General features: G+C 41.1%; 1 protein-coding gene and 1 long non-coding RNA gene across 6 annotated transcripts; both read right to left on the bottom strand.

The window, feature by feature from the left end:
* Positions 1 to 27477: 27477 nt before the first annotated feature.
* Positions 27478 to 99442, bottom strand: LOC131813155 (ras and EF-hand domain-containing protein). 5 transcript variants are annotated; one of them, XR_009346639.1, is made up of 18 exons: positions 98819 to 99412; positions 70353 to 70499; positions 68950 to 69040; positions 63831 to 63926; positions 60298 to 60375; positions 57922 to 58037; positions 55598 to 55666; positions 53904 to 53988; positions 52890 to 52978; positions 46499 to 46733; positions 46049 to 46186; positions 45785 to 45932; positions 44438 to 44519; positions 43245 to 43359; positions 39690 to 39809; positions 36977 to 37053; positions 36529 to 36672; positions 27478 to 30699 (listed from the first exon to the last, which is right to left on the bottom strand). XR_009346639.1 is itself a non-coding variant. In XM_059143379.1 (17 exons), the coding sequence occupies exons 1-17, from the start codon at positions 99238 to 99240 to the stop codon at positions 30594 to 30596; spliced, it is 2214 nt and encodes a 737-aa protein (XP_058999362.1). In that variant the 5' UTR covers positions 99241 to 99442; the 3' UTR covers positions 27478 to 30593. The 5 variants fall into 5 exon arrangements, 4 of the variants coding, with proteins under 4 accessions (XP_058999362.1, XP_058999359.1, XP_058999361.1 ...); XM_059143379.1 differs by lacking the exon at positions 36529 to 36672 and having other exon boundaries at positions 98819 to 99442; XM_059143376.1 differs by lacking the exon at positions 36529 to 36672 and having other exon boundaries at positions 60298 to 60368; positions 63827 to 63926; positions 98819 to 99413.
* A 7729-nt stretch (positions 99443 to 107171) lies between these two features.
* On the bottom strand, positions 107172 to 121129 carry LOC131813157 (uncharacterized). The gene is made up of 4 exons (XR_009346641.1): positions 120104 to 121129; positions 112282 to 112427; positions 110584 to 110694; positions 107172 to 107483 (listed from the first exon to the last, which is right to left on the bottom strand). It is a non-coding gene; the product is annotated as an uncharacterized LOC131813157 (long non-coding RNA).
* Positions 121130 to 144179: the final 23050 nt, after the last annotated feature.

Here is a 144179-nt window from a genome sequence, read left to right as displayed (position 1 = left end):
AAAAGAAAGATTCAACAACGGTTTATATTACCTGGCATTGCCTTTAATTTCATCAAGCTCCAATATGAAGAACTGCCACATTTACGCTAAACTGCTTTTTTCTCCTGAAGTTCATTTGTGAAGGCAGCCACTGGGGCTTTAATCATCTTTTCTGCAATCGTTCATTTCTAATGCATGGTGATTGACCATGGCTCTCCCAGGACCCCCCACAAAGTAGGCAAATTCTCCTTCACCTCAGTTCCAGGTAGTCAAAGGTAGAGAAAGCATCTACTAATTAATGAACTGAAAGGCCATTTCAAATTCTCTGGCTGTAAAGATTAAGCATTTTACATTCATTCACTGTGGGCCAAATCCGAAAGGTAAGGTCCTCCGACCTGCTGGACCGGCCTATATTTCACTGAGGCTGGGAACAGCAGGCAAACTCTTGGCATTTCAGAAGTTCTGCTGAAATCTGGGGTAATGAAATGCTGCTCATGTTTGAAAGCACAAAGCCCTTAGAATAACCTTGTCAGTATTAAAGCAGATCACAAGAGTTCAAATCTCGATCACTGAGGTGCCATTGTCTCAAGAAGCACTTAGGAAAACCCTGAAAAATGTCTCATGCCTCTAGGATAACATCTTAGCATTGATGGTACTTTAAAAGTTCATTTCCTAGGACGTTCTCTAAAAACCTGTAGGCAGCAGGCCCATTGCTTTTGCATGATTTTAAGAGTGTATAAAACTCTAAGTTCTGGTTCAAGATGGTGAGGTAGGAAGATCCTGAGCTCACCTCCTCCCACGGACACACTCAGTAGGCGGCTGGGTATGGACAAATTTCCTCTTAAAATTACCTGAAGAGGACGCCTAGGTATCACAATCGGTTAAGCGACTGATCCTTGTTTTCTCAGAGTCTTGAGATCGAGCGCCACCACAGGCTCCAGGCTCAGCACAGAGTCTGCTTAAGACTGCCTCCTCTCTGCGGGGCCTGGGTGGCTCAGTGGTTTGGGCTGCTGCCTTCGGCCCAGGTCATGATCTCAGGGTCCTCGGATCGAGCCCCGCATCGGGCTCCCTGCTCCGCAGGAAGCCTGCTTCTCTCTCTCTCTCTCTTTCTCTTCTCTCTTTCTCTCTCTCTCTGCCTACTTGTGATCTCTGTCTGTCAAATAAATAAATAAAATCTTAAAAAAAAAAAAAAGACTGCCTCCTCTCCCTTTGCCCCTCCCCCCTAAAGAAAATAAGTCTTTAAAAAGAACAACAACAACCTAAAGGCTGGCTGAGTAAACCACACACCAGACAAAGCAGAAGAAAACCACATGGAAGTGGGTGGGACCCATCTGGTCCTAAACCTCACCCCGGTGTACAGACCCATAATCAGGAAAAACAAACAAACCAACCTAGAGCTTCTAGAGAGCAAAGGGTTTGAGCCCCACGTTGCCTACCTCAACTTTTAGGAGCTGCCCTCGTGAAAGGCGCCCCCAAGACATCTAACTTTAAAAATCAATGGGGGCTCACGTGTCAAGACGCTGAAGACGAAGCGATCTGAGGAACTTCTCCAGGAGCTCTGGCGCCCTGGGACCCACGCGACCCAGCACCCAGCTCGGTCTCGCGCCCAGACTTAGGCTCACCTGCTTACCTCATGCCTCGGCCGGAGGGGCAGGCGTCTCGCTGACCACACATGTCCCAGACCCGAGGAACCGGAAGCGCCACGGGGGTGAGGGGCAGATCTGAGGGCGCTTCCTTTGCCCGGGAGCGCGAGTGCGCCTGAGGGGAGCTGTACACACAGTCGTGCCTCCGACGTTTGCGGCTGCCACCTAGGGGATGCCTCTTGATGGCCTGGCGCTGGAGGTCCCAGTTCCCGGGGCGATTGTGAGGATGGGTGCCCCCCAGAAAGGAGTTCATACCTCTGTCTGGCCCCCTGATTTTTGCAGGGGCTGCCAGGGGACACCTGTACTTCCCTCTGGGTCCGGTGGCCAGTGGGGCTTATGCTTATGGGTAGAAAGTTTGTGAACAGCTACCAGCCCCATGGCACACAGCATAGCCAGAAGTAGCCGGTCCAGGAGCTCCTTTTTTAAGGCCTACGAGCTAATCAACATGACTGCAACCTGGGGGGCTGGCTTCTAATTAAGCACCCAGCTGGGAGCTGATTGTCAGCCTTTTCAGGGGCCTCAGAGCGTGGACGCTATCCTGGCGCTTTCTCTCCGTCTTGCTCCAGAGGGGCAGTGTCTCCTGAAGTGGAGATTTACACACAGCTGGTGCCCTTGTTTTTACACAAGGCACCCCAGTTTTTGCAGTGGCCACTCAAGGAACACCTCTTAAAAGCCTAGATCAGGTCACTGGAGGGCCTTGCATTCCTGGGTCCTATAGGACTGTAGCAACTGGAGAGATACTTCTTGGCAAACTGCCACCCCAAGACACTGCACAGACAACAGACTGTCTTTCCATAAAGACAGCCTCTTGGTCTGTCCTGGAGCTTCAGCCTGAGGGGCAGGCCTCAGACTTGCCACACATTTAGTGGACAATCAAGTTGCTTCCAAGGAGCCAAGGAGCTTCCTTTGAGCACACACTCATCAGAGAACTGTTTGGACGAGGCCAAGAAGCAACAGCTGCTATTCATATATACTTGGCCAAATGTATCTGTCAGTTTACAAGTGACCTGAATTCTTTGGCCACACCTATTTATGGATATAATGTTCTAAATAGGTTAGGAAGCCAAAAATCGCCGGTTTACAGATCTTGCAACATGGAAGTCTCCTTCCGTACACACAAACTCAGTCTTCCCAGTACTTTTTGGGCATCCTCAGAGATGTCTTGCATGGGTTCCCAAAACACGTTCCATTTTTTCTTCCACTTTGGCAGCCACCAGAATGTCAGGTGTCAGCCAAAATATCCAAGGATGATTCTGCGGCAGTGATACCACCATGTGCCCCATTAGAGAGCCGCCTTTTCTAGTGCCCAGTCCAGATCCTGAAGACGGCGTGATAGCCCTGTGTGCCCCTTGCTCTCCTTTGGGCCTTGTTCCAGGCAGAAATGCAGAGATGATCTCTCTTTCCTTATAACACAAACCTAGTGTGGTGGGCTGAACTGCGGGGTCAAAGCTTCTCGCCTCCATTTCTCCATCTGTGATCCATGTATTTGAATCAAAATCATTGCAAAAATCCAAAAACATTTGTGAAATTATGATAAATAATTTGGGGCCTGGTAGTAATAAAGTGGATTAAAGGTCTCGCTTAAGAGCTTAAATTTTGAGAGAGATTCCCAGAATGGTGACCGAGATATAGACTCAGTGACTATGTTTTCAAGGTGTACTGGGCACTTCCTATATCAAGCAGTCTGACTGATAACCATGCTCACCCTTGAGCAATGAACGCAATACTGTGAAGCAAGGAGAACAGGAAGGCGCAGCAGGGTCATATCATAACAAGGCAGAAAGGACATAGAGTTTTTTTGTTTGTTTGTTTGTTTGTTTGTTTGTTTTTAACATTTCTTTTCCTTTCCTTTATGGAAAAATTTGCTGAAGAATATGAACTTATAAGGACTCCTTCAAACCAAAGTACTGTATATGCTCATATTTGAATTTGATATTAAATGCATTGCGTACTTAAATTCTTTCCTAGAGAATTGAACTTCTAGGAAATTCATACCCATGCCCATACAAAATTATGGGTTAATTTTGGGGCTAGACATTTGTAGCCTCTTTTCCCCAAATACTGACTGGTCAGACATCCAGATGGAGAAGGCGGGGGTGGGGGTGGGGGTGGGGAGGATTCAGGGGATGACAGCTCTCTCTCTCCTCTCCAAGACAGGAAGGGCGTATGGATATTATGGACTCTTCCACAACAGACGCCTACGTATTTTCGAAAAGGTATTTAGTGACTAAATGAGGCAAAATCTAAACATTTCTTCTGCCCTAATTACACATATTCACAAACAAATCTCCAAGAAATAAGCGAGACTCTCCAGAGAGCAAATACCTACCTCATAGCACATTTTGTAATCTTCATTTGAAGTGAATTCAGTATTAATAGTTTTGACATTTATTGCTGACTTGTGAATCTGTGGGGAAGGAGGCTACAAGAAATAAAATACATCTGACACTTCTCGAGGGGGGGGAGTCATATGAATCACCTGAGGAGTTTGTAGGAATAGAGATTATTGGTCTTCTTGTAGTTTTAATCTCTATTTGCAATTATTATGCATGGTATAATTCTATGCATCTATGTCTTTGCAATGCAACTCAGAATTCCTGTTCTGTTGCATCCGGCAGAGCTTCACCCTGTAACCTGAAAATGAATTGTGGGTGTGGGAGACAGTGTGAGAGTTCAGGATAAAGAACTCTAGTGTTGTCACTTGTTTCCATTTGCTGTCTTGCATTCCTGTCATTTGACATTTGAAGAGCAGACTCTGGATAGCTGCTGGTCCAAGGAGGATGAGAAACTCATGGAAAAGACCCAAACCCAACCTGAACCACAGCCTGTAGTCTGCAACCGAAGCCTAGCCTCCCCCAGTCAAAGTTCACCAAACCCACAAACCTGTAAACAAGTCTGGGGGATGATCAAAATGCAACCCTGTTGCAGAAATAGCTGAGCATACATGCCACACCCCTACTCCCACATAAGACATCCATAGTCCTTCACCCTCACAGGCTGAATCCATGGACCTTGATTGAAGTTAATTTATGATCTACCTAAAAGAGTCTAGAAGCATCTTCTCAAATTTATGCAGCAGTGGGCAACCCCTACTACTTCAATTCTACAGCACAAACTTGTAGAATGGTAGGGAAATTTGCTGTATGATTGTCTATTTATAATTTCCACTTTGTGCCAGTATATAAATTCTATTCATCTCTCCATTACTAGCTCATCATGAGATTACATGATCACTTAACACATCAATTCTTCAAAGGGGACAATTTCAATTATATGGAAGCTTCCCAACATTGTCATTAAGAAGGAAGCATGGTAGGCGGCAAAATCCCAGGCTAGATGTTCACACAGAAGAACTAATGATTACCTCCAAAGTCCACATTTCCTTAATTATAGCATCAGGTTCAGTAAAGTTAAAGCTTTGTCAGCCGTCTGCTAGAATCTCTGAGCTTGAAAGGTTTATGCAGTGATGGGGGAAGGGAATTTGTACCATTCAAATTTGATACGTTGTACAAGGGAAGGTTACCATCAAAAGGGAATGAAATAGATTTGCAGTACAGTCTTCTTTTTAAAATAACAAATTCTCCCAAAAGAGAGAGAATAAATAGAAGAGCAAATCATCTCTGTCATTACATTTTTCTAAATTCTGTTCTCTTGTGATACCCAAAAAGAATTCACTCTACAGAGTGTACACTCAAACATGAAACAGCTTGATTGCTAGTCCTGAAAAATGCATAAATTAATGACAAGTCTCTACCAAGAAAAGACCAGTTCAATGATGTTTCAAAACAATGTCTTTTTTTTTTTTTTTTGCAGGGCCCAGATAAGATAATAATTTCATCTAGTGTTTCTTGGGCTGGATGTGATAAGCTATGACCTATAGAAAAGAAATACTATGGTTTTTCTATGAAGGATAAATAAATCTAATCTAGACTTTTTACAAGATACACTATTAAGCTGGGCTCAGTATTGCTCTATAAACTGGAGAGTGTGGGGCTGTGGGGCTGGGAGAGGGAGGATGATAGGGACCAAGAAATTACCCAAAGTCTTTTTGCATCAGTACCAGATGACCCTGTCACTCAACTGACTGTATTTTCTTTCCGTATTTGGGAAGGAGAGATATCTTTTCCAGGGAAGGCATTCTGGGTAAAATATTATTAGACAGTATAGCTCAGTGGAGAGGAATGTCAGCCCAGGGCTGAGGAGTCTAGCTTCCTGTCTTAGCTTCACCACTAATTTTCCCTGTAGCTTTGGAAATGCCTGAGCCCCTCTGGGTTGCCATTTTATCACCTGTAAAATGAATACCCCTAAACTACCTCCTTCTAATGAGTGTAGATAATTAGCATAAAAAGATGTATAGATAATGCTATGCAACAATATTATACTAGCCAAGTGATGCTCACCAGAACAAAAATGTGTCCTCCTTCCTATTTGTATTTATTATGTGATCATATATAATTATTAATAAGGTGGTAGGTAATACTGGCCAAAAGACAAATGAGTCACTCTAATGGTTCTAACTAACTTTTATCAGAATTGCTTTTTCAGGAACAACATCTGTCTGAGTTTACCTTTCTGGAGTCACTATCCCACACTGTTCACCATCTTTCTAGTCACAACCAGCTGTCTCATACCACAACTGTGTATCTTCTATTCTGGTTCATGCTCGTTTCTCTACCTAGAACCTTTCTATATTACAGGCCCAGGCAGAAGGTCTTTGGTGAGTACTCTCCCCCGAGCCCTGGTGCACACAGATTCCTTGAATGTACTTCCTATGTCTAAATTCCGGCCCTCCCCCAATTCTTCCCATCTTCTCTGGCAGTATGCTCTCTCAGCCTTCCTTATGGTACTGGCTACCCTCCCTCAAGACACACCAAATAGCCCTCACCTTGTCACTCAATTCAGACCAGCGCATTCCAAAACCTCTACACCTGACTGCCTTTGGCTTCAAGCTGCTCCCAATGGAGGCTTCTACAGAGTCAATCTGGAAGGAAAAGTGGTTCTCCTTGAGGAAAAGGGTGATTAACTCCCTTCATGGGAGGGTATCCTCCTGAGAAACCCAGAGGCAGACGCAGCTGGTCTCCACTATGAGTCATCACCATTTTTTTTTTTTTAATTTATTTATTTGACAGAGAGAGACACAGTGAGAGAGGGAACACAGGCAGGGGGAGAAGCAGGCCTCCCGCCAAGCAGAGACCCCGATGGGGGGCTCGATGAGGGGCTAGATCCCAGGACCCCAGGATCAGGACCTGAGCCGAAGGTACACACCTAACAACTGAGTCACCCAGGTGCCCCGAGTCATCACCTTTTGGAAGTCACCTGGACTGGTGTCTCCGAAGACCATGTTCTCTACCCATACTCAACCTAGGAAGCAACTCAAAGTACTGCTCTTAGGAGCCCAACTCAAACCAGTACCCAAATAACTTCCCCCCGGCTGTATTATTCTGAAAGCACACTTGCTGCCACTGCTCTGGGTCAGTTTTTTTAATATAAAAGAAATTCATATGAATTCCTGAAGACAACTAAGATGCTAACTGTCACAAAGTTCACCCCATCTCTCTGATCACCAGGTTTCTGCCCTGGTAGAGGGGATAGGAGATTCCACCAACAAAGAATAATTCTAAGTGTGAGTGTGTGTGTTTCATAAGAAAGCACATGACTAAAATCACTTGCATTTATAAACAAAATCCCCCCAAAGACCTAAAGAGCGGGAAAAAAAAAAAAAAAAAAAAACCTGTGAATTTTCACAAGTGCACTTACTTGATGCATTGAGAGTCCCAATAGGTTCAGCAGGGGTGTGAGAGTCTCGGGAGAGTCTGGCTAATGTGATTCACCTTATCTGACTCTTTCCCATTGAATTAATGGAGGATTTAATTTAAATTTTGAAAAACATAATTGAAATATTCTTATGCACAGAATGATCCAATAAAAACAAATTCATTGCTACATCACACAAGTGTGAGATAGGCCAATCTAAAACCCTTCTACAGTCTCTGTGCACATTTTTCTAAAAACAAAGCAGACAAAGAGCATTTCTGTATCTTTCTCATAGAATGGAAACAGATGGTTTATACAGGGGCATTTTTTAAGTACTACATTGGTTCCATATACGCAAATTTAGGCTCACTGGTAAGGAGTTGATTATCCTGTTAATATCCTTATTATATTTCTATTTTTCTAAGTTTTTAATTTTGTCTTTTTCCCTATTACAAAAATGGAATCTTTGGAATTCCCAAATTCCTAAATCTGTTAAGTAGACAAGCAGATGTCCTGGATTTTCAGAACTCGTTTTTAATGCAAAAGGATAGAATGAATCTGAGATAAAGCCCTCCAACCCAGGCTTTACTGTTAACAACTTTGCCACTGACCCAGTGTGTGACCCACAGCACATCACTTACCCTTTTGGTGCTGTGTTTCTTCATCTGGAAAATGAAGGTACGATAATAAGGGCTCACTGCCTCACAGGGTTGCAAGGAAAAGTCATGATTAATTCATTTCCCACACTCAAAACCAGAATCGTACAGTACAATAAAATATAAGCAATGAGGACACAGGTGTTTTAGGATTCTTAAGTTAATGAGCTAAAGCATTACTTAGCTAGATTTCCAATGCAATGACAGACATATTTCAAAACTTGGGAATCATCAACCCTTAAAGTGGAAAGAAGATTCTCATTGGAACTTCCCGTGTATGACCGTCTCATCATGCACCAACTGCCTGAGCTCGGAAAAGACACTAACCCTGCCAATATTTCATTTTTCCCCATCTTCAAAATGATGTGTTGGATTTGCTGTTGCTATGTTCCCTGCCATGCCGGAAGTTCAAGGATTTCTATCATTGTGAAGCATCTAGTCCTCTCTTCAGTACACATCTGTAGAAATTGCTTCATTTTACCTTACAGCTTACTTTTTGGTGCTCACATTTCTAATGGTACACTAGAATTTCTTCTATATACAGTAAGTTGGGATCCTTTTTGAAGACTATTTACTACATTTTTTAAATTATAAAATCCACAAGAAAATTATATGGAAATGAATTTAAAGAGATAGTAACATATTATCTTACGTCTCTTGTGAAAGCAATTTGGTGCCGTTTCCTTCACAGTGTTATGTATTATTTTTCCTATTAACATTGTAATAAGAACTGGTTTATGCTATGTATTTATCGCAAATTTTTCTTTGTTTTTATGGTCAGCAAGTATAGCTCTATCTCATTCTTTCTTAGCACCTGTATCAGATTCCTCTATAAGCCTGGACGTCCTTTGGATAATTTTTTTGGTCTGATTTTCCCCAATCAAAAAATCTCCTGTTCAGAACACCCCTATACACATATCTTTGTGTAAGGAAATGAGTACTACAGAATAAATAATCCAACGTGGGAGCTTGCCATCATATTTTAGAGTGTGTTTTGGCTTATTAATAAACCAACATGTGAATACCCACCCTTGAGTCAAATATGGCACAACATACTGTCCTGTGAAGCAAATGAGGGGTATGCCGAATATGTTATTATATCTGATAAAAGTTAATTAGCCATTCACCTCAAAACGATTATATCTTTTAAAAAATATCTACCTCCTTTGTTTGCTATAAATATTCATTTAGATACATAAAATATACTAAGCAGCATTTTGTCTGCATCCCATCAAGCAAATTCACTGAGGCGTGAGGGCTATAGAAGCAATAGAGCGGAAGGCCATGCTATTACATGGATAAATGCTCCAGAGTCACTGAAGCAAGACAAAAACAATCACGGGAACATGGATTTCAAAATATGCTGAAGCAACCATATGTGGGGAACTGGGGGAAAGGAAAGGGATAAGTAGGAAATAGGAAATACCATAAATAGGAAAAACCCAGATCCCATGATATTCCACGAAACTGAGTGTGTTTAGTCTGATTCAGATAAATTGTTACTGTTCCGCTCTCTGACTCTCAGATATTTTAAATTCATCAAGAAGCCATGGTCAGTTAACAGATGTATATAACGGAACATTTTATGGGATGATTTTCTTTTAATCACCCAAAGGTCTAATAGGGTGGTTGGCCTGCTTCCCTAATAAAATTTAAATAGCTTTGCCTCAGGTCAAAGTGAAGTCGGCCATCCTACGAGGAGTTCATCTGTGACATCCGTAATAGCTGCCCAGTCTCAAGAGACTATTTGAGATTACTGCTTCTGTCAGAAAATAAATAAATAATCACACACACACAGGGAGGGAGAGAGAGAAAGCACTGCAAGCAGCAGTTTCCTGACCAAACAAATTCCAGTCTGTAGTCTGTGTCTTTGCCTTATTAAGGCCTGAAAGAGCAAGGCTGCCTCCTACGTTCCCCCACCTTGGCATATCTCACGCCTCCTTCCTCATCGGGCACAGAGGCCAGCGTTCTCCCGTGGAAGACCACAGCCAGACTCCAGCAGCTCCACGACTCTCTACAGGTCCCATTCTTATTCCTTCACTTGTGGCCTTGACTCTCTAGTGTGGTCCTGTCTGTTCCATTTCCTACCTCTCTGCTTCATCCACGCCTCTGTTGTATTTTATGCTTGGCCTTGAGTCCTCGTGAATTAATCCCTCAGGCTCATTCTCCAATGCTGAGCCTTGGTCCCAGGGCCCAAGTCCCCTATCTGGGAGAAGGTTGAAACTGCAGAGTTGAAACTGGCCAGTCACATGAGTGCAAGGGCGCGCACGCGAGTGCCCCCCACCCCCCACGTTAATGAATGTACTTAACCACATATGGGTGAGCCTTCCAGGTTACATTGATAAGTACAACTCAAAGGACTTCCTCAGGCTTTGGTTTCTCTCCCTCTGTCTTAGATCTATTTTCTCTGTGTGGGTACCTTATTATGCTCCTGGTGATAAGGTGAGCTGGCTGTGGCAGTTCAGTCCTTCAAGTTCAAGGCCAGCAGGAAAATGTCTCTGACTCTGTTCCTGTGTTCCCAAGAACACATTTGATTATACTCTACTGGTTTTCAATCTGCCTCAAGATATTCCCTGAACCAATGGTTGTGGCCAGAGAATTGTAAACACTGATGCCTCCCAAAATCACAGACATTGAAGCACAAAGATTGAGAATTGGAGAAAATCTCCAGGGAAACTCTAGATTTATCGCTGGAGGAGAATGAATACTGGGCTGAATGATCAAGGACTTTTACATGAAGACCACCAGATCAATTGCTTCATATTTTTGTGCCAATTATATAAATTAAGAAGCAGTTCCATCAAGACCATCTAACAACTTGCGGAATCAGGTAGTACAAAGCCTTAGCAATTACCTAGTTCCTGGCTGTTCAAAATGTGCTCCCCAGACCAGCAACAGCAGCACCAGGAAGCTTGTTAGAACTGCAGAAGCTCGGGCCCCCTGGGCCTGCTGTACCTGGATCTACATTTTAGCAAGACCTCCAGTGCATAGAGTTGAAGATTAATGGTCCGAACTTACCTCTCAATTTGATATGGAAACTGGGACAAGGCAAAGGAAGAGCCTCGCCAACAGTCATACACCCAGGAACTGTAGAGCCAACGTAGGAAACAGAATCCACATCTCTGGCCAGGGGTGGGAGGATTTACTTCAAGTTCACACCATTTGCAGGGTGAACTTTTCAATCTATCATAATTATGTTTTTTAAATTATTTTTTGATATTAAAACGTACACATCAGGAGATAAGTGAGTATAGCGTAACGCTTCAGAAGTACTGCACTGTGATCAAAGAGGCCTTGATTTGAATCTCAGCTTTAGCATTTTCTACCTCATAAACTTGGGAAAGTAATTTGACTACTCTAAAATGCAGTTTCCTCAGGGTGCCTGGGTGGCTCAGTTGGTTAAGTGTCTGCCTTTGGCTCGGGTCATGATCCCAGGGTTCTGGGATCAAGCCCTCAGTCAAGCACCCTGTTCAGCAGGGTGGCTGTTTCTCCCCCTGCCTGCTGGTCTCCCTGCTCAAGCTTTCCTCCCCTCTCTCTATCAAATAAATAAATAAATTCTTTAAGAAAAAAATAAAAATAAATATTCAAAATGCAGTTTCCTCATCTATCTACATTATATAATTATTATAGGAATTGAAAGAGATGAGGCACCGATGCATATTCCACACATTTAAAACTTATTTTGAGTACACAGAGCTCAAAAATATTATTTTTTCATAGAATAAGTTTTTTATCCTTTTGTTTTATTTGTGTCTTTTCAGACATCAGCAATACAAAGTTGGATAAAAATGAGTGCCTGCGGGGGCATCTGGGTGGCACAGTTGGGTAAGCGTCCGACTCAGTTTCAGCTCGAGTCATGATCTCAGGGTCTTCAAATCAAGCCCCACGTCCAGCTCCATGTTCAGCGTGGAATCTAGTTGAGATTCTCTGTCCTTCTCCCTCTGTCCCTCCCACTTGATCCAAGAGTCCAGGGATCAAACCCCACATCTGGTGGCACCCTGGTCAGCGGGTCGCCTGCTTCTCCCTCTCCCTCTGCTCCTCCTCCCCACCCTGCTCATGCTCTCTCCCTCTCTGTCTCTCTCTCTCTCTATCACTCTTTCTCAAATAAATAAATAAATAACCTTAAAAAGAAAAAGGAGACTGTATTCTATCAGAATAGATAGAATAGCAACAAAATGGACTGTGGCAAATGCAAAACCATCACATGAACAAGGTGCCACGAAAGGACAGAGAAGCAGCAACTAATTTTGCCTAGAAAAGGAGAATAGGGTTCTCAGAAAAGATTCCATAACCTTATTTACCTTGATGGGGGGTTGGGAGGTCATCAAGGTATTCAATTAAATTTAGTTTTTGAGGAATTAACATGCACTTGGTATTGACGGTTGAGGGCACTAAAATATAAATAAGATAACATCCCAACAGAATTACAGAATTGGAAAATACAGAGCTGAAAGGGACATAGGCTGGAGGCTGAGATGCTGTCCTAGTACTTTCCCCATTCCCTTGCTGTTGAGTGTATCCACAAAACTAGTTGTAAGCGATGAATGGGGCAGAAGTGATGTGAACATTCCAGAACAGAGTATAGAAAAGAAAGCCTAAGGGCACATATTCCCCTGGTGCAGGTACAAGATGGTAGACTTTCCGGGATAATGTGTCACCCAAGTTACACCACTGTACAAGCTGGGAATTCATTTTGGTGGTAGTACATCACTCAGACTGGGGAGCTGCTTGTTACCATACCGTAACCCAAACATCCTGACGCACTCAGGATGATAATGTTCACGGAGCGTGATACCACATTTTAAAGTGGAAGAAACCATGGTGTCAAAAGGAGTCGGAGAAAGGATTGGCCTCAGCTAAAGTGGGAGGTGGGGGTTGTTATGAAACCAACCGAAATGTGTAACTAAGCTGCACTTTCTAATATTTTCCCTCCTCACACTTCAGTATTTTTCAGAATTTAATCTTAAGATCCTACTAAGGACATACACCCTCATTTGGCCAACAAAACCACAGTATGTCATGGGGTCATAGCACATATCAAGGTTACAAAAACAGTTGCGAATTGCCTTAAGAAAAGCAAATCCATCTGTGTGTCTTTGCGTGCTACTTCAAAGCCACTCGACCTTCTGAAATCAGACTTCTTAGGATTAAATAGGCCACAAGTTTGAGACCTAGAGAATGTCACTTTTAACCTCTAGTAAATTTCCACAGCCAAGTGGTAAACTCTTCCCAAACGACATTTCTAACGGGAGGCCGACAGACTTCTAACTAAAGCAGTTCCAATGTGCCACTATAATAACCTACTTCTTTTGATTGCATTTATTTTTAATGATTATTTTCCCTGCATGCCAATCCAACCTGTGCTGCCAACCCAGAGCGAGGGGGAGGGGAGGAGGCAGGGGACCAGGCACATTGTCTTGGGCTGCACTGCCACCTAGAGGTTGCGCTGAAGAACTGACGCATTGCTATTCAGAAAGGCCTGTGGCCGCTGTGAAAAGGGGATCTTTCTCCACTGCACTCTGCTGGCTCAAGGAACTGAAACAAAATACGTGGTTGGGGGGACGGGGGGCGGAGCATGACCCTGCATGCTTTCAGTGAAAAATTATTACTTGAAGAGGGAGCCCCTTTAAGTCATATTTGCAACTTGCACTTGGGAAATGCTTTTCTCTCAACAGTTATTTTCAGCACAACGGTTACATTTGATTTGCACCTTGAACTGAATTGACAGAAAATCATTCGGAAGTGGATTATTACAGAGTCTGAATAGGTCCATATGGTCGAAACTACAATTCAATTGCAAAAATAAAATTTATTCAGAACTTATTCAGGCTTGACTCAGAAGCCAAGAGGTGTACTGAAGGGATGGAAAGAATTCAGTTGCTGAATTTAGGCTGAGGGTGACAGCCTAAATTCAGCAAATGAGAGTTTGACGGGAATATTCTTAATTGTTACGATTTTGAAGACAAACTGAAAATTCTTTCTCCTCAGGCAATGTCAACTTATATACAATACAAAACAATGTGGAATAACCACGAAGGATCTATATTACATGAGAAAATTCTTTTCAACTGATTAATACAAGGAACACACAGGTTAATGGAAAAGATCATTTAGGCAGGTTTGGGGAAAGATAATGATTTGGTCAACATTATCAATGACACTGTCTTTTTTTTTTTTTTTAAGATTTTATTTATTAGCTTGAGAGAGCGCAAGAGAGCAAGGGGAGGGGAGAGGGAGGGGGAGAAACAGACTCCTTGCTGAGCAGGGAGCCCAACTTGGGGCTCCATCTCAGGACCCCAGGATCATGAGGTGAGCTGAAGTCAGACATTAAACTGACTGAGCCACCCAGGCACCCCCTCAATGATACTTTCCATATGAGACGGGCAGAAACTAAGACAAATCATTCAAGAGCTCACGAATTTTCAGTTGCAACCCCTTTGTGATATTTTAAGCCAATAATGATGGCACCTCTTAGAATTTAAGAGACACATCTATGTTCTAACTCTGGGGACGACCAATCACATGGCTGTTGTCATTTACATCATCTGCCTGAGATCAAAAAGTGATGTCGAAAGGACAACAGAGAAAAGCCACAAAAGGGGGGAAATGTATTTTGCAGCACAAAAAGCTTATTACCCCTACAAGTACAAAATTCAAAATTAGGCAAATTAATAATTCCACTCATTGGAAGACATGGTCATTTTCAGAAGGGCACAGTTAAAATAACTGTTTCCATTTTTAAGTACTTTACTATTTTAGCACTTGACTCATTTAGTCCTCAAACAAGCCTACATGGTGTGGACTCTCACATCCCCATTTTACAGATGAAGACAGTAAGGTCCTGAGAAGTAAAGCAAACTTACAGGGAGAGCCTGAAAACAAACCCAGGTAATTGGTCTGTCCTCAGAGTCTGTATTATACTATTAAACTAACTCAATAAAGAACACTTTCTATAGGGCAGGCAACTCAAGAAACCTGCTGCTTTTTTCTGTGAGGTTGTTCAACATGGTTCCTCCACTCATGAAAGCCATTGACTTCCTGAGGTCCATTCTGGCTGCCACTCTGGAGCTTTCCTTTACTGCCTGGATGACCATTCAGATCAGAACACCTCTGATAACAGGAGCGATAAGCCTTATCAGTGTCTGCGCACCTAATGGTTTTTACCACTGGATCCTTCCCTGGAGCTAAGCCAGCCCATTCTTCAGTCACCCCACCAGGAATTTCCCTTTCCTGCCCCGTGTACGTGTGTGCCTTCCCCTCTCAGGCCTTGGGCAAAGGTGACTTTTCTGAGGTCAATTAGTATACCCTGTCTGAGGGAGATGTTCAATAAATATTTGAATAGGATCAATGAAGGTATTTCCGAAGCTTAATCAAGCCAGAGGCATTTTCAATATTGATGGAGTTCCTGGCAGCACTTCCAACCTCACCCAAGATCCCTGGTGGCTGAAGATGGAAAGTGGTCAATTGCCTACAGGCATTCACTGTTCTCCCTAAGATGTCCTCTGGGAGAACTGGAACACTAAAAAGCTTCAATAAAAAGGATTTTACTGGTTCAAAAAAAAATTTTTTTTTTCAGCCAAGGGAAATAAGGCTCATCTGCAAATGTCATTAAACTAAATGTCTCTTTGTTGTACCTTTCAGATCCTTTCTGGTGAGGGTGAAAGGGAGGTCATTTAATTGTAATTCCCAAAAGCTGCCAGTCTGCATACAACATGTTCAGTTGCTTTAATTATTAAATCTCATGCTATGAAGACATAATAAAATCTAAATTATCCATGGGGTTGGAGGAAAGGAAAGTAGAGGGCTATGAAATCTTTCCCCTGGCACACCCCTAATATTATCTATCAGGTTCAGAAGTATTGAATAAACAAAAGAATGAACAAAAGAACCCACAAATCAACCCAAGAGGAAATAAGTGAATGAAAGAACCACATATTCTGGGTCAACCGAAGGGTGACATGTCATTAGAGGCAGCTGCTCTACTACACTCAGACAATGGACAACCAACCATGGAGACCATTCCCTTCTCGTACCTAGGCAGTGTCTGCAGCCAGGTACATGCTGTCTAGTGACCTGGCTGGCCTGACCAGGAGTTGGCGGGCTCCAGCAAGCTGAGCTCCAGCAAGCCAGAGAGAATTCACGGCACCATGCCCAAGAGAAGTGCCAGAGATAGAAGCCAGAGGAGTCTGTCTAAAGTGGGTTGTCAGGACAAAGGAGGCTGGTGGTGGGTATTGGGAGTCAAGAGAGCCAGAGTGAGGATCCAAAATGCCAACAAGCCAAAGGAGATATGCCAAGCAGATTGAAATTGTTGGGCAGAAGGGCCATTTTTGCCAACACCAAGACCACCAGTATTTTGTTAGGTTTTCTTTTTGCTTTGTGATTTTTTTTTTTAAATGGGTAATGTAATGCACATGAAGCAAACCTCAAAATGCTCCAATGGGTATACTGAGCGGTAAGCTCATTCTCACCCATGTCTCCTAGCTCCCCAATTTTCTTCTGCTAATTTTCTTCTGGATCTTTCCACAGGTAGCCTGTACCTATAACCTTTATATCACAAACCATATCATATTATATGTATCAGTCTCTTTCTTTTTCACTTAAAGATGTCTTAGAAATGGTTCATAGCTGTATATGCAGAGCTGGGTCATTCTTCTAGAAGGCTACGTAATATTCCATTGTACAGGCACTCCATAATTTATTTACCCATTTTTAAAATGTGTATTTAGTTCCCATTCCAAACTTCACTACAGCAGATATCGTCGCAATGGTAGGCATTCTGCATGAGTGTGGACAGATTTGTAAAAGGGAAACTTTCACATCAAAGAGTATGTATATTCAGGTCCTTGAGAGCCAATGATCTCCGCACCATATTTTCCTCTTGAATCCTGACTAGAAGTATTTCAGAGAGAACTTTCCTACCTTCTTCTGTTTGATTTATTCAGTTTTATTCACCTTGGCCACAGACCCCAAAATAACCCAAAACAGAGCACTCAATATCACCATCATTCTTTTAATAATTTAAAATTTTGGCGTTCAGCTCTCTGACGCCAATTGAAATTACTGCTTGATTCTAAAGACTTACTCACATTTCCTCTCCTCACAGTTTTCCCTGGGATCAATCCCCTGCATTGAAAGTGTAACACAAAGATGTCACCATAGGTATCACCTGTCCTTGATGGCGTCTTCTGAAAAGTGGATATCACTGTGGGTAGGATGGGGCCATGACAAAGCTTCCTAACTTCGCTGCTAGACTGTGAGTTCCTAGAGGCTAAAAAATTGTATCATATTCACCTGTTTCTTTCTCTCCTCCCCATCACATACCCCACTCAATGCTGCTGGCTATAGCAGGAATTCTAGAAATGTTTGGTGACTACATTATTTTCCTAGGGCAACTGTAATAAATTGCCATAACTAGGTGACTTAAAACAATATAAGTTTATTCTCTTACAGTTCTGGAGACCAGAAGTTCAAAATCAAGGTGTTGGTAGGGACATGTTTTCTCTAAAGTTTCTAGGGGAGAATTTGTCCTGTACTTTCTTCTTAGCTTCTGGTGTTGCTGGAAATGTTTGGTGTTCCTTGGCTTGTAGACACATCTCTCTAATCTCAGACTGCACCATCACACTATGTTTTCCCTGTGTTTCTCTTTCTCTTCTTATAAGGACACCAGACACATTGGATTAGGGACCAGCCTCACCAAGCATGATGTCATCTTAATCTGAGTACCCCTGTAGAGACCCTATTTCCAAGTAAGGTCATATTCACTATACCAAAGCTTAGGATTTTAACATATATTTTAGGGGGATACAATTTAACCCACAACAGTGACTTAATGAGAAAAAATAAGTAAGCCCATATTTCATAGAAAAAAGAAGAGTAGGAAGGAAATTAAAAAGGAACGGAAGGAAAAAAGCAGGGACAATCTGGATTTTTCTTAAGACTTGAAGTATTATGTCAGTGGGGAAAAAGCCACATGGAGTAGGTTTTCTGATGAGTCACTACGTGATTTGTACTCCTTCATAGAACAGGTTCACACGCACAGTCCTTTCCCCCAAGATCAGTAGTTCATTTCATAAGTCTTTGCCATTACATGGATTACTATTAAAAAATTACCTGATGGTGAGTACTTTGCCTTAAATACCCAGAGTACAGTAGGTTAGGGTCCTATTTACTTGTTTGTTTTTGAGGGAAAGAATTTTACTTCTGTGCCTAACAGGGGAGTCACTAATAACCAGACCATATGCCTCCAGTTCTTCTCTCCTCTTTGCCTTGAAGCAGAGCCCCACACCCTCACACCCTGATCTCTGCACCCAACAAAAAGAAGAAGAAAAGAAAAGAAGAGAGAAGGGAAGGAAAGGGAAGGGAAGAAGGGATAAAGGAAAGAGAAGAAGACATGAAGAAAGAATTTCTCAGTTCCCGTTCCTAAAAAGCAGGAGGAAGTGTGGAATCTTGAACTGTTGGCCTTGAAGAGAGGAGACCTGGACTCTGTGTCCTGCTCTGAATCCACACAGATAATCACAGGCTATCCCTGAACACCAGTTACCTCACCAATTAAAACAAAGTGTCGCCAGCTAGACCCCACACACAAACTTCACTGCCCACCTGCTAGTACTCATTGACCTTGGTCCCACATTTTTCCTTAAGCTCATTTCTCTAGTGTATCTCTTAGGCAGACATAAAGTGATGTTGCCCCTGGAGAGAAGGCGACGGCCAGGACAGAACCTCCAACGGGTCCAGACCACTCAGATCAGTCTGAGCTTAACCTCTGACTCGTGCCTGTGCAAATGGACCATGGAGTGACCTCTAGAACAACCAACAACTACCTTTACCTCATTGTAATGCTAAAATCCCTGCCCAAGGAGGAGTACAAGCCGCATTTTCATAACATACTATGTGTGTGCAGGAATGTTTCCTTAAGGTGCATGCATGACCTTATGCCTGCCTCTCCATATGATGACAAGGCTGCTCTATCTAAATATTCATCCTAACCCTAAATAAAAGGAATCCATCCACCCTTGCTCAGGGAATCACAGATTTGGAAATCATTCTCATTCTCCGTGATCTCCTTATTTGCTGCAAATAGAATCTTTGTGTAACAACTCAACCTGGCACAGTTTCCTACTCACCAAGGAGTGAAATCACGTTGGTTTGGTTACAGAGGCGCTTAGCACGGATAAGCTCTAAAATCCCTCTCAGAACTGGCATTAATTCTATCCTGGACATCCACTCAATGGATTGGGTCCACAGAGAGGATAGTGTTTCTTCTGGTCACTATCCAGTTGGGAAATCAAGAACCAGTTCTAATGGGAATTTGAAGGCTTCCAATACTCAAGACTGAGGGAGAAAAACCTTATACAAACCATCCTCATTCTAAAACAAGAACTTTAAATGTCCTGGCCTGCCACAGGGAAAAAGGCATTCAGGTGGCTTCTTGAATTTGAATCAGAACAGTAGCCCAGTACAATGTGATCTGTTCTTTCTGGGCTCAGTGAGTCAAGACAATAGAAAGAAAAGATGGTTCCTGTTCCTGTGAGTTTTTTTTTTTTTTTTTTTTTTTTTTTAAAGTGAGATATTTTCTTCTTCAAGACCATTTAGACTCAATAAATTTGGGTGACCTTTGAGACGTACATTGTCTGAGATAGGGCACTATCACGGAAAGACTCATACCAACCTGGGTTGGAAGCCCAGCTCTGCCACTTAGGCCCTAGATCCATTTAGCTAAGTCACTGCGCTTAGTTACACCCCTTTCCTCATCTGCTAAAACAGGAGTTACTGTCCAGGATAACATGAGAAAACATGTAGAAAGCATGTAGGACACAGAAAACACTTGGGAAATATGAGTTTTCCTATCAACAATAAAAAATATACACCCTCTCTGACTTGCCCATATATGAGCAGACCACAGGTCTGGTTTATGCTCTATTGGTATGCTCTGGTAAATATCTCACACCCCTTAGGATAGACCATCTTCACAAGGTCATGCTATGATATATGTTTTTAGTAATTGATCTGTGTACTTGCTCAGTGCTCCCACTGAAATTCCATCAAATCTATAATCTCGGGAGTTTTAAACTCCTCAAAGGGCAGTATATGTTTACAGCCATTTGAATAGCCTCTAAAATGGTAAGAGGACAGAGTACACATTAACCCAGTAGCTGATGGAGAAACCTGTGGGAATGCACATTACCTTTGCTACACGGCTGGAATTTCCAATGGCTCCATTTTCTCTAGTACTAAGGGGATGGCCTCTTTTGTGATCTTGCCAACTAAATGATACATTCTTCAGGAAGAGGGAATATACCTTTTTGTTTTTCTTTCTGCCCAGACTTTCAGAAAGTACTCCCCCCTAATCAGTGCTGTATCAATGTTTAATTGGCCAACTCTATGTCAAGTTGTGGTCATTTACACAAACGTAATGTTTGAAATGATAAATGTTCATTTCTTATTTTCAGAGAGCATTTTGGAATTTTTTTAAATCACCCACATTTTTTTAAAGTGAAAATTTTGGGTTGTGTACTTATTTATTTAGGTTTTCCAAATTATAAGATTAAAAGGCAAATTATTCAGGAGCCAAGCATTCTTTTTTTTTTTTTTTTTTAAGTCACCTTATACTTGCAAACTGTGAAAAGAAAAAGATAATTGTGTAAAATTATTGTGGATGTTGCAGTAGATAGAATTATGGTCCACCAAAGCACTGATCCACAGAACCTGTAAATATGTCACTTTATTGGCAAAGCTGGAAAAGACGATGAATGGATTATCCCCTAGAGCTACTAGAAGGAATGACATCCTACTGACAGCTTGATTTTAGTCCCTGGAACCTATTTTTATACTTAGGGCCTACAGAACTATGAGAATAAATTAGTGTTCTTTTCAGTCATAAAGTTGGTGGTAATTTGTCAGATGGAGTAGGAAAACAGGACATAATATATATATATATTTCAAAGATGCTTGTTGTATATATATACAACAAATTATTTTATATATATATTAACTAATTATTTTATATATATATATTTCAAAGATGCTTGTTGTATATATATACAACAAACTAATTATTTTATATATATATATATATATTATATATATATACAACAAACTATTTTATATATATACAACAAACTATTTCCAAGTTTGAGATCAAAATTTAGAGATGCCACATGTAAGCAAACTAGAAAGACTTATGAATTAATTGCATTTTACATTCTTTTTAATTTTTGAAACTTAGCAGAAATGATCTTATCCAAAGGTCATGGGTAACACAGCATCAATAAGAAGGCTCAAGAACTCAGTGGAGATTATAGATGATAAGCAGAAACCAAGGGTAGCGAGGCCCTGGGGACTGTGGCCAAGGGTATGCCCTAGAGGGTCTGGGATCCATTACTGTGGTGTGAGGAGTTTCTTAACCACTCTCAGTCTAGGTCACTCCTTTAGAGCACAGGGCTGGGGGGAAGACAGTGAGAAGACTAAAACCCTGGGTTTTAGGTGATGGGGAGAGGGAACATTTGTTCCTTTCATCTTCTCTCAGGATCCATGGGGTTTTGTTTCTCACTAACATTCATATGGTATGGGATATCTGGTAAAGAAGGGGTGTTCAGATGCTGGTAGGAAAGGAAAAGACAAATGTCTAACACTGCTTCTGATCGTCTGAATCATCCAACATAGCATTTAATCAAGAAATTTAAAATAGTGTTGTTAAGACCCTTTTGTCTGTAGTTATAAAAACATAAATAAGTAACTGAAAACTTAAATAAGTAACTGAAAACTTAATAAAATAAAACTTAAATAAGTAACTGAAAACATAAATAACTGAAAACTTAATGAAATTCAAATATTTAGAGAATGTTTTAAAATTGTGTTCCATATTACAGTAACATTCCTCTTTCCTCTTTTTCTCTCTCCTTCCACCCTTCTTACCTCCATCCCTCCAACCTTCTAGGTATATCATTTGAAAATTTGATGAGTTGGTTTCTGGAAAGAGGGTTTACCAAATATTGACAATCTGGGAGGATACAGTGTGAGCTGCGTACCGGATGTCTACAGCAAATATACACAGGGAAGGTGTACAGCTCGTGCACTCGCTCTCTCTTTGTCTCTCCCCCTCCTTCCCTTCCCCCATGCCCCCAGCTACCTATGGCCTCCCACTATCTCCCAAGAGAGGAAAAAAAGAGAACACTCCTATGGAATGGGCAGTAGTCCAAGCAACAGGGAATGAAGCAGCAAGCAGGAAATCCACCAGCATAAGGCAAGGACAGGAGTACACAGATCAGAATCAGGGCCGGATTTACCCTGCCATTCTGTCCTCAGATAAAAAGATGATGTAATGGCACTCTGTGGTGACAGCTCTCTTAAGTCACACTGTTCCAATCGGGACCAGTATCCTCTACTACTACTGGTGACGTCTCTCAGACAGGGATCTTCCTTAACTGTCTCCCTGGGTATCGGACTTTACACCATCCTATGCTGAATGTCTTAACTCTTGTATTCTGCATCGCATACTTTTCCTTGGTTGGAGCAAGTTCTCCTCAAGCATCTTTGAAAAGGTATTTAGTGTATAAAAGAGAAGGTTTTTGAGACCTTGAATGTCTTGAAAATGTCATTATTACTGACCTAGTTTAGCTAGGTATAAAATTACAGTTTGGAAATAATTTTCCTTTGGAAACTTACGGGTATTGCTACATTGTCATTTTGCTTCTGGTATTTCTGTTGAAAAATGCATAACCATTCTAATTCCGGTTTCCTATTTTTTTTTTTTTTCCTCTCTGCAAACTTGGAAAGTTTTTGCTCAGGCCAAAGAACCCTAATGACCACATGCTCTATGTCCATCCATTCTTCTGGGTTTTAGATAGGCTTTTCCAATCTAGCAAGTCATGCCTTTCACTTCTGGAAATTTGTCTTGAATTATTTGACCATGTCACCTTGTTTTCTTTGATGGCTCCTTGTGGAACAGCTGTTTTTGGACATTGGACTTCTTTCCACTCCTGGTTTCTGTGTGTTTCTTTCTGAATGACTCCTCAAATTTATCTTTCAATCTCTATAATATACTTTTTTTTATACTTCTGCTCCCATGTTTTTAATTTTGAAGAGATTACTTTTGTTCTTGAAATGTTCTTTATTGATAGTAACTTATTCTTATTTCATGGTTGCAAATAGTTTTGTCTCTCTCTCTAAATATATTCATGTTTTTTTTTTTTTTCTTTTTCTGCATGGACTCCATTTCCCTAAGTTGCTATTTTTCTGTCTTATTTGTTCTCCATTTTCTAAGCTAGAGACTTGCCACAAATATACAGTGATCCTTGGATTGTTCAGGGGAGCTAAAATCCTGATGGAAAGTGTGTGGTGTGACTTGCCAAATTTGAACTTTACTATAGGGTGATGGGGGAGGGTTGTATTTTCTGGAATGATGTCTAATCTGAGACATCATAAGTTCTTCCCCTGTGGCTGGTCATACTCCAGGGAAAAGTCTTTCAGTATTGGAAAGATAAAGGTTGTCACTGTCCTGAAAGCAGAGTGGGAAATATTGGCTTTTGGCACCAAGTACCCAGAATATGTAGTATCACTTAATTCCCTAATTTTTTGAATAGTACCAACACTCAACTCTGTCTGGCATCCATCCCCCAATCTAGCAGCTTTTTTTACTCCAAAGTCTCTGGACTTTGGTATGGATAGTAGTGGCACAGCATGGGAGAAAAATACTTAAGTATAGAACTGCTTCTCAAACTGCTTTTACCCCATCTGCCCTCCTCCCACCAGTTATAGAGGCATATGCTTCCCTAGTTCCTCAGCCTTTTGGGAAATTCACAATGTAAATCTAGATTATTCTCAGCCTTCTCCCATTCCTGGTTTAGGATTCAGCTTCCTTAGTTGTTAATTCAGCTCCCAATTTTCCTTCTACTTTGCAGCTTCACAGTTTTGTTGTAATTGTCCTCTGTTCTTGTTGGTCTAACTATCTAAAAGAAAATCTGTATGACTCTAGTTTTAATGGTATTTTAGAGAGAAGAAAATTTAAATGCTATCTTTCTCCAGAAAACATTCAATATATCTGATTCTTAACCCAATCTTATCCTCAATCTTATGCACCATGTGCCAACCTGGGGAGGTTTTGTCATCAACTTATTTTATTTTTGCTTTTGAGGGTTTAAGGGCTTTATACCTTCCTTACCTCCTCAGCCAGTATTCACAACTATAACAGGAATCATTAAATCAGGCTAGTTCAGAACTGCAGTTTTGAGGCAGGAGGTGGGCTCCAAAACATTTCTTCAAGGGTCATGTATTTTCCTTAAACTTCAGTGCACATGATAGTCAAGAATGGCTGGCCACATGCATCCCTTTTCTTCTGTGATATTTATCTTGCTAATGCATAAAACAGTATCTGAGGTGTAAGCACCATGCTTTCCTTGCCTGGAGCCTTGGAGAATGTATCAGTAGTAAGTAGTACATTAGGGATGCAGGACAGACCAGGGCAACCAAGCCTCTTATCCCATTTCCAGTTTCCAGGATGAAGCAGGCCTGAGCTGGAGCAGTGAGAAGACTAACACTACTAAGTCAAATTTGGACTTCTGATTACTTTATGGGAATTCTCATCTGAGCATACCTTCTTACCCACAGCCAGAGGTTCTTACTGAGGGTCATGGGCCCATTGCCACTATGGGTAGAAATCCATATTTCTAATTTGGGACAAAAATTACATGTTTATTTTCACTAACTAAACTCTAACTGAAATTTAGCATTTCATTTCACATAAAGTGCAACAAAATGCAGTAATATCACTGGTACCTGTGACTGTACCACCAACAAAACCATGGATATTCAAAATTTACTCTAGATTGGTGTAGACATCTCAAAATACAGCTTACATTCATGACTACATCATAAGTACAGTGCTTGTTAGCTCTATCAACAGATCTTATGCCAATAAAACAATGCAAATACCGCATTATTGCAAAATTTTGAAATATCTTGAGAATAGTCTTTCAACAACATTGGTTTCTTTTATTAGAAACATTAATCTGAGTGGATCCTGGGCTTCAGAGGAGTCTGTGGTGTAGGAAAGCTGAGACCCTGACCCAGAGGACTCAGAAGAGTCATGAGCCTGCTGAAGTATGCTCCAGGGTGGAGAAAGTTTACTTGACTCAGTTAAGTTTAAAGGGCTGCAGGAGGCAGAAATCATCTAGTATGGCAAGTACACAAGTCAGCTGATCATTGCAACCACTGATGAAATGTTATGATGGGCACTACAGGAAGACATCATGGAGGAGAGGCTCTAGCTCAAACTTCAGGGTCTGAGGAACCTGCTGGGAGGAACTGAGACACCCAGGGTGGACAGGAATTAGGTCGGCAAATGGACACGAGCAGACACATGGTGCTCCAGGCAGAAAGCAGAGCCTGAGTAAAGGGTGGGGGAGAGAGCGTATGGCATGTCTGAGAACAGAGTTCCCCAAGCCGAAATGTAGACTCTGAGGTAGAGAAAGGGGAGGAGGAAGCAGAATGTGGATCTTCTTTATTTGTTCACAAATTTGTTGTCAACACCCACCAGAATATAATCTGCTTGAGAGTCTACCTTATTCCCTCTCCATTCCTGGTGTCTAGAATCATTGTGAGCAAACAGGTAGGAGCCAGATCACAGAGGGTCTTAGAGATCATGGAAAGTGTGGAGATTTCATCTAAGAGGGAAAACAACTGTTTCTGGAATGACTGATCAAGAAAAGAAAATAGTTGTGGTGAATGAAAGAACCCCTAAAATGACACTGGAACTATTCAGGAGATGCCCCCTGAAGGGATCTTTATCCAGCTCTTAAGTTCTGCCCTACTGCACAGCAATGGGAGTGCCAGAAAACCTGCATGGAGAATTTTTCAGAAAGCCCAAATTCAAAGGTACAGAGAAATCCTACAAATGTATATGTCAAATGCTATGAAATATGGCTCATGAACTGCCAGCCTGAGAGGTCACAATTTAAAGGACATTACAACTAAACCCCTATTCTACTAAAATATAAGAAATATAAATTCACAAATAAATCTGATACAGATGCAGAAAAAAAATAAAGGAAATTGGTTAACTATTCATAGAATTTTGCATTTGAAAATCCACTTGACCCTGTAATTTTGAGTTGAGGCATTTTTGCCTGTTTTCCATTTTCAGCTATGAAAACATATTTTAATATCTAGATCTGGAAAGAAAAGTGGTAATTTTTACTTTAAAGCTTATGCTTTCCTGGGAGAGGGAGAAGCGTACTCCCCGCTGAGCAGGGTCCCTCCCCCCCAGATGTGGCGCTCATTCCAGGACCCAGGGATCATGACCTGAGCTGGAAGCAGATGCTTAAGCACTGGGCCACCGTAGTGCCCCCAAAACATCTTTACATCTTTTTTTTAATTGAGGGTGATCCAAGTGCCAGGGAACTATTCCAAACCCTTTATATACATTCCATGAGAATGGTACTTTTAGGGGGTGCCTGGGTGGCTCAGAGGGTTAAGCCTCTGCCTTCAGCTCAGGTCATGATCTCAGGGTCCTGGAATCGAGTCCCGCATCGGGCTTTCTGCTCAGCAGGGAGTCTGCTTCCCACCCCACCTCTGCCTGCCTCTCTGCCTACTTGTGATCTGTTAAATAAATTAAAAAAAAAAAAAAGAATGGTACTTTTATGTCTATTTTACCAAAGAAGACCCTGGGGTACACAGAGGGTAAGCCCCTTGTTCACTGTTACCCCAGTAGTAGGAATATGAGGCTGGGTTCATACCCAGGCAGGCTGGCTGCTGAGCTCAGACCTGTGGCAATTAAAATATGCTGCCTCTTATTACACCATCTGTGACTACTGCGTATGTGCCTCTGTGTGTTTGCAGAAACTCTCTGCAAAGCCTGCATTATTTAAAGTTATTTTTTTCTCAGCCATTTCAGCACTGAATACAGCAGAAGGGAGGCAGCAGCGGAAGAAGTTCTCAGGGCTCCAGGTATACGTCTAGTTCAGCAAATACAAGGGCAGTAAGGACGCTGTTCAGTTAAAGAGGGTGCCGCACAGGTGAGAGCAGGCAGCCTCATCCTAGTTTATAGGGGCGGAGAGGGAAGACTTCCTGAAGGAAGTGAGGTTTCAGCTAAAACAGGGGGATGAGCAGGAGCTGGGGCCATGTGGGGGATGGAAGGAGCAGGATGGGTGGCAGAGAAAGGGACTAACCCCTGAGGTCCTGAGGATGGCCAAGACACGTCCTGAAATTTTTCTACAAAAGCCTCACTGTTTCTAGCTGTCACACACCAAGCTGGTCAACCTGATGCCGCGCTGGCCAAGGTGACATGGCTGGGCCACAGTACCAAACGCCACATATTCATTCTTTTCTCCAACCAGGAGCTGCCCAGGCCCGAAAAGACACTGTTTTGAAGCCATGGTTTCATGCAGGCACACCCTAGAAATAAAGTTACTTCAGGGATGCCTGCGGTAAAGCTGAAGAGAACAGCCCGATAGACCAAAGGAAGCATGCTTTATTGAATTTACAATGCAGAAAATATTTGTAGCTCCTTAGACATTTGTATTGCTATAAAAATTATACTTTATGGTATAATTATTAATGGTTTGAAGAGAAATAAACAGTATAAACGAAATATGGCTGATACTATGAAAATGTAAACCATGTAAATCAAAATCACGAAACAATTATTCTATACTCAGAGGCCTACTTAATATATACATATGAAATTTCTTACACACATATACAATAAAAGACCACAAAAGCCTTCACTCTGAAGCTGATCACTGTACAAATATGAAAATAAATATTTATCTTTTAACCTCAATTTTATCTTCAGCAAGAGGGTTGTGTGACTTGAGTTTATGCAAATCACATTTGGTATTAAATAATCAAATGTCACATATGTCATATAAAGCAGCAAGTGGAAAATATAAATTATGAAAATACATGAGGCTAAAAGTTAACAGTGAAAAATGTCTCCTTATCCAACATTCTTTTCCATGATGAAATTAAAATATTACCCAGTGTATCAGGATACATTAAAAAAAAAAAAAAGGAGCAGTGTATAATAGTGATTTTAAAAGCCCTCAAAGGAAAAACTGAGTCAAGATAAATTAGTTGCACAAGACTATATGAATGTCCCACATTAATTCTAGGCTAAAAACATTATATTTTAATCAGAAATACACTTTGAAAACACCTTCCTGAAATGAAATGTTGGTGATAATGATGATTTACCACAAATGCAGCTGATAGAGCTTCTAAGTAGCTTTTCTTTAAAGAAGATTGCTCACCAGAGCTCTATGTCTCTGATTTGGATTTTGCTGCCAAAATATTTATCCAGGTTTGACTAAAGATGAGTGCTTTGTCTATCAAAGGCACCTATATAATCTCCATCCCAAGTCAATTTGGGTGTACTAGCCATACAAGCCAGACACAAAAGCCAAGGCAATACTTCTGTATCAAAGATACATTCTAAGTACAAACCGTCAGACAAATACAGAGAGACACCCTGGGGGGAAATAAAGGCAACACAGTAACAACTATACTCACAGAGTTTTGTGCAACTGCACCAAACACCTGAACAACTGTCCCATATGTCAACACACAGAACCTTTCTAACCCAGGTTCCAAAGATGCCGCAGAGGCAACCAGCAGTGGCAAAACGTGCATCTCACGAAGGCACAGAAATAACACCTCCCCCACCGCTCAGTTTGACACTATTCGACCAGCGAGGTGCTCTTTCTGGTCAAAAATGTAAACTTGGTGCGACCTAAGCCATTGAACAGAAATGCATGGTAGAGTTGCCAGGGATAGAACAAACTGCGATCAAAATACCCAGATGTCAATAGAGAGAAGGCAAGCATTTGCACTTGAGGATGTTGTGGCTCTTTATAATCTTGGTGTATAACATATCTGGTCAGTTTTCACTTAAAAGAAAATGAAGCTGGGGAATTAAAGATTTGATCATAAAAATCATAAACGGGAAAAACTGCTCCATGGAATTGTTTTGATTCAACAAAAAGGAATGTTATTAGCTTATGTAATACAATAAATAAGTTTTTAAGGTATTTCCAGAAGACCACTTGGAAGCTGGAACTATATGAACCAAGGTAAGTTCAAGCCTCTAGTTGGGGATAACTTAATTGGTTCAAGGCCACTGAGAAACAAAAGCCAAAAACCAAAAACCAGGCTTTTCTAGGGTCAGGTGTTGATTCCTTCAGCTGTTAGAGACCTTTCAGTGGGGAAATCTGGGAGGCACTGCAGATTCTAGAAGGAGAGCAAGACCCACCAAATTGTTGGTGAGAAGGAGTCACTAGTCACATTAAACAAAGGACTGTGATTTCCTCTTGTGAAGAGATGAGTTTCCAAAACTATACATAACATTTTTTTCACTGTTCATTATTTCAGGTAGTAAATGCTGGCCATGACAGAGTTCAGAGATTTGTATCATATTGGAGATTATGCTTGTAAATCATGGGAAGGTCTGAAACAATCATGCACATTTTCCTTAGGCAAAATGTTAAAAGTGGTAGTGTGTTGTTTTTTTTTTTAATGAGATATAATTCACGTCTCATAAACTTCCCCCTTTTAACAATTCAGTGTTATTTCATGTATTTACCAAGTTAGCAGCCATTATAAAAGTATATATTCCAGAACATTCTCATTCTCCAAATAAACCACATCCCCATTAGCGGTCACTCCAGCTCCTGTCTTTCCCTAGCCATGGCCATGACTGGCTGGGATATATTTTTAAGTGAAGAGTGACAGCTTTCCTGGGCATTGTACTTTTACCAGTATGTGGCCTCCTATGATTTTCATTAGAATTTTTAACATGAAACTTAAACCGCAGACTTTGTGGAGATGTCAGTACCTTGTTTTTTATTTTTTTTCTTTTTGTCACACAAACGTTTTTTCCTCTGTATATAAAAATAGATTTTTCTGTCTCCACTGAAGCCTACAACATTATTTTTTCTCAATTAAATTCTGTTGTTTCAGAAATGAGAAAAATCAATGCCCCAATATTTAAAAAGTCTGACTAACCAGAGTCCTTATTAACTGTGAGTCATCGTGGTCTCCTTCCCACTCCTTACAGTGCACAGAATCCGAGAGGCCAAGGCCTGCAAAGCCAAGCTGCTTATTTTGCAGGTGAGGAAACAGGTTTATTGTGGGCTGCTGACACATCTGAGACCACAGACAGCAAAGCTAGGATGATAATCCCCTTTTACCAGTATTCTAGTAACAGATACTTGAAAAAAAAATGTTGTTTTAGGTTATCTACAAAGTCAGCTACCACGTGGATCTACATCAGGAAGTTTCTTCTACAGCTTTGATCTGAGCATCTGATTTTTTTAACCATTTTTTTACATGTTCTCTTTTGCGACTCTGTGAGGACAAGACAAGTACCTTCAACCATGGGGCCCAAATCATTCACTGAAACATAGCAAAGAGCCAGGCCTCCAGAAGGATCTAACAGCACAGTTCCAAGGCCCACACTGTTAGCTTCCACCTGGCCGTGTCTGGAGGACACATGCCTCTGTGAGAAGCAAACATGTCACAGACACCCAGGACTCTGGGCCTGACCTGACAGGCCAAGGATGTTTGGGATTTAACTACTGCAACAGTTCTTCATCTGCGTTGACTTTCTGGAACTGGTCCCAGTCAGATTGGTAATGGATTTGCTGTCATCTTCATCGGTCCTTTTTTTCACTTCCCTGGGGGAAGGGGGAGGGGAGAGAGGGAGAGAGACAGACAGAGAGAGAGAGAGAATGCATTACTGAGGTACAAAACTAAACCACAAATGGTTCTGTAGAAATAAAAACAAGACGGCTGAGCACTTGCTGTATGTCATCCAGACACCGTTCTCGCGAGGACCATGTGAATTTGTTGGGCCCCATTTTATATGTGCAGAAGCAAAGGCAAAGAAAAAAAGGTGAAGCAAGTTCCCTTAGGTCACGTGGCTGGAGAAGCCACAGAGCCGGGCCTGGAACCACGCCTGAACTCTGAGCACCAGGCCATGATCACGCATGCACGAGGCAGGCACACACGAGACACACATGCACAGTAACACACAGACATGCGCGCGCACACACACACACACACACACACACACACCCTACTACTGCTCTCTCCTGTGGTCTCACATGCTTTACAGTCTGCCCCACGCACAGCTCACTCCTTAGCACTCTGGAACCTGGCTTCCATCGCCGACTAGTACTTGCTGACCTTAACAAGAGCAATGATGACTTCAAGACCACTCTTTAATTATACAGGATCATGGAGATAATGATGAATGCTTAAAATCCAGGAAAAAAATCTTCCTTCCACCTCTTCCTAACTTTCCTTTAGAATTAACAACTAGAGGCTACAATGACAAAAGATCTTCACTTTCACAAGTGAAAACCTCCTAGGGATAGTATCTTTCCAAGTGTGTTCCCAGGGATGCCTGTGAAACATGCAGACCCTGAATGGCACTCCTGACTCTGACAGCTCATCCCCAGGAGGCCTCCAAACAATCCTACCTTCCCCATCAAGCCTGGGGAGCTCCCACTATGGGCTGTCCCTTCACAATACTGGCTCTGTGACTGCTTATATCAATAGAATGCAGGGGAAATGGTGGGCTGGGACTCCAAGCCAAGCATTAATAAGGACTAGCTGCTCTCAGCTGCCAGGGTCCTCAATGGAGAGGGCCAGCAGAGTGGCCAGAAGGACAAGGACCCTGGTGGCAGACACCCAGCCTCAGCTTTACCCCCATGGCCGCCTGACCGCAAATGCATGAGACACCCCAAGCAAGAACCTTCCAAGTAGAGGAACCTTCCATCTGAGATCTAGCCAATTCTGATAATTTCAAGAAACTAAAAAGTGGTAGTTGTTTCAGGCAACCACGTTTTGGTTTATTACAGAGCAGCAGATAACTGAACCTACTAAAAACATGAATATTCCTAGTACAGCAACACTGTTCAATCAAAGTATAATGCAATCCACATGTAACTTTAAATTTTTTAGCAGCCATATTAAAAAAATGTAAAAAGAAACAGGTAAATTTAATTTTATTAATATATTTTAACTCAGTATAGCAAATATATTATCATTCTATCATTTTATCAGTGAAAATAATAATGAAGTATTTTATGATTTTATACTGTCTTTAAAGTCTAGTGCATACTCAGTACCTACAGCACATCTCAATTTGGGTTTGCCACATTCAGATGGCCCATGGAGGCCAAACTGGTCAGCAGGACCTAGAATGTGCTGATATGTGCTAACTTTTGAAAACCTCTATACTATGAGTTGGAAAGAAGGTATCTCAGGAGAAGGGAAAAAAAAAAGGGAGGAATTAATTCTTGCTGAAGGCCAGCTAATAAATGCTATACTATATGTTTTCACATTTTTCTTATTTAATGCACATAAACAATCACACAACACAAACAAACATGCAACGCTGACAGGTGACAGAGGAGTATTATTATCCTCACTTCACAGACGAGGAAACAAAGACCCAGGAGAAGAAGGAAGGTACATGATCCAACCTAGAACACCCCATAAGACTCGTTCCAGACTCCTAACTTCCAGAACTGGAATGTGATACACGTGCGTTGCTGAAGCAGTAACACTTGTGGGAATTTGTTACAGCAACAACAGAGAACTTATACAACTTCCAACTGCATCATCTTGGACATTTGGTCATTCAACAAATGCTCAATTTATGCCAAACACTGGGACCCTCTATTAGTGAGCACTGAAGGAGAGAAGGCTAAACAAATCATTCCCAGGTCTCGAGACAGCTGCTAACACACAAGCACGGTACACCAGTCATACTGGTCTGCGGGGAAAGAAGGCATTGTGGAGAGGGGACTGCGTGGACACTTTGACACAGGAGGGACCTCTTGAAAGAACAGGAATTGACCCTCGCTAAATGAGGAAAGGAGATTTTAGGTGCAAGGGACAGCCTGCATAAAGGCAAGGAGACATAAAGAGCTTGGCCATAAGTGGAATTAAGTTTTCTGTGTCTATAGATTATCATTCCTTTGGGAAGTAAGATTGAGAAATGCAACCAGAAAGGTGGGTGAGGCCAGGCTGTGAGGGTTTGCACATGTTGGATACAGTCATACCTCTGGAATTTCCTCTTGGTAGTGGGTGGGGATGTGGTTATGGAATTTTAAAAAGAGGTGGAGGTAAAAAATACAGAAATTAGAGAAGTCAAGCTAGAGACAGTTCTAGAAGCCCCGGGGATAGACAACATTAGGCAGAGAGAGAGTAAAGAAGAAGAGAATGTGGAATGTAATCCTGAGATTGCCGACAGGGAAGCAATAAGCTGATGCGCCAGAGTGGTGGCCACAAGTCCCAGTGTTGCCACTTAGTAGCTGTGTCACTTTGAGCAGATTGATTAAGCATTCTAGTCCTCCACTTTTTTTTTTTATCTGTGCAATGGGTATACTAATCATAGCGCCTTCACGAGACAACTCACATCTCTCCCTTCTAGGTGGTCCAAAAGCCTCTACCAGCTACAATCATCTGACTGTCTGGTCAAATGTTTTCTCTCTCTCTCTCTCTCTCTCTCTTTTGTGCCCCCTTCTCATTACACTGCATGGCCTGCAAATATTCATTTCCTTGATACCGCTAATGAACCATGTATGAGGGCCTCCACAGGCTGAGAGCTCACAATAATGCAGACATTTTACTGAACCTGAAAGCAAGTATTAGGGAGGAAAAATACGTACCCACATGGTCCATCTGGTCTTTGGTTTCTCTAATCCACCATAAGTACAGACATATCCCTCCCACTTCAAGGAAATCATATATTCCAAACACCTACAATAGGTGTAAGCCTGGGAAAACTACACTTTCTCACCAAAACTACCATATGCTTGGCAAGTGCATGTAAGGTGACTCTGTCTCATTGGCAGATTTCCTCCCAACAGGCTCAGCTTCTGGGCTGAATAGAAATATCAGCCTGCACTTCTTGTTTTTTTTTCTTTCAAATCTCAGACCATTGATCAATTAAACACTTTGGAACTTGAATCTACTGCAAAATGTACAAAGCTTGTGGTTCTGATGCTGGCAAGCTCACTTGCCAATGGACAATGATTGTGATAAATGTCCTGTCAGCACTGCGAGGAAACTGCATTTCTAGGAAACACTTTTCCTGGGATTGAGAGGTTTCCAGAAAAAAGCAACACTAGTAGTTCAGGGTGTTAACCAAACATTCATGGCCTCCCCTCAAAACAGAATTCTGTTTCAGACAGTGCAAATCCATAAACTCGTCTAGCTCACGTTTTATGACATGAGACAGCATGAAAGCGGCCTGATGGTAATTGTCTTGCAAGATCTAAATTGAGAACATAACATATTTACATTATACGTAACTTTCTAAAGGATGTAAAACCTTTTTTTAGATGATTTTATTTATTTATATGAGAGAGAGAGATAGCAAGAGAGAGAGCATGAACAGTGGGGAGAGTGAGAAGCCGACTCCCCGCTAAAAAGGGAACTCCATGTGGGACTCGATCCCAGGACTCTTGGATCATGACCTGAGCTGAAGGCAGACCCTCAATGGACTGAGCCACCCAGGTGCCTCAGGATGTAAAACTTTAAAAACGATCATTTCACCAGTGGCAACTCTACCATTTCCATGTAAGACTTAGGCACTTTAATAAGCAAATCTGAAGGCAGGATATAAAGCAAATTAAAATTTTTAAATATTTGCTTTATTTATAATTTTCATATTTAACACATCGCTAACATAACGAAACCAGGGAACTCACACCAGGTCATAATGCAACAACAACAATAAAATAACTCCCTGGTGAGTGATTCCCAAGGACGGACCTCGTGATCAAAAGGCCTCTGTGCACAGGTGTGCTGGATAAGGAAGCCCAAGGCTGTGTGGCGGCAGCAGAGAAAGCATAGGCAGCTCACAGTCTGGCCCACCTTTACGATACAATAAAGAGCATGGATTCAGCTCTCTGGGTGTGACCGTGGCAATCTGGAGTCACTTTAACTGTAATATGATCCTACAAGATAATTAATTCAGCACAAAGTAGCGACTGGTATTCCGTGGCATACCGGTGGTTCTGTGTAGAACCACAGACTGGCAGAACCAGAGAGGACCTTGGGGGTCGCTTCTCCAGCCCCCTCCCTCATTTTACAGACTAGAGATGCTGAGAGGGGGGAAGGACTCATCCAACTCCACAGCTGTTTGAGGGGAGATTTAAGACCATACTTTGAACCTCCTGCACCGTGGTCCTCCATTAAGCGGGGCCGGAGGCAACAGCCTGGCAGGAGGCCTGTGCACAGCATCCTTCTCTGCTGGGCCGACCAACAGGTCAGCACCCCGCTGCCAAAGCTAGGGGCCCCATCCCTGCCCGCTGCGGTTCAGCTTTGGGCCCAGCGAAGCTCTACAGACCTGCAGGTCCTCCCCAAAACCCCCTAGCCCAGCAAGCAGAGCACTTCCACCCAGGAATCCCCGGGTATGTTGTAGCGAAGCGCCAGCACGCACACCTGAGAAAGGACCAACACCTACCAGTTCAGCAGTGAGTCCACCGTCAGTGCATCTCACCCAGTCTCCCCACCTCCGCCCCCACCACCTCTATTGAATGAGCCTTCCCTGGTCAAAATGGCCAGCAGCCCCTTCACACCCACAGGTACCTGGAATCCATTATTTCACCCAGCTTAGTTTACCTGGGCTCTTGTTTGACAAATGTGGTATGAGCCCATGATTCTCCTACTAATCACAGGCAGAAAACCATGTCATTCCCTTGAATCTACACATGCTTAAGTGTTTGCTTTTCTTCCACCCAATCTAGGTCACACTCAGAGTTAGCACTGTCTTTGCTTCACACAAAGATGATTTCCAGCATGGTGCAGGCAGGTGGGTCTCTCTCGGATTGATATCAAAGGAGATAATGTTCAGACTCAGTTCGAGCCCAAGGTATCTGCCAAGGCCTGCCACAGACTAATGTCAAGCAGACCATTTAAACTCCTGGGGCCCACTTCTTGATTTTCTCAAGTGAGGGCAAGAATCTTGCCCAAGGCCCCGGTCTAAGTAGCTGGTAAGCATTTTAAACACCGAATCATCAATAGAAAAGCAGCATTGGAACACTGTGATGTATTTTACTTGTCACTGAATAGGAGCAGAAGAAGCCATCTACCATACTAAAGCTAAGATTCCTATAAAATTTTACATATGATCAGAAAAAAACCTACACACTCCAAATCATGGCTTCACTTCATCAGTAATTAAAGATCACTGGCCTGATTTTGTTTATGCTGATTTTCTTTTCTTTTTTTTTCCTTTCTTTTTTCTTTTGGATATTTAATCTCTTCAGGCCAGTAAAGAATCATCTTTTCATTTGTGGCAGAAAACCAGGCAGAAGACATAAATTTAAAAGATAATGTTGTTATTTCTTAAAATTCAAATTTACTCCAAGGATTAAAAAACACTCACATTTATATCCAAGTTCCTCAAGGATGTAATTTTCATTCTAATCTACATCCCAAAATGTTATTTATTATTAACACCACTGACTGAGCTTAATAATTACCTGAGTAATTATTTTAATAAAGTGCTTCCAACTGGCATGACACACAATTTGCTTTGTTGAGTTGCTTTTTTTCTCCTTTATCCCAGAAAATGTCATAATAGGTAGTTAATTTCATAATAGTCTCTTGTGTTTAAAATCTGGTTCCTGGAAATGATTCATACAAGTCAACTATTAGCTTTGTGGTGACATTTTGCAGAAATGTCAGCGACACCTCAGATGCACCTGCTTTGTTTGGCAGTAAAGGTACTTTGCCAGCGTTCACAGTGAATAAGCAGCACTACCAGTTTTTCTAAAATCCGTGTTCAATTGTTTCTCTAACCACCAATGAAATACGAGACAGTGTTTTCCAATGTATATTCACATTACGGTCCAGAAATTGGGCATATGCACCAACTACGTGAAAATACAATCCTGCGTTCAGTTTTCCAAATATAAGACAACATTTTACCGAGCAAGATGGAGAACAGCTTCCACTATATTTGAGCCATCTTTGGCACTGGTTTCACAGAATAATGCCCCATAGGTCTGTAGAAAAGAAAGAAACACAATTAAATGAAGCCTTTACTTAAGGCTCCTGGAATTTTAGCTTTTGAAACCAACAAATAAAATAAACATATTCTCCTGTTGAGTATTCTAACAGCTAAGAAATAGGATTCATGGTTTTGATACTTTAAAAATAGTGAATTTGGATCTAGTTATTCCAGACACAACAGCTCCGAGTCAGGGGACTTTTTATTTTGCCTTAAAAGCAAGCACAATACACCATTTCATGTTTTATTCTCCATAGTCCTACCAGTTGCTACAAATGTTCTCTATCGGATAATCTGAGAGAGGTAAAAATGGTAGCTTAAGGTAACCACTCACGAGTTAAATGTCCATCAAAAGTAGGTCTCCTTTGGGCCGGCAGCTAACTCGCATCCCTTCACACTATCATCTTTGCCTTCAAGATTCAGCAACCTCCATGTTGTTAAACCCAATGGACGCTGTCTAGGGCTCTGTTTTTCTATCTCCCAGCGGTTATGGATATGACCACTGATCATATCACTCTCCTGCTTCACACCTTTCAGTGTTTCCCATTCCTCTTCAAGTAACGCTCAGATGCTTCCCCATGGCTGACAAGGCCTTGCGTCCAGGTAGTCCCGGCCCAACACCTAGCTTTACCCACCACCCTCTTCCCTCGCCCTCAATGCTCTGGTTACTCTAATCTTCCCTCTCTTTCTCCAATGTTCCAAATTCCCCCTCACCTCACAATCTTTGCACCTGCTGTTCCCATTACCTGGGTTATGCCCATCAACTCCCTTCTCCAGGCTGACTCCTACCTACTTTTTGAATTTTTCCATAATCCTCCCCAGAAATCAAGATTCAGTGTTGTCTAAGCCTGGCATGTCTCTGTCAGGTCTTGCTATTAGGAAACCTCACAGCCCTCTGTGTTTTCTCTGTACTGCACTTGTCACAATTGTAATTGATAAAGTTATTTTTGTGCATCTTTGCCTGGAGACAATGTCCTTTTAGGAAGGAGAATTGCAGGGGCCTTGGGCCTGGGTGTAGGTGACACAATTCTGTGTGGGATAAGGGGAGGATGTCATGGCTGCTCTGGAGCATGGAGAGAGAGAACAAAAGGAGGGGGTAAGAGTCCACAGTGGGACATTTACCCATGAGCCTGGGGAAAATCTATGAAAATTCCACAGAAAATCTGTAAAAATTCTACAATGAATGTGAATGAATTTCTAGTGGTAATGCATAGTGCTGTTTCCAAGTTTAATGGCTAGGATGCTATGGGGTGACATGCAGGGTCTCTCCGAGGCTACGGGAGGGTAGGGGTCACAAGATGCGTAAGTGAGCAAACCTTGGGAACTCTGAAATCGTGAGGAGGGGATAAACCTGGCATGTGGTGGGGGATCACATGCTCTCTAAGGGGGCTTGTGGGACAATGAGGCATGTGGATTACACACATTGCCCGCGTATCCACCAGAAATGAACTACATGAAGACATGGACTGTCTGTTGTGTGCTCCAGTCTTTCTTCCACACATAATCAAGTACATACGGTTAAACACGTTGAATGAATTTCTTCTGTGCTTCGCTGCCTAGCTCTGATGTTTAGCATGTTTGGTTCATAGTTTTAAAACTTAAAACAAGAAAGATATTCCAACTTAAAACAGTGGCACTGACCCTTGTTTTTACAGTCCACGGGCCATACTATAGCGCAGGCTGTCCATGGGCTGAAGCAGAGCACAGAGGCAGCCGTATCAAATCCGACTGCAACGGCTTGGACTTAGCCACCCGCAGGTGCCTCTGATGTCATGTTTGGGAAAGACAGGTCCTAAGGGGGTCCTGGAGCAGCCTCACACACTGGTAATAATGGGAGAATAAATGCTGCCCCTAGTAATAAACTGGATCGAAATGAGCCTCATGTTCTATACAAGCACACAACCAAAAATAATTTTAGACTATTCAACTAAGCACAAATCTTAGAGAAAAAAAAAAAAAAACTTTCCAAATTCTCTTCCAGCCAGGTAACACACTGCCCTTTGGCACAGTAGCCTTCTGGAACTAAACCATGTTTTCTAAACAGGACACCCATTATTTTTCCTTGACGTGGATTCCAGAACTAGGAGGAGTCCAGGAACTGGCCGAGGGTGAGGAGGAAGGCAGGACACTTCTGGTTCCTTTGTCAACGTTCTTCAATGGGGAAAATTGCCCAAGTGATCATTTTACCTCCATGAGAGGTTTAATCCTTGGTACAATTACTTACATTCATTAAAGTGCGTGTGGCAAGGGTGGGGGTCGGGAGGGCACCTGGGTGGCGTAGTCAGTTAAGTGTCTGCCTTTGCTCAGGTCCTGAGATCAAGCCCTATGTCAGGCTCCCCATTCAGTGGTGAGCCTGTTTCTCCCTCTCCCTCTGGCCCTCCACTCCCCACCCCTGCTCATGCTCATGCTTGCTCTTTCTCTCTCTCTCAAATAAATAAAATTTTTAAAAATAAAATAAAAATAAAAAAATAAAGGGCAGGGGGACACTGGGAGTTCTGCCTGGATCAGAAGGCCAGTAGTCCCATTGGAATGGGTGAAGGGATGTCAAAGAACCTTGTTAAGTGAACGTAAATGGGAATGAAGGGTCGCCAACTGCAAAGCTCTGTTCCAATAGCCCCATTTCACCCTTACCATGGCCAGTTTTTCTCCCAAGTATCCTGGGACACACTTCTGTTCCTCTGCTGCAGCAGCATCATGGAGGTCAGCCTTGTTTCCTACCAACATGATAGGAACACTCTCCTGGGTTGCATCCTGCCAGGGGAAAAAATGCTGTGTGTTCATCAAACACTGAATGAGTTCCACTGACAACAGCAGCTTCCACTCTCCAAATGCCCCGTGGGTTCTGCATGACCTGGTCATACCTTCCAGCCTCAAAATCTCTCTACAGAGAGCCAAACTTTTTCCCATCACCAAGTGAAATCACTGAAATTCTGAGAGGTTAAACAAGAATTTGCAAACCAGGGCCTCGGTGCAAACACTCCCCATCACCCCTGCCACCATACAAACAAATATGAACTACAGCGGCATGACCACAGAGCTATATCTGGCTGTGGCACCCACACAATTTTCTGCAACTTTCACTCCAAACGGTGCTGATAACAAGTCAACTTCATTATCTCAGGCACAAAACACACAGGGAGATCCCTCAGCCATAACGGGATAAAAACAAAACGTGAGCATTCTACACTCACTGCAGTCTGGTTCACAACAACAGCAAAATGTTAAGGTCCTAAAGGTTAACATTTTTCTTACGAGGAGTCAATTACTGATCATTCAAAGGAATCGATTCTAAGGCTAATGCTCCCAAATCCACCTTTGCAGGTCCACGTGAAACGTGGGGAACAGAGCTGCATCGGAGGCCACCCCTCCCATCACCTGGCCTCTCACCAGCTGTGGCCCTGAAATCAGGCGAAATGTTTCATGTTACTGCCTCAGTTTCCCCACTGGTAAAATGAAGGGGTTAGTAAGGGCACATCGCACCTCCGCAGGATCTAATGAGAACACAGAAAGCTAGCCTAACTGCCCCAGAAAAACAGGGTTCTGGTTCCCACTCAAGAGCAGCAGCAGCAGCCCTGACTGTGACCCTCTGCCAGGCCTCCAGGTACCAGTTGTGCTTTCGGTTTGGTGCTACACCTGCCACGGGTTCAAGAAATGAGCCTTGAAACCGATGGCATTACATCTGATTTCCCTTCCCTTCAGACCATTCTCCTCCGACCAAGGGCACCACAGTGTAGTAACAGCAGAGGGGAGATGGGAATGGAGGGCCGTCCCTGAAACTAGGTGTGGTGTCCATCGATGTGTTCATTAACTCTGTTCTTCTGCAAACTGTTCAGGTTCTAAGGGGGCAACTTTGGAAGCCGCTCAACAAATACTCACTTAAGTGAGCCAAGAACCCAAGCATCTAAGTGACTTCCCTAAGGTATGTCAGTAAATACGGGCAACTCCTTCCAGTCTTGTCTCGAACAGCACCTTCCAGGGAGGCTGCCCTGACCACACCATCAGGCCATTTACTCTGCCCTCTTGTGTCCACAATATTTATCATTCTCTATCATTCCATTTATTTTATTTACTTGTTTCTTGCTTATTATGTTTCTCCTATTTGGATACAAGTTCCCCTACTGTGGGCGTATTCCAGGCTCTGGAACCTGCACAAAGGAGGGACTCCAAAAATACTCTGGAATGTGAAAAAGTCAGAGATCTCATGTCTCAGGTGTCTCCTCAATTCAACATTCACACAAGCATTCAACCAATACATTATTCACGACAGGTAAGTAAATGGCCATCATTTAATTTTACCCATGATTTTATTGCGCAATTTTGTAACTCAGTGGTTTTTATCAAAATGTATTAATTATTAATTCACCACTGACATTCCATTACCCCTCAGCCCTTGGGCCTATCCCAACAATTACAATCTCAGTTTCCATCCGTATCTCTAGTGGCCACATAAACTGTCCCCACAGAATGTCCTCCAGCTAGAAAGGGCCATGACAAAGATTTGTCATGCCCTTTTTTCCCAAAGGTAGAAGTCAAAAGCCAAGTAGTATCTAATTTTTCCTTGTGACAAATTCAAGAGTTCATCTTGAATATAGTTTTTGTCCTTTTCAGACCCTGTGAAAGGTGATCCACAGAGCTAAAAAGGTCACTTACCACGTGTAGGTGATTAGCAAATGATGGTAAATGATGGGGTCCTGGCACACCAGCTGTGGTGGTCACTAATGGCTATTTCAACACTGTGACTGACCTTGCCTTTGGGCCGCCAGTCCTTGTACATCATGCAAAGACTTAAAATGCAGACTACATCCAAAATTTTTAACAATAAAAAGTTTTGCTGTGGATTTTAAATTTTCTGTGGGTACGCGTCCATTGGGATGATGTTATTCTCTGGACCCGGGGAGGTCCGTCTGTTCCCGTGAGTAGACGCTTCTCCTCTGCGCATGGAATGTACCTCAGAACTCCACTCTGGACACCAAAAGCTTCTTTTCTCAACCTGCTGCTTACTCTGGCTCTTTATCACAGCAGCAACCAGGGCTGACTCAGGAGATCCAAGGCCCCCTGCAACCCCTCCCCTCTAAATAACCACAAACCAGGGTCATACACTTTCTCCAACTCAGGTTTCTCATAAAAAATGAGAGTAACATTATATTTCTTACTTCTTTCCTCAGATATGTTACAAAGATGTATATAATATGTGGAAATTTTGTGAAGTAAAAATGCTACATAAACGTCAACCCATTTGCCTCATATTTGTAGTAATTTTAGGTCATGATATTCTGCTAGGACAAAATGCACATTTCTTTGTCATTTTTCAAATAATTTCTTCAGTTAGAGAATATAATTCTATTTTCTTACAGGGTATAAATTAGGCCCAATGGAAGACTCTAGAAGCTAAGCTGATATACAGCAATTAGTTCTCTGTTTAGTCATCGCTGCACTGTTTAATGCCTATCAAAAATTAGAGATAATACACTTAACTGAAAAATTCTATTAGCCACTATTTTTTTTTCCCAAGAGAGTATATTCAACCACAGCTGGAACTGAATTTTATGTTAATTAATAACCCATTGGCAGCACACTAAGTGTGGTCAAAATCATTTCCTACTTCCAGAAATTATTTACCATGAAATCAAAGGATATGAAAGCTCCTCAGATGAAAGACACTACTCATTTAGCAAAAAAAAAAAAAAAAAAAAAAGTTTTACTGATTTTTGAGACTCTAAAAAAACAATACTACTTGGTATTTCAGGGGCATCCAAATTACCAGCAGAATAAGGTTGAGGACACAGGTGCTAACGGAGCTGGGCCTTGCACGGACTCATATCTGGCACACATGGGGGCCCCGTGCACACCAGTCACATACACACCACCCCAGGCATTAAGAACTGCTTCTTCTCAGGCTGCCCACATTTGCAGTTACTTCCAGAGGGGTTCTGATTTTATCTGTAAGAAAACCAGAAGTTTTATTCCCAGAAGCTCCCTTCAGTGGTATCCACAGCTCTGGGGAAACTCGCCCGGCCACCGAGAAAGAGGCCAATACTGCCAAGTACCATGAGACACTCCCCCTCTCATACCCAGTCAATACTCTCTAACGGTGTGCAGGTGAACAAAGAAGAGAAACCGCTTCTTCTAAGATGGGCCATGACGCCCGTGTAGTTTTTTGTTTGTTGCTGTGTTTCGATATCTTACCTCAATCATGTCCACCCATTCTCGAACATTGAGAAAGCTTTTCTCACACGTAACATCATACAACAGCAGAACGCCATCTGCTCTTCTGAAGTAAGACTTGGCGATACTTCTGAACCTGGCAAAGAGGAAAGCATGTAAATACCAGTTCTAATCAGTCTGTTGCTCAGGTGCTACCCCTTCTTCATCTCTTTTTTCTCCTTATATAAGATAAGCCTCCATTTAGAAGAATCTCATGGCAACCTGGCATGGGGACAGAGCCACCTCAGAGGGCTGGAACGACTCAGTGGAGGGTAACAGAATAATTTGGGGTATGATCTACGAGAGCCAAACACTTTCTCCAAGAATATCTATGAACCCAAAGTAGAACCAGGGCAAGGCTGAGAGTATAATTTCTAAAAATTTCAGCCCCTGCAACAAGCTCCCAAACCCATGTGTGGGAGCACAAAAGCACACCCCAGTGTGCATGTCCCAACTCTAAACCAACGGCAACACTTGATAGCATCTTTAAAAAGTCCATGTCGAGTACAAATGTTTTTTAAATATTGAAAGTCTCAGAGTCCTAGAGAATGCAAGCTCCCTGCAAGCAGCTTTTGTGGATTTGTGTCTATTTCCTGTTGAATTTTTAGAGCCTAAATGGTGCCTGGTACGGGCACATATGGGTATGCAGCCCATACTCGCTAGCTGAGCAACTGGAGAGATGTTTTTCTGAAGAGCTAGGCAGGAATAAAACCTACACTTGATCCTTCTGGTCATCGGCAATGCATGCAGAAGTAGGCAAGGTCACCAGACACGAGTCTTCCACTTAGTTGGAGCCTCTGCCCTTGAATGGAGGGCAGCTGACATATTCCCTTTTCTGTCTTTTATTGAGCCTGGCTAAGTGCCTCCTCACACCAACACACTGCATTCCAGGAGTGCTGCCTCGCCTACGTTCTCTCGTTGAGAAAGGGCACTCTCCTTTTCCCAACTGAACAGCGGCTCAGAGGAAGCCTGAAGACCTCCACACACAACTGACAGGTAAATGAAGGAGAAAAGAATGTGGGGACATGCAAACATTCCCAAAATCCTAATGCACTATGTAATTACACAGTGTATTATAATTATAGGATTATGAGCAACAAAAACCACCAAGCGTCCCACGAGGCTCGTCCATGCAGACCAAAGGTGAGCCCGCAGCGCTGTGGGGAAGCACTTGCCTCTCCTGACCAGCCGTATCCCAGAGCTGCAGCACTGTGCGCTCTCCGTCCACAAGGAGAGTTTTCATCTGAAAATCGACTCCTGAAAGGGAATTACAAGAGAACACAGGGACCATGATGTAAATAATTTCACTGGTTTTGACTCTCAAGCCCTCTGTGGATAAGACAAAAGCCAATAAGCCAAAGCTCAATGAGGTAGAGAGGGGTGAATGTAGCCTTCAAGGAGAGCGACCTTCAAACACTAATTACAAGTCAGAACACACATGCACGCGCAGAGGAACCTTCTGCAGGTTGGCTGAGCTGGGGAAGGCTTTCGGCTACAGACAAAAGGAAAATCTACGTTCTGTTTGTCCATGTGATTACACAAAGTTGGTATGTCTCTGCGTGTTTATGTGTGTGTGCTTGTGTGCATGTGGACGTGTGTACGTGTGCATGTATCTGTGTGAGGATATGTGGGAGGTGTGCATATAGACCATGCTCTTGAGCAACCAAACAAAACTTGGCGGTCTTTTCAGGAACCAAATAAAAGTGAACTTGCAATTTGTTATCTTCAGGGGTATGATGAAGGACCATGAATTTACAAACACGCCCACTGTGAAAAGGGTATAATCAATCTATTCTAATATCTCTCATCATCAAAATAAGAACTCTTTAGATATAAAGAAAGGTGAACGATAACTTGCAAACCTTCAACTCCTTTAACTGATTAGTATGCAAATTTGGGAAATCAGGACACTTCCGCTCTTGTTCTCAGAACGGCTTACTCATGGATTCCGCTGTAAAGGAGGGGAAGGATCATACACCCGGCTATGATTTTGACCATGACAAAGTGGCCACCAACAATGTCACTTTGCCAAGTGACAGCTTATCAGAAAAGCTTTCCCCGGTCACCCTGTGTAGAACTGCACCTCTCTCCAAACTTCATCTTTTTTTCACCCATTGCTGTCCTTTGGGGTGAAGTTTCCTTGCAGGCTGGGATTTAGTTGCCTCTGTTCATTGTGTGTCTTGAGCACTTACAGCAGTATCATGCTCCTAGGAGAGCTCAGGAAATGTCTGCTGAATAAATGAATCTGTCATCTCTGGCTCTAAGCTTGGTCTGGCTGCTCTGACTGGCTAAGTGGATACCTCTGTCCTTTGTCAGTCTTCTTTTCCTAAAGTTGGGCCTTCACCAAAACGGAAGACTGTTCTGTAGATAAGGATACACACACACATACACATAAACACACGCACACACCCCTATGTATTATATATGTATACAGAGAGATCTGTGTATATAGTTTCTATGGAAAATAAAATCCAGCTAAAAGAAGGTCATTTCCTCATTACCAACTGGAGAAGGAACCATACCCAGGGTGGCACTTGTATTTCCTCGAAATTCATTCTTGCAGAGCCTCATGAGGAAACTAGACTTCCCCACTGCAGCATCCCCAGCAAGTACAATCTTGTAAGCCTTCTGTGAGCTGGAAGATTTATGGTCGCCATCCACCATGTCTGTCTAGGGAGACAAAGCCACCGTGGGTGACAAAGGTCGGGCCAGTTGTCTTCCTAATAAGTTATAAGGCACCGAAAATTCACAGTGTTCGTGAATATAATATCCCAGATACTACCTACCTGTGGTGACAGAGCTGAGATGGGCTTTCTTGAAGAACTGACGACGCTGCCCTCACTAGTGGACCCCTGGGGTTTCCAGTCTAAGATGGCAGCCATACCTTCGGCACCAAACGTCTCTTCATCCCTTATATCAGGAACCTGGTTTTTGTTATTATTTTTTTTTTTTAGTCAGCCATTAAAAAGCAAAGTCTCTCATTACACATATATATTATGGATTAAAGAGAAGAAAAATATGCAGATGAATCTATAGTCAGCTCTGTTATGGAACAGAGGAGCCCCAAATGGCAATCTGTGAAAATTTTTCCCTACCCTGATGAAGAAAAATACATTCTACTGACTAGGTTTCATATTTATAACCTTTAAGTAGTATTGCCATGACAGATACAAGTCAAACAGGGTGATAGATTTCTATTGAAGGTACGGTTCAGGAGACTGATTTCCGGGGCTTACATCTACGTCTGAAGCATCACCCCCAAAGCTCTCCTGCGTGCCGTGTGACCTCTGAAGTGCCCTCTGGTGCCTGTATTCCACCTCCGAGTCATATTCATTGGAGTCTCTCAGGGTAGACAAGCCGCTGTCAAAGCAACTCTCGGGAAGGCTGTCCACCTCACAATTCATCCTCTGCATAGGGTCACAGAGGGCCAATGAGTCACAGTCCTCATCCATGTAGGAGGAGCGGGATGACCTGGTGATAAAGGAGAAGACAGCTCTACCTGAGAGATCACAAAGCTCAGGACTACACAGCAGTGGACTCAAGAAGACCAACAACTCTCCTTTTTGCCAAGAATCATAATGTAGTCCATGAGTATGCATCAGGGGAAACAAACAGCTCATTCTATGCAACAATCAATTAAGATAAAGACACTCAAGTCTAATATTTAATAAAAATGAAGCCATTTTTAAAAGTCACATTCTGTATTTCCTAATAAGAAAGGAATTGCAGTGTCCAGAGCATAAATGCAATCTCAAGTTAAGAAAAATGTATGCAGGACATGTGAACCTTTTTACTCTAATGTGGTCAGACCATACTCCAAATAGCTCGTCCATTTCTGGATAACAGCTCTACTTTTTAAAAGGGATGCTGACAACCTAGATGGGAAATGTAACCATGATGACCGTGAGAATCAAAACCCTCAGATACATGAAACTGTGCCATGAGCTCAACTTCAGTCTCATTGGTGTCCCTCTTCAAATCCTCAGAGAAGCTGACACATGAAGATGAAGAATACATTCTCCTAGGTTGCGCAAGACAAAGTAAGGGCCAACTGATTAACTTTTCTAGGAGTCATATTTTTTTTAAAGATTTTATTTATTTGACAGAGAGAGAGATCATAACTAGCCAGAAAGGCAGGCAGAGAGAGAGAGGAAGGGAAGCAGGCTCCCTGCTGAGCAGAGAGCCTGATACGAGGCTCAGTCCCAGGACTCTGGGATCATGACCTGAGCTGAAGGTAGAGGCTTTAACCCACTGAGCCACCCAGGCATCCCGGGAGTCATATTTCTAATCAACATGTTAAAAGTGACAGGCAATTAGAAAGGTATGATACCAGAATATGACACAGGGAGTTTTCTGCCACTAGGTATTGATACATAATCTAGTAAGATGCTTGTAGAAGAAGTTTCACACGGAGGTCTCCTGGATAAAGTTGGAACCCCCGGCTTCTATGGATGTTTTCATTTGTGAAACTCTCTAACATCTTATAAGTGAGGGAGAAATTAACACCCAACAAAAGAATCAAAAGAAACCGCATTATTTCCCTATTTACTTTTGCTTTTCCATTTGATTTTCCCAAAAACCTGTTTATACTGAAATAATGGGGCACATGAATGGCTCAGTTAAGTGAAGTGTCAGACTCTTGATTTTGGCTCAGGTCATGATCTCATGGTCATTAAGACTAAGCCCCACATCAGGCTCTGTGCCCGGGTGGAGGTTGCTTGAGATTCTCTCTCTGCAACTCCCCCCCATCATGAGTCCTAGAAGAAGAAGAAGAAGAAAGGTGGGGAGGGAGAGGAGGAACAACAAGAACAGGAAGGAAGGAAGGAAGGAAGTAGAGGGAAGGGGAGAGGAGAGGAGAGGAAAGAAAAAAAGAAAATAAAAGAAGAAAAACAAGGGCCACAGCCTGTTTACTCTCCATTACACTGGAGCACCATCTTGGGTCACTTGGCAAACACTGTCTCATCAGAGTGAGGAAATGGGCAGAGTATATAGTCCACAGAGATAAAAACAGAAAGAGACGAATATGTTCAGAAAACAGAGGGTGATCTCAATATAAATAAGTATAAGTGACACAAGTCTGAGAAGTCAAAAATATTTTGGTGCCGGGGTGCCTGGGTAGCGCAGTCGGCTAAGTGTCGGACTCTTGGTTTCGGCTCATGTCATGATCTCAGTGTTGTGAGATGGATTCCCATGTTGGGCTCCGTGCTCAGCTCTGAGTCTGCTTGAAGCTCTCTCTCTCTCTCTCCCTCTCCCTCTTCCCCTCCTGCTCATGTGCTCTCTCCCCAAAATAAATAAATAAATCTTTAAAAAAACCCTATTTTAGTACCATTAGCAAATGCTTAAAATTAACTTAAAAAGTAAGAACCACAAAACCCTCCCTACATATGTTACTTAATTACAAAGTCTTTATCCTGGGGGCACATATTCAGACCATACTGTTAACTAGCTAGCTCTGTGTGTCTGTGTGCATACATACATTTTTTTGTTGTTTCATCATTTATGAAATTATCCTTCTAAAACTTTTAGCCATGCTATAAGGAACCTAAGAAAACCATTCTCATTATAACATAGTACAAACTACTGCAGCTCCATACCATTATTAATCAGAACTATTTTTAAAAACATTCAGATTTTTGATAAGAAGGGAAGAAGGGAAATAAAGAATCGAGAAATCACTTCCCTGAATATCTAGACTCCTAATTTAAAATAAAGGTGCACATCAGATTTTCTCAAAGTCAACATATATATACCCTTTAAAAAAATAAACTATTCCTACCTGCCCAAAAAATATTTTCATAAGTAAGTCTGTGCAAATATAGGACAAACTATATTTTTGTTACAAATCTTAGAAAATGCTAAACTAAAACAAGTATGCAAGTTAAAATCCAGTAAGGTCACAAAAGCAACAAAATTAAATTTAAAACATGCTTTTAAGTTTTTATATTAGCATCAAAAACTTTTGATATTAAACTTCTGATATTAAAATAATGACCTTCCAAAGAGGACATCAGTCCAGACCCTGGTGGCCCGCTGGTTATTATTCACGAGGATGAGAACAAGAGTGCTCTACTTCTGTCCCTCTGAGCCACTGGGGTGTGATGACTTTGTCCCTTAGAACCTACTCTTGAGGAGTTCTTAATCCAGTACCAAGAGCCTTATTCATGGTGTGTAACCTTTCCCAAAATGAACCATGGTAAAATTTCTGAAATAATTTTCAGTAATGTATCTTTTCTCCTATGTGCTTAGAATTGGTCTTAAATATCAGTCCAGAAAAATCACGCTATGCCCACAGTTTTTTAAATGTATTTTTCTCAATAACAGAGCAAATAAGCTGCCTACATGTCTACAAACCATCAACATTTCTTATTTCACAAATCAGTGACAATAAAAACATCTGATACCTGTATAGCATTTTCCTAAAAGTGATCACCAATAAGCCCTGGTAATAAACCTTCCTGACCATTTTGCTATTGCCAGGATAGTTAAGAACATTATTCTTTATTTTTTGGTTGATTTCAAGTTTTTATTTAAATTCTAGTTAGTATCTACCATACGTCTACGGTAAAATTGGTTTCAGGAGTAGAATTTAGTGATTCATGACTTACATGTAATACCCAGTGCTATTTACAGCAAGTGCCTTCCTTAACACCCATCATCCTTTAAGTGCATCCCCCACTGTTTTCCATCAACCCTCAGTTTGCTCTCTGTAGTTGAGTCTTGTATGATTCGCTTTCCTCTCTCTTTTGATTGTTTTTCTTCCTCTATGTTCTTCTGTTTTGTTTCTTAAATTCCACATATGAGTGAAATCATACGGTATTTGTCTTTCTGAGTTATTTTGCTCAGCACAATACACTCTAGTTACATCACCAATGCAGCAAATGACAAGATTCCATTCCTTCTGATGGCCAATATTTCATTGTATATATATATACCACCTCTTCTTTTTCCATTCATCAGTTGACAGACATTTGGGCTTTTTCTATAATTTGGCTATTATTGATAATGCTGCTATAAACATTGGGGAGCATATACCCCTTCAAATCAGTATTTTTGTATCCTTTGGGTAAATACCTAGTAGTGTAATTGCTGGGTCCCAGGGTAATTCTGTTTTGACTTTTTGAGGAGCCTCCATACGGTTTTCCACAGTGGCTGCACCAGTTTGCATTCCCAGCAACAGTATAAGATGTTTCCTCTTTTTTCACATCCTCACCAACATTTGTTTCCTGTGTTGTTAGTTTCAGCCATTCTGACAGGTGTGAGGTGGTATCTCATCATGGTTTTGATTTGTAATTTCCTGATAATAAAAGATCTTGAGCAACTTCTCATGTGTCGGTTAGCCATTTTGTATGTCTTCTTTGGAAAAATGTCTATTCATGACTTCTGCCCATTTCTTAACTGGATTATTTATTTTTGGGTGTTGAGTTTGATTAAGTTCCTTATAGATTTTGGATACTAATCCCTTATCAGATATGTCATTTTCAAATATCTTCTCCCATTATGTCAGCTGCCTTTTAGTTGTGTTGACTGTTTCCTTTACTGTGTAGAAGCTTTTAATCTTGATGAAGTTCCAATAGTTCATTTTTGCTTTTGTTTCTCTTGCCTCCGAAGATGTGTCTAGTTAGAAGCTGCTATGGCCAAGGTTCAAAAGGTTTCTGCCTGTGTTCTCCTCTAGGATTTTGATGGTTTCCTATCTTACATTCAGGTCTTTCATCCATTTTGAGTCTATTTTTGTGTGTGGTGTCAGGAAATGGTCCAGTTTCATTCTTCAGCATGTGGCTGTTCAGTTTTCCCATCACCATTGATTGAAGAGACTTTTTTTCCACTGGACATTCTTCCCTGCTTTGTCAAAGATTAGTTGGCCACATAGTTGTGGGTCTGTTTCTGGATTTTCTATTCTTTTCCATTGATCTATGTGTCTGCTTTTGTGCCAGTACCATACTGTCTTGATGATGACAACTTTGTAATAGAGTTTGAAGTCCAGAATTACGATGCTTTCAGCTTTGGTTTTCTTTTTCTTTTTCTTTTTCTTCTTCTTCTTCTTCTTTTTTTTTTTTTAAGATTTTGTTTATTTATTTGAGAAAGAGTGCACAAAAGTGAGAAAGATCATGTGAGCATGGTGGGGGAGGGACAAAGAGAGAGGGACATGTGGACTCTCCACTGAGCAGGAAGTCCAACCAGGAGCTCAATCCCAGGATCCTGGGATCATGACCTGACCCAAGGCAGACAGTTAACTGACTGAGCCACCCAGGCATCCTTTTGCTTTTCTTTTTCAAAACTTTTGAATATTTGAGGTATTTTCTCTTTTCATACTGTTTATTTGAGTTCTGTGGAAAATGCTAGTGTATTTTGGTAGGAATTGTACTGAATATGTAGATTGCTTTGGGTAGCATAAACATATTAACACTATTTGTTCTTCCAATCCAGGAGCATGGAATGTTTTTCCATTCCTTTGTGCCTTCCTCAGTATATTTTATAAATGTTCTGTAGTGTTCAGAGTACAGATCTTTTACCTCTTTGGTTAGGTTTATTCATATGCATCTTATGGATCTATTCCTTGATTTCTCTTTCTGATGCTTCATTATTGGTGTATAGAAATGCAACAGATTTCTGTACATTGATTTTATATCCTGTGACTTTGTTGAATTTACGTTACTGGTTCTAGTAATTTCTTTAGTTAAAGTATCATGTCATCTGTGAATGTGAAAGTTTACTTCTTACTTGTTGATTTGGGAGCCTTTTCTTTTTGTTGTCTGAGTATTTGAAAGATCTGTTATTTATCTAGCTGTGTTTGAGGGACAAGTCAAGCATTAGGTCCCCCTACTGCTCTGCCATCTTAACTCTCAATACATTTTTATTCTTTAGAACAAAAGTTTTCAAATGCAAAGGGAATGAATAGGAATTGGAAAGTTGCATTGGAAATGGAGAGCTAGAAGCCCATAGCTTATGCCTTAACTTCTACTTTCAAGGTTTTGATATCCCCCAAATTTAACTTTTTAAGTAATAATAATGGACATAGGTATTTATACACACAAGTAGACACATGTAATCTTTCAGTCCTTGTTGCCAGATCTCAGGTTACATAGGACCAATATATCACTTCATTTGATTCAAAATAGAACTAAATTCTCACTTCTGTTAAATCTCTCTGACTCTTTCAATACAACAGCTCACAAACGTCTGCTAGTCATGTTTCTATTTGTTTTGAAAGTTTCCTCGAACACAGCTTACATAATATTATGCTGAGCTATTAAACATTTGCAGATCATGCCAAGAATCTCAATATCTTATCCTATGTATATGGCAACATCCAACACAATAGTTCTGCTTGTTTCCCTCTAAGAGTTTTCAGAGTTCACTTCTCAGGAACAGGATGTAACGAGAGAACGAGGTCAGGGGAAGCATACATAAAATCAAGTCATAACAATGTCTTAAGGAAATCACTTTGCCCTCTCTGAGACATTTCTACTTTGAATCTTCATAGGTTTCAGAAATATTAAATAAGATAGCAGAAAATAGAAATTAGTGCCCAAAGTAAATTCTATTATTTTAATTCCCCTCTAAGGAAATTTACTTTCCTTTTCACTCTGATCCAGAATTCAAATGAAAAGTAAGTAGGTGTTACCATACCTGTCAAAGCCCAGAGGATGAGGAGAATGACCATTAAATTTGGGACTGCTCCTAGAAATTGTATTCCCTGGTGATATATTACTTATGCGCTAAAATACATAAAATATATAAGCAACATTTTGTTATTCCATGAACACATAATACATATACATATATATATGTATATATATATATATATATATATATATATATATATCACACTAATTAACTTCTAATGTAATTAAAAGTTTGGTACAGTACATGAGCAAAACACCAAGATAGCTCCTGTAGTACTCTTTCTGCATTGTGTCTTAGATCCAAATCCCACTGCATGAGCCATAAAGGGCATCCTGGTTGCCTGCATTGTCTAGGACTCTGCAATAGCAACATCTTTGGATTTATCTCTTCTCAAACCATAATTTGGCTCAGTGACTGAGCTAAAGACTAAGGCCTAAAGCTAAGGCAAAGGAACCCTAAACTTGAAGCTGACCCCCAGAAGTGGGAGAAGAGGATTTCTGACAAATGCAGTCAGGAAAATTTCCTCAAAATTCCAAGATGGGCTTAGCTTGTTTCTGTAGCGGGGTTTTAAATCCAAGGCCCCCACTCTGATCATCTCACAACCTAAAGAATACTCAGTGTGTCTAAACACACTCCTCAGCCAGAAGCACCTTCTCCCTCCTCTGAAATGGGAAGTATTTTCTTCCCACTTCGATAAGATTTCCCATTTTTTCTTCTATCATTGCTATCTGTGCACATCTGAACTCACTACTACACTATAAACTCTTCCAGGACCCAGGTCACACCTTACACATTTTTCTCTGGTTTCCTTGAACAGCTAACAGACAGTTGGTGAACATCTAGGCATTTACCTCACAGAAGGGTAGCATATTCTTTAATTTGGGAAAATGTTACCTCCTCTATTTAAATGGAATAGTTTCACATTTTTGTAAGTTCCCCCTTTAAGAAAACACATGATCTTCATCAAAACACTACTATAAGAAAGGATAGAATGTATTATAAAATTCTACTACATACCAAAGATCTGTTGAACTTGCTGTAACTGTTTTCAAGGGCACTCCTAAGGCCGTCATTACTGTCATGTAACTTCCGGTTAGCTGTTCTACACAGCAAATAAACAAACAAACAGATAAGGGAAGTTGGGGTAAAAGCCACCTTCTTCACAGGCTGAGAAGTTCAGAATACTGAGTTACTTACCACCTCTTACAAATTTCTACCACTCCTCTTCAAACCTCATAAACTGAGATCATAATTCTCTACTAGAACTACAACTTAGTTAATGGATTACCTCTCTTTTAAAGGTCTCAAGGCATTTCAGGAATTAGCTATGTTTTTGGAACCCGCTGTTCCCTCAGGTAGCTTCACAGTATAAATAGGTTTCTTGAAGTTCTCTGTTTTCTAAATGCCTGGACCTGGGTGGCCCCATGTGCTGCTCTCTGTCCCTGTGCATGTGTCCCAGCCAGGTGTAGATGTAATGTGTTATGTCACACTTCTTTCTCTCGGCTACTCCCATGTCTTCCCCGTGGCCTGATGCTGCCCACCGGGGACTGTCAGGTACCGATGAAATGTTCTGATGTTGACTCTGGGTTCAAATCCCATGCAGGAATGTACCTTCCACATCATTGATGGGAGTCATCTGACCTGTCAGCCTCTGCTAAAAACTGAGGACAATAACAGAGCCTCCGCCTGAGAGTGGCCAATCTGTCTCTACTGAAGGCTGATCCATCTTCAGATCTCAGCTTGGTTGCTGCATCCACCAGAACACTTCCTGGATCTTCCTGGTTAGGAGGAAGCTCTGCACTATATGCCCCCAGTAGGCACACCCCTTACTCCCATCCCACTTCTTTGGCATTTTAATGTTTATTTCTATAATAAGCCATCAGTATCCATCTTCTTCCCCTAGATGAGCCCCATAAAGAGACAGAGAGACTTTTTTCTTTTCTTTTTACTTGCCATTCTATGCTCAGTTCCTGGCATTCCTGACCTGTAAAAGGTGTTGAATAAAGTCTGCTGGACGAATGAATAAATGAATGAGCAGGATCACTGTAACATGTCAACTCTGTATCTGCCACAGGTGAGACCTCACAATCATTCAAAATGGGGAAAACAAACTTGCCAAGTCTGATCCTCCCTTATCTGGGGAGACAAACCAAAACTCACATGGGTAGAAGAGAGCGCTGGGGTAGAGGGGGGGGTTCTTGTGGGGAAGGCCCTCAGAGGCTGGAATTACGGTAACTTGGGTGTGAAGTTGATAAGCAGGTGTAATATTTCCAGTAGGGTTAAAAAAAAACAAAACCAACTAAGAAAAATAGCCACCTCACCAAGAACAATATGTTGGGCAAGAATGATTGTGGGTGTCCGGTGCTCTGATGTGAGCGAACAGGAGATTCCTGACACCCTCCCAGTGTGCTTAGCTGCAGAGACAGCTGCTGAGGTGTGAGCCCTGAGTCTTTATGGAGGTGTAACAACATCTCACCTGACTGGCGAGGACTTAGAGAGAATTATACTCTAGTCCCTGGATTTGAATAGTTTATTTAGGATTAAAAGCAGGGGAAGGCCATGTGCTGAATGCACCACAGCGAAAAGAAACCCACCTGGACCTGCAAACCCAGTCTTGAGAATATGACCACTCGTGTGACATGGGGCACATGTCTCATTCACAAAACATTAGGAAAATGTAAATGTAATGAGCGTTTTATATGAGAACTTACTGGAGTATTTCAATTTGCCTCTCAAGACTATTTCGATCTTCTGTGTACTCTCGGATTATTTCCAGATCCCTGTAAAACCATATTTTATGTTTGAACCAGAATTAGGTATGCAGTCCTGCCTTACACCTATCCTCCAGAACCCCCTTCACCTTTCTCAAAGATCTGTGTCCTTGGCCATGGTTTTCTATCATTCAGTCCCTCCATGTGGTCAGCAGCCCCACACGCCTGCATATCCCCCTCTGCTTCCTGTGCGAGGTCTTGTTCTCCCTCCCAAAGCCAGCTCCATTCCTCACAGGACCACGACCCTTCACCTTCTGCTAACCCCCCTCTCCCCAGGCACTCATTACCAGCCCCTTCAACCCAGCCTGCTCTCTCTACTTTGACCCTCCCCTGCTCTTTCTCTGCTTTAACACATTCCCAGCCCAGCTGTTTTTCTCCCTCCTTGTGTTTCCTTCTCCTTTCCCTGCCTGGCTCTCCCCTCCTCACCGTAAACCAAAGAGACCAGGCTCTCTCCATCTCTCCATCTGTCATAAAACCATGCTCAGTGATTCCTGTTGCTTTATTACAAAGCTCTGGCCTCCTCTTGCTAAGGCCCCTTGAGAACTTCAGTCACTCACCACCAGCCCCCATTTGGCCCCAGCCTCATGTCTAAGCAGACAAACCCCATCACTAGCTTTCAAAGACTCTCAGGCCCTGAACTGTCATCCACAATAACCTGTCCACTCACTCTCTTGGTGATAAAGCGAGAAGGTTCCTGGGGTGCCTAGGTGGCTCAGTCATTAAGCATCTGCCTTAGGCTCAGGTCATGATCCCAGGATCCTAGAATCGAGCCCCACCTCAGGTTCCCGGTTCTGCTGGGGAAGCCTGCTTCTCCCTCTTCCACTCCCCCTGCTTGTGTTTTCTCTCTCACTGTCTCTCTCTATCAAATAAATAAATAAATAAATAAATAAGATCTTTAAAAAAATAAAATAAAATAAAAGGTTCCCAATTGACGATAGGAATTCAAGCTCCTTAGCCAAAAATGCTGGGCCCTTGCATCATAGCCTTAAACTGGCTTTTAAATTTTTAGATTGTGTTTAACTTTTACTCTTCCATTTGAAATACCTTTTCCTATCCAGATGTGTGAGCACTGTGCCCCAAGCCAGTCTTACCTGTCCCTCTGTTCGTGCTTCTGCCTTGCTTACTGCTCACTTAGAGCAACTCTGAGACTCTTAAGAGTCTCTGAAATGGAGAGACTAAAAGTCTGTATCTCATAGGACATTCTATGGATTGCAAGACAATGCTAGGAAGGTCCTATGCAAAGTGCCTGCCAGATGGCAGGGCCGCCTGCGTAACCTCACTGACATTGCCCCTGACCTCCCCACCCCGATCAGCACAGGCCAGCTCCTCCCAAGCTGACCTCAAGCATCTCCTCTCTAATAAATCTCTTCACCTCTTCTGAATAAAAAGGACACTTTATCTACCATCACATTTCAATGGAACCAATCAGCAACATTGCTGGGATTGTTTCTGACACTGCTCAGCTCCTACGAAGCTCCAAAACCCTTCAGCTTCGAGGCTTTCTCAAAGAACCTGAACTTCTCATACAGCAGAGACCACATCTTTGCTTTTCTTTTTCTCATATATTCCACACTCATTACTCCTTCTATAAGTCAGGAACCTGTATACAATAAGTACTTAAATGTTTCACTGCTGACCATTACAGGACCTTAATTGTGATTAAAGTTTGCAAGCAAATAAAACAAAAAGCATGACATTTTCCCCAAATGTACAAGTTTATATAGACACAAGCACACACATGTATGTATTTTGGATGTATATATTTCCATATAGGCATTTGTATGCAAATCTGTGAATGCAAATACCCACATAAGTATCCATATATATATGGACATATATGGGTATATGGATATATACGGATACATAGGAAATTTCATATATATATATACACACATATATGTATGTATATGCATACATACATACACATATGCGTATGTACCTCTGTGTGTGTGCACTTCAATTAGCACTGATTGCCAACATTTTAGGTATACTCTTCTGTTCCCAATAATTCAAACATCTATTAAGCCCTGCACTCTCCAAAGCAGTCAATAATTACACTAATTAATATTTTTGTTAAAAAAATTTTTAAATGCAAAAATCACCAGGCAATAGGACACTGAAAGTGAAATCTTTGGAAAGCAAAGAACATACCAGCAAGGTCAATAAATAACCTTTTATGATTATGTAGCTGACTTCATTCACATGGATGGCCATCTAGACAAACAACCCACTCAAACTAAAGAATAAAATGCCAAGTTTCATACCTTTCTGAATTCAGAGTCTGATCGGCATAATCACTTTTCAAAGCATCTAATTCACTCTGGAGGAAGGCTATGTTTGTCTGTGCTTCTAAAAGATCTTTCTTAACTTTCTGATTTTCCTGAAGGAAAGGAACAGCACAAGCATTAGATTTTGGGCATCTTCCACCTGGGAGAGTTAAGGGTAATGGAACCTCACACCCCACCCCCACACCTCCACAGTCCTTCAAATCTTGGGTGTTCGAAGAACTAGTTACCAATTCAAGGTGATTTGAAAATATCATAAAAAGTAAAGTCTCAAAAAGCTAAATCTTTGAAATTGTTCTTTTGTTTAATGTTTGACATTTGGTGCCAAAAAACTCCAGTAAAGACATGACCGTGATGCACTTTAACATGTTACTGGCAAATTAACTCAGATCAAACATGTAAACATCTGTTTTACTCAATGAGAGCTATGAATCTACTGACAAATACGCTGAGGAATTAACAGTATTTATCACCGGGTAGACTGGCTAATCTTTACAAAAAATCTTATCACCTAACATTTGTGATTTTTGTACTTAAAAATAGTGTGGTTCAAAAAAAGTCTATGTTTTTCTTAAAAAAGAAAAAAAAAAAAAAACACTGGAGGCTTCCAGTACAAAATGATGGACTGAACATTCTTCTTTCCCTTTGAAGACCCCATTCCCATGAAATACCAAATAGCATGAAATAAACCAATACAGGTTACAAGAATGCAAGAGGGGCCCCCAACAGTCAAGTGAATTAAATACATTCCTGGAAGATGGAAACTGGATGGAAATGTGCTGACAGAAGAGAAGAGAGCAGGAGCACAGTAGGTCTGGAAGAGGCGTGGGGAAGGTTGTGCTACAGAGCAAAGGAAAAGGGAATTAGCTAGGCAGCACCCACCCCCCAACAGGTGGAAATGGAGCTTAAAAACAGAGATTAAATTTGTGTATTAAGGCATGCAGCCTGCAGCCCCCAGGCCATCCTCTCTTATACTAATAAAGAATAGCAGATAGTCAGACTCAATTCCCAAGGCAGTAAGACAGGGCTTGTCTTTTTGAAAAGAACTGAAGTGGGTGCCTGCATGGCACAGTCAGTTAAGCATCCAGCTCTTGGTTTGGGCTCAAGTCCTGATTTCAGGGTCATGAGATAGAGTCCTGCCTCACGTTCGGTGCTCAGCTGGAGTCTGTTTCAGATTCTCTGCCTCTCCTTCTGCTCCCACTTGTTCTCTCTCTCTTTCAAACAAATAAATAAAGTCTTTAAAAAGAAAAAGAACTGAATGACCCCTATACAGTGTCCTAAGTCCTCTTATCCATATCCCACTAATTCCGGTCATAAGCCGTCCCCCATTCCCACAGCCAGCTTCACACACACACTCCTAGGAAGACACCCTCTCAGGGGAGGTCCCGAGGTCAACAGATGTATTTACCTAGCTGCACAGGAATCCTACACCAGCTACCTAAAATGTTCAGAAATTCCAGGACGATGTATGGGTAGTGAGTTTAAAAAACAATCAGTCCAATAAGAACTGAAATTTTGGAGACTCCAAAATTAGCATTTCCCAGGAGAAAAAACAAATTCCATGCATCAGGAAGAATAAATAAGAAGTTGAAAGGCATCAGTGAATGAAATCCTGAAGATGCCAGAGTTTCTTTATATAAGAAACCAAAAACTCAACCAGGAAATGCAAGAAAAATTAGCAACTCTACAAGAAAGTCATGATCCAAATACAGAGCTAACTAAGATGTGGCAAAATTTGGAACCGATGGCACATTCCAACTTGACCATGAAGCTAGGAGCCTTCTCTTCTGAGTGGTATGGGGATAATGAATGGAGAGAAAGAAATGCACTGGCAGCAAGCTGGCTCACTTCTGGGCTTGGCAATGAGAATCTTTACAGTCTTAACAAAGGAAATGTTCTCTAGTGGCTTTTAACTTTTTAACACCTAAAAACAAAATAAAGACAATGATGATGATAAAACAGACACAAAGGCTGTCAATTTGGCAACAGAAAGACCAAAGGCAGGGTCAGGAAGGTGGGAAAGTGACAGAAAGAGGAACTCTGGAGGAAGAAAAGGGCAATTATCCCCTCACCCCACAGAGCAGAGCTGAAGTTGCAGGAATGCAGGGTTAACTATGTGAAGTGCAAGGGCCATGCCACCATTGCTGTGAATAAGAAATAAATAAAAGCATTCACCACAGGTGGGGAATCATTGAGGATAATAGCCTGAGTAACATGTTTGTTCAAAGGTACATCAAAGGCTTTCTTTCACTGCAGTATTAATTTCTCTCGATCCCCGGAACACCGATAAACAGCCCAACCATGTCTAGTCGTCGAAGAGAAAATGTATTTCTGGGAATGAAAGATGAATCTTACCATTGATAAATCATAAATTTGCTTTTTTAAGGCAGCCACATCTTCTTTTTGACTTAGGTGTTTTGATTGTTCTTCTAGCTGAAAGAACAAATGAAAGCTGTTCATGTACAAACTCACTTTGGATAGATTCAGTTAAGTTTATTAGTATCCTTGAATATATAGCTATAGGAATTCTAAAAGTCTTCAATTTTCAACATGATACAACTTTGTAAATCATTAAGCTACATATAATCCATGAGGATTTGAAAGCTTGGTTTCAATAATTTAAGCATTTAAAAAGGGTTTTTGTTGTTGTTGTTGTTGTTTGTTTGTTTTTCTTTTGGCTTAATGAATTTCCTTTGAAACAACTGTGGGAAGCCACTCAACTACTAAGCGACCTAACTTCACCTTTTCAGTTACGTTGCATCTGAGTCTGGACCTTTATATTCTCCTAGAAATTTATCTGTACTTAACACTTTCTACCCTGTATTATAATTATTTACGAATGCCTTACCTCTCCTACCAGAGTCCAAGACTTTTAACAGCAGTGTTAGCGTCAGATTCACTTCTTTTTTTCACAGTGATTCCAGTAAGTGTTTATTAGAATAACTGAAATCAGTAACATTTAAGTGTGATAGGAAGCTAGTGACATATGCACCCAGACTCTATAGATATATATCTGAGCTTGCTTTCTGGGTGACTTGTCAGTATCAACAGATTAAACCAGCTCAGGAGCATCTCTAACATGGACAACTAAAATGCCTCTCCTACAAAGAGCGGACAGTCCCTGGAAACAGTGGGGATCCGTGGGTTTCCATTAACTGAGTAGGTATGCAGTGACCAAAATGAATGCTAAATTTCATCACACTAAGTCAAAGCTTAAGTAATCTGATGCTGGACTTTCTTCATCTTACCAGATGCTTCTATTAAAAGTTTTCACACGAGACCACGACTCTGCCCCCTGGCCAGCTCTGAGAAGAGCCCTTGATTTTTTTCAGATGTATGCCAATTTCAGAGAAGAAAAATGGGGGTGGGAGGGACTAGGTTCCTGGGGCACCTGGGTTGCTCAGTGGGTTAAAGCCTCTGCCTTTAGCTTAGGTCATGATCCCAGGGTTCTGGGATCGAGCCCCACATTGGGCTCTCTGCTCAGCGGGGAGCCTGCTTCCCTTCCTCTCTCTCTGCCTGCCTCTCTCCTACTTGTGATCTCTGTCAAGTAAGTAAATAAAAATCCTAAAAAAACAAAAACAAAAACAAAAACAAAACTAGGCTCCTCAGAATCCATGGCCGAGGGTAATGTCAGTCATAATCAATTTGTAATCTTTTCCGTAGTTTAAGCCTTTAATGTTCTCTCACGTAAATCCCCATCTTATAAAAAAGCCTCCCCAGCAGGCGAGAAGTCTGGTACAAGTGAGAAAGCGCAAACTGCGCAGCAAGACCACTCCACGGCTTACTGGCTCTGTGACTCGAGCACTCTCTGTCCTCAGCGGTGAAAGCAGCATATTCACCTCTCCTCAGAGAAAGCTTGAGAATTAAATTTGAAAACTGTAAAAAAGAGCTTATTAAACTATAAAGTCAGTAATGTCTCAGCTATTATATTGAGGTGGGACAGTCAATTATTAATCCCATTTTACAAATGAGAAACGAAATGATAAGATAACGAAGGCAATTGTCCCAGGTGTAACTGGCAGAAAGTGGCAGAGCCACGATGAGGACTCTGGTCCCATCACTTCTGACTCTTACTGTTCAGGGCCTATGTGGTCCTCATCATATGCCTTATCGTGGCAAGAAATTGTGTGTCTTTTCTGCGTAACTTGCTTTTAGCCTAAAGATGTCAGAAGACAGGAAAATAGCTAAGGACCAGGTGAGGAGATCTGTGACTCTGGCATCAACAAGGGATTGGTCTGTTCAAATTGTGCAATTCAAGCATCTCATGTCTGTCTAATGGCCTCTGTCAACCAGAGAAAAGGTTGACATTGATCATAATTTCCCAAGAAGGCCACTGGGGATAATTTTTAATAATCCCAGAGGTTTGAACTGCAATAGACTATAAAACATAGCTAATCGTCACTTAATCTCATTGACTATAAACACTGGAAAGAGCATTATTTTTTTTTTCTAAAGATTTTATTTATTTATTTGACAGAGAGAGATCACAGTAGGAGAGAGGAAGGGAAGAGATCACAGAGAGAGAGGAAGGGAAGCAGGCCCCCCGCCGAGCAGAGAGCCTGATGTGGGACTCGATCCCAGGACCCTGAGATCATGACCTGAGCCAAAGGAGCGGCTTAACCCACTGAGCCACCCAGGTGCCCCTGGAAAGAGCATTAAATGTGATCACATGAACAATCAGAGAAGCAAAGTGCCACAGTCCCACTTTTAGGAATGATTTTTTTTCAAGTATCCGTTTTCACTTTAGCCAAGGTATTTCCGCTCGCTACCTAGACAACCCACACCCAAGCGGTGGATCCAGTACAAAGCTGCAGACAGCCTGGGCCGGCAGCAGAGAGCCAGTGGGACATACCTCTTCCCAAACTCAGCTCTTAGTGATGTCAACTTGGCAGCTTAAAATTGTAAGCTTGATGGGAGCCTTAACAACATGGAAATCAGCAAATATTACAGATTTGTACCTGACCCCCTACCCTCTCCAGAGCCTGTTGTTAAGTAGCTACCAGCACATCACAGGGTGAAGAATACCTTACTCATTAGAGACCAAACACAGCAAAGGCCAAACCCAATCACACCTTTGCTCACATTTCAGCAAGTTCTCTCCTACCTCCTGCTAATCGGGGGTGCCCTACATGTGGGACTTTCTGCACAGAACAAGAATATTTACTTTATTTAATAAATATTCACCGAATACTGGCCATTGCAGTTAGCTGGGGGCAAGGATATGAGAATATGTGACCAGTTAAGTCAGGATCCCTCCTGTCCTGAGCAGAGTCCACTGAACATGTGGGTCCTGAGGGTACCCGAGGAAGGAAAACTGGGGTTTGATGGACAACTGTCCAAGGGGTCAGAAATATTTATTAGACCTGTGCAGAAGAAAGGCTGCCCTTGAAACAGAAAATCAGGGACCTTGGTGATGCAACATGGGGGCTTAAGTGGGTAGGAGAAGAATCAATGAAACAAGATGGGATTGGGAGGGAGACAAACCATAAGTGACTCTTAATCTCACAAAACAAACTGAGGGTTGCTGGGGGGAGGGGTTTTGGGAGAAGGGGGGTGGGATTATGGACATTGGGGAGGGTATGTGCTTTGGTGAGTGTTGTGAAGTGTGTAAACCTGGTGATTCACAGACCTGTACCCCTGGGGATAAAAATATATGTTTATAAAATAAAAAATTAAAAAAAAAAGCATAATTGGAAAAAAAAAAAAAAAAGAAAATCAGGGACCTTTAAAAAAATCATCTTTCAGGAAGCCCAGTTTGAGTTTGACTCTGAAATCTGATTCCAACTGCTGCTTTAATATGATTCCCAATGTTTTCAGTTGCTAAAAACTTAAACACTTAGTTAGATATACTGAGGCTATTCCTAGAAGCCTCACTGCCACAAACCTACCTTTTTAAGTTTCTTTATTGTCACCTGTAGATCTCCTACTTCTGTTTCATACTGACGTCTGAGGTCACTGAGGGCTTCCTCAGCCTTACGTTTTTCCTTTAAAAAAAGGAAAAAAGATTTTACTGATTTAAATAGGTTTTTCAAATCCCAATTGAGCGAGAAATGTATTGTGTCAAACTAAGGCTGATCCCAAGTCTCCCACACAGGAAGGGCAAGAAGGGATGGCGGAAGTAAACCAAATGACTCTCGTGGTACAGCTCTTCTGGAACTGAAACCTGTGGAAGTGAAAGTCGACATGCACATATCACCTGGAGAGAGGCCCCTAAGACTATCACTCATGTTGTGACAGAGGCCAGGGAGCATCTATTAACTAGTTTAATTAATTACTGCTGTTGTTAATTAAAAGATACAGCAAGAGCCAAGGGCCCAAGTGCTTGCCTGCACCCCATCATGTCATCAGGGCCCAGGAAGGTCCAGTGGGTGTATCCTTCTTCCAAGAGCTCACACCTTACTTGAATTCAAATCACATCACCTGCAAATTTCTACGCTAGGTGCTTCTGCATGGGCTGGCTCTTCTCAGATGTATCCTGCCTGGATCAGAGAATGCCAAGAGGCACACCAGGAGGTCAAGGCTGCAGTTCCCAGGAGCCCAGACATCTTCAAATTTCCCTTTCCTCTTCACAAAGAATGGGACAATGTTCTAAACTATGTTTAGAACTCAAATAAATTTTTATGTTAATAACCAGTGAAATTGAGTGTTCAGATATGCACTGATAGCCTCCTATATGCCAATAGTCCTGAGCACCGAGGGACAGAGCAGGAGCAATGAAGAACAACAGGCATCCTGGTGGGAGAAGACAGGAAGCAAAGATGATCTCAGGAAACAATAGAAGAGGAAGCTAACAATGAGATGTGACAGGAAGTGAGTTGGAAGGTAAGGTAAGGCCTCTCTGCAGGGGAGACATGACCCCACATCTGAACACCTGCTGGGGTTACACAGTCTTACATCCCACTTACTTGGCTGTCTAGCTGAGACAACTTACTTGAAGCCTCCATTTCCTTACTGGATTAATGCGAGGAGTATATTAAATTATCCAAGTAAATTAAATAATCTATATAAATTAAATAATCCATGTAAATTAAATCTTCTATGCTTAGGAGGAAATGTCTGGAGAAGAACAACATCTTCACCCATGGTAACCTTGTTTTAAGTGAGTCTCTTGAGTTTATTCAGCTTTACAGGTGAGGAAGCAAGTGTTGCCACCTCACAGGCAGATGAAGACATGAAGCCTTCCAATGAGCATCTACCTCGGACAGGCTTTCTGGCATCTCGGCAAGTCTTCTCACTAAAACCAGCACCATCACACTAAACATAACAACATTTCTGGTGTAAAAATATTTGGTTCAGAGCTACATCACCACTATGTAGCTCTTTCCATTCCCAACCTGTCTGTCATAGGCAGATGCCAAGAGATTGGATGGGGGGTCGTTATAGTAACTTAGGTAGAAATGGTGGTACTTCAGACCAACTCATCACAAACTTCCAGGAAACTGAAAGGGAGGGAAGCCTTCCCAACTTATTCTGTGAGACCAGCACTGGCCTGAGAAAAAAATCAAACACATTAAGAGAAACCCACAAGCTAATATCTTTAATGAATATGGATGCAAAAATAATAAACAAAATTTAACAAAATGAAATAACAAAGACATAAAAATGAAAATACATCATAACTAAGTGGGGTTTATCCCCAAACTGCAAGTGTGTTTTAATACTTGAAAATCAATGTAATTACCACATTGATGGTCAAAAAAAGAGAAAAGCCATGATCTTTTCAATAGCTATAGAAAAAGCATTTGATTAAATCCAACATTCTATTCCTAATTAGAACAACTCCTCTTAGCCAACCAGGAACATGCTCAAAATTCAATAAAGGGCATCTATGAACAATATGCCACTAAGATCATACTTCTTGTTAAGAGAGAGAACGTAGATAAGGATGTCTGCTCTCACTTTCCTTGTTCTAACCAGTGCAATAAGGAGAGAAAAATGAAGTGATCATTTACGTAAGAAAGAGAGACATAAAGCTGTCTTTTTTCATAGATTACATACCATTTACCTAGAAAATATGATGGAATCGACCCAAAAGGCTACTGAGTGTGAGCAATATAAACAAATATGATAGGGTATAAGATCTGTATGTAAAAATCAAGTGTATTTCTAGATATTCACAATGGGAAACCAGAAATTGAAATTTTTAACAACATTGTTTAGAATAGCATTAAAATATCAAATACTTAGGAATGAATCTGAGGAAAGACTTATAAGATCTGTATGATGTACAGTACAAAACAATGTGAAGAAAATTTAAAGAAGACCTAAATAAATGGAGAATACATCCAGTTTATGGATCAAATTACTCATTATTGTTGAGATGCCAATTTTCCCCATATTGATCTATAAATGCAATGAAATCAAATCAACCCCCAGAAGGTTTGGGTTTTGTTTTTTTTGTTTTTGTTTTTAAGAAACTGATAAGCTGATGCTGTGGAAATTAAGGGATATAAAATAGCCAAGACAACTTTGAAAAAGAACAAAGTTGAAAAACTAATATTACTTGATTTCAAGACTTATTATAAAGCAATAGTCACCAAAACAATGTAATACTGGCATAAAGCAATCAATGGAACACACCAGAGAGCCCAGAAATAAAGCCACACAAAAGCAGTAAACTAACGTTGGACAAAGTGCAAAGGCAATTCAATGGAGAACAAACAGTCTCCAAGAAATGGTGCTGGAACAACTGGATATCCACCTGCAAAAAAATATGAACTTTGACCCATATCTTGAAAATGAATCTTAAATGTAAAATCTAAAACAAACAAAACCTACAGAAGAAAACAGCAGAATAATCTTTGTGACCTTGTGTTAGGCAAAGATTTCTTAGACGCCAAAAGCATGATCCATTAAAGAAAAATTGACAAATCGGACTTCATCAAAATGAAAAATTTCTACTCTTCAAAATACACTGTTAGGAGAATGAAACGACAAGTCACCGTGTGGGAGAAAATTTTTAAATCAGAATATATAAACAGCTCTCAAAACTCGGTAACAGGGATGCTTGGATGGTGCAGTCAGCTACGTGTCTTGACTCTTGGTTTTGGGTCAGATCAGATCTCAAGGTCCTGTGGTTGGGCTCTGTGCAGAGTCGGCTTGAGATTCTTTCTCTCTCTGCCCCTCTTTCTTGTGCTCTCTTTCTCTAATAAATAAATCAGTCTAAAAGAAAACTGTATTAAAAAAAATAATAAACCCTGCATAATAAGAAAACCACCTAATTTTCAAAGTGAATAAAAGATTTTAACAGACATTTCATGGAAGAGGATACACAGTGGTTGCCTGGCAAGGAGGGCAGAGGAGGGAGGAAGGGAAGCATGACAAAGGGGCCTGAGGAAACTTAGATGGTGGACGGATACACCCATCATCTTGACTGTTGGTGGTGGATTCCTGAACTATGGGCACACCCAGTGTTATCGTGTTCTGTACTGTAAATATGCAGCTCCTCGTGTGTCAATTCTACTTCGAGAAAGCCATTACAGTCTAAAATACTCACCTGGAGCAATGGACTAACACTGTAGGGGCAAAAGGAGTCAGGGTCAGGAAGAGGTGGATATGACCAAGGACTGCGAGGGAACATCAAGGAGACGGGTAGACTTTCTCTAAGCTTGGCTGAGTTTGGGAAAATGGAAAGGAGGGGCAAAGAAAGCGGATGGAGAGAAGGAAGAGTGATGATCACGCCGGACCAGAGCTGTGCGGTGCAGAACCACAGGGAGCCAAGCTGAGCCAAACATGAGGTTACAGGATGTGGGAGCCCTGGTAAGCTCCAACACCAACCACAAGTCTGCTGGTTAAGAAGCAGTGAGACTGATGGCAGGAGAACTCGTGCACTTGTAAGTGTTCGATGAGGGAATGAGCACACAGATAAAATGCACGGAGAGGGAAAAAAGGCAGAAAAAAATATATGATTCTCCTGTTTCTAGACTACAACAAATGGAGTGCTAACAGAATAATGGGATCTCCACTGCCCTAAAGCTGGCCCACGGACTCTGAGCCACTGACTCTGTTGAACATGACATCCCAACAGTTACTCAACTTGCCAGTAAGAGATAAGACAACGAAGAGACCCGAAGTCATATATGGGGTACAGCAGACCAAGGCAAAGGATCTGGAAGGACACAAAGTACGAAGAGCCACGGGAAAAAGTAGGCCGGCCACAGCCAGGATGCAGTCAGCACGTCTCAGGCCCGGTGCTAGGCACTCACGTCCACTATCAGGCTGGGCCTCCGTGAAGCAGGCTGGTGCATTACCCCATTCTAAAAATGGCACCACCGAGGTCAGAGGTCCGGTTATTTCCCCAGGGCCACCTGCCTGGTCAAAGGCAGAGCCCGGAAGCACATTAATGCCAATCAGATGCCAATACTCAGGCCCTTCTCACTCCATCCTGCTGCCTCTTGGAGTTAACAGGGCAAATGAAAAGAAAGTGTTCAACCCAACATTAGCCTTACAGGTAAGTCTATTTTCCATTTCCAGTAAACATGCATCACCTAGTTGTAGTTTATAAGGAAAAAAGACAAACATTGCTTCTATGGAAATCATTAAAGGTAAGGAAGTTTCAACCATAGAGTTCAGTCAGTGCTGAATAAAAGTACATTTTATTATAAAACACTGAAGTTCTCAGACAGAATTTTAATTTCCCTGCAATCTAGATTTAAAGTTGGCAGTGGGCATGGTCGGGGAGACTGTGGTATAAAAGCTGAAACACCCTTCTCTACCCCAGGGGGGCGCTGCCTTCTTCCTCGGGCCTCCACTCTCACAGCACCTCCACAGAGAGGCCCCTGACCCGCCGACCGCTTCTCCCCATCGTTGCTGACCACACTTGCTCTTTACTCGTAGCTACTGAAATTATCTACTTTATTTGATTACTTATTATCTCTCTCCCCCCTCGCTCTCCCCCCAAAACCATTACCAAAAATAGCCCTCATGGAAAACCCTGCCCGGTGCCCGGTCTGTAAAAGGCGATCCATCAGGAATTGTGGGAAGAAAGAGCCAATCCCACAGACTCACATCTTTACGCGTCTTGTGTTCTGCTGCCTGAATCCTCTGATCCATTTCCTCTTCCAACTCACTCAGCTGCATGGCTGCCTTGTCCTGGGCTCTGAAATTCAAGAGGGTGCACACCTTTTCACTGCAACATGCAGAGACAACTTCAACCTCGTCTATTTTAACCCCTATGTTACAGATGAGGAGAAACACACTATTTTAAGGAATATTCCCTGTTCTTCCACATCATAAAACAGGATTGGCACTTTGACCATTTGCGTGTAAAATAACATTAAAACTAGATATTTAGTAAATGGTATAAATTAGACAAAATAGTGTTAACCTAGATTGTGGCGAAGAACAGCTAAAGACATCAAATCACTGGGAAGCTCTCGATAAATTCTGAAAGTCCTTTCTGCTCCCACGACTGAGTGACAATCTTGGACCAAAAAAAAAAGAACCGCACAGTAAACAGATCTTTGGATAGAATTCTGCAACGCTTTATAGAAAACACACAATGTTATATGCTACAGTTAGAAGGGGATAAAAGGAATCTCAACAATTATTTCTAATCAGCTTCTTAAAGTTCTAGAATAAAAATAGTCTTTACATTGTAGAAAAATTCTGTTTCCTTTACTAATCCCCAAATCACCTCTCTACAGATGAAGAGCACACTGATTTGCCAAAAAGTTAGAAATGGGAACATGTCATTGAGGAGAGTTGTGGCATAGTTTTCCTGAGCAACTGGCTAGTATGGAGACATCTGTCACACTCTACAATGGTCGAGGCTGCAGATTAAACCCTAAAAAATGTATTTTTTATTCTCTCTCTCTGATGTATGTCCGATTATCTAAGTTTCTCATTCATAAGTCTTGCCTATTCAACTAGATGACAAGAGGCGCCACAGGATTTAGAGGGTCAATGACATGACATTGATAAAAAGTAGACAACAGAACCTAACATGGGGTGCCTGAGTGGTTCAGTGGGTTAAAGCCTCTGCTTTCAGCTCAGGTCATGATCCCAGGGTCCTGAGATTGAGCCCCACATCAGGCTCTCTGCTTGGTAGAGAGCCTGCTTCCCTTCCTCTCTCTCTGCTTGCCTCTATGCCTACTTGTGACCTCTATTTGTCAAATCAATAAATAAAATCTTTAAAAAAAGAAAAAGAAAAAGAAGAGGGGTGCCTGGGTGACTCAGTGAATTAAGCGTCTGTCTTCAGCTCAGGTCAGGATCCCAAGGTCCTGGGGTCGAGCCCCATGTCAGGCTCCCTGCTCAGTGAGAAGTCGGCTTCTCCTTCTCCCACTCCTCCTTGTGTTCCCTCTCTCACTGGCTCTCTCTGTCAAACAAGTGAAGAAATCTTTAACAAAAAAGAAGAAGAAGAAGAAGAAGAGGAGGAGGAGGAGGAAGAAAGACAGGAAGAACTTCAATACCTCTTCACTGCAATGGCCAGGTTTTCCATTTCTGTGCTCTGCAGTTTGATCTCACGGATAAAGTTCCTTATAACATGCTCGTACGACTGAATTAGTCTTGGCTCCACAAGGTTGATGTTTAGATACAAGGTACTAACTTGCTCTTTTCTGCCAAAAAAAAAAAAAAAAAAAAAAAAAGAAAAAAAGAAAGAAGAGCTAAATTAAACAAAATAAAAAATAAAAAGGCAAATTTTCAGAATACTTTCAGGAATGAGACACATAAGAACCAAACAAAGCAACAATAACAGAAGGACCAGAAAGGAAAGAAGAGCAGGCAGACAGTGATGCTATGGCACTAACCTCTGTACTTTTTTTTTTAAAGAATTTATTTATTTATCTGATAAGAGAGAGAGAGAGATCACAAGCACACAGAGAGGCAGGCAGAGAGAGGTGGAAGCAGGCTCCCTGCTGAGCAAAGAGCCCGATACAGGGCTTGATCCCAGGACCTTGAGATCATGACCTGAGCTGAAGGCAGAGGCTTTAACCCACTGAGCCACCCAGGCACCCTCTCTGTACTTTTAAAATGGAACAGCAAGTTCATTATTTCCTAGATGTATTGAGGTATGACTGATAAATTAAAACTGTACATATTTAGGTTTCCCAGTCATGATTTAGTGTTAAAAGATGTAGACTGGTGAGGGAAGAGAAATGCATAGAGAGGGATTGACAGGAAGGGGCAATTTTTGTTATTACTGCAGCTATTTTTTTTTTTTAAGATTTTGTTTATTTATTTGACAGACAGAGACACAGCGAGAGGGGGGAAAGGAGCAGGGGGGTGGGAGGGGGAGAAGCAGGCTTCCTGCTGAGCAGAGAGCCCGAATCAGTGCCTGATCCTAGGACCCTGGAATCATCATCTGAGCCAAAGGCAGACACTTAACAACTGAGGCATCCAGGTGCCCCTTGCAGGTATTTTTTTTTAACAGAAAGGTAAATAGGGGCATCTGATTGGCTCAGCTGGTACAGCGTGTTACTCTTGATCTCAAGATCATAAGTTCAAGCCCCACACTGGGCTTGGACCCCACTTGAATGAATGAATGAATGAATAATCAATAAGTAGAAATAGAAATAAAACTTGAAAAAAGAAAGGTAATAAGAGGTACAGGAAAAAAAAGGTAACCATTAAACAGATGAATAACATGTTCCACTAATTTCTGATAAGACATAATTCAGCCTTTATGATCATAAGAGTGAATGTATCTATTATTTTATAGTCAGTTAAAAATTACTTCATATAAATTCACATGTATTTATATGTGACAATCCTAGCTGTCATTATAAACTTTTATTAAAAGACACATATTCCAGAGTCGTTTCAAAAGAAAAACTGGGCAGCTCAGCTGCTGGAGGACAAAGGAGTGAGTCAGTGGGGCTAGCAGTGCTCCTGATTCAAGTTCAGTGGCTGATACCCTAAGGGTACAGAGAGAAGACTCTGTGAAGACACAGGAAGGTGGCCATCAAAAAGCCAAGGAGAGGGGCGCCTGGGTGGCTCAGTGGGTTAAGCCGCTGCCTTAGGCTCAGGTCATGATCTCAGGGTCCTAGGATCGAGTTCCGCATCTGCTCAGCGGGGAGCCTGCTTCCTTCTCTCTCTCTCTGCCTGCCTCTCAGTGTACTTGTGATTTCTCTCTGTCAAATAAATAAATAAAATCTTTAAAAAAAAAAAAAAAAAGCCAAAGAGACAGGCCTCATCAAGAACAAACCCCACAGGCACCTTGATCTGAGATTTCTAGCCTCCAGAACCGTATGAAAATAAATTTCAGCTGTTTAAACCACCAGTCTGGTATTTGTTACTAGACATTTCTAGGCAACCACAGCAAACAACAAAAGGCCCAAGGTCCCAGAGTGACTTAGTGGCAGAGCTGGGATTCCACCCCCCCATCTGAAGCTAAAGACTACACGATTTGCCAGAACGTTGTTTTGCTTCCCAATTGTGTTAAAGCATCTGAGCCGTGGAAGAAGAAATGGGATCCAAAATTAATTCGCAGAACTACGAAACCCTGAAAAATGTGAGGTATATATTAACCTAGAGGCTTAGTTAAGCATGGCTTCAAGGTGTGTCCGTGAGCTATAAACTTCCCCAGGTTTATGCTTATAAATAAACTTCTCCGTCTGTGCAGAGGCCAATTATGATATAAAAGAACTGATCAAGTGAAATATTATTAATAAAGCTGCAGGATTAAGTCACTTCATTTGATATAAGATGCAGGAAGCGGCCATCATCCTTCTCATCAGAGCTGAATACAAACACTAGTTGCAATAGTGAGCTGTATTTACTGGAGCAGTAAGCAAAACAAAACAAAAATACTCTTGGACTGTCCCATGCAATTTCAATGCATAACAGGATCATTAACTTCTTGCCTTTTGTCAGTTACTGATCACCAGCTAGATAGAAAACATAAAAACTCTCTCCTTAATAGGAACCTGCCTGTCAGAGGTGGCTATTAAGATACTGTCACCTAGAGTCCTTGCTTCTCGACTAACAGCACAACAAAATGTTCACAAGTACAGGTCACCAGATTTCAGGACATTCTGCAAATTTCAAAAATAAGAAAGAAACACAATAATTTATAAAACTTTTTCTGGTCTTGATATTATAGAGTTTCAGAAATGGTATTATGAAAAATATCTGCCAGATATTTTAGCAGAAATATGTGATATGGTTAGCAGAAAATATGTGATATGGTTTATCACGGTGCTATAGACTACATGAATACTTATCTATCCTGCTTCCTATTACAGGGCACACTTCCCAGAACCTCAGGCAGGTAGACGAGGGTCATGTGACTAGTTCTGGCAAATGGAACAGGAAGAGAAATGGTATGTTGCCCACTTCCACACTTGTTCCCTAAAATCCTTCATTAGATTCTAAGCTTGTATTCATTCATATTCTCCCTCTTTCTCTCTCTCTCAGCATCTCTCCCTCCATTCCCCTTCCCGCTCCTTCTCTACCTCCCTGCATCTCTCTTCCTCAGCCCCACAGCTGAAGTGAAGAATTCCAATATGGCAAAACTATGGGAGAGAATGTGCTTGGCTTCCTGAATCACCACCCTGAGCTTAACTGCTCAGCATGGCTGTCTGATCACCTCAATCTGAATGACATGCTAGAAAGAAATGTTTGTATTTTGTAAAGCCACTAGGACTTAGAACTTCTTTGTTACAGTCAGTTTGAACTTAAAAGGTTGGCATAATAGTTTCCTATTTTGTTTTTGGGTTTTTTTTATCATCCTCTTCCAGATTAAATTACTTCCTCATCTTTTTCCTTGATAGCTTCTTAACTACGTAAAAGCTTCTATGACCAGGGTAAATCTTTAGCACCACCACCTGCTCTCTCTCAGGGAACAAAGGACTACTCGGAAGCATCCTATACTGAGGCGGACACTTATTAGGCACCTTACATATGTAGTCCAGGCAGTGATCCAGAATTTACACCACTAGTCACTAAATCTTCATGGCAACCCTACAAAGAAGTTATCACCAGCATCCTGTTTACCAAAGAGGAAACTAAGGCAGAGACAGCTAAGTATTATCCTGGTAGCAGAGTCAGGATTCCAACTCAGCCCTTCTGGCTCCAGAGTCCAGCTTCCCACAGAAGAACTAGCTCTTTGTGCCGAAACTAAATGCTGAACCGGTCTTAAGGGGCCCCAAGGGCAGGTCTCCACTAAAGAAAACTTAACATAACAAGATTTTTTAAAAATTGCTTTGGAGGAGGCTATGCATTATTGCTGCAAGGACTGTCCACATTACAAAGGGTCTCCTTTAAAGGATGATGGCATGATGAGGATTAAAATGAGGTAATCTTGTAAAATTTGGTTTATCTACAGCTATTTGTTTGGAAAGCACTACTGAAAACAATAAGGTTTCCTCCCACCCTCCCCACCCCCCATCTATCTGTGTATTTCATTTGGTCTGTTTCTGTGAAACTAGAGAACCATGTGGATTATGCCAAGAGACAGCCAACAAAACACACTTGGCTATTCTGACATCTGATGGAGAAAACAAAACAAAAATTTTTTAAAAACACCTTACTGCAGCAAAAGAGGATACCTGGTCCCTCTCTGTGAACTTTAAATGCTATGCCTCGCCCAAGCAGCTAAACACACGCAGTCCTTCCACTCAACAGACTTGGTGCCAAGACAATCTTTGTTTTGCTCCTAAGAGTGCCGGAGGCATGGCCTCCCCCGGTGTCCCTGCTTCCCACGTCAAAGGTTAAGCAAGTAGAGAATGCACAATGCCGCAGACACAGCTCTGTTTCCTTCTGGCCTGACCCCAGGTGGCACATGTGAGGACTGAGAATCGTGCCTTGTGGTGACAAGGCCCAAAACACTTTTGATTCATTGAGTCTGGGGCCTCATCTCACGCAGTTACATTTGGTCACAAATACCACCCAGAGAGGCTTACAGGTACATTTGACAAACACTAGGTAAAAATTAAGGGTCAAGCCATAGGTCTTAGTCAATCAAGACAACACACATTCTCTACCCTTCTGTGCCAAGAAAGTCTCTAATACTAAAAATAATCTAATTTATGTCTGAAGGAAGAGAATGAATGAAAGGCAGAGAAAGACATCAGAGAAATACAGATCAGAGAAAAACACACCCTGAGTTACCAATTAGATTTAGATGTTTAAAACCTGGGCCTATAATATTACACAGCCATTTAAAAAAAAAAAAAAAAAGAAAGAAAGAAAAGAAAGAAAGAAATCTATCCATTTGAAACAACGTGGATGGAACTAGAGGGTATTGTGTTAATGAAATAAGTCAATCAGAGAAAGACAATTATAATATGATCTCACTCCTATGCGGAATTTAAGAAACAAAACAGGGTCAGGGCACCTGGGTGGCTCAGTGGGTTAAAGCCTCTGCGTTCGGCCCAGGTCATGATCCCGGGGTCCTGGGATCGAGCCCCGCATTGGGCCTGCTCTTCCTCTCTCTCTGCCTGCCTCTCTGCCTACTTGTGATCTCTGTCTGTGAAATAAATAAATAAAATCTTAAAAAAAAAAAAAGAAACAAAACAGGGTCATGGGGAAGAGAAGAAAAAATAAAAGACAAAACCAGAGAGGGAGAAAAACTATAAGAGACTCTTAATCATAGAAAACAAACTGAGGATTGCTGGAGGGCTGGGGTAACAGGGTGCTGGACATTAAGGAGGACATGTGATGTAATGAGCACTGGGTGTTGTATAAGACTGATGGATCACAGGCCTGTACCTCTGAAACAATAATACATTATATGTTAATTAACTGCATTTAAATAAAAAAAATTTAAATTAAAAAAACCTGAGCCTATGCATCTCAATTGATAAATTACAAGACGATTTGTTAAAAAAAAAAAGACAGTAAGACAGTGGGGTTGGATAATTACTGAGGAAAAATTCACAACTTAGAATTTTACAATGGTCCGGGGGAAATAAGCATTTTAAGTCACAAATCTTCCCACTGAGGCTGAAAAGGCTATTACATGAACTTAGAAGAAAAACAGGTCCACTTAGGATGTATCCAAATTATAAAAGGGTGACATATTTTCACAGAATTGACACTTACCATATACAGATATATTTACATCGACGTGTATACACCGGAGTAGTGTACTGAGAATGCCTGGACACCTCAGCTCTACAGACACCTCTGGGCAATAGTCAAGCACAGAAAATGCTAAGGAGCATGGTGATCCAGTAAGATCGTTAGGAAAACTGTCTCTTAGATCCCGACTTTCGCTGCATTAAACATTAAAACAGGGAGCTAAGATAGTCATTCAAACATAAGTCAATTAGATCTAAAACTCAAGACAGTTTTCTATGAACAAAAGCTAACAGTATAAAGTCCCAATATCCGCACCATCCTACACCAGCATCTGGCATAAGAAAACTGACATTATGACCCCACCATCTGAATGCAGGAAATTAAAACCTCCATGCCACCTAAGGCACGGGTGCTAGATCCTGGAAGTAAAATGCTAAGATACAGACTGGGTTCCTTTCCCCCATTAGACCCACCATGAAGATTAAGTATAAGATATTCTGGCAGTATAGACAGGGGAACATGACCAGCACTTGGGGGATAGACTGAGGGATGAGTAGATGTCAATTAGGCAGCCAGTGGGAAAGGGGTGAGGGCGTGGTGGCCAACCTGAGGCACCAAAAACCACAGGCTGAAGTGCCAGGACACGGGGCGGGTGGCAGGGGTAAGACAGCTGCTCCTGTAACCAGAAGAAGCTGGTGGGGCTGGACAGCCAGGAGCAGGGGAGGCAGAAACAGCATCAGACGTGGACGTGGGGTGAGAAGTCAGCAGGAGCCAGAAGGCACAGCAAAGACATGGGAGGAGACAGTTATTGAGAGGGTGGGAGGCCACTGGGAGTGTTACATGGAAGCAATGACCTGATCAAGTTTGCATCTTAACTACTCCCATCTTTATAAACTTTTGGCTGAAGCAGAAAAATAAGCACAGGATTTTGCAACAAGTCTTGGGAGATAAAACTAAATCTAAGTCCAGTGTCATTGAATCCAGAAATGTACAACTTCAGAAGTTTTCATGAACTTCGACTTTTCTTTGTTACAGAATATGTAAAATTGTAGACAATTAGAATCCGATCATACAAACAGATCACCTAACAGAATAGAGACCCACCTGAATATAGTCAACAGATATTTGACAGAGGAGCAAAGGAAATACAGGAGCAAAGACAGTTTTTTCAACAAATGGTGCTGAATAACTGGGCTTCCTCTTGAAAAAGAACAAATATAGACACAAACATTAAATTATTCATCAAAATGAAGTCAAAATCAATCACAGACCTAAACATAAAATGTAAAACTATAAGACTTTAGAACATAAGGAGAAATCTAGATGGCCATGGGTATGGTGACAACTTCTTAGATACAACACCAAAAGCATAATCCATGAGAAAAATAACTGATAAGCTAGATTTCACTAAAATTAGAAACTGCTCTTTGAACGACAATGGCAAGAAAATGAAAGGATAAGCCACAGACTGGAGGAAACATCTGTAAAAGACACAACGGTCATCTAAAATACACCACTGAAACCCTTAAAACTCAGCAATAACAAAAAACCTGATTTAAAAAATGGGTCCCCTTGGGCGCCTGGGTGGCTCAGTGGGTTAAGCCGCTGCCTTCGGCTCAGGTCATGATCTCAGGGTCCTGGGATCGAGTCCCACATCAGGCTCTCTGCTCAGCAGGGAGCCTGCTTCCCTCTCTCTCTCTGCCTGCCTCTCCCACTACTTGTGATTTCTCTCTGTCAAATAAATAAATAAAATCTTTAAAAAAAAAAAAAAAGACCTTAATGGACACTTCACCAAAGAAGATATACAGATGACAAGCATATGAAAAAATTCTCCACATTATATGGTGTCAGGGAAATGAAAATTATAACAATGAGATAGCACGACATACCTATTAAAATGGCCAAATTCCAGAACATGACAACATCAAATGCTGGTGAGGATGTGGAGCAACAGGAACTCTCATTCATTGCTGCCAGGAATGCAAAATGGTAGTCACTTGGGAGGACAGGGTGACAATTTCTTAAGAGACCAACTCGCTCTTAACCACATAGTCCAGCAATCAGTGCTTCTTGGTATTTATCCAAAGGAGTGGAAAACTTAGGTCAGCACAAAAACTTGCATATGAACAGGTCATATGCAACCCAGTTCCGTCATAACTGCCAAAACTGGGCAGCAACCAAGATGTTCTTCAGTGGGGTGAGTAGGTAAACTATGGTACATGCAGATGAGGAAATACTAAACAACACTTGAAAAATGAGCTACCAAGCCATGAAAAGACATAAAGGAACTTTAAGTGCATATTACTATGCAAAAGAAACCAATCTGAAAAGATTACATACGACGTAATTCCAACTCTATGACATTCTGGAAAATGCAAAACTTGGGGACAGTAAGAGATCATTGGTTGCCAGGGACTGGTGGGGAGGAGATAGGATGAATAGGTGAAACACAGAGGATTTTTAGGACAATGAAAATACTCTGTAAGATAATATGATAATGGGTATGTATCACTGTACCTTTGCCTAAACCCATATAATGTACATGAGTGAACCCTAATGTAAAATAAGGAATTTGGATGGTTATAATGTATAAATGTAGGTTTATCAATTATAACAAATATATGATTCTGATAAGGTTTTGCTGATGATGGGGGAGGCTATGAAGGTGTGGGGGCAGGGGGATATGGGAAATCTCTGTACCTTCCTCTTAATTCTTCTACAAACCTAAAACTACTCTAAAAAATAAATCTTTTTCTTAATCTGACAGTTTATTTCTCTTTTGTGGTAAGAAAAATGGGTATATTCCTACTCAGGCGACATCAGCTGTTCTTTCTAGACGCCCTGAGCCAACCATATGGTCATTTGTCAGTGAGTGGAAAGGCTTATCCTTTTACTCCCACACACGTTAGATAAAAGTTACTGACTTCAAAACATACTTTTATTACATAGTACACATATTTTCAGAACAAGCCCCAACTAACTAGAAAATAATTGCCAACAACTAAATCTAGCTCTGCCCCTACAACAGGGCGGCAGTAGCTCTCTGTGAAGTTCATGTCTTTCCCTCCAGACACGGTGTGCTGTGTGTGCCTCTTTGCCCACCATCGGCCTGACGCCAGCCGCCTCTAACTGGAAGTGATTCTGGTCTGTGTTCTCACAAAAGCTCTTGCTTGTCATTAAAGTGATTACCTGACCCTCCCTTCTAGAGAAAATAATGGTCTCTTCAGCTTGGTTCCACCATCCCACAGAGACAAGCCAATCCAGTGGCCCGGGCCCTCCTTGGCTCTGCTATGCTGCTGCTCAGAAGATGGTCCAGCCCAGGTGTTCAACCACCAGTGCCGCACCCAAGCCCCCTGCCCAAATACATCTCCCACAGGTAACATTCTTTCGGGATTCCCATGGCCTTGAGACGTATTTTACTTCCCGAAGTACTTAGATGGGTAGCATTCCTGCCAAGATTTTAAAATGGAAACTCCCTGGGAGATGATTCAAAGTCTAGAAACGTTTCAAATTGCAAATTGCTTCCTATTTGAAATCACTGACATTTAGTAACTGGGAATTTGCCAATGGAGGAAGGAAGACAGAAACAGCAAGAGGCATGGTGCTAGAGGTTTGGGGAGGGCACACTGCGCACCACTGAGGGCTGCTTCATTCAGGAGTGAATAATGCCTGGGGGAAGTGTAATGGCCTGGCTAGATCAAATGCTTCCTCCTCACATCCTGGTTTTGCGAACCAAGGCCAAACACTTAGCCTCCTGCGCTTCATTCAGTTTCCTCAGACATAAAGTGAGGAAAGTGATAGAAGCTTCCACATAACGTAATTCACCTGGACCGAAGCACACACAATCCAGGCACACTGTAGGGAACTGATAAATGTTGGCCATCATCACAATCTGTTAATGCTCTTGACTCCTCTGCCCTAATCAGTTAGAAAGATGTAGGTGTTTATCTCCTGTGTATCTCTGGGTTGTGTTTTCGGGAAAGAGTCAAAAGGGAGAAAGCAATGTAGTGTGAAAACTTCATGGACAGAAATGTTGTCTTACAGGAGCTAGTGCAGGAAAAACTGAGAAATGAAAATTGGGTCATGGCTGAGGTCAGTCCTCGAAGCTCACAGTTTAAGGGTATGATAGCATGATTTATGAGACATACATATTTGGTCATTCAGATGACCCAAAATGCATTTCTTAGACCTATTTGGTCTTCATCCACAATTCCTAAAACTTCCAAAGCCATAGGGCTAAACTGGTGATTTTTAGACACCCCCCCCACCCCAAAGAGGTGGATAGTTGCTAGGAGGGCCAACCGTGTGATTAAAGATTGAAACTTTCAGTCCCCTACTCCACACCCTGACCTTCAGGGAGGGGAGAGGGGCTGGAGGTTGAATCAGCCAAAGGCCAACAACTTAGCTTATCATGACTACATAATGAACCCTCCATATAAAACCCAAGAGAATATCTTTTTGGTCCTTTTGGGAGAGCTTCCATAGTTGGGAAACCAGAACACTTCATGTGCCGCTGAGCCAGGCCCCAGACTCCACAAGGACAGAAACTCCTCTGGTCAGGACCTCATTCTGTGTATCTCTTCATACGGCTATTGGTCCATACTTGGCCTTACCCTTTAATAAAGTGGTAAATGTAAGTAGATGTCTCCCTGAGTTCTGTGAGCCTCTTAGTGAATTAACTGAACTTAAGGAGGTGAGTGTTGGAACCTCCAGTCAGTCGGAAGCACACATAACAGCCTGGGGCTTGGGACTGGTGTCTGAACTGGGGGATGGGTCAGTGCTGTAGGACCTATGGAATCTCATGCTCTCTCCAAGTAGACAGTGTCAGAATTGAGCTGAATTCTTGAACACCTTGCTGGTGTCCAAGGATTGCTTTTTTTTTTTGGGGGGGGGGGTGTCACACCCACCCATATTGGAATTGGGTCCAAGTAGTCCAAAAGAAGGGGTCAGTAAAAGTTTTCGGTAAAGCACCAGTCAGAAAATATTTACAATTTCTGTCGCAAATACTCAACACTGCCACTGTAGCATGAAAACAAACACAGACAACACACAAAATGAATAAGCTTAACTGTGTTCCAATCAAACATTATTTACACAAACAGGCCGAGGGCCAAATGGGCCCTCCTTGGATCCCTGTTATAGTCTTAACATAAGGAAAGCCCTGAGCACAGTAATGAGGATGGGGCAGTGCAGGTCTAGCCTTCTATATACAAGGAAACAGGGCTTTGGTCACATCCTGCCCCTACATGCACATCAATTTATATTTATATATGGACACCACACTGTCAGTGTGCTCTGTATGTGTACACACACACGTGAGAATAGGTACCCCTTTACTTAAGAGTACTGAGAATGCACATTCAATCTCCCAGTATTTCTCTTCTATCAGTTTACCTGGAGTCAAGTTTAATGTAGGCACAATCTAGTAATGTCAGTGCAAGTTGGTATATTTACACAGAAAATTTCTGTTTTGGTAAGAAATATACTAGTTGGGAAGAAAATAGTGCCACATCAGTTCCTGTACAAAATTTTTCTTTAGATGACATCTGTCTCCTTCCTGGGTTTACCCAGGACAATCTCATTTGGTTGTCCTGTATTTTGTCCACTTTGCCTAAAAAAAAGGAAAATTCTGGATAAATGCTCATGAAAAATCTACATTTAGAGTAGGTAACTGTTAACTGGTATTGAACTCCATACTAATTATGCATTAAATTATTAACAGCTGCATTACAATAAGCCAAAGGAAGCTCGTGGATTTGCACCTTTTACCTCCAGCTTTTACCCGGGAGTGTATGACACACCCTTGCGGTGGCAAAACTTCTCATGAACACGTGGCTAAATGGGAAGAGAACCAGTGATAAACCCATCTCTCCTTTCCTGACCCTTTTCAGACACAGCATAACAAGGCTTTTGCTTTCAGGAGCCAGGAATAGAATACTCACTGATAAAACAAATTAGACTTGGATAAGAGAAGCTGGAGACTGATAAGTCCGCAGGTCTCAGAGGGTGCGGGAGAAAGCCTGGGGACCGCTGCCCTGCTGGCTGCCTGGGTGACCATCCATTGTGCTACTCCCTGCCAGGTGGCTGTTTGGCCAAATCAGTGGGAAATAAGGAAATCAGAGGCATAGGGTACAGAAAACAGAAGTCGAACTGTCCTCCCACACAGCAATTGGAAGTATCTGGAATGCTCCCGCTACTAGAATTTGACCACGTTAGTACAATTTAAATGTATGTAACTAGTTATTTTGTTGAATGGTAAGGCTTTACTATTTTGCAATAAACCCTTCTGGCAACCATGACCTCAAGGAACAACAAAGGTGCACGCTTAATAAAAAAGTTAAGAACCAAATTTCCTTTCTATGAGAATGATGGTATCAAGCCCCACATCGGGCTCCCTGCTCAGCAGAGGGCCTGCTTCTCCCTCTGCCTGCTGCTCCCCCTACTTGTGTGTGTGCTCTCTCTCTCTCTTTCTCACTATCAAACAAATAAATAAAATGTTTAAAAAAAAAAAAAGAATGATGGTGATAAATACTAATGTACCAATATCAGTTCACTGATTGTGACAAGTGTATAGCACCAATACAAGATGCAAATCATGGGGGAAAGTGAGTACACGTAATAGGGGAACTCTGTAATGTCTGCACAATTTTTCTGTAAATCTAAAAATATTCCAAACAAAAGAATTTTTTTAAAGTTTGTCAACATTTAGCCTCCAACATGGTGGACCAGAACGATACCATTAACCACACAAAAACCAGAAGACAACAAATTTCCTGAAAAAGCATCAGCCTCTGTCTTTGAGGAAAACTGTTCAGGGTCTATGAGGTCACTCATGCATTGGCAGAATGAGAGCATGTAAAGTAGGACCTTTCCCTTCAATCAAAAGACATTGCTTCTATATTGGTTCTGTGCATTTTCACTTCAAGTTTTCTTGTACAAATCCACATGGTGAAGTGACAGGTGCTTACGTGCCATTAGCCAAAAAAGAACTGTGCAGAGGTAAGTGAGGCCAGTTTGTTACCATTCTGATCAATGCCTCGAAAAAAAAAAAATCAGTTGAGTTCATTCCAATAATGGTTTCATTTCTTTTTTTTCATCCACTTCATGGCATCACAGTAAAGCTTTAAGAAATTCATTCTGTGGAAGAGAAAACTTCCGAACTTATTACAAATGTTACTGTAAATTTCGTGAAATATAAAAGTAAAGCACTGTGGTTAAAAATTATCATAATTTTTACTAAATTAAGCCATCTATGAAGTGGAAATGGTGCTGGTGCATTTGATGGCATCCAGACAGGCTTTGATATTCTACCAACTGAAAGAGAAGCTGTTGCTATCAGAATTTCAAATATATTCACACATATAATTACAGCATCTAAACATTTTTGTGGTGGTTGCTTTTTCTCTGTGGCTTATCACATTCAGGTTTTGGAAACATTTGAACCTTTGAAGAACTACTTAGCAAATCATCCTATGTTTGTTGTAAATCTGCCCCCTAAGTTGGCATTACATTTTGTTCAAAATCTGTTGGAAAACTTTTATCAAATTTATAAAAACTGTCTTCAGCTTTTGAAGCTGTTAGCAGATTGGAATTAATTGAAAAATAAGCTTGAAAACAGGAAGGCACTGATGAACTAAACAGATGAAGTGAGAGCTCAAATGTTGTACAAATTCAATCCCAAAATTCCGTAATTATGATTTGGAATATCTCAACCTCCTATTTTTATTTGATTACATTTATGCTCTGAACCAAAATGAAATGAAATTGAAAAGGCCTACAATTTTGAAGCATCTCAATATGGGAAAACATTCGTAAGAGTCATAAACAGAAACAAACTTATCCTACAAGTCTTATCTTGCAAAACTTAAGAAAGAAATCTGTCAAAGTGTCAAAGAAAGCTCTTCAAAGGGAGGCAGAAAACACAGAGCTTGTGACCATCAAGGGCAGAAATATTCACATATGTAAGTATCAACACTTCTCAATACCAAAACTAAGTTGAGAATATCCTCCATTTATCAGAATTTGCCCTAAGCTTATTGCAGAGTTTTCCCTATGACTGTATGTCAGCACTTGGACAGGGAATGTTTTCTCCATTAAAAACATGATGACCTTCAGAGAAGAGTCAATTGTTCAATGTCAATAATTTCAAATTAATAATCAAAATCTTCTAAAGAACATTACAAGCAATTTGATGGGGCAGAAAAAGCATGAAGACCACAATGAAAAAAAAAAAATTCTTCAGGAAAGTACAAGTAAAGATAAGAAACCGATTAAAGTACTTAAGTATTTTCCAAAAGTAACTATTCCACTTACACAATTCTTTTAATCTTCACATAATTGGTCGCAACATTTTCTTTGACTTAATGTATATAAAATATGTATGCATTTTAGAAATAACTTTTTAAAACTTTTTTGATAAAACTATGTCAGAGGATCACATGTAAAATAAAAACACAATTTGTCAGACAAAAAAAACAATGTTCTAATAAATTACATAATTTTAAGTATATTAATTCCCCTCATTTTATTTGCAAGAAAATTCTGGGTTGGGGGATAAATTCTACAACCACTCTACTTCCTATATCATTTCCTTCAACCTCCTCATATTCTAAGCACTCTTAGGTGCTCACTGTCCCCCAATAGTTTGCACAGTGTGCAACACATAATACATATATTTTCAACAAAGGAGACATTGTTCAGATCAAATATGTCATGGGAAAACACCTTCACCCCTCCTGGATGAATTACAGTTCAGTACTGGTCTCTGATCAAAATCACAGCTTCTTGTATTTCCTGTCCAGAAACCAAACCCTACACATCAGTCAAGGCTCTCCCCAAAGCTGCCTCCTTCATGAAGCCTGCCCTGACTGTTCCAACCAGAAGAAATCTTCACCCCTCAGATCTCCTGCCACACTGAATCTGAAGCTCTGTGTACTGAGTGTTCTGCAGATGCTTACCTTCCCAGTTACCTATCAGCCTCCATATCCCTTGCAGCACTAGAAATCTGACCCGACAGGATCCTGCATAAATGAAAGAGGACAGAGTCTAGGGAAGGAGGGCTCAGTGGGAGCCGAAGCAGAACGGGTGGAGCTCTATGCTGGATCTGAGGCTGGCCAAGGAAGGCCGTGGTGAGGACGGAGCAGATGAACTTTGTTGGTCAGGGTCGGGGACAAGACTAACTGTGGGAAATCTGACAGCCAAGCTGAGAGGGGCCAATCCCCTTCTGAACACTGAGAAAGCAGGGCATTCCAGAAAGCATGTCTGAACTCTACCGGCCAGAGTGTTCACTGAGGTTGCTGAATGGTTGAACTAATGTTCGGAACTCTAGCTGAATGGTTGAACTAATGTTGTGAATCCTGAAAATATTTCCTCAATAATAAAGAAGGATGCATTTGTAACAGAGGATTATGTACGTTTAAGTTTCTAAACATTATGATACACATGTGAGTCCTTAAAGCACAGATTAAATTGCAGGATTTTATGTAGGTCAACGCAGATTTAAAATATTGTGTTACACAGACAACCCACAACCAGCTTCTATAAAAGATAAGGATTTGCCTGTCTTTTTAAAAAATCCCCGAAAGACTTCTTAATATTGCACAGAATCATGAGTACCACTAAGAAGCACATTTTTCTCTACTAAAATTAGTATATTCTGGGATATAAGTGCAACCTACCTCTGAACTCTGTAGCAAACTATTTTTTTGAATTTGTATATAATAGGTATTGAAAAAACCTACTACTAATTATTGATTGGTTGGCATTTAATGCTAAATTATTACAGATATCATGGAAAGATAACTGTTTGGTGCCTAAGCTATAGTCACATTTTCTTCAACAGCTGAATCTTGACCTTATGCTGGAGTGTGGATGATACTATTGCAGATCATACCAGCCTGCTCTGGCCTTCTTAAAAACCTCTCTTGCGGGTTACAAGAGTTTGCTCTGAAAGATCATGTAATTAAATGAGAGAGTTTTTCCACGGCATCCTCGAACTAACTTAAATTAAAACTATTTGTACATATGGTAGTGTTTGTTGAGTTCCTGCACAAAAAGCATATCAAAGAATTTTTTAATCTACTTTTTTAAAAGAATCATTGATTTTTACCTATCTCCTTTCCTGCCTAACCATCAAATATAAAGATAAATCGATAATGGCTTTCCAGTCTCTGTTTTATGCAGTGCTGGATCAAAAAGACCAAACTAAAGTCAAATTAGCTAAAGAGATTTCCTTACAAATTTTCTAGAATGCTTGAAAGTAAAATGTTGTTGACATCATCAGTTTGACATTTCAACAGTTAAGACCTGAGAGACCCCTGGTCTCATTCACTGGCACCTGGGGCATATTTTCCACAAGGGAGAAGCTTCCGGGGCTACACTTCATTGCTCATCAACTGTCCACTTCATTGCTTCCCCAGTACCCAGCAGGAAAGTTTAATTACTTTTTCATTTGATCTTCTCAACAACCGAAGGGTTTTTTTCTGGAATGTAATTTAAAAAAAGAAGGTAGCCAAAAATCCTATTAAAACCTGACTTTCTCACTTTATACCAGGATCAGTTGCCCTGAAAACTAATCCACTTTTGAGTTCCCAGAGCTGCAGCCTACTAAAAGAGCAAACTACCTTCAGATATGCAAACACTATCTCCTGGAGGAATCTGACCTTAACCCCTCCTGAGAGCTGAGAAAAGAAAAACTGGTCTCTTAATTGAGTCATCAACTTAACTCACCCCTTCATCATATTAAAAAAAAAAAGAAAAAGAAAAAGGAATTTCAATGCGCTGTGTATTTACATTTATCTCAGTTTATATTTTTCATCCCAAATCTTTATTCCCCCCTAGTTGCCGTTCTGGTTCCCTGTGGCATGAACTGACCTCCGTTCTCATCTGTGTGGATAACATCCCCTCTGGGCAGTGCAACTGGTCCAAAACCCAGAGAACAAAATGGAAATAAATGCTGAATGGTTGCTTTCAATCCAAATACTAAAGAAGGAGCTGTAATAGAGTTATTATAATAATTCATTTGAGTGGACAAGGAGAACCCATAAAGCTATAGTATCTGCTAACCTCCATGAATAGTTTTTGTATCATTTCCTTAAGACTCATAAAAAAAGCATTACAAATAATTTCAGTGACCATCTGTTGGGCTGGGGGCCAATGAGACAGGTGCAAGCTCACACCTTGCCAGACTCCCATGGGTTCATCCAAGCATAAGCCCACATCCACTCTTGGCTAGACACCTACTTCTCACATGTATTCATAATAATATAATTGAATGTTCATGCTTATCTAAGTGGCATAATTTCTACAAAGATAATTTAGAACTATCATGTCTACTTTGAGGAACTTTTGAAATGAGCAGAGGGGAAAAGGGGCTAACACAGGAATAAAAATTATTAAGACTAAAAAAAAATAATGACAATGATTTCAAAATGGCAGCAGTACCCCAGTCACCTAAAATTCAGAGATCTGGCACCACGGAGAATCCAAAAGAAGGCTGAAAAGCAAGAAAAAATGAAAAGCAGCCTCTGAGACACCCCTGCTCAGTACAGGAATAACCTGTGGGTACAGGAATAACCCTGTAGGGGTTTGAAAACACTATTCTAAAATATGGGATCATGTGCTTTGTGTATCTTTGGCAGACAAGGAAGGTGCTTTGGTACCCAGGAAGGAAGGAAGAACTGACAATAATGAAATAAAACTTAGCAACCTTACAGCAGGAACAGAAAATACATGTAGGAACCCAAAAAGCCAAGCTGAATGACCATCTTTGCAAACATGGGGTATCACTATACTACAGCCCAAGATGAAAGCTTGACGATCATGACCGTGAGTTAGCGAGGCAATCTTAAATTATTTTGAAATTATTAAAGGCAATGCACTGTATGTGTCCATATGTTTACCAAAAGACATGGGACAGGCTGTTCATTTTAGGAGTAATGGCCACAATGCAGAAATTTCCCAAATGACCATTAGTAGAGAAATGGGTCAACTGTCGTATCTTCACACAGACGGATACACTACAGCAATGGAAATGACAGATGTATAACTCCAAGCTCATGAACATATGGTTGGGGACCGGAGGGTAAATACACTGAGCCCCTCTATATACAGTGCACTGTGCTCTATCTGACTTTGAAGATTACATTCACAAAATACACCCATATCCTTGGTGAACTATCAGTTATTATCTTCAGGGTAATTTCAGTCATGAATGCTTCACAACTCAGATTTCAAACAACCAAAGGCAACCCAAGGCAGAATTCTGGAGTACGTGAAGTTCAGCTTTGCTACCTTCTATGTCTTCAACATGCTCTTTCTGGATCATTTTTATCTTTTCATACTGAATTCCCAGCCTAACGTGGCCATGTCCCACACCGTCACTTCTCATTTCCCTGGCAGACTTAAAAACATGCACAAATCACCGAGGGACCTTGTTAAAATACAGGTCCTTCTGCAGGTTTATGATGGGGCTTAGGAGTCTGCAGTTCTAGAACCACTACCAGGTGCTGCCAATGCTGCAGTCTGAGGCCCTTGAACAGCAATACCTGAGAAAAGATGGGATTTAAAAGCAGTGTCTGCTGATGAACTAAAAAAATGCCTCATTCTAAGAATATGAGCATGGAACCACTGGCATTCTTATGGCTGAATTTTAAGACCTCTATCTGGTGGAACACATCCAGGCTTCCCTATGCCTCTTAAATTGCATCCTTGGTAGCAACTACCAACTCAGGAACCAAAACTAGTGGTAGGAAATGGTAAAGAAAGAACATGTACCTGCTCTAAGGAATTTCCTACTGTTTCTCATTAAAACTTCAGCCTTTGGACTTCTTGGCATAATGTCTTTCTCACAGCATTTGCAAGAGGGAGGGTGGGGATGAGGGAGAAGGAGGAGAAGGAAGAAAGAAGTGAGCAAGCAAGCGATGGTTTGCTCAGGCAAGGGCTGCAGTGTGCAATGCTGGTGGCTTCAATCCAAAATGCCTCTTCTGTCAGCTGCTCAGTTCAGACTTACAGATACTGAGATAAAGAGTGGGACTACAGGGTAAGGAGGGAGGGGGTAGAGACAAGCTTTAAAAATAAGCCCATTTGGGGGTAGCTGGGTGGCTCAGGAGATAAAGCGTCTGACTCTTACTTTCAGCTCAGGTCAGGATCTCAGAATCTTGGGATTGAGCCCCACATCAGGCTCCCCACACAGCGCAGAGTCTACTTCTCACCCTCAGCTCCCTCTGTCCCTCCCCTCGATCATGTATACACTCTCTCCCACTCTTTCAAAATGAATGAATAAATCTTTTTTAAAAAGAAAAGAAAAATAAGGTCATTTCTTCAGGGTCCATATCAGAGCCATAAATACATGGAGGGCAAGCCTTTTCTTGGCCGATAGAAAAATGATAATAACATTAAAGTTGCCACAGAAATGTGGTATGTTGTTTTGGAGTGTTTCGGCATTTGGAAGGGGGTACAAGAGATGTACAGGGATCTTTCTAGATTCTGATAAATAACTGAAAGATTTTTGGTACATATTTTACAGCCTAGAAGCATTTAAAAAATGCTTTTTGCTCTTTTCAAAACTAATTCCCAAGACACAGGTAATCTCAAAAACTGAGAATATCTGAAAAAGTTTCTTAGTGGCCGTGGTTCATCTTATGTGTCGACTTGGTGAGGCTACTGTACTCAAATATTCGTCATACATGTCCAGATATTGCTGTGAAGGTATTTTGTAAATCAGAGTAGCATTTAAATCAGTAGACTCTATGTAAAGTACATTACCCTCCATAATGCAGGCACGGCTCACTCCATTACCTGAAGACAGTAAGATAAATACTGACCTCCGCCAAGGAAGAAGGCATTCTGCCAGCAGACTGCCATCACACTCCGGGGCAACACTGACTCTTCCCTGGTCTCCAGCCTCCTGGTCTACCCCGCTGCAGAGCTGGGACTCGCCTGCCTCCACAATCAATAAGCCAACTCCTTAAAGTAATTTCTCTCTCTCTCTCTCTCTCTCTCTCTCACACACACACACACACACACACACACTTTATTGTTTCTGTTTCTCTAGGGAACCCTAAATAACATGGTAATTTGAATCATCACACTTTGGTGCTAAAAACACTCACAAAAATTTACCAGCTTCACAGAATATGCAAGCTAACACTGCCTAAAAGAGTTAAAGAAGATTATTCAACTTACTCAATTGAATAAATTGAATTTAATAAGAACTGAATTACTTTTCAGTTGCTGAGCAACAACTTTAAGTGTCATTCGGCAGAGTAGGTCACTTTTTAAGGCCCAAATGCTCAGCTAGATCATAATATTTTTAATTGTTGACAGGGCTCATTAGGATTGTAACAATCTGTCTGAAAGATAGGCAGACTTTTGCAGACTGACAGATTTTCACTGGCCTAGAGACAGCTTATTCACTGTAATCTATTAGCAGCAAGGTGATGCATTATCCTTTTAGACCAGTACAAAGCCTCCAAATCTATACACACAGAACCAACCTCACTCAAGATCATGGCTTTGTTCCTTGCTCTAGCCCCTTGTGAATCTGTACTCAAGACCAGGACTGCTCTGCCACAATTGTGTTCCTAGAGCATTAATTAGCTCATAGGTGAGTGATGCTAAAGTAGAACTTGTACTTCCCAACATATTAATGCTGTGCCTCCCCCTCTTGCCCAGTAACAGCCACCAAATGCAAGTTCATTCCCAAAGCTGAAGCAGCAGACAGCAGGTGAATACAGTGTGGGACACAACGTCCACTTTACTTGGGGCCTTCCTGTTGGCACAGCCTGTCCACGTGCTTTGTCTTGGTTCTCTCAGAGCTTTATACATTTTGTCCTTCGCCCCATAACTCAGTAGCCACAACCTACACACCTTCCTCATCAAGCTTCCTTCATCTTCCAAAAAATTAACTACAAAATCCTGTATTTTTATTTTTTAAAACTATCTACAGGGATTCCTAGACTGTTATACTCTATGTCTATTAAGACTCTAACATGAGGGCGCCTGGGTGGCTCAGTGGGTTAAGTCGCTGCCTTCAGCTCAGGTCATGATCTCAGGGATCAAGTCCCGCATCGGGCTCCTTGCTCGGCAGGGAGGCTACTTCCTACTCTCTCTCTCTGCCTGCCTCTCTGCCTACTTGTGATCTCTCTCTGTCAAATAAATAAATAAAATCTTAAAAAAAAAAAAAAAAAGACTCTAACATGACTTTTTTTATTGTCCTAGTACCTTATTAGGATTGTTACTGTTTTTTTGAGTGCTCTGGTTACAAAGGTGTACAATACTGAGTGGTTAGCTTCACCCTTTTTTTTTTTCATATGTCCTATGTGTTTGCAGAATATTGCGTTTTTCGGGAATGCATGCACCATGTCCGAGCAAGAATGCCTGCACCGTAATTCATTTGTTAACATTCCCAAGCGAACACTATCTGCCAGAGAGAGGTATGTGCTGTGCCATGTATCCCTGAGGAGGGAAAGAAAAAGTATTTTGCATCACAAACACTAACACTGGTTTATAACACTTCTGTCAGAAAATATGACATACAAATGTCCTCAAGCATGGATATTCTAAGCAAATGTCCGGTGACTCTTCTGGAATTCGTCCAGCCTAGCCCAGAGCCGACTGTGACTCTGGTCTGTGGAGGCAAGAATTTCGAAGTGGCTGACACTGTTGACAGCAGGCGACACTTTCACGCTGGCACGTGGGTTTTCAAATGAATAACTCACTTGTGTTTTTTGCTTTATATCCAGACATTTAAAAAATATTCTTGATCAAAGATATCACTATAACAAAACAGCCACTTCAACATGCTCCATAATTTTATGATTGCAAATAATCACAATGGGGTTTCATGGTTGAACCTTCTCATAAAATGTCCCAAAACTAAATTCTAAAAAATTGAATTTGAAGGGAATGGTTGCCCTTGATATGTTTGTCTGTGTGTAGGGATGGTGCCCTTAAAATGTGTCAATATCTCAGAGTGCCTGGGTCCTGGGACTGAGCCCAGAATCCATATCAGGCTTTCTGCTCAGTAGGGAGTCGGCCTCTCCAGCTCCCTCTGCCCCTCCCCCCGCCCATGCTCTTTCTCCCAAATAAATAAAGTCTTTTAAATGAATAAATAAAAGAGTATGTCATTATCTCAAGTGTTTCTGCCTGCTCACCCACAAACAACAAGTAAGGGTACATTAAAGGGGCAAAACTTGAAAGAACCTGTACTTAGGACAGCTCAAAAACAAAAGACAAAAGCTAAGACATAGAACTTTGGTACCTTCTCAATTTCTCATCTCTGTAAAAAAATTTCCTATTTCTTTTAAGTTTTTTTCTTGTGGTGAGAAACATACAGGAACTCTACCTTCTTGTATTTATTTATTTATTTTTAAAGATTTTATTTATTTATTTGACAGACAGAGATCACAAGCAGGCAGAGAGAGAGAGGAGGAAGTAGGCTCTCCACTAATCAGAGAGCCCGATTCAGGGCTCAATCCCAGAACCCTGGGATCATGACCTGAGCTGAAGGCAGAGGTTTTAACCCACTGAGCCACCCAGGCACCCCAGAAATCCACCTTCTTAACAAAACTTTTACAGGACACTACTGTTGACACATTTTCGTAAAGCAAATCTCCTTTCATCGTGAATGACTGAGACGCTATACCCATCAAACAACAACTCCCCATTCTCCCCTCACCTTGCCCCTACACCTACCTTTCTACTTCTCCTTCCAAGAGTTTGACTACTAAGGATACTTCATATAAATAGAATCATGCATTATTTGTCCTTCTGTGATTAGCTTATTTCACTTAGTATAATCCTTCAAGAATTACCTCTACGATGCCTATTGTAGGAATTCCTTATTTCTTAAAGCTGAATGATATTCTATTCTAGGTATATATGTTTTCTTCTTCATCCAGTCATCTGTCAGTGGGCACTTAGATTGCTTCCACCTCTTGGCTACAGTGAATAATGCTACAATGACCATAGGAGTTTCTGTAAGCTACGAGTCATCCACATGATTCCAAATGTGTGCAAATTAGTTTATATTTTATTTCGCCAAAATGAAAACAAAAACGTACAGTATTCTAAGATTCCCAAGTATACGTGTAAAGAGCCCAAAAGGTCTATAGCCCCTGATCTGAGAACCACTCAGAAATGTGCATAGGCTGGGGTATGCACCAGGAGGTATAGTTTCATTGATTATACTCCAATCCCAGGTCCTTCAGGTATCAACTCCCATCTACTTAAGAAACTGAGACAATACACTCATTGGAGGTCAGGGTCAGGTCTACAAAGTCTCTCTAGTGCCTAGGATGCTGGCAAGAACATTGGGTGCATGAGAGAAAGAACTGAAGGAACATGTCCAAACTACTGCATCTGTAGATCTTTTTATAAGACATACAAAGCCCTTAAGGGTCAAAATTCACTGTGCTCCTTTTATAACTGCTCTGACAAAAAGCAATTATAATTTGGGAAATCCCAAATATTTACAAGCTGAAGCAATGGAATTCCATTTTGAGGAACTGATAAGGAGATCATGTGTCATACATATATTCCCCCGTGACAACTTTCCTCTGGAATATAGTGTTTGCTTTCTATTTTACAACCTGACATAAGACTAATATCCTCAGATAGAAGGAGCCTGAATATCCATGATGAGGGATCTCTTCCCATCTCTCCCGTCCAACTACATACTGCAATGGGGAGCTGCCCACGCTTTAACAAGTTACCCATGAAGCAAGAATGTATACTCTATACACCATTTTAGAAGGAAAAAAACCCCAGGCTTTTGAATCTCTTTCTCATCCCCGACAGGGTCCCATTTCTGCTGGCAGCCTCCAAACCTCCATTCAAGGCAGATCAGCGCAATACAGCTACTTCCATTTTCCAAATGAAGTTAAGATTATGTAACCCAGACAGAAATGAAGAAACAGGCAAAAATGTCTCCATTCTCAAAGTGACAGGAGTACTAGGACCATGAGTTTGATCAGTGATTTAGAAGAGGAGTCAATCAAAACCTCAGTTTAAAAGACAGCTAAGAGACAGTGGTTCCTGGAATGCAGTCTTCCTAGGATACCCCACTGTAAGTCTTTTTCTTTGTGTCCACGCTATAAGGGCAGGATAAATAATCTCTTGTCAAAAACCTGACATCAAAACACTGAACCTCACAGTCTGAGCAGGGCCACTAACCATCCAGCAAGACACATAATCCTCCAAGGATGGGATGGCAGGAGGCCAAAATAAAGTCATTTCCTTGAAATAAAATTCAAATATCAAAACCAGGAGGGACCACCAGCAAGTAGAGCTTGTAAAAGCCAAGCCATGTACAGACTCCCACAAAGCCCAGGAGCAAGGCTCATAAGGTCCACAGAAGAGCTGTGGTCTTCTCAACAGACAGGCTTCTTCTACTCAGCAGTGGGGTAATGACACATAGAAGTATAGTAGAGGATATACTCAAGAGGAAAAAAGGAAAAGCAACAGACCAACAACAGTTAGAAAATATACATCTATAAAGACCCCCTTCTGAACCCAGAAAAAGCAGAGAATTCTGGAAAGAATGTGGTCAGAACACTGAGAGATCCCAAAGCCAGGGCCAGAGGTAAATATCACACATTGGCACAAACACGCTTAATCCTCTTCCAGGACTGGGGTTCCAACCCACTGCTGTGCCTCAAGGCTGGAAAAAGTCTGTGCCTCCTTGGATGAACACCAGATAATATTCCTGGCCACTTGAGTGAAAAATGTATCTTCAAATACTACAACAACCATCCAAAGCACCAAGGTACTCACATTCTGAGGATACTCAAGAGCTAAAATCAAACAGAGAAGAGCTGATTTTCCTCCCCCATCTCAAGGTGGTTTATGGCAATGAACTTGTTCAGTGAAAAAAGAGGGGAAACTGAGGCACTATCCAATCTGTCCATCTGTCTATTGACCTCTGTCTTTCCTTTCCCTTCACCTGTCTCCCTCTCCCACTCCACATCTCCAGCCTTCTGAGTTTCTGTTTCTCTGCCTCTATCTGCCTTCTGCCTTCCCATATTATGAAGCACATCATGGAAAAGAAGGGGCTTCATGAAGCAACCATGTTATTAGGGAAAAAGGCAATCAGACTGGAAAGGGCTAACGTGGAACCCGAGAGGGGGAAATGTAAAAGAAACCCTGACCAGTGTGGAAAATATCCTTCTGTCTACTTGTAGCTACTTGTTTTAAAAATGTACTGCTTAAGTGGGATTGGTGTTCAGCCACTGAGTTCTTTCTCCTGATTTTTATAATCATCACTACAGTTATATGAATATGCTGAAGTACACTATTTTTGACAACCCATACACAGCTCACAAGTGGATAGTTTTGGTTCTTCTCAATTAAATTCAGTTTCTACATGATCAAAAGAAAAGCCTCCCCTTCAACAATGTGTGTGTGTGTGTGTGTGTGTGGTGGGGGAGGGGCGGGCAGGGATCAGAAACTAAGAGATACAGCAGACCAGAGGGGATAGATTTTGGTGTCTGAACAACAGTGGCAGCCTAGCCCTGCCTGGCAGGTCACCAATCACACTAACGCCTGTTACATTACAAGCACCAGCCTGGGTTTGTCCCTGATCTGGCCACTGTGGCCATATCTATATCCATGCACAAATCCAGGGCAGTACTCGTGCCAGCTGGATCCCCTTGATTCTGTTTGTGAAAAACATGCGGTTCTAACTTGATTTATTGAAGTGAAATCAATTGACAAATAATACTTACAACTGCAAAAGATGGAGTTGAAAAAACTCTGAAAAACTTCAGGTCCACCTAAAGGTAAAGGAGTTTTGCCATCCCACTACCCTGGTAAAATGTTTACACACACACACACACACATACACACACCCTCTATTTCCCTCCTTCCTTGCCAATCTTGGAACACCATGACCAGGTTACAGCAGAATGTTTTAAAAAAAAAAAAAAAAAGAGAGAGAGGGAGGGAGAGAGAATCAACAAAAGAAATAAAATACACATACCATGAACTGCATTCTCAGTATATGAATCAAGGAATCCAAGAACATCAGTTTATTCTGTTCATTTTACAAACATTTACTGAGCACATTTATTAAGTATCTACTAGGTACAAAACTCCCTTTCATAACACCCCAGCACAAAAAATTGGCCAGACTAGGTTATTACAAGTCTGTTCTCTCTGACCCAACATTTTCTCCCCACTTCATGGAGTGTTCTTGGCCTTGCACAATCTTCCTTCCTGAATTCTCTTCTATAACCCCATTGCCTTGCCCACTGTGGTTTCACCTGTTGGTTGACCTAATTCCAGGTCACCAGGAAGTGGTGATGGCCATCCTGCCCCGGCAGAAGATTTACACCTCCCTAGCTCAGGCTAACAGTGACTTGACCACTGAAGACATTCCCCTTTAGGGGAAGGAGTCTTTCAATCTTCTACCAAAAAACCAACTGAAGAGTCAGTTGACACACATCCCAGAGACTATTTTCATCCTTTTACAGTGCAACCTTATTTCTTCTCTAAGATCACAATATTGATGACTAGGGAGTTTAACCCAAACGTGTTTAATATTTTTAAATCAGAAGTTTGATTGGTTTTACAACTGGAAATTCTGTCAACACTACCACATTTTGCCTTATAGGAGCCAAACATTCTAATATCTGATAGTTAATCTTCTCAACCTGGACATCAAAACTCCCTGGATAATCATTGGACAAGAAGCCACCAGGGATGCCAGATGAGAAAAAAAGCCACCCGATGAAATGACACACATTCCTAGAGAAAAAGTTTTCCCACTGGAGGAAAACATATTTTATACTAAAATATGTCCCAATATATCGTGGAGTTAAAATGAACAAACATATGAACTTTTTAAAATAATGGAATTTCTTGCAAATAACCCTCTTATCTTTAAATGTTCTTTGATGAAATTTTTGAGAAATGTTTCACCCACACTATAAACTTCTTGAAGGCATGAACTACATCTCATGCTTCTCTTTGTCCCCAGAGACCTAGGGCAGGACCTACGGCAGTGTCTGGCACAAAATAAGCACTCATGAATGTCTGCAGAATTAATTTGGCTGAAATAATGCCAACAGCATTATTGATAATAAACAATTTTTACTGCATTCAGATGAGAGGAAGGGAAGGTGAACAGCTGTAGGAGGAAGTGGAATAGAAGCAACTGAATTTACCAAAAACAGTTACTGGCTGCCATGGTAACAATCAGATGAAACAACTCAGTTTAGTTCTTTTCCACTTGAACAAGCACAGGAAGGCAAATATTGTACTTGTTAATCTCCACTCACAAGGGGGTGTGGCTTAAAATACAAGTCTACCAGGTGACACTGGTGCCCATTAAATTTAATAATCTTTGAAGAGTTTGGAAAGGCATCATGATAATAACAATATCACCAATATCATGATATTGTCATTGTCATGATGAAACCAGGTAGTATAAAGAAGCCAGGTCATATTAAAGTCTGGTTTCTATACTTAAACTAAGAAGACCATCCTAATCATTTCAAGGTTAAGTGTCAAATATTTGCTGCTGAGACTTAACAACTGTGAAAAGTAGATAGGTGTGTAGGTTCGTGTGTAAAACATCGCGTGGGTTCACCTTCCCTGATTCTTAAAATTGTTGCCTTTTGTAATTAGTTGGACCTAAACCAAGTTACAGATAAAAGATAATTCCAAGAATATAGTTTATAGCGATACTCACAACTTCATGGAGAGATTGTATTTTAACTCATTTGTAAATAATAGAAAAGGTGAGTATCACACCCACTTTCTCTCCACCATCCTTCTCATACTTGCAGTGAGTCCTTCTCCATGCCTTACTCTCCAAACAGGAGGGAGGAGCTGGGAGGAGGAGGAGGTGGGACAACCAAACCAGCAGGTTCAAGCTGTGATGGGTGAGCAAGACCACTGATCCTCCCAGGGTTCTGTGGTTTTGAGTTTTATGTCTAAGATATGCAAACTGCCTTTCAACCATAATCCAAACAGAGAGCAGGAATACATTTTACAGCACTAACATGTTTAGAGTGTCTGAGGAAGAAGTGAATACAGCAGTTCAAGACACACCATGACAGGAAGGAAAGCACGGACACAAATTACTCTTGAACAAAACCTAAGCATCTTTCCATGCCTGGCCATGCAGGCATTTCCTTTCCCTCCTGAGAATTAAGTTAGTAACTTGATATCATTTCTGTCGGGGTCATAGAGAATTTATTATATAATTTATCATTTTATTCCATTGTATAAAAGAGTTTCAGTTCAACAACATATGGGATCAAATCCCTGCTCTTTCATTAATCAGTCAAGTTCCTTAACGTCTTACGGGTCTATATTTCTGGGTCTAAGTTTCTCCAATTAGAAATGAGAAAATCCACATCCCGGGGTTGTTGCAAAAATTAAATGAACGATTTCTGTAAAATGCCTAATACATGGTAGGTATCAATGAGTATGTAAGTTCAGCAATGCAAATGACCAACATGTTTCGTCTTCTATGTTGTAGGAAAACAACAAATACAAGAACTACTACATATCAGGGGCACCAATTTGACAATCCGCAGCTCACAGCTCTTGGGTCCTTACTAGAAGGTGCGATGAGATCTGGAGAGCGCTGCTAAACTCTGTCTGGGAACAAACTCTTGATGCTGCGTATTTCACTGCGGGCCCGGTAATTAATAAAGTGACTATTGCAAGGCTCAGAAGTGAGCAAGCAAAACCTTCTCCCCAAACCCTGACTCTGAACGCACTCCCTTTCTTCAACTCTAGGGGATCTCCCCCTCGGAATAGTTGGATGGAGAAAAGCAACTCAGAAAGAAGAGCTGGGTCCAGTAGGTCTGCTCAATCTTAAGGGTTAAGAGGGAGACGCCAGCTCACCGGTGAGTGCAGGTAACACCGTCCTCACCTCCCGCCCGCCAACCCACACACGCACCTGGGGATGAATTTGGCCTCGTCTCCAAGTCGCGCCTGGAAGTCCTGCCAAGCCTGGCCGGCGCTCGCCCGACCCCAGGGGGCTGCCAACGTGTCCCCGTCGCCCTCATCCTCTTGGCTGTCCTCGGGGTCGGGTCCCACCTGGGCTGAGGCGGACGCGGGCTCCCAGGGAGCCCAGCCTCGGTGCCGCCCCCCGCGGCAGGACCCACGGAAGCCGCGCGCGAACTCCTGGAAGGTGATGGCGCCGTCGCGGTCAGCGTCTAGCCGCTGGAACACGGCCTCGGCGTCGGCCGGCCGCACACGCAGCTCCGCGCACAGCGCGCCGAACTCCTCGCGCTCCAGGCGCCCCGAGCGGTTCGCGTCGCAGGCAGCGAAGAGCGAGCGCAGGTGGGCCAGCTCCTCCCGGTCCCCGTCCGCCTCCATCCCGCCCTGTGAGGGTAGCGCAGAGGGCTCCGGGGCGCAAAGGGGCGCGCGGACCGCGGTGACAGCGGAAAGTCCGGGGCCACCTGCTGCCGCCGGGAGCCGCGGGGAGTGGACCTCGTCCAGCTGGTTGGGCCGCTTGCAGGAATGTCCGGGCGGGGCGGGGCGCCTGCGCGGGCCCGGGGGCGGGGCGCTCCAACGCTGGTCCCGCGCGGCCCTTTACGGCCCGGGAGCTGGACTCCGCGTACAGCGCTGCAGCGGCCACCTGAGATTGAGATTGAGCGCCCCGCGGAGCGGCCCTCACTTTCCGCTCGGGCTGGCTCCGCCCAGCCAGGTAGGAGGGGCGCGTGGCTCGGGATCCCACACCTCCGGAGTCTGATTTCTCTTCTGTGCCAGGCTCCAGCCGGCCCAGCCCGGGTTGGGGCCTCTTGGACTTGGGACACCCGGCCAGAACCGGGGCTTCAGCGGTAGCGTTTGCCAGGCTCTTTGGAGTAAAACACTGGTTGCTCAGGTAAAGCAAAGGGCTAGCAGGAGTGTGCAAAGCTACCTGGACAAAAAGAGCAAAGGAGGATAGGGGTAGGACTCCCAAATTGGTTAACGTTATGCGTTATTTCAGTCTCTTGTAATTGCAGAACTTTGGTAAACGTCTGCATATACAAGTTTTCTTGCGAACTAATCTACGAGATTTACCAGAACACCCCATTTTCCGATTTTACTGGCTTTCCTTAATCCATGCCCTCCCAACATTAAATTCCAACCGGTTAATACACATCAGAAATCACATAGATCTTCCAGATCCCTGCATCCGAATAATTTTTCTCGGTCCTTGTCTCCACAACCTGAGAAAGAATTAGTAATCAAAATTCTTTGGCAGGCAGCGATAGTTAAAAACTAGGGTGATTTTTAAATTTTTTTTTACATAAATCTTAGGGAAATCTTATGTCCACGTGCATGTTACCCTTTGTTTTTAAACACTTATTTCAGCAGTGCTATTGTTTCTTTAATACTGACTGCTTAATGAGTACTAGATCTTAAAAATTCGATCATTTTGATCTTTCTTTTTTTCAATCTTACCCTGTTTCCAAGAGACCCTCCTTACTCTGTCTTGTGACTTATGCGGATGTTCCCTCCAGTGATTCTAATAGCCTGTGAAAATGCATTTGGGTTATTTTTACTTTATTTACTTATCCATGCCCTCCACGTTTTAGACTTTCTTTTATGTACAGCCATTTCTTTTAGTTATGACTCTGTATTTCCATTTTTTAAAAAATGGAAATACAGAGATCACAAGTAGGCAGAGAGGCAGGCAGAGAGAGAGGAGGAAACAGGCTCCCTGGCGAGCAGAGAGCCCTATGCGGGGCTCGATCCCAGACCCTGGGATCATGACCGGAGCCGAAGGCAGAGGCTTTTACCCACTTAGCCACCCAGGCACCCCTGTATTTCCATTTTTATCTTATTCTGGATTTTCTTCATTGCTTATTATTTTGATTTTTTTTATTATGATTAAAATAAAGTAGGGGATTTGACAGACATCCCTCCAGGCTGGTGTTCTTTTTTTTTTTTTTTTTTTTTAAGATTTTTAATTTATTTGTCAGAGAGAGCGAGCGAGAGCGAGCACAGGCAGACAGAGTGGAAGGCAGAGTCAGACGGAGAAGCAGGCTCCCTGCGGAGCAAGGAGCCCGATATGGGACTCGATCCCAGGACGCTGGGATCATGACCTGAGCCGAAGGCAGCTGCTCAACCAACTGAGCCACCCAGGCGTCCCCAGGCTGGTGTTCTTAAACATAAGACTAAGTGCTAACCATCTGAGGAAATGTTAATTCTTGAATAGTACAATAAACAGAGTCAATGCTCATAAATATCACTGATAATTAAAATCTATAAATTTAACTGGTAAATTATGAGAGGCATTCCATTAGAGTCCCTGATCTTAGCAGTCTAATTGCTAAGTGAATATAGTTCCATGCAAGTGGACGCTAACACATCAAAATGAATTTTATCATTATTACAATATAAATTGTTATTGATTTTGAGTTCATGTGCCTTCCTGTTTATTCTAAAGATTGATTTTTCCATATAAGGGAAGAAGTGGCTAGCTAGATAATGCCCTTAAAGCTTTAGAAATAGACTGGTTCAACTCAACCTTTGAAGTATTATTATCATTATGCTGTTAGTAATTACTAAATATCTGTAGTTTTCAAAATAGATGAGTTAATATTTTTAACTGTTTAGACAGAAGTGCTTTCTTGAAGTTGGTGTTGGTTGTTAGGGGGACCATATGTCTTCAAGAGGCTAGCATGGGCTTTCTTTATGGGACAATGTTCCAAGAGGCTAAGTCCCAACACACAAATGCATTTCAAGCCTCAGCTTATGTCATGGTTGCTGATATTCCATTGATCAAGGCAAGCCAACATGGCCAGCAAAGTTAACATGGCCAACAAGGCAAGCCAACATACCCTCAGTGTGGGAGGGGACCATACAAGATCACAGAGAGAGGGACTTGTACTTTATTAGGGGCCCTTATTGTAACAATGTATCATGCTTAAAGTACTGGGATAGTCTCTAAGACATTCTCTTAGGTTCCTATCCTGCTGACCTTTTTCTGTTCATTCTACACAACCACAATTGGACAGTCCTTCTTAAAAACCAATTATTCTGTCACCTAGAGCTCAGTTATTCTCAATCTGTGATAATTTTGTTACCCAGGAGACATCTGGCAATGTTTGGAGACATTATTGGTTGTCACAATTTGTCAACGGAAAGATGCTACTAACATCTAGTAGGTTAACACTAGAGATGCTGCAAAGCATGCTGACATACACAGGGCTAGCTTCCCATGACAAAGAGTTATTTGGCCAAAAATGCAATAATGGTTAAGAAAACCTACATCTTAGCTCATAAATTCCCAGAGGTTCCCCAATAAAAAGAGAACCAAGGGTTAACTCTTCATCTGGACATTCAGAGTCCTCTGGTCCCACTTCATATACCCAATATCTCTCTCTTTAGATTACATCAGTGCTCCTACTATCCCCTTGATTATGTAATTAACATAATAGCTCCTTATTATTGTCACAAAATGTGAATATTAAACTTAATTTTCCCCTCTTCTGTCTAACCAAACCATTTCCCAGCTTTCGAGGAAGAGCTGGATCCTTCTGTTCCTACCAAAGTTTCCACAATTTCATTGTGACCTGTCACAAAGACGTTACTTAGTATGAATTATGTCAGCTTAAGTAAACAAGGCTCAGGAATGTCCTTTTTTTTTCATGGTTTTACTTTTCAAGTTAAAGTTCTATTCTGTCTGGAATTTGGTTTGGGTCAGATATGAGTTGTAGAATTAACTTTACAGTGATTTTTCTAGTTGTTCTAACACTGGTTATTCAACTGTCCCTTCCCCATGGATTTAAATGTCACTTTTGACATATACTCAATTCCTCCCTGTATTTGGGTTTATTTCTGGACTTTCTAGTCAGTTCTATTAAGGAATCACATTTTGAAGGAAATCTTGGGCTTATAAAAAGATTCCTGAAGTTCCTAGTGGGTTGCCTTTCATATTTTAAGTGTTTTTTATACAGCATTAAGCATATGGCAGAGGAGATCAGGAGAAACAGAAGAGGAGGTATGAAGCATAAGACTAATTCATTAGGCACAAGTACAAACTGACAACCATCTGAAATTGTCATGTAAATCAGTGAGAAAATAATTGATTTATAGAAAGAGTAAGGAACCTCCAGTTTATCTAAAACATGAGATGCTTCTGCAAAGCCATTCACAAGTTACTGAGGAATGCTTCTGAATATCTTCAGCAATATACTCAGGGGAAGGCCAGGGTTGTGTAATCTGTCTCTAATTTTTTTAAGAAAGAGGGAAAAGAAAGAAATAGGAAGCATTTCTTTTCTGTTCTAGCATCCAGAAACAGCTAGTGAGAAATTGGAGATAACAGAGCAACCTTTGAGAGCCAATGAATTGGTAGGTAAAGAGAGCTTGCCTGTATTTATTAGCATGACTTTGCGAAAGATCAGCTTGCTCTGTGGCTACCCAAGGATTTTAAAAATCAGAGATAATCTTGTTAGAGTGTGTTTCTCAAAACAGTGAAAAGATATTATGTGATCTAATACACTTCTAAAACACAAATAAATTTGGAAAAGAATCCTATTCTGCCCCTTCTTGGATGAGATAAAGAAAGCAGTTTATACTTGCTTAAGCTAAAATTTCCTAAATGTATTTGACTATGAAAGTAGGGTTTGGGGTTTGGTTTGGTTTTTGTTTCAATTTCTGAGGGCTTTCCACCAAGTTAGTGATCTTGAGAACATTCTTCAGGAAACCAGTGACCAGGGTAATGAGTCATGAGAAATTATTCCTTTGCCCCAATATCATAAATTGACCCAATTTCTTATAACAGGGAATTAGCAGGATCCCCTAACTTCCTCTTTACTCAGTAAAATGGGAGAGGCTTTTAGTGGAAGCCTGTTGTAATCTACCCTATAGGATTTCTTTCAGGTACAAGAGCCTTCCTCAAAGTCACTTAAAATTCCAGTTACTCTGCCCCAGAGAGATCCAATGAGCCTGTTAAGATGGGACAAGATAACCAAGTAATGGCATATCACTGAGGGACCAATTAGGAGGTTCAGAAATTTCTCAAACATAGGCACCTCTGCAAGACCTTGAGTCTTAGTTCTCTCATGGATATCTGCCATGGCTTGCTGTTTCTAAGGAAGTTACAAGAAAATTTTGAAGATTTTATAAAAAAAGAATGTGTCCACAAATTTATATCATAGTGATTTACTTGATCGTTAAGTAAATCTGGAAAAAAGAGAAAAGAATAATGTAACACTGATTTACAAAATTGCAAATATGAACATTTTGTCAAATTTTTTTTTTTTTTTAGAAAATACAGCATTATGGATCCATCTAGATGAACTTCCTCTTTGTTTGCCTATTGTTTCTGTAATCAATATACAGCCTTGTTGTGTGTGTGTACGTGTTGGCAGTTATCAGACTTTGGGAAATCATGAATTATAGACAATTAGTATGGAATGTCAACTCTGCTCTGGTTTGTGAAATGGTGTTTATACTGTTTAGAACACAATAGAGTTGGTTCGATTGAAATTGAAAAAAGGATCCTCTCTCTCTATTGAATTACCTTTGTCAGAAATCAAATGGCCATACATGTATGGCTCTATTTCTGGACTTTTTATTCTGTCTTCTTGACTTGTACATTTTTTTTAAAGATTTTAGTTATTTATTTGACAGAAATCACAAGTAGATAGAGAGGCAGGCAGAGAGAGAGAGGGAAGCAGGCTCCCTGCTGAGCAGAGAGCCCGATGCGGGACTTGATCCCAGGACCCTGAGATCACGACCTGAGCCTAAGGCAGCGGCTTAACCCACTGAGCCACCCAGGCGCCCTTGACTTGTACATTTATCCTTTCACCAAGACTATATGGTCTTGATCACATTGCTTGATAGTAAGTCTCAAAATTAAGTAGGATAAGTTCTACAGCTTTGTTTTTCTTTTTCCAATAGTTTTGGATATTCCTTGGTCTTAGGTATTTCCATATAAATTTTAAGATCAGTTTTTCAATTTATACTTATATGTCTGGCATTGTGATCATGTTGAATCTTGTAGATCAATTTTAGGAGAATTGATATCTTAATATTAAGTCTGCCTATCAATAAACATGTTGTATCCCTCATTTATTTGTTTCCAGCACATAAAATTCAATTGATTTTGGAATTTTGACAAACTTATATTCTGAGACTTTGATCAACTCACTTATTAGTGATCTGGTAGAATTCTTAGAATATTCTTCTTACACAGTCATGTCGTCTGTGGGAAGAAAAGGGTAGTTTTACTTCTTCATTTCCCATCTGTATGTATTTTCTTTTTCTTGCTTTATTGCACTGGTTTGGACTTCTACTACAATGTAGAATTACAGTGGTAAGAACAGATCTCCTTGCTTTGTTTCTAATCACGGGGGAATCATTCACTCTTCCACTGTTGATTGTAAAGTTAACAATAGAGTTTTTGTAGATGCTTTTTATAGGGTTTAGAAATTTCTCCTCTGTTCCTTCATTGCTGAGAATATTTATCATGGATGGATTTTGGATTTTGTTAGATGCTTTCAGCATCTATTTAGAGGATAGTGGTTTTTTCCCTCCATCATCCTGTTAATGTGATGAATTCTATTGATGAATTTTCAAATTTTAGTCCAGCTTTTACTTTCATGGGGTCTCACAGGGGTCTCACATGACCCCTCCCTCAGGACAGTTAGACGTCCCACATGGTGCCTCAGGGCTCCTACCATGAGTTTTCAGAGAGTCTTGGGCCAAGGCTGCAAGGCTTCTTACAACCTAGCCTCAGAAGTCTCCAGTGTTAGTTCAGCCACCTTCTATTGGTCAAGCTAATCACTAAGGCCAATGCCAACTCAAAAGGATGGTAAATTGTCACCATCACTCAATGTGAGGAGTAGTAAAGAATTTTTGACCATCTTTAATCTACTACACCTTTTTTGTTTTGAGTTGGGCTTTATATTACATCCTTTTTGTTTTCTATATCTCTGTCTGAAGTGGGATGGGCTATTTTTCACTTCAGCTCTGGCTGCCATATTTACCTGATATTCCCCTCACCTGTTTTAGACCTCAACTTAGGTATCATTTCCCTGACTTTCCAAAAAGAGATTATGCTTTCCTCCTAAGTGTCCCCATTTGCACCCCCATACCTACTGCACATGCGGATCTGTCCTCCAGCCATATTTTTTCCCAAACATTAAGCATTCTTTTTTTTTTTTTTTTCAGACAGAGATCACAAGTAAGCAGAGAAGCAGGCAGAGAGAGAGGGGGAAGCAGGCTCCCTGTTGAGCAGAGAGCCTGATGCGGGGCTTGATCCCAAGACCCCAGGACCATGACCTGAACTGAAGACAGAGGCTTAACCCACTGAGCCAGCCAGGTGCCCCTAAGTGTTCTTTTTAAGACGCTGTACTTCATCTACAATATTCCCTCTGCCCAGGATCCTTTCCCTATTTTGCCACCATGCAATCATATTTCATCCTTTAAATATCCTTTCACAAAGTTAGGCTTCCCAATTTGGGAGATAAGAAAACTAAATCTGAGTTTGAGTGTTATGACTAAAATCACACAGCTACTCAAACTAGGATTCAAACCAGATTGCCCGATTCAAGTGCTCCATGGCACTTGTACATGGCACAAGTACCAAAGGCTCTCTTGCTTGGCCCCATCCCCTATGCATTCTGCCCAACAGTCAGCCTTGAGGCTGTTCGAGTTTACTTTGCCTGCACGTCTAGTTAGCTGTAGATACCAAGCAATTTGTATCTCCTCTGAAAGTAGTGGTGGTCAAGCCCCCTTGCGCTCACTGTAGAGCAACTCTGAGTTGACCCGTAAAATCTTCATCATTGGGACAGAGACAAAGTTACCCATTGGGTGATGTTATTTGATGTCAGTGGTGCACTGTTGCTTATCCTCCTTCCCTTGACTGTTCTACCTGCCCCACTTCCCTTACCTTCCATGTCCATGTGAATCTTCATCCCAGTGTCTGGGTAACCTGCCATACAGTGTACACCTACGTCCTCGGCATGAAATAGTCACTACAGAGACTCAAGTCAAAGGGCATGACCCTGTGGGATCTATGGGCTTCCCAGAAGTCACTACAATGCCCTGATACAAGTTCTAAAGAAATAAAATATTGGGCATTGCTGTATTACATATAAACCATGGTGCATACAATTAAATATATATAGCATATAAAAGGAAAATATTCCTTCCAGAGTTAACTGACATATGATTCTCTCTTAACACACTGAGTGACTCAAAAGTAGATTGCAATTTACCAATTAGGAATCTCAGGTAAAAGTTTAAATTCATTATAAACAAATAGTAAAAACTGGCAAGAAAATACCAATATTTAAAATGTTATCATTTTTATTTTATTATGGGGGGGTAGAGATGTTTGACATACAAAAATGGATTATTTTTTATAAGATCTCAACATAGTACCATGCAATTATTCCTTGATTGTCTACCTCTTAAGTCAAAAATAATATATATCTTGCTTTAATTGGGAATATTTCTGGGCATATTTAACTTAGTATATTGTTAATGTCTTTATTACTAGAAATTCTATTTTCCTGAAAACATTAGCATCATATAATACTTGGTCTCTTTTGAAAGTCTCTTTTATTTTGCACATGTCAGAAGTTACAATGCAGCCATATAGATGGAGAATCTTCAACCTAAAAAAAAAGTGAAGAGACAAGACCCCCAATTATGTAGAGTGGAGACAGTAGAGCCTAGATTCTAAGCATGGTAAGTGTATGAAAATTATTTATGTTAAGTACTTTATGTTTCTCAAGGAGAAAGATAGCATCAAACTTGAGAACATCAAGTACATTTTAAAATTCTGTCGCCTAGGGGCGCCTGGGTGGCTCAGTGGGTTAAGCCGCTTGCCTTTGGCTCAGGTCATGATCTCAGGGTCCTGGGATCGAGCCCCACATCGGGCTCTCTGCTCAGCAAGGACCCTGCTTCCTCCTCACTCTCTGCCTGCCTCTCTGCCTACTTGTCATCTCTCTCTGTCAAATAAATAAATAAAATTTTTTAAAAAATTAAAAAAAAAATAAAATTCTGTTGCCTTAGTGAGGAATGGTGAGAATATCTGAAGTTGAAGACCAGCTATATTCTGAAGGAAAGGGTATGTTCTGTGCTACTGTAACACTCACGCTCCATAAAAAAAGTTTTAGTGGAACACAGTCCTGTGCATTCACTTTCACGCTAGATGGGCACAGCTGAGTAGTTGCAATAAGCACATCTGACCTGTCAAACCTAAAGTATTCATTCTCTGGCCATTTACAAAAGGATTTTTCCAACCCTACTTTATGTGAAGTAGTGAGGGAAGGACATGTCTCACATGTTCTCATAGCACAAGTTGACAAAATGCTCTAGCAAAGGATCTCCTTGTTTTCAAACTAATCCTCTACCTCGTGCTTCTGAAAATTCCTCAAATCCAATAAAAACATAATATTTCAACTTACAGGGAAAGAAGTGCATTCATCTCACAGCAATAGTGGTAGTATGAAGGAAGAATGCGGAAACTCCATCAATGGTGACTCGTTTAGCATTTTTTTAAAATAAGGAAATACTGACCAGGCAGAATCTTATGCAATCAGCTGATATGTGTGACTGTTAAGGTTTTTCGTTTCTCAGTATTGTAGAAAAACCCAGTAATAAATTCTTCTCAGGATGTATTAATTTTGCCTTTGATAAAGAATTGCCAGGCCTAGTTTCAGAAGGCGAAAAGGGCCATGATTTTTATGGTGCTTCCCATTTTGCCTTCCCTGCCAGTAGTTCCAGCTTCAGTCTTCACTCACCTTGACCCCAGTTCCATTTCTCCTGTTTCTCTACCTGGTTTCTGAGCAAACTTTTTTTTTTTTTTTTTTAACCATAATTTCAAACTGCTCAGCTGTGTGTTTGTGTATGTGTCCGTGTGTTTACCTATTAAAAAAAAAAAAAAAAGTCCTAAAGCCTTTGGAAAGGAGGCAGGATTTAAATTTAGGAATAATTATAAACAACTATTAGGCAGTTGTGTGCATTTTAATGTTGATGGTACTGGAACAATAATCATGCCAGTATTCCCTTATTAGTTTACTACTTGTTTTTTTTTTTTTTTTTAAGTTTTTTTATTTATTTGACACAGAGAAGGAGAGGGAGAGCAAACACAAGTGTAGGAGCAGCAGGCAGAGGGAGAGGGAGAAGTAGACTCCCTGCTGAGCAAGGAACTGGACATGGGACTCAATCCCAGTTCCCTAGGATCATGACCTGAGCTAAAGGCAGACACTTAACAGACTGAGCCATACAGGTGCCTCAGTCTACTACTTGTTTTAGAACTGTCTAGGACACACTCAACTTTTTCCCAAACTTACATTCTAACAAAAGACAAATCATGTTCTATGATCACAATGGATTTCTTCTTAGGAAATCCTATGAATTTGATCTCAAATGCTCAAAAATTACTTTTAGCCCCAGGGAATGCAATGTGTGCATTGTTAGATCAGAGACACATTTATATTCATTGAAAATAATGGAGAATTGTACATTTCTATGTGGCATGGAAGTTCCCAATTCTATAATAGGAGATGGTAAAATATTTATCTTTTTTTTTAGACTAAGAAAGATTAAAGCTCCTGTTACCAGAAGTACAAAATGGGAAAAACTAGATCAGTCAGATAGATATCTATAAAATTCAAAAACCCTTCCTTTTCCTCTAGAAAGTATTCTATAATTCAGTATTCAAAGGATGAGATATTCAAATAAGTCTCTTCCACCAATACCCTGGAGTCTCAGCTTAGCAATGAACTAGGACACTAATTTTTTACTGATGTAGTAATTAGAAATACAGAATCAGGATTTCTAACCCTCTTACATGTATTCTTTAATGTTAAAGAAGATGGGTGAAAAAAGTGAAATCTAGCTTAAAAAGAAAAAAAAAAGTAAGAGGTCGCATTTGCACCATGCAATGAGATATTGGAAGAAGACAGAATTCTTTGCCCACCAACACATTTGTGGAGGAATGCCTTACCTTTAGGATTTTGGAAAATAATGTAAATTCCATTATGTCTTCTGAGTTCTCAATTCATATTTTTAGTAATAAACAAATTATTAGTTAATTTTCATAAGACATAGATGATCAGCAAACTGAATTTCCTCAAACGGTTCCATTATTTTGTTTGTTTTGAAACCTAAAAAGTTCTGGGGTTCTATACAGAAGTATTTGTTCTATGGATTCCTCTATTTTCTGAAAGATTAACTCATTATAGAAATCTCAGATTTCTTCCAAAAAGTTCAGATTTCACAGAGGAGACTAGGATTAATCAAATAATTCTTGAAATATAGGACATCTGAAATGGTAGTTTCAACTCCAAAAACTCCTCAAATGTTTTTTTTTTCCCCCCCTGGCTTGTATATCGTTCTGGTAAATGGTATCTCAAGGACAGAGGCCAACATAACTGGAAAATATCTAATGTCCCTCAAGTATTTTTTCCTCAACTTTTCAATGAACTTCAAAGTACCAACGAACTAATATATTTTTTGTGCTATATGAGAAGTCATGAAAACTTGGTTTGGTCTTAAATAAAGTTCCAGAAGCTACTTTCTGGGAAATATTTAATGATAGCTAGAATTCTGTGTTGATAAAATGGAAGCAACACTGAGGATTTATAAGTAATAATACAAATATTCAATACTAAACAAACCAATGCACAGCTGATATCAAGTTTTCATTTTGTGATGACATTTAAGACTGAAAGAGAAACAAGTGGACAAAAATAAACATTCTCTTACCATCTACAGTTTTCGCAAAGTTTTTGAACCACGTCCAGGGTGACATTCTTGCAGAAACTGAGTTTCACATGTTCCAAACTAATGTGACAATAATTAGCCAATGAATAAACTCTGGGAAGGAGAAAGAGAACAAAAAGTTATGAGAATAGTGAAGTGTACTTTTTTATGACGTTTTCAAAAACTCAGCCCCCAAATTTACCTTGGCTTTGCATGTTCACTAACCCCACACTATCCCTCCTCCCCTACCAGTCCTGCCCTCCCATCCGGACAGAGACTGCAAATATAGTTCCCTAACAGCAGCACATGCGATGAACACACCGAATAAAATTTCCAGACCAAAAAACAAAACAAAAAAAAGTAAAGAAGACAGGGGCAAAGATCTAAAGATGTCAGATTCTACTTGGAGATACTTAGAGAAAGGGTAATAGTAGATAGATCCAGAGGGTTATTACAGTGTTGTCATTTTGATGGGTATTTAGTTATAATGAAGTAAAAGTGATCATTATCTTAACATCTGGCACCAGACTTACTCCCAGAAGGGACCTGTCTTTGTTTGGGCTAATACTGTGCTAGACGTTTGTAGGAGGAAAGGGCCTGCAGAACAACATGTCATAGTTCTGCCACTCTTCATGGACAGGGATGGGTTTTTCTTCCTCCTGACAGCTGGGTAAATAAAGACCGTGGAGTGGGGAGAGACAGAAGGCAGAAAATGGGGCGAGGCCAGAGCTGGCAAGGTAAGGTTGACGGGACACTTGAGGCTGTGAGAAGGTATTCTCTTGTGATATAGGCCTTTCTTCGGGTTCCCTGAAACATTTCTACTGAGGTTTATTTCACTCACTATTGAGATAGAAGAGGCTGAGTTACCATTGTGCATGTGAGAGGGAGCAGGACCCCAAGAAGCACAAGATAGGAGGGGACCTGAGAGTCTAAGTCCCACCACCCCAGGATTTGTCAGAATCATGAGGATGGAATTTTGGAAATGTTGAAGAGTCTACCTAGATCTTGGGAGTAAAATGTCCACTCCCAGGACAAGGGATCCATGTATAACCTAAATTGTTAGTCCTCACGGGATGACTCCTGGACCAGCAGCATCAGCATCACTTAAGAAATTGTTAGAAAATTTGGCTTCACTCCTGATCCACTAACTCAGAAACTATAGAGTTGGGGCTCACCAGTCTGTGTCTATAGGGGTGTGTGTGTGTGTGTGTGTGTGTGTGTGTGTGTGTGTGTATTTCTGTTTAAGATTTTGTATATTTATTTGAGAGAGAAAGGGAGAGAGGGAGAGCAGGAGCACATGGAAGGAGGGACAGAGGGAGAGGGAGAACATCTCCAGCAGACTCTGCTCTGAGCACAGAGCCAGAGGTGGGGCTCAATCTCATGACCCCAAGATCATGACCTGAGCTGAAATCAAGAGTTGGATGCTCACCTAAGGGTCCCACACAAGCCTGTGCTTTAACAAGTCTTCTGAGTGATCCTGATGTACATAAAAATTGAGAACTACTGATCTTATCGATGGTTCACAGCCTTGGCCACACAGCAGATCCACCTGTGATCCAATGATTAGTAAATATGGATGCTAGAGAATCATTGTCAGTGATTCTACCATCTAAACAAATTGTACTTCTGAGAAACAGATTACTGAAAATAAATCTATAGGTTAAAGTAAAAAACCTCTGGTAAGCAGGAGTTTTTACTGACCTTCTAGTTGGGCTTCCTAAAAATAGTAATTCTGCTTTAACAGAATCCATGTTCAGTATTTGTGCCCTCTGTAAGCATTAATTCTTCTGTCCATTTCAGACTCTTCTGTTAGGCTAGTTACCAGGTCTCCATCTAAAATTGGGGGACTATGGGAAGGCAGGTAAGAATGGGGAATAGCAAGAAGGGGAGAAAGTTAGGGCAAGTAGGTCTGTAGCAAACATATTTTTACTATCCCCAGAACTGTTGGGAAATGGGACAGTCATCAATGTCAGAAACATGAGATGGTCCCATGGAAATAAAGCCTTGCCAACGTTAAAAGCAAAGGAACTTTCAAACTTAAATGCTAAGTATTATCATCTTTGCTATCCAGATATAGACCCAGATAGTATGTGTGGCCTGTACTCACTATCAAAGATGATCTGTTTGGGGATTTTGAATATTTTACATAGTATACCATGGAGAGGTGTCCTAATGTTAACAAGGGCAAGGGGAAAAGCTTCCTTAGACAGTCTCTGATATACTTCCCCATGTTTCATACTGGTGAAAGCACATTATCTATAATAAGAAATCTATGCTTTTCAATGTTAAAAGAACATTATACATACAAAAAATTCCACAATTTATGTCCTCATCTTTAAAATGGACATTTTCTTAGGGTACCTGGGTGGCTCAGTCAGTTAAGCCTCTTGCCTTCTGCTCAGGTCATGATCCCAGGGTCCTGGGATCAAGTCCTACATCGGGCTTCACTGCTCGGCTAGGAGTTTCCTTCTCCCTCTCCCTCTGCCCCTCCCCCCACAACTTATGCTCTCTCTCTTTCTCACTCTGTCTCTTTCTCAAATAAATAGGTAAAATCTTTAAAAAAAGAAAATGGACACTTTCTCTAGTTTTCAATTAATAACAGAAAAATCAGAGGACTTTAAATGTCATGATAATATCCATAAATATTGAAATTCTGATATCTCTTGGGGTTCCACTGAATGATTAGACCAGTGCTCTCAAGTCTTCCCTATAATAATTATGAAAATTCAAAGTTCTTTACAATGGATTTATTCAAAATGAGTAATGATAATTTTTACTTTCTAAGAAATAACCACCTTAAATAAGTAGCATGAGTGTATGCATAGTGAATAATACTTATGATTTGAACAAAAACAATTTTAATGGTATTTATAAACAAATAATAATGCCTAACACAGAGTGCTTTTCATATTTAAGGCCCTTAAATCTTTTCCTGAGTTAAGTCACTTAGTCCCCACGAAGACCCTGAGGCAGGACCTATCATTTTCATCTTCATGTTACTGATGAGGAAAGTGAGGCACAGAGAGGTTTAGTATCTCATCCAAGGTCACCCAGCTAATAAAAGAGCTGGGGTTTGGGTCAGGGAATTGGGCCCCAAAGTCCATGCTAAATCAATCCTGCCTCTCAAATGAAACAAATGATTTAGTCTACTTGCACAAGAATTATGTGAGTGTTTTCCTGAATATTTTAGTTAGAGATCTTATCGCCTCACAGGAAAAAAAAAAGTAATCTGCTTCTCATTCCTGAGTGTCTATCAGTAAATGAGTCGGCAAGACTCTGTTTGATAATTGTTCCTGTTCATTTCTGGTCCAAACCTCAATGATAATATAAAAACCACAGGACGCAGACCCAGGTTTCTGTTGCATGTTTTCATGAACATGAGAACAGTGTTTCATGTTTTCCTCTAAGAAAACAAGTTCACTAACGTGAGGAAGGCAATGTAAGAACAGGTTTCACATTGCTGTAAATGTTTCTCTCAGGTTATTCAACTACTTCCGGAAGTCCCCATTGCTTTCAGAATAGGACATTCTTTTCTCTTACAATTGAATAAATCCTGCTCAGATAGGCTCTGCTGTAGAGGTACCCCTGCTCTGAGAGATGCAGTAAAACAATGAAACACCCACTCATGTCGTATATTTGCCTACTTGATCACCTCTCTCTAAATTAAGCTGCTGAATGGCTGGCTTGGGGGGCAGTAAACAAGGCAACATAACTGGTTTTGTATTCACATTTGAATTAACTGAATGTTTTATTGGAGACAAAGTAAAATAGAAAAGGAAGATCCTGAGGCAGCATGAAGCAGATAATCCAGCAAGAGTGCCAGGAGAGCTGGGGCGCCTGGGTGGCTCAGTTGGTTAAGCAGCTGCCTTCGGCTCAGGTCATGATCCCAGCGTCCTGGGATCGAGTCCCATATCGGGCTCCTTGCTCCGCAGGGAGCCTGCTTCTCCGTCTGACTCTGCCTTCCACTCTGTCTGCCTGTGCTCGCTCTCGCTTGCTCTCTCTGACAAATAAATAAAATCTTTAAAAAAAAAAAAAAAGAGTACCAGGAGAGCCAACAAAAATGGGGGTGTTGCCATAGTTACCAATAAACACACACACACACACACACACACACACACACACAGCCTACAACCTCCGTGTCGGTAAGATAGTGAAAACCAGCAAAATAAGCTCTCAAGTCTGGGGTTGTTCTCTCCTCTGTACTTTAATTAGTATGATCCAGCCTTTGGAGACAAGCCAGAATGAAAAAAAAAAAAAGTCTTTAATTCTGCCTGTTAGTAGGTTCTAGCCTTATGAAACCCTCTCTGAAGTGAAGCCTCTGGTACATATCATTGTAATTAGGGTCACAGCAACCTTCTACCGTGAAGGTAGTCTCCTAATTAGGGACTGACCTGAGCTGTGTATCATTCATGCAGGCCCCCCGCCAACAGTAACCCAGGAAAGACTTGGGTTCCAGTCAAGTCACACTTTTGTTAGTTCTGTATCACCCAGACAAGGGACTTTTGTCTCAGAGACAAAATCAGTAAAAGCTAACAGTGGCTTATCATTAGCCCAGCACACTGTATATTCACTTTTTATTTTGTTATATTTCAGTCAGACATTTATAAGTGAAATCCAAACACGTATAGTAAGATGATCAGCGGGATCATAAGTGCAGTCTTTATCCAGATACTCACAGATAAAAGACAAAATGAAAGAAAGGTCAGCGGGCGGAGGGGGGGGTGTAGTTTCCATCTGTAACGTGGCTTAAGCATAAATAAAAACTGGGCCTGAAGGAAAAGTAGGCCTCAAGGCTATAATGAAGTACATTTATGATGTCTTCCTTTCTATTCTATTCTACTGATTTTTCCCATGTAGATTTGTAGGATCTGACAAGTGTCTTCTGTCTACCAACTGCGGCGTCCATTATGACGATCATAGACAGACGTGATTAGCAAGAGGGATGATATTGGTGAAGTTGCAAAGAGGAGAGGAAGCATGTCGGTTCTGTAAATCCAGCAGAAGTGTGTGTGGGCCCAGTGGTCTGCTAACCCAAGGGCATAGATCTGCGGTAAATACTGTCGTAAATGAATGGAAAACACCAGGGTAGTTTGAATTCATGTCTATTTTACATGCCCCTCTTATTTCCATTCAGACCCATTTCCAGACCCTGCATCTAGTATATAGATGCAATTCCACAGGAGGAAACCAAGTATAGCCTTTATATTTTTTGTAGACCAACAGGGGGCCACACCCTAAAATACCATCATAGAACAAATGCATTTGATAAAAAGGGCTGTGTGACTCTTCCAAACTGATAAATGATTGTCTCATATATTATCTTTAATCAGAGATTTTAAGTTCAACAGATGTTAACTAGACTTATTGTGGTGATAATTTTGCAGTATACAAATACTGAATTTTTATGTTGTATGCCTGAAACTCATATAATGTTATTTATCAGTTAAATTCCAATAAAAAATAAGTAAATCAAGCAGCTTAGCTCTAGAAAAATAAGACAGTATGTATTTATCATTGTAACACATTGTAAAGTGTGTATATTTTATACATATTCGGGTATTCTACTTTAAGTTATATTCAGTGTATCAAGAAATCCTGAGAATCACCTGGAAAACTTTTCATGAAATGGTATACTGGAACAAATACTTAACAAAATTTTTAAAAAATTGATCATTAATACCATAATATCTATAAAGAATATTTATAAATCTATGAAGCTACACATATGTATGTTTCTTTTTTTTTAAGATTTATTTTTTTGAGAGAGAGAGACAGAGAGACAGAGCATGCATTGGGAGAGGGGCAGAGTAAAAAGTAGAAACAGGCTCCCTGGTGAGCAGGAAGCCTAAATCAGGTGTCAGTCCCAGGTCCCCAAGATCACAACCTGAGCAGAAAGCAACCACTTAACTGACTGAGCCACCCAGGCATCCCCCAAGATATATGTTTCAATAGTACAAGGGAAACCCCACAACACAGAAATAAATAAAAGCAAAATACCATTAAGGATATTAAAAAAAAGGGGAACCTGCTTTTCCCTCTTCCTCTGATGCTCCCCCTGCTTGTGGTCTCCCTCTCTCTCAAATAAATAAATTAAAATCTTAAATATATATATATATTAAAAGCATTGAATGTCAAGAAGCACCAGCAAGGGGCGCCTGGGTAGCTCAGTCGGTTAAGCCACGGCCTTCGGCTCGGGTCATGATCCCAGAGTCCTGGGATCGAGCCCTGCGTCCGGCTCTCAACTCAGCAGGGAGCCTGCTTCCTCCTCTCTCTCTGCCACCTGCTTCCCTTGCCTACTTGTGATCTCTGTCTGTCAAATAAATAAATAAATAATCTTAAAAAAAAAAAAAAAAAAAGAAGCACCAGCAAAATACGCTGTCCATAACATTGGCTCTGTATGTACCAGAGCACTGAGGTCTCCACTGGCAAGGCAGGCAGGTCCACACACCACTGTTGGAAGAATGCACTGTACAGCCTTTCCGAGAGCATTTCAGCAATATTAATTTCAAAGCCTTAGAAATGTTAATTTCCTAATTTTTTGAACTAGTAATTCTATTTTTTAGGGCTTTCCATGAATGAAATAATAAAAGATGCAAATATTTGCCTATGAGGATATTTTTTAGTATGTTATTTTTTATAAAGAAAATCAGAAGCAATCTCTACACCCAACATTAAGATAATTTTTTAAAAGATTTTATTTATTTATTTGACAGACAGAGATCGCAAGCAGGTAGAGAGGCAGGCAGAGAGAGAGAGAGAGGAGGAAGCAGGCTCCCTGCTGAGCCGAGAGCCGGACGCGGGGCTCGATCCCAGGACCCTGAGATCCTGAGACCCTGAGCCGAAGGCAGAGGCTTAACCCTCTGAGCCACCCAGGTGCCCAAGATAATTTTTAAATTAAGTATAGCATATTTATGTAATGGGATATCAAGCAAACATCAGAATAATATTTTTGAAAATTAATGGTTTATTAGGAGAACATGGCACAAGTTTAGATGGAAAAGTGACAAACGATTATATTTATGGGATGATTCATATTTAAGTACATTAAGTGATTTGTAAGAAAGCTTTTGGAAAATATAAGCTCTTTTTTTAAAAAAAGAATTCACATTCACAATGTGAATGCCCACCTGAATCCTACCAATCCTTCAAGGATTATCTGAGGTTAAACCATTCTCCAGAAGTCACCCCCCCTCTTAAAAGATGTGTATGCTATTTAGATTTTTACATGTGTGTGTGTGTGTGAGAGAGAGATACTTTTCTTAAATTAGGTGGTAAGTACCTTGAAGGAAGTACTTGTCTGGATATTGTTTTCTATCCCTTACTGCAAACAGCTCACCTAATTATTTTGAATTTATGATCTTTTTAAAGTATGCCGATTAAACTCGATGGCAGGAGTTTGTTGCATCTACTCCCAGAATAGTCAGCTCTTGTGATTCTAAGGAGTTAAGGCTGAACCACAAAGCAATCTTTTATCTGAAAATTTTTAAAGATATGTACCAGTAAGAGAAAATAAGTACAAGAACATTATTTGATGTTTCCAGGAAAATAAAATGCTTCCAGTAAACCATTCCCTTGTGGAGGCCAAGAAAAACAAGGCTGTACTCACCTCAAGTCTAGCACTGACATAAATACAGCCATCTTGACAAAGCAAAAGCTGGCACCTTGCACCCCCTTCTCCACTCGCTCCCCTCCCCTCAGTAGTATGTATGAACCAATAGTTAACTTGCAGAAATCACAATCCTGCAAGACAGGAGTCTCCCTTGGTTTACAAATGTCCCAATGCAAAATCTCACTAACAAGGACGCTTGATAGGAGGAATGTGACATTCCACCAGGAAACTCCCAACTGTCTTCATATTAGAGGGAAAAACGGCCTTGGCTTGATAATAAGTAGGGCTCCAATATCCTGACAGTCTTCTTTATCCCGATAGCCCTTCTGAACACCCCCTTTGTCCTCACCCATTGCTGAGTCCACCCTTGCTCTGCCTTTAAAAACCCTGACTATAATCTGGTTCAGGGTACAGGTCCCTACTCTGCTGCATCAGGTACACTTGGGCCCAAGCTTAAGCTTGTCAAATATATCCTCACGTGATTACATTGCTGTTGGCTCCTTGGTGGTCTCTCAGATGTGAAAACTTGGGCACAACAACCCTGTCCTCCGACTTCCCTGAAAACTAAAAATAGTAATAGTAATAATATCTAGAAGCTGGAGAATCTGTTGACTTCTTGTAATCATTAAAAAGTTGATTCTCTGTAAGTTTGATTATTCTAAATTATTTTATAGATATAAAATCTCAATTTTCATGAGACAAAATAATTTAAGCATCCTTTGCAATGTTGCAAAACTTCAGACAGTAATTATTAAAGTGTGTGTGACCCTTCACATTCCAAACCAATATCCCCTCTATGTTTATTTTATTGTTTTTATTTTTTAAATATTTTCAGGTATCTTTGGCAAAGAAGATTTTTTAAGTAATCAACCCTGATTTGGAGCTAACCCACTAATGACCCTGTGGTGTAGTAAATGTATTAGGTTTATGAGAGATGGAATGAAGTACAATTAATCCCTTAAAATCATTGTTGGATGAGATGGCCCATTCAGAGCTCAAGAATATTTTTGTTCAAATATACAGCTATAAAAGCAACCAGATGTGATATATGGGCTTAGGCAAGAACCGTCATCAGTGTGTTACTCAGAAAGTGGAAATAATGCCAGCTCTGAACACTTCTCCATGAGTGTTAATTACATGGTGTATACCAAGTTACTCCCAAACTTAGCTTAAAATAATATCACATAATATCTCTGTTTCTCTGCCTCAGGAATCCAAGTACAACTTAATTGAGTGGTTCTGGCTCAAGGTGCCTCATGAGATTGTAGTCAGACTGCTGGGAGGGCTGAGTCTCATCTATAGGCTTGGCTGTGGGAAGATTTCCTTCCAAGCTCACTCACATGGTTATTGTCCCTTTCTGGCTGTTGCCCAGAGAATTTAGTTCCTCACCGTGTGGACTTCTTCCCAGATTGCTGGAGTGTCCTTATGATGTAACTGCTGGCTCTCCCACAAGAAATAATGAGTGAGAGAGAGAGAGAGAAAGAAGAAAGCTGCCCTAGATGGAAGGCTCAGTCTTTTATCACCTTGTCTCAGATGTGGGATGCTATCACTTCTGCTGTGTTCTGTTGGTCCCTGAGACCAATGCTAATACAGTGTTGGAAGGACCTACACATGGCATGAATTCTAGGAGCTGGGAATCTTCGGGGGCTAGTTTGGGAACTAGCTACCACAATGATAGAATATCGTCTATTATTAACTGTGATCAAATATTAAGAGTCACTGAAATAGGCATTTTGTCACATCCCTTAACTTGCTTGGGGCCCAGGAATGCCATAAGCAAATTCAGATTCCTTTTGGCCTACCATCTCATGGTCTACATTATAGGCTGCATTTAAGGTGCCCTTAAAATGACGAACTGAAGTGGATAATTTTTGTAAAGCAACTGGATAAAAAAGGACAATTGCATTTCCCTACCCTCTTCTGCTTATTCCTGTAGAGCTGAGGTCTAGATATTTGAGCTGGCGGCAGCTTCTTGCCAACACGGGGATTCCTGCATTGTAATCTGTCAGTTTTCACTCACATCGGGATACCTGTAGAGTTTAAGTAAAAAGGATTTAGTAGGGGCTTTTCATAAATGGGCACACTTGAGGCACCTGGGTGGCTCAGTGGGTTAAAAGCCTCTGCCTTTGGCTGGGGTCATGATCCCAGGGTCCTGGGATCAAGCCCTGCAAAGGGCTCTCTGCTCAGCAGGGAGCCTGCTTCCCCTCCTTCTCTCTCTGCCTGCCTCTCTGCCTACTTGTGATCTCTGTCTGTCAAACAAATAAATAAAAATATATTTTTTTTAAAAATAAAATAAATGGGCACACTCAGTTTCCCCTTTTCTAGCTAGCAGATCAAGAGTTGTTGTTTCTAGGGGTGCCTGGGTGGCTCAGTGGGTTAAGCCTCTGCCTTCAGCTCGGGTCATGATCTTAGGGTCCTGGGATCGAGCCCCACATCGGGCTCTCTGCTCTGCGGGGAGCTTGCTCTCTCCTCTCTCTCCCCTTGCCTCTCTGCCTGCCTCTCTGCCTACTTGTGATCTGTCAAATAAATAAATAAAATCTTAAAAAAAAAAAAAAGAGTTGGTGTTTCTATATGGGGAAACATTAACGTCATATTTAACTGAGTCTCTGAGAGGAAAGGACACTTCACTGAAATTTGCTGTTACAAAGAAACCACACACCGACGCAATTCAAATCACATTGTCCTTTGCCCAAGTCTTATATTCCTAGAGATAGAGGTCTGTCTACACTGCCCCCTACATCTATTTAGTTAACCATCATGAGCTCTAAGTATTTAAACAAGTTTAGTCTTAACCTAGAATTTTATAGATTGATCTGATCTTGAGAGTTATTTTGAAAAGTATTAAAGATAATATAAGCAAGATTTCTATGACCAGAGTTCAAATAAAACTCAAATGTTTTTGCAGCTTTCTTTTAAGTATTTTTAAGTATCAAAATCAAGATATAGGGACGCCTGGGTGGCTCAGTTGGTTAAGCAGCTGCCTTCGGCTCAGGTCATGATCCCGGCGTCCTGGGATCGAGTCCCACATCGGGCTCCGCAGGGAGCCTGCTTCTCCCTCTGACTCTGCCTTCCACTCTGTCTGCCTGTGCTTGCTCTCGCTCGCTCTCTCTCTGACAAATAAATAAATAAAATCTTTAAAAAAAAAAAAAAAAAAAAAATCAAGATATAGAATAAAGAGGTTTCTAATCAAAAGGTATTTGAAAAATCATTGTCAAATTTTTGCAAGAGCAAGAACAGCTTCAGCTTTCATAACAGGGAAGGGCTTGTAATATAAACATCTACTCAGATATGACGGTAACTATATTTTAACATTTTATTATCTGTATTATTTATATTCTTTGTTATTAATCTCTTTTTTTTGTTGTTTAATGTCAAAGGTCACCTTGGAGAGTCAGTTTACAACCCTTCAAGCTCATGAGACAAAAATCACTTCCAGGGTCTTCTCTTCTAGAGTCTTATTTCCAGAAACCACCACAGGTTCCCTGCCTGGCTTCTCCAAGGGAGCAAACAAGCATTTCAGAATGCCTTTGCTTGATTTGCATGAAAGCCAGCAGTAGATGCTCATAAAAAAGGGTGCATTCCTAGCAGCAAGAATGGCATTGTTTGCCTTTTACTCCCTTTTCCCTCTTTTAAAGGAAATAGGACATTCTTAAGAAATGAAAGGCTTGGGGCACCTGGGTGGCTCAGTGGGTTAAAGCCTCTGCCTTCGGCTGGGGTCATGATCCCAGGGTCCTGGGATCCAGCCCTGCATCAGGCTCTCTGCTTAGCAGGGAGCCTGCTTCCCTTTCTCTCTTTCTGCCTGCCTCTCTGCCTGCTTGTCATTTCTGTCTGTCAAAGAAATAAATAAAATCTAAAAAAAAAAAAAAAGGAAATGAAAGGCTCACTAGACAGGTACAGGAGCTGGAGTCAAAAGTGCTGGTTTTGTGTCCTTGTTCTCTGATGCATCCCATGACACTCAAGCCTTCCCCTCGCACAAGGCAGACTTCCATAAAATTAGGGTATCCTTATCTACTTAGGTTGCAAATGAAAGATTAAAACCAGCTTTCTATTGGGGAAAATACGACATAGGATGTGCAGCCAGATGACTTGGTGTGGAGTCTCACAGTGCCATTCATTAATTATGCAAATCTGGACAAGTTACTTAATTCCTTTAAACCCCAGTTTCCCTTGAGGAAAAAATAATGGGAGTAGCTGTTTATCATTTAGTTATTACGGCGGTCAGTGTATGTCTGTGAAAGTGCTACTCTGATGGAAGGCAGTATTATTAAAGAGGTGGCATATTGCTGGATTTCCCAGCTCTTCCTCTGTCCCCCATGTTTTCAGTAGCAGTGGCAGTCCCTATTCAGTGCAACTGTTCCTGCTGGTGGTGTCATCACCCCTTCCAAAGCTCTCTTTCGTCAGAGAGAGCAGTTTGTAGTGAGCGATGCTCAGTTGCTAATACTCATTCGTTCTGATGGAGAGAGCACTTGTGGTCAGATGACCTGGGATCTGATCCCAGTCCTGCCGTTGCCCGGCCGTGGGAGCTTGGGCAAGTCACAGCACCCTCTCTGGGTCTTGATACTATCCTTGTTATTTAAAGAAGTGTTTGGATTAGGGAAATATTTAAGGTTTTCTTTGGCACAAAAATTCAAAATCTATAATTATCATAGATGTTATATGATAAGTTATTAATATTTCCTTAAGTGCTTCAACTATAGAATGGCCATTTTATTTTAATGACCGTAAAACTTTTTGACAGTCCTCCAACTGCGAGGTGAGATCTATATGCCTTTCCCTATAAAAGTGGGCACACTCATTATCTATTTGTATCACTGGAGCACAGAGGAAATGATACTACATGAATTCCAAGGCTACGTCATACAGAGGGATGCAGCTGCCTCCTTGCTTCCTAGGTACTCCTGCTAGAGCCATGTGCTTCCATGTAGAAAGCTGCACTGTCCTGGGAAGTCATGCCATGAGGAAGGAAGGCCAAACCATAGGGAAAGGCCATATATAAGCTCTTTGGAGGACAGTATCCATTCAGTCCAGAGTTCAAGTCATTCCTACCCAGAAGCCAAACATGTGAGTGAGAGATTATTCTAGACCCTTTCAGTCTTCCCAGTTTAGGGAAGAACAGACATCATATAGAACAGAGATAAGCAATCATTTCCATACACAAACCAAAGAATCTGGGAATCTAATAAAATGGTTATTTTTGTACCGCTTGATTCCAGGGGCAGTTATTATACAGAAATGGTAACTGGAAGAAAGGCTAATAATACCATATAAAATAAAGATAGGAGGTTGTCCTCCATGTCCTTTGCAGCTGTGGAATTCTCAGTTAAAAGAAAGTGAAGAAACTGGTCGTGAGATGGGAATCAGTTAAGCACACAGTGCTGAGGCTCAGACCTTTCCAGCATCAGCTTTAACACCGTGCCTCTCCCTGGTGAACACTCTTGGCTAAGTGGACTTCTGTTATAGGTGGTATTTTGCCTGACTGCTCTGCCTTCCCCTGACCTCTTGTCACCATCGCCATTCTTGCTTACATTTGAGGGTAGAAGGACGAAGAGGTTAGAACTATTTACTGCTGTTGTTAAGACAGGCCCGTTAAGGATATAGAATGGTCACTGTGCTGTTGTTGGAATCCTACCCTAAATTTGCCCTTCAAACAACCTTTGATTAGACCAAATCTCACACTTCCTCAAACTGTGCATCCAGTCCTTTCTGTTTTGTTCCATTCCAGTCAGTGTTGATGGGTCAGGTCTCTTCAGAGAATGATGCCGGCTTTTGCACTCTACACAAAAACATATCAGGCAGAACTCTGGCTCCTAATTCATCCATCCACAAGTGTGTATTGGTTTTTTCAGTGACTTAAATCAAGAAAAAACACAGACCAAAGCCACAGTCTTAAAGAACAACGTGACCACTGTGCTGAGGTCTGGGACAGTGCTCAGAGAGAAGAGATTACCTGAGGGTTCGCACATGGGCACTGATTTCCACCAAGCTCCTGTCTGTTACCAAGAGCAAGCACTGAGGACAGGACTGTCCACCTTAGGGCACCAAGTCACAATGAGATGGACAATCCAATCTTTTACCTACAGGACGAAATAAATAAGAATTTCTTTTCAAGCACCGGGCTCCCTGCCCAGCAAAGACAGGGCAGTGATTCAGGAATGTTTTGGTTAAAATGTGCCTTTTTTTCAGATGCATTGTCATTGTCATCAGCATACTAACAGCTCTGATTGAGGAGTGCCTGAGGTATGTCAGATTCTGAGCTAGTCACTTCGTATGCACTGACTATACTCCTTGCAGTGGTCCTACAAAATAAACATTAGTGTCACTTTACAATAAGGAAAGTGTGCACCTGGGAGTTAAATGTCTTGCTGAGGCTGTCCCTAAGGAAGGGGCAAAGCAAACAGTCAAGTTTAGAGCTGATGGTTCCAAAGCCCGCATTTTTCCCAAAGCACTTTCTGTTAAGAACTAACCTGGTAAGAGTCAGTCATCTGATGCAAGCAAGCACAAAGGTTTCCTGTTAATAAAATCAGGCACTAAGAGAGACTTTGATAAATTAATGATAGAAAGTGGACTTAGTTGTAAGATTATAAAATGAATGTCGGGTATAGGCCTAGTAGGTTCAGTTTTAGGTTCAGTTTTACTATTAGAATAAAATCAGTTATGGAACCTTAGGAAAATGAGGTGTTATGAAGGATGGAAATGCACCAAACTAGAAGCAGACAGGAAAATCAGATCTAACTTCTGATTAATGGCATGGATTCGCATGATTTCCTGCTTCTTTTAACCACCACCCATCATGGTTTTATCACCATCATAGTAATGACTGCTGAGTACTGACTTAATAAGAAGGTTGTATTCCTCTCCCCAACATTATCGTCATCAGGAAAAATCACTAATAATCACCTAATTGCAATGAGGGTGGTACTAGGCACTGAATGAACACAGACTTGGATTCTCCCTCTCATGATTTTTAATAGAGCAGGATCTTGGAAGTACCATCCCTTTATATACCCATGCAGAAGGGGAAATCAAGTCCTACAGTGCTCTCCAACCCTTATACTATCCATCTCTGTGCCCTTACCTAGATCCGTATTTATCCACGTTGTGAATTTATTCATGATGTATCATGTTTGTGCTCTAATAGTTATTGCATTTACCTTATAGTCTGGTTTAAGTGCACATATACATCATACTCTTTATGTGAGTGAGTCCAAAGACCACTTTTCAAACCTTGGGCTCTGGACCACAAAGTCTACAGTTTCAAAAACAAAGGAGCTGCCCTTCTTCCATGGCAGCTTTCTTTCTTTCTTTCTTTTTTATTTATTTTTTTAATTTTTATTTTTTATAAATATATAATATATTTTTATCCCCAGGGGTACAAGTCTGTGAATCGCCAGGTTTACACACTTCACAGCACTCACCAAAGCACATACCCTCCCCAATGTCCATAACCCCACCCCCCTTCTCCGAACCGCACTCCCCCCAGCAACCCTCAGTTTGTTTTGTGAGATTAAGAGTCACTTATGGTTTGTCTCCCTCCCAATCCCATCTTGTTTCATTGATTCTTCTCCTACCCCCTTAAGCCCCCATGTTGCATCACCACTTCCTCATATCAGGGAGATCATATGATAGTTGTCTTTCTCTGCTTGACTTATTTCACTAAGCATGATATGCTCTAGTTCTAACCATGTTGTCGCAAATGACAAGATTTCATTTCTTTTGATGGCTGCATAGTATTCCATTGTGTATATATACCACATCTTCTTGATCCATTCATCTGTTGATGGACATCTAGGTTCTTCCCATAGTTTGGCCATTGTGGACATTGCTGCTATAAACATTCGGGTGCACATGCCCCTTCGGGTCACTACGTTTGTATCTTTAGGGTAAATACCCAGTAGTGCAATTGCTGGATCATAGGCCAGTTCTATTTTCAAGATTTTGAGGAACCTCCATGCTGTTTTCCAGAGTAGTTGCACCAGCTTGCATTCCCACCAACAGTGTAGGAGGGTTCCCCTTTCTCCGCATCCTCGCGAGCATCTGTCATTTCCTGACTTGTTAATTTTAGCCATTCTGACAGGTGTGAGGTGATATCTCATGGTGCTTTTGATTTGTATTTCCCTGATGCCGAGTGATATGGAGCACTTTTTCATGTGTCTGTTGGCCATCTGGATGTCTTCTTTGCAGAAATGTCTGTTCATGTCCTCTGCCCATTTCTTGATTGGATTATTTGTTCTTTGGGAGTTGACTTTGCTAAGTTCCTTATAGATTTTGGACACTAGTCCTTTATCTGATATGTCGTTTGCAAATATCTTCTCCCATTCTGTCAGTTGTCTTTTGATTTTGTTAACTGTTTCCTTTGCTGTGCAAAAGCTTTTGATCTTGATGAAATCCCAATAGTTCATTTTTTCCCTTGCTTCCCTTGCCTTTGGCGATGTTCCTAGGAAGATGTTGCTGTGGCTGAGGTCGAAGAGGTTGCTGCCTGTGTTCTCCTAGAGGATTTTTATGGATTCCTTTCTCACATTGAGATCCTTCATCCATTTTGAGTTTATTTTCGTGTGTGGTGTAAGGAAATGGTCCAATTTCATTTTTCTGCATGTGGCTGTCCAATTTTCCCAACACCATTTATTGAAGAGGCTGTCTTTTTTCCACTGGACATTCTTTCCTGCTTTGTCGAAGATTAGTTGACCATAGAGTTGAGGGTCTATTTCTGGGCTCTCTATTCTGTTCCATTGATCTATGTGTCTGTTTTTGTGCCATTACCATGCTGTCTTGATGATGACAGCTTTGTAATAGAACTTGAAGTCCAGAATTGTGATGCCACCAACTTTGGCTTTTTTTTTTTTTTTTCAATATTCCTTTGGCTATTTGAGGTCTTTTCTGGTTCCATATAAATTTTAGGATTATTTGTTCCATTTCCTTAAAAAAGATGGATGGTACTTGGATAGGAATTGCATTATATGTGTAGATTGCTTTAGGTAGCATAGACATTTTCACAATATTTATTCTTCCAATCCAGGAACATGGATCATTTCTCCATTTTTTTGTGTCTTCCTCAATTTCTTTCATGAGTACTTTATAGTTTTCTGAGCATAGATTCTGTGCCTCTTTGGTTAGGTTTATTCCTAGGTATCTTATGGTTTGGGGTGCAATTGTAAATGGGATTGACTCCTTAATTTCTCTTTCTTCTGTCTTGTTGTTAGTGTAGAGAAATGCAACTGATTTTTGTGCATTGATTTTATATCCTGACAGTTTACTGAATTCCTGTGCAAGTTCTAGCAGTTTTGGAGTGGAGTCTTTTTGGTTTTCCACATATAGTATCATATCATCTGTGAAGAGTGATAGTTTGACTTCTTCTTTGCCAAGTTGGATCCCTTAAATTTCCTTTTGTTGTCTGATGGCTGAGGCTAGGACTTCTAGTACTATGTTGAATAGCACTGGTAATAATGGACATCGCTGCTGTGTTCCTGACCTTATCGGAAAAGGTTTCTGTTTTTCTCCATTGAGAATGATATTTGCGGTGGGTTTTTCATAAATGGCTTTGATAATATTGAGGTATGTGCCCTCTATCCCTACACTTTGAAGAGTTTTGATCAGGAAGGGATGCTCTACTTTGTCAAATGCTTTTTCAGCATCTATTGAGAGTATCATATGGTTCTTGTTCTTTCTTTTATTGATGTGTTGTATCACATTGATTGATTTGCGGATGTTGAACCAAACTTGCAGCCCTGGAATAAATCCCACTTGGTCGTGGTGAAAAATCCTTTTAATGTACTGTTGAATCCTATTGACTAGTATTTTGGTGAGAATTTTCGTGTCTGTGTTCATCAAGGATATTGGTCTATAGCTCTCTTTTTTGATGGGATCCTTGTCTGGTTTTGGGATCAAGGTGATGCTGGCCTCATAAAATGAATTTGGAAGTTTTCCTTCCATTTCTATTTTTTGGAAAGGTTTCAGGAGAATAGGAATTAGTTCTTCTTTAAAGGTTTGTTAGAATTCCCCCAGGAAGCCGTCTGGCCCAGGGCTTTTGTTTATTTGGAGATTTTTAATGACTGTTTCAATCTCCTTACTGGTTATGGGTCTGTTCAGGCTTTCTATTTCTTCCTGGTTCAGTTGTGGTAGTTTTTATGTCTCTAGGAATGCATCCATTTCTTCCAGATTGTTAAATTTGTTGGCGTAGAGTTGCTCATAACATGTTCTTATAATTGTTTGTATTTCTTTGGTGTTAGTTGTGATCTCTCCTCTTTCATTCATGATTTTATTTATTTGGGTCCTTTCTCTTTTCTTTTTGATAAGTCTATCAGTGGTTTATCAATTTTATTAATTCTTTCAAAGAACCAGCTCCTAGTTTCGTTGATTTGTTCTATTGTTTTTTTGGTTTCTATTTCATTGATTTCTCCTCTGATCTTTATGATTTCTCTTCTCCTGCTGGTTTTACGGTTTCTTTCTTGTTCTTTCTCCAGCTCCTTTAGGTGTAGGGTTAGGTTGTGTACCTGAGACATTTCTTGTTTCTTGAGAAAGCCTTGTACCACTCTATATTTTCCTCTCAGGACTGCCTTTGTTGTGTCCCACAGATTTGGAACCATTGTGTTTTCATTATCATTTGTTTCCATGATTTTTTTCAATTCTTCTTTAATTTCCTGGTTGACCCATTCATTCTTTAGAAGGATACTATTTAGTCTCCATGTATTTGGGTTCTTTCCAAACTTCCTTTTGTGGTTGAGTTCTAGCTTTAGAGCATTGTGGTCTGAAAATATGCAGGGAATGATCCCAATCTTTTGATACCTGTTGAGTCCTGATTTAGGACCGAGGATGTGATCTATTCTGGAGAATGTTCCATGTGCACTAGAGAAGAATGTGTATTCTGTTGCTTTGGGATGAAATGTTCTGAATATATCTGTGATGTCCATCTGGTCCATTGTGTCATTTAAGGCCTTTATTTCCTTGTTTATCTTTTGCTTGGATGATCTGTCCATTTCAGTGAGGGGAGTGTTAAAGTCTCCTACTATTATTGTATTATTGTTGATGTGTTTCTTTGATTTTGTTATTAATTGGATTATATATTTGGCTGCTCCCACGTTGGGGGCATAGACATTTAAAATTGTTAGATCTTCTTGTTGGACAGACCCTTTGAGTATGATATAGTGTCCTTCCTCATCTCTTATTATAGTCTTTGGCTTAAAATCTAATTGATCTGATATAGGATTGCCACTCCTGCTTTCTTCTGATGTCCATTAGTGTGGTAAATTCTTTTCCACCCCCTCACTTTAAATCTAGAGGTGTCTTCGGGCTTAAAATGAGTTTCTTGGAGGCAACATACAGATGGGTTTTGTTCTTTTTTTATCCATTCTGATACCCCGTGTCTTTTGATTGGGGCATTTAGCCCATTAACATTCAGGGTAACTATTGAGAGATATGAATTTAGTGCCATTGTATTGCCTGTAAGGTGACTGTTACTGTATATGGTCTCTGTTCCTTTCTGATCTACCACTTGTAGGCTCTCTCTTTGCTTAGAGGACCCCTTTCAATATTTCCTGTAGAGCTGGTTTGGTGTTTGCAAATTCTTTCAGTTTTTGTTTGTCCTGGAAGCTTTTAATCTCTCCTTCTATTTTCAATGATAGCCTAGCTGGATATAGTATTCTTGGCTGCATGTTTTTCTTGTTTAGTGCTCTGAATTTATCATGCCAGCTCTTTCTGGCCTGCCAGGTCTCTGTGGATAAGTCTGCTGCCAATCTAATATTTTTACCATGTATGTTACAGACTTCTTTTCCCGGGCTGCTTTCAGGATTTTCTCTTTGTCACTAAGACTTGTATATTTTACTATTCTTATTGATTTTGAGGGACGTTCTCTGCACCTCTTGAATTTTGATGCTCGTTCCCTTTGCCATATTGGGGAAATTCTCCCCAATAATTCTCTCCAGTATACCTTCTGCTCCCCTCTCTCTTTCTTCTTCTTCTGGAATCCCAATTATTCTAATGTTGTTTCATCTTATGGTGTCACTTATCTCTTGAATTCTCCCCTCGTGGTCCAATAGCTGTTTGTCCTTCTTTTGCTCAGCTTCTTTATTCTCTGTCATTTGTTCTTCTATATCACTAATTATTTCTTCTGCCTCATTTATCCTAGCAGTGAGAGCCTCCATTTTTTATTGCACCTCATTAATAGCTTTTTTGATTTCAACTTGTTTAGATTTTAGTTCTTTTATTTCTCCAGAAAGGGCTTTTATCCCAAATCGTGAGGTGGGAGAAAGGGGATAAAAAGAGGTTCAAAAAGAAAGAAAGAAAAAAAGAAAAGAAAAGAATTTAAAAAAAGAAAATGAATAAAGAAAAATATAAAAAGGAAAAAACATATATATTAGATAAACTGGTTAAAAAACGTTAAAAAAGGGTAAAAGTTTAAAAAATTAGCAGAAGAAGAGAAAAAATAATGAAAAATAAAAAAATTAAATTAACTGCAAAACTAAAAAAAAAAAAAAATCACAGGGAGAAAGCCATGAGATCTGTGCTTTGCTTTCTCCTCCTCTGGAATTCTGCTGCTCTCCTTGGTATTGAAACCGCACTCCTTGGTAGGTGAACTTGGTCTTGGCTGGATTTCTTGTTGATCTTCTGGGGGAGGGGCCTGTTGTAGTGATTCTCAAGTGTCTTTGCCCCAGGAGGAATTGCACCGCCCTTACCTGGGGCCGGGCTGAGTAAGCCGCTCGGGTTTGCTTTCAGGAGCTTTTGTTCCCTGAGTGCTTTCCGTAGAGTTCTGGAGGACGGGAATACAAATGTCGGCCTCCTGGTCTCTGGCCCAGAGGAGCCAATCCCGGGGCCCCACTCCTCAGTGCACCCTCAGAGAACAGCGCCCAGTAACTCCCGTCTGCCTGTCCTCTGGCCGCGCTCCTAGCTCACCCAGCCTGCGACCGGTTCAAGGTAATCCTGAGCTGTGAGCTTACTGTCAGCTCTGTCTCTGTAGCCGGCTTCCCCGTTATAATACCTGTAAGCTCTGTGACATTCATACACCCCCAATCCTTCTATGACCCTGCGGGACCTGAGGCCATGCCGACCCCGCGTGGGCTTCACCCTCTTTTAGTCTCTGGGGCGATGTCCCTCAGCGGAACAGACTTTTAAAAGTTCTGATTTTGTGCTCCATTTCTCCACCGCTTGCCGGGAGCCAGCCCCTCCCCCCGGGGTCTATCTTCCCGTCGCTTTGGATTCACTTCTCTGCCAGTCCTACCTTTCAGAAAGTGGTTGATTTTCTGTTTCTAGAATTGCTGTTCTTCTTCTCTTCCATCTGCTGATGGATTTGTAGGTATTTGCAATCTTTAGATAAGCTATCTAGCTGATCTCCTGCTAGCTGAAATAGTCTCAGCCTGCTACTTCTCTGCCATCTTGACTCCTCCCTCCCATGGCAGCTTTCTTAAGAACTTACTGAAAGGCTTGACATTTAGAGACTATCATAAAAGGCCTTCGACTTTCCAGGACAAAAGAAGATGGAAAATCACAGGAGAGATCCTGTCCAGGACATCATGTTATGCTAAGTGATTTTCTCATACACTCAGATGACCCACACTTCAAGGAAACCTTAGATAAGAGAAAGTCCAACTTAAACAGAGGGCAAAGGAGGAAGTAGCTATTCATTTTAAAATAATTCTAAGCAAAGTTCTTAAATATAAGAAGCCCCCCCCCCCCCCAAATAAGACTTGACTCACAAAATTTAAATTGACATATCAACACCCAGAGCCCCAAGACCTTTTGGACCTGAGCTCCAAATCTGTGGTCTGGTATGTCTATTTTAGTGTTAGAATCTATAGCATTCCCAATACATTAAAACATATAAATCAGAGTCATAGGGTTGCTTATCCCATATTGTACTTAAATTAACTAAGGAACCACAAAACTGATAGTGATATGGCACTTTTAAAAATAGCCTCCTATCATTTAAGTGATAGGCTCTGGCTTTGTACAACATCCATCCTCTCATTCAGGATATCAATAACCCAACATGGCACAGGTAGTGCTAATTTGGGAGCTCTTTGTGGATTAGAAGCGAATATCTAGAAATTAAATAATATTAAGCTTTATTTACTATGTCAGTTTGCTGTTTTGAGCAAAAAGAGACTAAGAATTTTGAGCTTGTGAAAGACTTCCCCAAACATATCTGAATACATCATCAAGCAAGCTAAGAGCAGACTGTCTACTTTCAATGGGGAATTCTTTTCAAGACATGACGTTTTGATTAAAAGAGAAAGAAATGCAGTATTGTCCTTTTCTCATTACTTCATTCCAAGCAGTGTTCAAGGCAAGAACAATTCGGTGCTCAAGATGAAGCTGTAAAAGAGAAAACAATACAGAAGTTTTAATTCAGCTGCTTACAACAGATCACCTTTCCACTGGCTTCTAAACAACCACTATCAAAAAGCATAAAAATATGTTCTCAGCCAGAAGTGTTGTCCACTCCAAGGTCATGGAATTGCAGTCCACATTCAGTTTGTGAAAATCAGCCTGTCCCATGGTCATGTCACCTTTCAGTTCATTATACTGGAGGGGGAAGTCAGCCCGCCTTGTCCTTCCTCATACGCAGAAACCAGTGGTTATGGGAGGTGGGGGGGAGCAGAGGGTGGGGAGAAGCAGGGAGTCAGGTATACTAGCTTTGTGACCTGTATCCTATTTCTTTTAACCCCCAGAACCTCAATGACTCCACTTGATAGTTGGGGATAATGTTTCTTCTCCCACAAAGAAGATAGATGGGAAGCTAATGGACTAATGCTTATAACAAGTGCCTTGTACAGTTCCTGGAATATGGGAGGGGCTCAATAAATGAAAACAATTATCACTATCTCTTGTTTGTTCAAGAGTTTTATTGAATTACTATAAATATTAGTTCAGTTAAAAAGTGGTAGAAGATGCAGTTAATGGGTTGACTATTAGGTCTGTCACCTGCCCCGTAACTACATAACACTGCTTCCCTAAGGATATCATATTTGCTTCTCCACAGTTTAAAGCATTTTCTTTTGAGTAGGAAAGAATAATCCAGTGCCCAAACCCCTTTTATCCTGGTACTATGAGATTCTCCCCCGTCCCTCCTTAAATGCACATTTCACTGCATTACTTCATGATAAGGCTGGAAAGCCACAGAAGCATTATTAGTTTAATGTTCTGGAAACATAGGAATGTGGAGACTTCATTAAAAGTCTGGTACAAGAGGTCTCACCATACTGTGACCAGCAGCATTACGTGTGGTAATTTCTCATTAAGTTCTCCAGGTTCCTGACCAGGCAAGCCTCAGAAAGCCTGGGGACTCTCCTTGTGCTCAGGGTCCTCAGGTGTGACAGTGCAAGGCCACCCTCAGCGATAGGGGCAAGGCAGCCAAATACTCCCATTTTGCGGAGACTAAGGAAGAAAGAAAGAAGAATTAGCAAAATTTACCACGTTCTGTGATCCACTGCATCTGAGAAGATCCCTTATGTCACCTGTGTGGCATTTTTACTTTTTCATGGTGGGAAGCTTCCATGGTGGGAAGCCTGCGTATTGAGAAGTCAGTATATGATGCTGATAACATGGAGCTGGTAAATTTAATCACCAGATGAATAAAATTCCTCAAGAGTGGAAGTATTTTTCACAAAAACAAGTCATGTTGATTCCCCTTATTCCTGACAGTCACGTTCTGTACAGTTGCTGTAAACACTGGATTAATGAATACTTAATCGTTGCTTCTAAAGGAAATGCAAGGTTAGGTTCCTGCAAGCCTCTGGTCATGACATTTTTGTCAGCTGGTCAATACATAACCTGTTTTATGTGTGTTTTGGTTTAAAGACACTTACTTCTTTATTGAAGATTTTATTTATTTATTAAAGAGAGAGAGAGAACACCCGAGAGCCTGAGCCAGGGAGTGGCAGAGGGAGAGGGAGAAGCAGACACCTGGCTGAGCAGGGAGCCCAACATGGAGCTCGGTTCTAGGACCCTGAGACCATGACCTGAGCTGAAGGCAGATGCTCAACCAACGGAGCCACCCAGGCGCCCCTAAAGACGCCTATTTTAAGATATATATCACCTATTCATCAGCATAGGACTCTTGGCCAATGCTGTAACTCCTGCTGAAATAAATTAAGCTGACACTTCTCCGTAAGACACTCTACAGCCTCTTGCCCTTAGGAACACTGCACAGCACTTCAGTACTATGCTTGGGGACCATCTTAAGCAATAGAATTAACAACTACAACAAAAGCACAAAAATGTGAAAAACATGGCACTGAGAGGACTGCCTCAGGGACACTTTTACACTATGAGAACCAAAACAAGAAGGCAGAGCCTCACCCAGTTGGATGTCAGCTCAGAACACGCACTGCAGGCAATGCAGGTTTATTACCAGGGAGGCTCTGTTGATTTGGGAATTACAGATAAATTTGAACAAATAGGCAAGTTCACAAATATGGCATCCCCAAATAAGGAGGATCGACAATATCAATACACTAAAATCAGCAATAATAGATGAGGTTAAAGGCAGCTTCCAGGAGAAGCAACATGACCTTAGATTGTGCTAAAGACTCCTGAATTACAGGGAAACCATGCTCAAGGGCAGTGCAGATTCATCAAAAATGTCGTCACATTTCTTACAGATTGATACTACACAGGAGTATGAAACCATCCCTCACGCTCAAATTACTTACAGGACATATAAAGCCTGTCTGATTGCTGCAAAGCACTAAGGCTTGAAAGTGTGCAGTATCTATCACGTGGCTGGCGCTGGTCTACTTTTCACACACATTTGTCTGACTGGGGTTACTACTTGCTGTGCTTTAGGAGCCTCGTCTTAAGAGAATTTTGGTTCAGGGCAGAAGCAGGGGAAGGTAGTTAGCAATAACGTGTCTACTTGGTATAAAGCTACATGATCAAGAATTGGCTCTGAAGGAATCTGGGAGTTTCTGCCAGCTCCTGCTGGCAGCCCTCTATAAATGTGGTTCTTGAACCAGAAGAACCTTGTTAGAAATGCAGACAGCTGGGGCTTCCCCAGACCTATTGTCTCAGAAGCTCAGAAGGTGGAATGCAGCACCCTGTGGCTGACAAGCCCCTCGCCTCCCTGCAACTCTAGCTTGAGAGAGCTGGGCCTCAGGAATTTTCCTCATCATATCCAGGTCACTTGAGTCCTTAGCACAGGCACGTGGGTCTTGGATCCATAGTGACATCTCAGATAAGTGAGTTCCTTAGTGAGTAATGAAGCTTTAATTACCTATTTCCCAGAACCAGAACAAAATAATAAACTACCTCAAATGATGGCATGCTTTTAGGACGTTATTTCAAGAGCAACTTGTACGAAAATTAACGAGTTATTGTGAAGTATTTTAACACATAGCCTATTATTGCCCCATCAATTGAGACAGGTTCATTTGAGTTAAGAAATTAAAAAAGGGCGCCTGGGTGGCTCAGTGGGTTAAGCCGCTGCCTTCGGCTCAGGTCATGATCTCAGGGTCCTGGGATCGAGTCCCGCATCGGGCTCTCTGCTCAGCAGGGGGCCTGCTTCCTCCTCTCTCTCTCTCTCTGCCTGCCTCCCTCCCTACTTGTGATCTCTCTCTGTCAAATAAATAAATAAAATATTTAAAAAAAAAAAAAAAAAGAAATTAAAAAAAAATTTTTTAAAGATTTTATTTATTTATTTGACAGAGAGAGAGATCACAAATAGGCAGAGAGACAGGCAGAGAGAGAGGGGGAAGCAGGCTCTCTGCAAGGCAGAGATGCAAGGCCCCTGATGCGGGGCTCAATCTCAGGACCCTGAGATCATGACCTGAGCCAAAGGCGGAGGCTTAACCCACTGAGCCACCCAGGAGCCCACCCGCCAAATTTTTTTTTTAAGGGCAAAAAAAGAGCATATATTCAGATGTGGGGTGTCTTTATGTTGTGTGTTAGTGGAATTTGTGAGGATAATTGTGTAGATGGAAGTAAAAGTCAGAAAGAGAAATCTAGCATATTATAGTATCAGAATTATAATGAAATATGACATATGCTGTTATAAGAACATTATTTTCTTAAAGTCATTTCCCATTTACCTAAATAAATATTTATTATACTGATTGTGCTCTGGCCATCTAGTAGTCAGCTAAAACTCATTGTGAGATATGATCTATATTGAATAAAAGTCAGATTTTACTGAAAGTTCCCAACATAGTAAGGGAATGTGTACTTCAGTGTCAAAGACCTCTGCCTTTTTTTTTTTGCAGCCCGTGTTCTTAGGACCCATCCTTTACCTCTCTGAAGCTCACTTTCCTCATCTGTAAAATGAGGATATTAGAGAAGTCTAGGGCGCCTGATCTAAAATTCTACCTGAAGGGGACACTGATTTGGATATGCAAGCATTGGCTTGAGAACTCTAGTCTCAGAGAAGAGGAAACACTTGAGGTAGAGGCAGAAACTGAAACCTCGGGTGCAGTCGTTCACTGTTAGCTACTGCAAGATAGTATGGGATAGGCAGGACCAGCAGGAACGGTAGCCTGAGGGAAGAAATACTGGGGAGACATCAACATCAGGGCACAAGGGAATGCTGCCTTCCTGGTCCTAAGGGAATGTATTTGAATGACATTCATACCTAAGGAAAAATGTAATTCACCCTGGAATTCAGCCCAGCTGAAGCCCAGCAAGGTTAACAATCGCCTATTGCCCTTCCACTATGATGTTGTTCGTGTGCATTTGACCTCATTATCTGTCCCAGTGGCTGTTTTTTCATAGAATTTGATCTCCAACTTAATTACCTGAACCTGGACCCTTAACCTGCTTCCAGCTAGGCTTGTCCAATCTTAGAAAGACCTTGATATTAGTTTCAAGAGATTTTACTCAGCTTTTACCACCTTGTTGGAAAATATTGTTATCCAAGTAGAGCGAGGCCCACAGACCAACAGTTCCTAAGAGGAGGGGCACGCCACGGGACATTGGCCACATGGGCAAGAGCCTTTATGGTGGTTTCCATGGGAAAGAATTGGTGAGGCAGGGTAAGCCAGTTTAGAATTAGTTTGGATAATTTTGGTAGGCTTTAGGGCACAGGGGCTATCCCTAGTTGTCTGGTGCCTGGTCCTCCTGTGACTGGGACAGGCAAATAGTGGCATGGACTATAATAGAGAGATAAAGAATGTGGGTAGGAGGGTTTGGACTTGGATTGGTTGGCTCACATATGAAAACCACACTTGCAAGTGAGTCCTTGACTCTCTGGGAACTGGGGCCCTGGGAACAGCAGTCTCTCTAGGGCCACCAAGGCCCTAGATGTCAAAGCATCAGAATAAAAAGTTGTATCTCCCATGACCTCTTTCCCTCTGGCTATTCTCAACCTCCTTTACATGGTTCTCAGTTATCATAAGAGCAAAAGAAGGGAGTGTCTGCACAGAATAGGTGAAGTCAAATACCCAAGGAATCAGCTTGTATTCGATGTGGTCATATCCACAGCAAGTACAACACAGAGCTATTTGTAGGAGACCCAAGCTTCAAACGCATTGTCACTGTTCAGTAGCCCTTGAATGTCATCAGCACTCAAAACCTCTGGGTTGTTTTGTTTGTAATGTGCTGACCAGTAATAGTAATACATAACAAATGATTGTGATAACCCAATGAGATAAGGCACTTTAAAGCCGTAAAGCACTATGTAAGTTTCATCATTTGTAGTAATTTTAATAACATAAAAGTAGATCAACAGAGGCAAATACTGAAGTGTTTATGGTCGAAATAATGTACCTGGGATTTGCTCTAAATAACCCCAGAAAACAAACAAGAAGTGGAGGGGACTGATGACACAAGATTGATAAGATGTTGGTAATACTGAGGGTGAATGATGGGTTTGTGGGAATTCTTTACATAATTTTGTATATTTCTAATATTTTCATAACAAAAATTTTAAGTACAAGTTGAGAGAGAAAAGAAGCATTAGACTTTAGCCATCACTGGAAAACAGCTATTATGTAAGAACACAAACTCTATTGTACAATTTTTTTTTTTCCTGTCATAAATCAAAGGCCCTTTTTCCTTGGACTCCTGGATTGCTAAAGCAACTTGATCTTGTCAATGGTTCCAAGTATCTCCAAGCTAAAATTGACTTAGGTTAATCAAATTCTTGTTATAATCCATTTGTATTAAGCAATGGAATTCCTAATGGTAAAACTATAATCAACATGTTATGACTGGTGTATGATGAGAGGTCCTATTCAATTAGGAGATTTCCCGAATCAAAGGCTCTTCACTCTCAAGAGAGCTTTACTGAATAGTGGTGGAGGTTGCTTAATTAGTAAGGTTAAAACATCTTTCAGAAACAAGGTCAAGATGACATTTCTATCTGTGCCAAGTTGATGAAAGAATTCTCCAAAGACTACACTCAGAAATCTTGGTGTGAAAATTCCTGGAAGACTTACCAACAGAAGGAAAAGGAAAATATGTTGATATTAATAGTATCAGTGGACCTTTCTTTAAGCACATTGTTGGCATTGGATTTACATAAGCATTTCCTTAAACTTTCCATAAAGTGATCAGCTTTTGCGTTGAGCAACTTTTTCCCCAAATTCATTATTCTTGTTTGGAAAAATAAGAATCCTTAAAACAACAACTCTCACCCCCGCCAAAAAAAAAAGACAAAAAACAAACAAACAAAAAACCCATAAACCATAATTCTAAGCCAATCAACAGAGGAAATTAAAAAAGAGTCGATCCTTGGAGAGTCTTCTTTTCACAATATCTGTAAAGCTACTGAAAGAGATTGAAGAAACACTGAGTCCGTCTGTGCAATAAAAGGAGATGACTAACATAAGAGATCCTTTAATCAAAAAGTTGTATGTAGTGACAAAGCACTTGATAATCAAGGTCTGCTAGAGAAAAGGAGAGAGTATGAATCTGTACAAATATACTTGGTGGTATTGGTCCATTCAAACTGCAAGAAATTGCTTCCTTTATATTCCCATAACAAGAAAACTTCAGTGACAAATCCTGGAAAATTCTTTGCTTCATCTGATGAGTAAATTCTGTTTTCCAAACAATTATATTCTTGGTAGATGACATCAACTGTCAAACCCCTCATTTAACTCTGTATACTTTTTTTTTTTTTTTTTTTGGTCTTTAGCTAGCTAAAAACTTTATTTCAAACAAAAATTAAAAACAAATTGAGAGTTACTTCTCTGGGTGCCGGAGCAGGGAGGGATCAGGCCAAGGAATTCTCTGTGGCTGGCTGATATCCTCATGCACTGAAGGGGTTGTGATCGTTCCCTTCCTTTCCCCTAGGATGGGGATCCCTCCACAAGCATGAGACCCTGCGCCAGAGCCCACCTAGCAAGAGAAACTCGGCCTGGGCCAGTTGTTGGGAGGAGACAGAGCCGGGCAGCAGGTAGGCCATGGCCAACCACAAGATCCAGTCCTGAGTACCAAGAACCTACTCTCCCCACCCTCCCCACCTCCTGGGACTGCAAAAAGAGTAAGGCTGGCCTGTGGGAAGGAACTTCATGGACCCTGGCTAGTAGTAGAAAGAGAAGAAAGTCCCAGTGCCCCTCACATCAATTACCTCTGTTCTCTAGAGGGCAGTGAGTCCTGTCTGGGTACTTTAATATAGCTGACAACGATATTAAAATATTGTCCACTCTCTAAAAACAGCTAAATGTTCAAATTAGTATCGGGACACCCAAGTAGTATAAAGTAAAACAGGCCACATTGTTTAATACTTGCCCACAACCAAGGCTAGCTTGCCCTGGACAGAAGACCTCCACACCCTTCCTGTACTTTCAAACATCAATTTAGTGCTGAGTGTAAACAACAGTCCAGCTAAGAGGAAGAAATGAAAGCTTCACATTTATGGACTGTCTACGTTGCTCCAGGTAAATGAGTTTCATAACTTACATTGTTAATAGGGAGGAATATGGGGTTCAAGAGCTGTTTTGTAGCTGACTCAAGCTTGAGCATTAAAAGCATCTGTAAGAGGGTAAGTTTCCACGCTGCATGTTTTGTTTCTTTTTGCTGCTTCCAAGGCCAAGGTGAGCTTTACATTACCAGCCAGATATTCAAAGTATTGGCCATTTCCCTCCAATCTTGAAGAGTCACAAATAAGAGATTAGTCTCAAGCCCTGAGGACCATTATGTTAAAAGTGAAAAAATAAAAAGTGGAAGACACCATCAAGCCTGGAGAACAACACATAAAGATGCACCAACTGAAATTAGCATCACCTTGACCCATCCAAGGTCACTGAAAACTGATAAGGTGTACACCTCACCCCTCTCTCCTCAAGCTTACTTTTCAAATCTTAATCCCCTTCAATGTGTTTTTGTCATTTCCACTTGATAAAACAATTAACCTAACTGAAAAAATTAACCCAAAATAAAATTCTCTTTTCTCACCCCGAATTTGCCATAATTGTGAATAAACCGTAAGAGAAAAGCTTTGTGTTTTTAAAAACAAAATTCAAGGCATTATATGGCATCATGTACTTGAAAGTACCTTGAAAACTGTTCCAAGGCCTGTAAACACTATGAAAGTATATGATTACATTATTATAGATCCCAGACAATTTATGGCAAGCAAGTGTGCTGCTAGGGTATAAAAGCTGAACCTAATCATAGGCAGGGATTTTGATGAGAAGACTGCATAACAGTAAGGTTTTACACCATCTCATGCCTTAGCTGCGGGGTTGCAGCCTGGAAGAACACCACTCAAGGCCAAGTGATTGCAGAAACTGCAGCTGCTGGGACCAGCATCAGCTAAGAGAAGTCATCTGCACTCAGGCCCATTGCTGACTCTCCTTAGATTAACTGAAAACCCATGTATTTTCACCAGGAATATCCGAAGTATGAATCTCTGTCATTCTGTTCTCTCCTCTACCCTCATCCATCTGTTGGGATTTCTGGGCCTTGACCCAGCCCATCCCTCTAAACCCATCTAAACCCTTGAGTTCCATTCTATGGAAATACTGCTCTATACTAAAATCTTCTGTGAAGTTATCTGTTTGAAAAATCCCTCAACCTTGCCTTAAGGGAGAAGCCCCACGCCCACCCAATTACTTTCCCACATCCCTCACAAGTGGAAATTGTTCATTCTCTCATTGCCATGGAGCTCAAAATCTGGACGGAGAATTTTGGTCCTCTGTGTGCACGATCATCACTTGCCAACAATGATCGCCTCCTCTCACATGATACACAACAGCTTCTCCAACTTCCCTTAGATGTCATTTACCACCCTTCAACACATCAACTTCCCTCATCCCTCCATCACCATCATTTATGAAAGACTTTAGCATAGGCCCAGTCTTCCTCCCCACCCAAGTCCTGCGAATAGCCTGGGTGACTTTAGTTGCCAAGTGGACAGCCCATCTAACATCTTGACCTTGGATTCTCGACCTCCTGATCTCTTATGATCTTCTGTGCACCCCCATCAGCCACTTACTCGTTAGTATGGCCTTAAATTTGTCATACCCTGAAATTACTGACTAGGACTTCCCTTATTTAGATCTTGACTTCTTTTCCTTCTGGCTTATAACTACTTTTCTAGCTACTCTCACTGTGGCCATTCTTCCATCTCATCAAGGCCTTCAAATAAATGTCTAGGCAAAAAGGATTTTTCAAATACATGCAATTTCTTTAAAAGATAGAAAAGACTTTGTAATGGAAATGTTTATGTGAGGATCTAAAAATAGAGCTCTGGAATTATGGAGATGGGTAGGAAGGGTGTCACAGGTAAAAATGCAGCACAATCTGCTAGTACTAAGTTAGACTGTGCTTGTTATAAAATATGGAACTAATAATCAGAAGCACTATATAAATGAAATCCCTAAGCAAATACCATGTGTGTGTTTGGGGGTTCAGTGGAGAGGTAACACATGCATGAACATGAGCTGGTATGCACAGGAGTTCCTGGAGATGACTGTGAGCAAGCTGAAGCAAAAGACTAAAATCAACAAAATCAGGGGTCTTTGTAAAAAGATCTGCCTTTTGCAGGAGGGTCTGAAAATGTACCTGTAATAAAGTAAGCCTTACTTAACAAAGACAGCAGTGGGAGATGTGATGAACATGAGTCCATGTGAAGATTATAAGCCCTACATGTGTTAACAATATAAAAACATATGTTACACCAGAATTGAACTCGTAAAAGCAGAGGTGGTTAGGTAGCATCATAAGAACATATTAGGTAAATATTATGATATAGAGAATGCAGATTGATATACCTATATCAATAGATATATCAATATGTATTATGATATAGAGAATGCAATTTTTTAAAATCGATATTTTTAAAAAAATCCACCATAAAGCCAGTAGAGGAAGACAAGCATATTCTGACCTTTAAAGTTTAGACACAGAAATAATGGGATATATATTGCTCCAGTAGGAGCCCAAATTTGTAAGTTCCCGTGGCTGCAAGAGACCCAGGGCCAGAAGCAGTCAAGAGGTAGACAGCAATCTGGAAGGTATCCAGAGCTACTGCCATTTATTTAATATCCTAAAGTAGACCTCTGGGAATCCCCTAGTGTCTTCTGTTCCTCATGTACTATTCCAGTTTCTCAGCAAGGTCTCTCCATTTTAACTCATAAATGTCCTACTTCTCTCTGACTTTTCACTGCCACTGCCCTTGGATACCATTGTCTCTGGTCCAGACCGCATTGGTAATAATTACTAGATGAGAGCCCTGCTGTTCAAACATGTTTCCTATGTCAGAGGCATCAGCACTATGTGGAAACTTGCCAGATATGCAAATTCTCAGACCATAACCCAGACCCCCTGAATTATAATCTGCATCTTAATAAGACTTCCAGGTAATTCATATGCACATACAAGTCTAAGAAGCCCTGGACCAAAGAACATTGGAAACTTCCTCTCAATTTTATGGGCCAGTGGTAGTGTAAAACCAAATCGGCTTAAAATGATCTAAAGGTAAAGAGAAACAAGAGCTCTAATTTTTTTGTTTGTTTGTTTTTGTTTTGTTTTTTAAGATTTTATTTATTTATTTGACAGAGATCACAACTAGGCAGGCAGAGAGAGGGGGAAGCAGGCTCCCCGCTGAGCAGAGAACCCAATGCAGGGCTTGATCCCAGGACCCTGAGATCATGACCTGAGCTGGAGGCAGAGGTTTAATCCACTGAGCCACCCAGGCACCCCAAGAGCCCTCACTTGTTAAGAATACATTTAAATCTTTAAATTCTTCAATGAGGAAGGGTACTCAGTTCGTGCTTCAATTTGTGATGTTATTTGTAACTAAGAGTTCTTGAATTGCAGTTTCTGTGTTTGTGATTTGACTCCAGGTTGTGGGAGGGTAGAGACAGGAATTCTCCTAGATCTCCTTGTGACCCCTAATCTAACACTATAAAAACCAAAAGGACCAACAGAGTCTTGCTAATGAAGCAAGTGGGATCTTGAGCAACAACACTGTAAAGAACCAGAATATCTATTATTAAACATCTGTGTGTTCAAAAACACAGGTGAACCTCAAAGCATTAGGTTGAGGGAAAGAAGCCAAATGCACACAAAAAATACACATTGCTCTATAATTGCATTTAAACGAAGTTCAAGAAAAGGTAAAAGTAAGCTATGGTGATAGAAAAATAAAGAATGATTACTTCCAGGGAGAGAGATGGTAGCTAAGAGAAACATTAGAGAGCTTTCTGGAGTGATAGAATATATCTTAATGTTGGCGATGCTTATGTGGATGTAGACCCATTCTTTGAGTAGTACACTTAAAGCTTTGTTCATTTTACTCCATGTAAATTATACTTCACTAAGACAAAAATAAATAAATAAAAATCATTGCATTAAATCTGAGTTTCATAAAAGGGAAAACTTGGATAAACTTACTTCAGCACAGTATTTTGAAAGTTCATGCTACCAAGTCATGGCTTAAGCCAGAGGTCAGAGAACCAGAGCCTCCAGTCACCATATTTATTTCACAAACAACAACAACAACAACAACAAAAAGTTCAATTGGAACACAGACACACCCATTTTTTTATAGCGACTATATGTTCTTCCAAGCCTAAAGTATTTACTATCTGGTGGCTTTCCATAAAAAATTTGCCAGTGGGGC

The sequence above is a fragment of the Mustela lutreola genome, chromosome 12 (genome assembly GCF_030435805.1).
Source record: "Mustela lutreola isolate mMusLut2 chromosome 12, mMusLut2.pri, whole genome shotgun sequence".
Lineage (NCBI taxonomy): Eukaryota > Metazoa > Chordata > Mammalia > Carnivora > Mustelidae > Mustela > Mustela lutreola.
Note: the sequence above shows the minus strand (reverse complement) of the source record. Positions and strands in the feature narration are given on the sequence as shown.

Excerpts from the sequence above, each read along its gene's own strand:
- LOC131813155 (XM_059143379.1), bottom strand. The coding sequence starts at position 99,240 with ATGGAGGCGGACGGGGACCGGGAGGAGCTGGCCCACCTGCGCTCGCTC. Across the intron at positions 45,933-46,048 it reads TCTCAGCTCTGTCACCACAG|ACAGACATGGTGGATGGCGA; the intron begins GTAGGTAGTATC and ends TTGTCTCCCTAG. Across the intron at positions 30,700-36,976 it reads GCTGTTCTCCATCTTGCTCG|GGAAGTGAAAAAAAGGACCG; the intron begins GTAAAATGTTGT and ends CCCTTCCCCCAG.